This window comes from Oryx dammah, unplaced genomic scaffold, assembly GCF_014754425.2.
Source record: "Oryx dammah isolate SB20612 unplaced genomic scaffold, SCBI_Odam_1.1 HiC_scaffold_28, whole genome shotgun sequence".
Taxonomy (NCBI): Eukaryota; Metazoa; Chordata; class Mammalia; order Artiodactyla; family Bovidae; genus Oryx; species Oryx dammah.
In genome coordinates this window covers 91,371,262-91,515,440 of record NW_024070212.1, presented here as the reverse complement: position 1 = coordinate 91,515,440, position 144,179 = coordinate 91,371,262, and the positions used below count along the sequence as shown (strand labels likewise).

Sequence of the window (144,179 nt, the reverse complement as noted above, 5' to 3'; positions counted from 1 at the left end):
AGCCAGACATCCTGGAATGTGAAGTCAAGTGGGCCTTAGGAAGCATAACTATGAACAAAGCTAGTGGAGGTGATGGAATTCCAGTTGAGCTATTTCAAATCCTAAAAGATGATGCTGACAAAGTGTTGCACTCAATAAGCCAGCACATTTGGGAAACTCAGCAGTGGCCACAGGACTGGGAAAGGTCAGTTTTCATTCCAATCCCAAAGAAAGGCAATGCAAAAGAATGCTCAAACTACCGCACAATTACATTCATCTCACACGCTAATAAAGTAATGCTCAAAATTCTCCAAGCCAGGCTTCAGCAGTACGTGAACCATGAACTTCCAGATGTTCCAGCTGGTTTTAGAAAAGGCAGAGGAACCAGAGATCAAATTACCAACATCTGCTGAATCAACGAAAAAGCAAGAGAGTTCCAGAAAAACATCTATTTCTGCTTTATTGACTATGCCAAAGCCTCTGACTGTGTGGATCACAATAAACTGTGGAAAATTCTGAAAGAGATGAGAATACCAGACCACCTGATCTGCCTCTTGAGAAACCTATATGCAGGTCAGGAAGCAACAGTTAGAACTGGACATGGAACAATAAACTGGTTCCAAATAGGAAAAGGAGTACGTCAAGGCTGTATACTGTCACCCTGCTTATTTAACTTATATGCAGACTACATCAGGAGAAATGCTGGGCTGGAAGAAGCACAAGCTGGAATCAAGATTGCCAGGAGAAATATCAATAACCTCAGATATGCAGATGACACCACCCTTATGGCAGAAAGCAAAGAAGAACTAAAGAGCCTCTTGATGAAAGTGAAAGAGGAGAGTGAAAAAGTTGACTTAAAGCTCAACATTCAGAAAACTAAGATCATGGCATCTGGCCCCATCACTTTGTGGCAAATAGTTGGGGAAACAGTGGAAACAGGGTCAGACTTTATTTTTCTGGACTCCAAAATCACTGCAGATGGTGACTGCAGCCATGAAATTAAAAGACGCTTACTCCTTGGAAGGAAAGTCATGACCAATCTAGACAGCATATTAAAAAACAGAGACATTACTTTGCCAACAAAGGTCGTCTAGTCAAAGCCATGGTTTTTCCAGTGGTCATGTATGGATGTGAGAGTTGGACTGTAAAGAAAGCTGAGCGCTGAAAAATTGATGCTTTTGAACTGTGGTGTTGGAGAAGACTCTTGAGAGTCCCTTGACTGCAAGGAGATCCAACCAGTCCATCCTAAAGGAAATCAGTCCTGGGTGTTCATTGGAAGAACTGATGTTGAAGCTGAAACTCCAATACTTTGGCCACCTGATGTGAAGAGCTGACTCATTTGAAAAGACTCTGAAGCTGAGAAAGATTGAGGGCAGGAGGAGAAGGGGACGACAGAGGATGAGATGGTTGGATGGCATCACCAACTCAATGGACATGAGTTTGGGTAAACTCTGAGAGTTGGTGATGGACAGGGAGGCCTGGCATGCTGCAGTCCATGGGGTCGAAAAGAGTTGGACACGACTGAGCGACTGAACTGAACTGAACTAAATGGAAATAATGCTAAATAAAACCTACACTACAGGATTATCCTGAGGATTAAAAAAAAAAAAAACTAACTAACAAACATTTAGATACAGTTCAGTTCAATTCAGTTCAGTCGTTCAGTCATGTCTGATTCTTTGCGACCCCAGGAATTGCACCACGCCAGGCCTCCCTGTCCATCACCAACTCCCGGATTTCACTCAAACTCAAGTCCATTGAGTCGGTGATGCCATCCAGCCATCTCATCCTCGGTCGTCCCCTTCTCCTGCCCCCAATCCCTCCCAGCATCAGAGTCTTTTCCAATGAGTCAACTCTTTGCATGAGGTGGCCAAAGTACTAGAGTTTCAGCTTTAGCATCATTCCTTCCAAAGAACACGCAGGACTGATCTCCTTTAGAATGCACTGGTTGGATCTCCTTGCAGTCCAAGGGACTCTCAAGAGTCTTCTCCAACACCACAGTTCAAAAGCATCAATTCTTCTGCGCTCAGCTTTCTTCATAGTCCAACTCTCACATCCATACATGACCACAGGAAAAACCATAGCCTTGACTAGATGGACCTTTGTTGGCAAAGTAATGTCTCTGCTTTTGAATATGCTATCTAGGTTGGTCATAACTTTCAAGGAGTAAGTGCTTTTAATTTCATGGCTGCAGTCACCATCTGCAGTGATTTTGGAGCCCAGAAAAATAAAGTCTGACCCTGTTTCCACTGTTTCCCCAACTATTTGCCACAAAGTGATGGGACCAGATGCCATGATCTTAGTTTTCTGAATGTTGAGCTTTAAGTCAACTTTTTCACTCTCCTCTTTCACTTTCATCAAGAGGCTCTTTAGTTCTTCTTTGCTTTCTGCCATAAGGGTGGTGTCATCTGCATATCTGAGGTTATTGATATTTCTCCTGGCAATCTTGATTCCAGCTTGTGCTTCTTCCAGCCCAGCATTTCTCCTGATGTAGTCTGCATATAAGTTAAATAACCAGGGTGACAGTATACAGCCTTGACGTACTCCTTTTCCTATCTTTGCAACCTTCTAGACTGCAGCCCACCAGGCTCTTTCATCCATGGGATTTTCCAGGCAAGAAGACGAGAGTTGGTTGCCATTTCCTACTCCAGGGGATCTTCCTGACCCAGGGGTCAAACCCAGGTGTCCTGTGTCCCCTGCATGGAAGGCAGATTCTTTACCACTGAGCCGAGTGGGAAGCCCTTTCCATATGTAAAACTCATTTAATAACAATAACTCCAGGAGGTAGGTACCATCCTTATCACCGTTTTCTAGATGATGAAATGGAGACACAGAGAAGTCGATTACATTGCTCCCAGTCACTCAGCTAATAAGTGGTGGAGCCAGGATTGAAAGCAGGCGGTGTGGCTGCAGAGCCTGTGTTCTCAACCACTCTGCTATCCTCTGTTTTTTCAGTGAAGTGCTTATCACAACTCCTTGCTCATTGTAAGCACTCAGTTGAGGTTAGCTGCCAGTATTATGATTGTATTTTTAACAGTTTTATTGATCTATGCTTTACATATTAGGGTTACATTTTGACTATAAGAAAAGCCTTTCTCACACTGAGCTGAAATCCCCCTCAGATCAAGCTCCTTCTCTGTGGGTTCCTGTTGTACCTCCAGAACCTCCTTAGAGGCTGTCTTTCCCTTGCCTGGTTACCGCCTCTTAGAGATTTGCAGTCACAGATCAGACCTGTTATGGTAGGACTTGATCTGGCTTCTTTCCTGTCTGTTGGTGACTCAGTCATTGGCCCATAGGATTGACAAGCCTCTGACAAGTCCCAGAACCACCACAGGTCAGGCCTGGCTGCCTCCCACCCCAGACCACAGCGCCTACATAAACTACAAAGTGTGTAGCGTCCAGTGGAATGAAAATGAAAAGGCAGCACCCCTTGTTCAAAAATCATTAAGAATCTCAAGATGGTGATGGCAGAGCATTAAACTGAGCGTGGATCCCTGTGCAATCACCCAGGTGGCATATCCATGAAACTGGCACTGCACAGCACCCAGCATCTTCAGCTGTTCATCACCTCATCCCATCCTCAGCCCATCCTGACGTGTGCCCACATGGAGGCGGGACCTGGAAAACTCCTGCCACACCTGAGAATCAGGAAGCATTTGACATCAAGAGCGTTAAAGCCCACTTGGGCTCTAGACTCTATCAGTTAGCTACAAGCCTACCTGAAACCTCAGTAGCAGTAAGATTCAGTCCTCCTCCCTGTCTCCTTGGCTCCCTTTGTCAGAGACAGCCCTCTGGGTTTAGTGGATGTTGATGCAAACACCAGACTAGGTCCTAGTTGGGTACTTAGCATTGCCTTGCTAGACAACTGGAGGCATTGTAAGCCCTCTCTGGTGTCAGTTCCTTTACCTATTAAACGGTTAAATTCAGTATCAAACGAAATGTTTTTTCACTGAGCACTAACCCGGCAGGTTCACATTATAATAATCATATCATTAAACTAACAACTTATTATTTGCCAGACACCATTATGTCACCATACATATCACACCACTGTATGTTCCCCCATTTAATCCCTGTAACAATCCTATGAGTTATTTTCCAGAACTCTAAAATAAAGACTTCACAGGGGTAGTGATTTTTGTCTGATTTTTTTCACTGCTAGAACAGTGCCTGGCACACAGTAGGTGCTCAAAAGCTATTTGTGGAACAAATAAATGAGGAAACAGGCTGAGAGAGGCAGCGATGTGATTTGTCCAAGGTCTTATCATTAGGAAATGTCAGGGTCAGGATTTTAATCCTGCCTAGCTCCAAAATCTATGCTTATGCTTATTCACCTGCCATGTGGGTGTGATCCACATTTTATAGGTGAGGAAACAGGCTCAAGTGAATGGGGATCTCTGCTGGCTCTTAAATCCTGTGTTTCTTAGCAGATGGTCTGCACTTTGCAGGAATAACATCACTTTGAAAGTTGATGTCATTTGTCTCCTCTGCCCAGGACTATTCTGGGGTCTCAAGAGGACTCTTCTCACAGAAGCAGGGTCACTGGCAAAGGCACTCCAGGTTCAAATCCTGCTCTGCTACATACTCACTGTGACCTTGGACAAGTTCTTAGTATTTCTGAGCCCCAATTTCTTCATCTGTAAAATGGATCCTATACTTCCTAGACCTCCCTCCAAGGATGTCCCCTCCTCCAGAAGGTGCCCTGCACATAGGGGACCCTTAATAAACCTTATTACTCCACCCCAGAGCAGCGTCAAGGTCAAAGATTGCTGCTGCTGAGGACCAGAGTCTGCTGGGGCCTCCTGGAACCTGATCGGAGGCCACCGGCTTGGGGAGAGCAGGGTCAGCTGCTATTCCTGGAGCTGATGGAACCCAGCCAGGTTTCAAGTTCCCTCAGGGAGCCCTGACCCAGGCAGCTTGGCTGGTCATGTGAGCGGTGAGCTCTGGCCTCAGCATATTCTCCCGGGCCCTCCACATAGCCCAGGCTGGAAAGAACCCTGAGGTACAGAGCGTGCTGCAGGGAGACCACGTCCCCCTGAAGCTGACCTCAGCCTTTTCACTGTGTTCATTAGCATCTACTCGGTGCCCAGAAGGGTGCTATTTGGGAACTCGCCCAGATTTCAAGGAGTTTTTAACATCTGGATGACTGATGGCCTTAGAGAAAGAGGGATTCAGTTTTAACCCCAGACGCATACTTGCAGAATCTGTGTGTCTTTTTGCAAGTTATTTTGTCTACCTGGGCTTTAATTTGGCTGAAAAATGGTGAGAATAAAAGCTTCCTCAGAGGACTGTTGAGAGGATGAGAGCATCTGGTCCATAGTAGATGCTCAGTAAACGATCATTATTTAGACCGTGAGCTCCTAAATGATAGTGGACGTGTCAGATTCAGCTGTGTCTCCAGTGCCCAGCCGAGGGCCCAGCCAAGGAGGTAATCTCAGTGTTGGTTGAATGAATAATGAGTTACGGAGGCACTGAAAAGAAATCCCTCATGGATCTCCCATCTTTCACCACTCTCACACCCCACTCCAACCCCATGTAGGTTCAGTCACCTCTTCATCAGCCCTGACAGGTGAGCACCCACCCTCGGCTTGCATGCTCCTGTGATAGAACGTTCACTTACTCCCATGTCTTTCCATTCTGTTGAGTAAAACGGTCTTCCTTCTACTCAGACCTCTATGAACTGAAGTCTTCCTCCTTGCAGACTTCATCCACTGGGCCTGATTTCACTCTCCAGAGCTGTACAGAGTAAGCCTAGCTCCAGTTCCAGAAGAGAGTCCCTCAGCGACTTATTACACAATTTAGAATGTGTCAGGCATGAAGCTAAGCACCTTACTTACTTTATCTCATTTTACCCTTTAACCCATACATTAACCCTGAAAAGTAAATACTATTCCTAGATCAGAGATGAGGAAAATGAGGCTCAGAGAGGTAATGTAGCACATTTGTATGTGGCAGAGAAATGATTTAAATCCAAATTCTTCTCCAAAACACTACATTTTGGACCACTGGAAGATAAGATTTATTCCCAGAGTTCTTTCCCTTCCTTTTCCTTCAATAAAGATTTATTTAGTACCTTATTTGTGAGGTTCTGAGCTAGGCCCTGGGGATAGATGAGTCAGACATAATTCATGTGCTTAACACACTTACAGCCTGTTCTAAACCATGTGAAAAGAACTCGAGTGAGAAGCACAAGGACTGTCATAGCACCACAGACCTGGGGGTCCAGGAGGGCTTCCTAGACACCTGAGCTGAGATTTGAAGGGCTAGTAGGAGTTGGCTGGGCTTGTGCCACCCAGGACAAGATGTTTTGATGGAACTATTATGCAAAGAGATGAAGCAGTGGAGCTCAGACTCCATGGGGGTCTTGATACCAAGGAACTCAGACTATATACCATTTGAGTGGGTGTATAAGAATCTCCTGTGATTTGCTTATTAAAAAATCCTGATTTAGCAGAATTCCCTGATAGCCAAGTTGTTAGGACTCTATGCTTCCACTGTAGGAAGTGGGTCCGAGCCTTGATCAGGGAACTAAGATCCCACAAGCCCCAGGCATGGCCAAAAAAGAAAAAAATCCCAATTTTCTCTTAGTACATCTGGGTAGACCCAAGAATCTCTATTTTAAGTAGATGCCCCAAGAGACTGAGGAATAAAAGTCAACACCGCTATAAGGGAAAAGAGGTCTTTGAAGGATTTCAAAGAGGATAGAAATCTTGATCCCTGTCTTAGGAACCTCTTAGGTTAACTTGGAAACAAACAAGAAAAAAGGTAATTATAATGATGGGCAATGACCATTAATTCTTAGAAGTTCATGAAAGATATTCTTAGTATTCTAAGAAAAAGGTATGGCATATTTGTACTTGTGATTCTTTAGCCATGAGGATATTAATATTGGTTTGTTGGCATTAAGTTATTGAGCATGTTCTTTCAGGTATCAGGGTGGCCTGTATTGGGGCATTTTCTTTGTTTCAAAAACATTGTTTTTATAAAAGTCACCTTTCTGAACAGAATTGAAGGAAGAGTACTGATCCATTCATGTGCTAGCTCCAGCTTAGACAGGAGCTTTTCTATTTCCTATTTATTTATTTTTGGCTGTGCTGGGTCTTCACTGCTGCATGGGCTATTCTCTAGTTGCAGTGAGTGGGGTTATCCTCTAGTTGCAGCGAGTGGGGCTATCCTCTAGTTGCAGCAAGTGGGGCTATCCTCTAGTTGCAGCGAGTGGGGCTATCCTCTAGTTGCCATGTACTGGCTTCTCATCACAGTGGCTTCCTTTGTTGTGCAGCGCAGGCTCTAGAGCAGGAGGGCTTCAGTAGTTGCAGTTCATGGGCTCAGTAGTTGTGGCTTCTGGGTTCTGGAGCACAATCTCAGTAGCTGTGGCGCACAGGCTCAGTTGCTGCTCAGCATGTGGGATCTTCCTGGACCAGGGATTGAACCTGCATCTCCTGTTTTAGCAGGTGGAGAAGGCAATTGCAACCCACTCCAGTCTGGTAGGCTGCAGTCCATGGGGTCGCTAAGAGTTGGACACGACTGAACGACTTCGCTTTTCACTTTCTTTACCACTGAGCCACCAGAGGAGCCCCGGGAGCTTTTCTTGATGAGCAGTTAGTTTCAAAACCAGTACAGCCCTACAGCTAACACAGGTTTTTGCATGTGCAGAGGAGCCTGGGGCTGATTTGTCTTGCAGTGGTTGGGAGGCTAAGATGCTACTCTGTGCTGTTAGTCTCAGTAAGTAGCCACTGATGGCCTAGTATGTGCCCAGGCTCAAGTCCTCGTGCATGAGGAACTCAGAGTCTTATGGGATGTGGAGAAGATAAATATACAAATAACACAGTGTGGTCAGCACTGATAAGTGGATACTTGGGCCTCTAGTGGGCAGAGAAAGCCTCTATCCTGGCCAGGGGGATGAAGGAAATGCTACCAGAACCTTAAAAGATGAAGGGTATTCTACTTGAAAGGTAGAAGGGCATTACAGAAGAACCAGCAAAACAAAGAGCTCGGCTGAAAAAAAAAAAAAAAGAAACAAAAAACCAGCCTGGGTGTTTTTTTGTTATTTCTTTTTTGAGGGGGGATGGGTGGAGCAGGGGTGGGGAGTACAGAAACTCCAGGCAGTTCCCTTTTGTAGAAGCCTGTTAGGAGCAAGACGGGGCTAAATACCGAGGAGGGACTGTGGGGGTAGGGAGACTTATATGTTGGGGAAGGAATTTTGGCCTTTCCCCTTTAGACAGTGGGGAGGCCTGATTTATAAACTGTAACACAATCGCCATTCCTCAAGCCTGGGGAGGGGCACCAGCTGGGAATAGTTTCCACTCTGGGCCCCCAGCAGGTGCAACTCTTCTCAGTGACTCTGTCTCCACTGGGGCAGAGAGAGGGGAGGAGGAAGGAGGCAGGCCCACCTCCACCCCCACACCAGGCCTGCCTCCTGCAGCTGTTTTATGCCCTGTACACCCCTAGAGAGCTGAGGCCCATCAGCTCCCTGGATGTGAAAAGAATGGCAGCAGAGGCAGACTGTTTTAAAAGCTAGACTACCTCACAAGCTCATGTTGCCGAGTGGAGAGAAAACAATTATCTAACTGTAAAATCTGGTCCCATAAACATCTTTTCAAAGAAAAAGTTATCATTCTATAAGAGCTAACCTTCCTAACCACTTTAGTAGAAGGTATTCTTATCCCCATGTGAGAGGTGACAAAATTGAGACCCAGAAGGTCGGGTAACTTGCCCAAGGTCACACAGACAATAAAAGGCAAAACCCATACTGAGACCCAGGTTAAGACCTTTAGACCTAAGAACTGGAAAGAGTCTGCTACCCCCAACCTTAAGGTAGAATTCAAAATAAGAGATCTAAATTGCAAAATAAATGTCAGGAAGCCAAAGCAGTTTTGACCTTTTTTCCCCCAAAGCGATTCCTTGATGTTTTCTAAAAACATAAATTATTTTTTAATTTGTATTTTCTCATTCTTTAACACGCACACTTAGTAATTCTTTAACTAAGTTAGAGTTTCTCACATCCCTAGAGGCTAAAGTCTAGAAATTGTCCCTCTGCCAAGCTGCCTTTCACCAAATTTTTCAAGCCGTTTCATAAAACTTTGACATACTAAAATGTAAAGCATTTTTAAATAAAAACAAACAAACCAGCAAACAGCTCAAAACTTTTTTTTCACCATTTCAATCTCATGAGTTCCAAATCAATATGAATGGCTCTTGGGTCCATCCATGTGCCCAGGCTGGAATTTTTTTTTTTTTAACCCCGTGTTTAACTCCATTCTCCTCCTACTCCCACGAGGCTCTTTAATCCATTTTCCACTCTACAGTGATCTGGTTTCCAAATGTGCTTTCATTCTCCCGCTCAAAACTCATCGGTGACTCTGCATGACCCACAAGATAAAATCCCAATCTTGAGACACCCCCCAGCCTCCCCTTCCCTCTCCCTCTCTGGGACTCCTATTTCCCTTTCTTTCTCACAGCAATGTGAGATTTTAGTGAGAACACTAAATGAAAACACAAATCACCAGTCAATTATGAAACTTCTTCCCCATTAGACCACCTAACCCAAGCCTGGGGATGGAGGGAAAATGTTGGCAATAGTAGCCTGCTGGCCAGAAGAAAGAGTAATGATCTTGCTTGCTCAGACCAGAGCATGAAAACCCCTTTTCAAACCTTGCCTCAAAGGTTGCACAAAAGTGAGAAACCTAATAATGCTTTTATCAACTTATCCCTTACCATAGCAACATGGGTATGCAATGGCCTTGGACCCTGCTGGACAATATATTATTATTTGCATTCAATAACCATTGTGAAACATAACATTTGGATACTGTTAATTCTAATCCATTGTTGCCGGCCCCATCTCAGTATGTGATCCAGAGAAGACTGGCATCATGGGTCCCATGCAGGAACTGGTCCATAAAAAATAACCCAGCATATTTGCATTCAATAACCATTGTGAAACATAACATTTGGATACTGTTAATTCTAATCCATTGTTGCCGGCCCCATCTCAGTATGTGATCCAAAGAAGACTGGCATCATGGGTCCCATGCAGGAACTGGTCCATAAAAAATAACCCAGCATATCTGACACCAAAAATCAAGTTAACCCAATTTTTCAAGATTACAAAACACACTATTCAATTGAAAAGATGTGATTCTTAAAAAATAGTTAAACAATGCTATTGAGCGGAATGAAGTATGCTGGTAGGTGATAAAGGATAGTGAGGGATAGTTGTTTCTTCTACTCTGCTCCAAACTGCATTTCATGAGAACATAAAACTTCAAATCTCACATTAAAAAAAATTAAATGTGTACAGTTTTTAAAAAATTGTGGTTGTTTAGTCTCTAAGTCATGTCCGACTCTTTTGCAACCCCATGGATCACAGCCCGCCAGGCTCCTCTGTCCTTGGGATTTCCCAGGCAAGAATACTGGAGTGGGTTTCCATTTGCTCCTCCAGGGGATCTTCCTGACCCAGGGATGGAAACTGTGTCTCCTGCATTGCAGGTAGATTCTTTACCACTGAGCCACCAGGGAAGCCCCAAATTGTGGTAAAATACACATTAACATAATTTAGCCATGTTAAAATATACAGTTCTGTAATGTTAATTATATTCACATTTTTGCTCAGGTTTATATCCAGAACGTTTCATCTTCAAAATCTAAACAGTATTACTCATTAACAACTCCCTTCTTTCCCCACCTCCTAACAGGTGGCAACCACCCATCAACTTTCCCTTTTTGAGTTAAGGTATTTATAAGATCAAAATAGCTCATCTAAGTGGAATCATATGTACTTCTTTTTGTGACGGGCTTATTTTACTTAGCATAATGTCAAAGTTCATCCATCTTATAGCATGTCAGAATTCCCTTCAAGGCTGAATAACATACCATTGCACGTATATACATTTTGTCTTATCTATTCACCCATTTATAAACGTTGGGTTGCTTCTGCCTTCTGGCTTTTGTGAATGCTGCTATAAACATGAGTGTACAAGTATTTCTTGGAGACCCGGCTATCAATACGTCCAGATATATATGCAGAAGTGGAATTACTGGACCATATGGTAAATTTACATTTAATTTTTTGAGAAACTGCCATATTGTTTTCAATATGCAGTAGTGGTTGCACTATTTTATATTCCCACTAACAAAGTATGAGGCTTTCCATTTCTCCACATACTCTCCAAAACACGTTTTTTTTTTTTTTTGTAAGATCCATCCTGACAGGTATGAAGTAATTATCTCATTGTGGTTTTGATTTGCATTTCCAGATTTCAAGAAAATTAAAGATATCACGGGAATATTTCATGCAAAGATGGGCTCGATAAAGGACAGAAATGGTATGGACCTAACAGAAGCAAAAGATATTAAGAAGAGGTGGCAAGGATACACAGAAGAACTGTACAAAAAAGATCTTGACAACCAAGATAATCACGATGGTGTGATCACTCACCTAGAGCAAGACATCCTGGAATGTGAAGTCAAGTGGGCCTTAGAAAGCGTCACTACGAACAAAGCTAGTGGAGGTGATGGAATTCCAGTTGAGCTGTTTCAAATCCTGAAAGACGATGCTGTGAAAGTGTTGCACTCAATATGCCAGCAAATTTGGAAAACTCAGCAGTGGCCACAGGACTGGAAAAGGTCAGTTTTCATTCCAATCCCAAAGAAAGGCAATGCCGAAGAATGCTCAAACTACCCCACAACTGCACTCATCTCACACGCTAGTAAAGTAATGCTCAAAATTCTCCAAGCCAGCCTTCAGCAATACATGAAACGTGAACTCCCAGATGTTCAAGCTGGTTTTAGAAAAGGCAGAGGAACCAGAGATCAAATTGCCAACATCCGCTGGATCATTGAAAAAGCAAGAGTTCCAAAAAAACATCTATTTCTGCTTTACTGACTATGCCAAAGCCTTTGACTGTGTGGATCACAATAAACTGTGGAAAATTCTGAAAGAGATGGGAATACCAGACCACCTGACCTGCCTCTTGAGAAACCTGTATGCAGGTCAGGAAGCAACAGTTAGAACTGGACATGGAACAATAGACTGGTTCCAAATAGGAAGGGGAGTATGTCAAGGCTGTATATTGTCCCCTGCTTATTTAACTTCTATGCAGAGTACATCATGAGAAACGCTGGGCTGGAAGAAGCACAAGCTGGAATCAAGATTGCTGGGAGAAATATCAATGACCTCAGATATGCAGATGACCCCACCCTTATGGCAGAAAGTCAAAAGGAACTAAAAAGCCTCTTGATGAAAGTGAAAGTGGAGAGTGAAAAAGTTGGCTTAAAGCTCAACATTCAGAAAATGAAGATCATGGCATCTGGTCCCATCACTTCATGGGAAACAGATGGGGAAACAGTGTCAGACTTTATTTTTGTGGGCTCCAAAGTCACTGCACATGTGAATGCAGCCATGAAATTAAAAGACGCTTACTCCTTGGAAGGAAAGTTATGACCAACCTAGATAGCATATTCAAAAGCAGAGACATTACTTTGCCAACAAAGGTCCGTCTAGTCAAGGCTATGGTTTTACTAGCGGTCATATATGGATGTGAGAGTTGGACTGTGAAGAAAGCTGATCACTGAAGAATTGATGCTTTTGAACTGTGGTGTTGGAGAAGACTCTTGAGAGTCCCTTGGACTACAAGGAGATCCAACCAACTTATTCTAAAGGAGATCAGTCCTGGGATTTCTTTGGAAGGAACGATGCTGAAGCTGAAACTCCAGTACTTTGGCCACCTCATGCGAAGAGTTGAGTCACTGGAAAAGACTCTGATGCTGGGAGGGATTGAGGGCAGGAGGAGAAGGGGACGACAGAGGATGAGATGGCTGGATGGCATCACCGACTCGATGGACATGAATTTGAGTGAACTCTGGGAATTGGTGATGGACAGGGAGGCCTGGCGTGCTGCAGTTCATGGGGTCACAAAGAGTTGGACACGACTGAGCGACTGAACTGACTGAACTGAATGACTGGTGATGTTGAGAATTCTTTATACGCTTGTTGGTCTACACCATTTATCTTAACCACAACAAAAATTACTTTATATTTTAAAACTGAAGTCACTCTTTAAAGCTTCTCTGCTCTTGGGAAAGTCTCTCTCTTATATCAACTTGAGAAGCAAGCATGCTGTGCTTACAGTACCTTCATACAGCATGCCTTCCTTCTAAAACAGCTGCAAAACTGAAAGCCCTAACCTTAAGTGATGACAGAAATAAGGATCATGTCATCTGCAGAAAAATGACAAGCTCGCCCCCTAGTGTCAAGTAAGGAAGATAATAGAAAAAGCAAATATTCTTAAAAGCCCGAACCACCACAAAGAAAATCATTTCTACCCTACCAAGAATCTGGAGAGAATACCACAAACTACTATTCAATCAGGGCTTACCAAGTGGAACTAGTGGTAAAGAGCCCAGCTTCCAGTGCAGGAGACATAAGAGACTCAGTTTCAATCCTTGGGTCAGGAAGATCCCCCAGGGATAGAACCCACGTCTCTTATGCCTGGAGGAGGGCATGGCAACCCACTCCAGTATTCTTGCCTGGAGAATCCCCATAGACAGAGAAGCCTAGGGGGCTACAGCCCCTAGGGTAATAAAGAGTCGGACACGACTGAAGCGACTTAGCAGGCATGCACTAACCAATAAGTTCAGTTCAGTTCAGTCACTCAGTCGTGTCCGACTCTTTGTGACCCAATGAATCGCAGCACGCCAGGCTTCCCTGTCCATCACCAGCTCCTGGAGTTCACTCAGACTCATGTCCATCGAGTCAGTGATGCCATCCAGCCATCTCATCCTCTGTCGTCCCCTTCTCCTCCTGCCCTCAATCCCTCCCAGCATCAGAGTCTTTTCCAGTGAGTCAACTCTTCGCATGAGGTGGCCAAAGTACTGGAGTTTCAGCTTCAGCATCATTCCTTCCAAAGAAATCCCAGGGTTGATCTCCTTCAGAATGGACTGGTTGGATCTCCTTGTAGTCCAAGGGACTCTCAAGAGTCTTCTCCAACACCACAGTTCAAAAGCATCAATTCTTCAGTGATCAGCTTTCTTCATAGTCCAACTCTCACATCCATACATGACTGGAAAAACCACAGCCTTGACTAGACAGACCTTTGTTGGCAAAGTAATGTCTCTGCTTTTAAATATGCTATCTAAGTTGGTCATAACTTTTCTTCCAAGGAGCAAGCGTCTTTTATTTTCATGGCTGCAGTCATTTTCATCTGCAGTGATTCTGGAGCCCAGAAAAATAAAGTCTGACACTGTTTCCCTATCTGTTTCCCATGAAGTGATGGGACCAGATGCCATGATCTTCATTTTCTGAATGTTGAGCTTTAAGCCAACTTTTTCACTCTCCACTTTCACTTTCATCAAGAGGCTTTTTAGTTCCTTTTGACTTTCTGCCATAAGGGTGGTGTCATCTGCATATCTGAGGCCATTGATATTTCTCCCAGCAATCTTGATTCCACCTTGTGCCTCTTCCAGCTCAGCATTTCTCATGATGTACTCTGCATATAAGTTAAACAAGCAGGGTGACAATATACAGCCTTGACATACTCCTTTTCCTATTTGGAACCAGTCTATTGTTCCATGTCCAGTTCTAACTGTTGCTTCCTGACCTGCATACAGATTTCTCAAGAGGCAGGTCAGGTGGTCTGGTATTCCCATCTCTTGAAGAATTTTCCAGTTTATTGTGATCCACACAAAGGCTTTGGCATAGTCAATAAAGCAGAAATAGATGTTTTTCTGGAACTCTCTTGCTTTTTCAATGATCCAGAGGATGTTGGCAATTTGATCTCTGGTTCCTCTGCCTTTTCTAAAACCAGCTTGGACATCTGGGAGTTCATGTTTCACATATTGCTGAAGCCTGGCTTGGAGAATTTTGAGCATTACTTTACTAGCGTGTGAGATGAGTGCATTCTTTGGCATTGCCATTCTTTGGGACTGGAATGAAACTGACCTTTCCCAGTCCTGTGGCCACTGCTGAGTTTCCTAAATGTGCTGGCATATTGAGTGCAGCACTTTGACAGCATCATCTTTCAGGATTTGAAATAGCTCCACTGGAATTCCATCACCTCCACTAGCTTTGTTTGTAGTGATGCTTTCTAAGGCCCACTTGACTTCACATTCCAGGATGTCTGGCTCTAGGTGAGTGATCACACCACTGTGATTATCTTGGTCATGAAGATATTTTTTGTATAGTTCTTCTGTGTATCCTTGCCACCTCTTCTAAATATCTTCTGCTTCTGTTATGTCCATACCATTTCTGTCCTTTATCGAGCCCATCTTTGCATGAAATGTTCCCTTGGTGTCTCTAATTTTCTCGAAGAGATCTCTAGTCTCTCCCATTCTGTTCTTCTATTTCTTTGCACTGATCACTGAGGAAGGCTTTCTTATCTCTCCTTGCTGTTCTTTGGAACTCTGTATTCAGATGCTTATATCTTTCCTTTTCTCCTTTGCTTTTCACAGCTATTTTTAAGGCCTCCTCAGACAGCCATTTTGCTTTTTTGCATTTATTTTCCATGGGGATGGTCTTAATCCCTGCCTCCTGTACAATGTCACGAACCTCCGTCCATAGTTCATCAGGCACTCTATCAGATCTAGTCCCTTAAATGTATTTCTCATTTCCACTGTATAATCACAAGAGATTTTATTTAGGTCATATGTGAATGGTCTAGTGATCTAGTTTTCCCTCCTTTCTTCAATTTGTCTGAATTTGGCAATAAGGAGTTCATGATCTGAGCCACAGTCAGCTCCTGGTCTTGTTTTTGTTGACTGTATAGAGCTTCTCCATCTTGGGCTGCAAAGAATATAGTCAATCTGATTTCAGTGTTGACCATCTGGTGATATCCATGTGTAGAGTCTTTGCTTGTGTTGTTGAAAGAGGGTGTTTGCTATGACCAGTACATTCTCTTGGCAGAACTCTATTAGCCTTTGCCCTGCTTCATTCTGTAATCCAAGGCCAAATTTGCCTGTTACTCCAGGTGTTTCTTGACTTCCTACTTGTGCATTCCAGTCCCCTATAATGAAAAGGACATCTTTTTTGGGTGTTAGTTCTAGGTCTTGTAGGTCTTCATAGAACCGTTCAACTTCACTTCTTCAGCATTACTGGTTGTGGCATAGGCTTGGATTACTGTGATATTGAATGGTTTGCCTTGGAAATGAACAGAGATCATTCTGTCATTTTTGAGATTGCATCGAAGTATTGCATTTCAGACTCTCATTGACCATGATGGCTATTCCATTTCTTCTAAGGGATTCCTGCCCACAGTAGTAGATATAATGGTCATCTGAGTTAAATTCACCCATTCCAGTCCATTTTAGTTCGCTGATTCCTAGAATGTTGACGTTCACTCTTGCCATCTCCTGTTTGACCACTTCCAATTTGCCTTGACTCATGGACCTGACATTCCAGGTTCCTATGCAATATTGCTCTTTACAGCATCGGACCTTGCTTCTCTCACCAGTCACATCCACAACTGGGTATTGTTTTTGCTTTGGCTCCATCCCTTCATTTTTTCTGGAGTTGTTTCTCCACTGATCTCCAGTAGCATATTGGGCACCTACTGACCTGGGGAGTTCCTCTTTCAGTATCCTATCATTTTGCCTATTCATACTGTTCAGGGGGTTCTCAAGGCAAGAATACTGAAGTGGTTCGCCATTCCCTTCTCCAGTGGACCACATTGTGTCAGATCTCTCCACCATGCCCGCCCATCCTGGGTGGCCCCACAGGGCATGGCTTAGTTTCATTGAGTTAGACAAGGCTAGTTTATTCACAGAATAGTGAAAAAGGTTCAGTTCCAAGGGGCAAAATGTATCATAAATCCCTTGCTTACAAATTCCTAGGGTAAGTAAGTTACTTTATTAACAGTACCAAATGAGTGGCCTGAGGATGTTATTTTTAACATGTGTATGTCTCCATGTTTTCTGTTATACCCTCTTGAGCAACTCAGAAGCATAATGATCTTTATCTTTACATCACACATAACTCCCAATCTCTGAATTTATTGAAAAATCTGACTCTAAAAACAAAAAAGCAGCCCACACCAATGATTAGATAAGTCAGCAGGTGGCGTCCTGACTATTTAACTGTTCTTAGCTCCCTAAACCCGCTATTATGTAAATCAAGATATTTTGATTTTGTAAGCTCTCCTAACTAAAATAATGGTGATGATGGTGATTCCTTCAGGCCTGTGGCTGATTTTTCCAGTTTCCTGCTCTCTTCTTCCCACCCCCACAATCTTTATGGCTCACTAGTCTGCTATTTTTCACAGAACAGGAAAAGAGTTTGAGAACCAAGATCTTATAAATTTGGATCACACAGATAAACAATATTGACCAAAATAAACATTTCACACTACGTCTGAGCAGGTGACAATGGGGAGCAATGGATCTATGTAACCACCCATTGCTAATATCACCCAGTTACTGATTTTAAACACCAAGTCTTTCTTCTCCAGCAAGTCGACCTTCAAGGGCTCCATAAGAAATAGGAGGTGCCAGCATCAACCTGTCTGTAGCACGGGAGGGTGGGCCACCCTACCCAAACGTTAAAGGCTGGACATTTTTCTGTTGTTCTTTGTGCAGCTGCCGGGCCCGATTTTTTAGTTCCTCAGCCTTAGCTTCGTCCTTATCAACACCATCCCCAAGCCTGTACATGCGGCTGGCATTAGCACAGGCCCAGACATGGCCCAAGTCACAGGCTTTCATTGAGTATTTGCATGCCAGGCCCATGTCCTTGGGAAAGCTGGGGGCACCCTGCAGGAACATGGCACTGAGGTTGAAACAGCTAGCAGCATAGTTGCCATCACAGGCCCTTGTGTAGTAGTCTCTGGCCCTCTCCAGATTGGGCTGGCCATCCTCATTGACCTGTCCATCATGTGCCAGGAGACCAACATTGTGGCATGCTTCAGTGGACTTCTTTCCTGGCTTCTCACATGCCATCAGAAAGCAGCTGGAAGCAGCTTTCAGGTCCTGGGATAGTCCACCTGGGAAGAAAGAAAAAAAGTCAATCCAAGTCAGGACAGAACCTGAATGTCTCAGGTCAAAGTCAGGAAGCAATTCCCAAATAAAGTTTATATACTTTGAGCTAAGGCAGCATGAAAAGAAGATGGCCTGTTATAGTACACAGACCTTACAGCTTTTTCAGCCATGGAATCTTCTGCTCAAATGGTATCTTATAAGGAAGCCCAAACAGGTAAAAAGGGTGAAATGATTAGTTTCTCAGCCTTAGCTTTGTCCTTATTGGTAAATGATATTTACCTCTGGGGATAAGAGCAAGATCATGGCATCTTATAAGCACTTTGCCAAATGTTTGTTAATTTAAATATATACTGAATATATATTAATTACCAATTACTATGCTAAGTTCTAAGGAATAAAAAGATAATGACCCTGCCCCTGTGAATTTTGTAGTCTAATAAAACAGACATTAAACACCACACAAGTAAATGTATGATTCGAAGTGTGACAAGCATATGGAGAAAGAATACAGGATGCTGAGAATGATCAAGGCTCTGAACTAAGAGGTGTGGTAAAGGAAAGTTTCTCCAAAGAAGTGACATTTGAGCTGTGACATAATGGAAAAAAGAATGAAAAGAAAAATATGGAGTGGGGACAAAAAATGGCAAAGAAAACTGTTCCCAGCAGCAGGAACAGAATACAAAGAGAAGAGGAGCCCATGTGCTAGAAATCAGAAATCACTAAGGAAGGGTGGTGAGGCAGGCAGGGGCCAGCTCACGCAGGGTCTGATGGGTCTTCTTAAGGACCTTGTACTTTAACCTCAGAGCAATGGAAAATTGCTAATGGATCATTTTAAGCAGAGGTGGTGACAGGGCCTGCTTTTTTCTTCTTCTTTTTTTTTTTTTTTTTAACAGAACATTTCAAATCCCCTATTCTCAAAATCCCTTTCTTAAAAAAAAAAGAGAAACATATCTCAACATTAGTTTTTAAAGAAGTCATCCCAAATACACCACCTAGAAAAAAAACATCATTAAGAGAACACCATTCCAGTCATCTTTGCAGTATGTGTTTGAATTAAATGTTGGCTGGCTGAATGGACAGCTAGATAGAAGTATAGATGATTCTTGAAAGCTGTGAGGGACACCCACTCTTCATGAGCCAAAAATCCGAGAACAGTCCCAGGGACGGGGGAGCCTGGTGGGCTGCTGTCTATGGGGTTGCACAGAGTCAGACACGACTGAAGTGACTTAGCAGCAGCAGCAGCAGCAGCAAGCTTCCCTAAATGTGCTCCTGTGCACCCACAGACTAAACCAACAGGGGACAGAAATCACGGAGCTTTACTATTGTATTTATTGTTGACAAAATCCACATGGAAGTGAACCTGCATCATTCAAACCTGTGTTGTTTGAGGATCAACTGTACTTTGGAAAACCAGATTACACATGCTACTTGTAAATAAAAAATTTAACTTTGATTTTATTTGCATTTATTAAGACAAACAAGTGAAAATGAAGAAACTGCTAACTTCAAATGAGTATTTCTTCAACAGAGAAATTTCCTAAATGAGGCCCTAGAGTTATAAATTATTAAAAATATTTAAAGGTTAAAGTTACCAAGTTCTTTTGGGAGGGGCAAGGGGCTGGTGTGTGTGTGGGGGGGGTGTTTCATGGTCGCCTCTGCAGCAGAAGCACAAAGTCCTAACCACTGGACTGCCAGAGGATTCCGTTTTTATTTTGTTTTAACCAAATTTCAGGCAGTATTCACTCACAACTATAAAAGAGGAATTCTCCTACTTCTCCCCACCTCTCTTCTCCTGCCTTCTACTTTTTGTTAGATATGTTATTTCAACTCAGGGAGATACAGGAAACAGAGGTTAATGAAGCCTGAGCTTTGCAGGCAGAAAACTGAGGTTCCAGTCCTGGCTCCACCATTTGAAAAATTTATACTATTATTTCTTCCAATTTTTTTTCCTGTCCCAATCTATTTTCTTTCTGGGCTCCAATACATGCTGTGTTAGATTAAGGGACACTGAACCCTACAGGTTGAGACTCTGAGGGTTGGGGAATTTTTCTGCTTTTTTTGTCTCAGTGCTTCGGTTTAAGAGAACATCTACAATCCTCTAAGTTCACTGATCTTTCAGATTCACTGTTTATTTCCTTTGGAAGTGTTCTATTTGTTGCTAAGCCTATCCAGTAAATTTTTCATTTCAAATATTATATTTTTCAATCATAGGAGTTTGATTCTTCTTAATAGTTTCAGTTTCTCTGATGCAACTGCCCATCTGTTCATTCATTGTCTCCATCTTTTGTTTAAATTCTTTAACATATTTATTTCCCTGTTTAAAAAATATTTTGACTGTTAATTCCAACATTCCTGTCACATCTGGGTCTGTCTCTATTGACTGATTTTTTTTTTTTTCTTTAGTAATTCCTTATTCCTGGACATTGTAGATAATATTTTATTCACTCTGGGTTTTGTTGTATTCCCTTACCTACTATACTCTGGTTTCTCTTCATATCACATAAATCTCTCACCTTTTAGCAAAGACTGCTGAGTTTTGTTCTGGCAGGTTAACTATTCACTGGTGAATCAGCCTGATCCTTCTGAGGCCTGATCCTCCAGCAGCCTCAGTGGCCAGAAACTCTGACCTATGCCTCATCCATTCAGCAAGAATACCATAATCTACTCTTTCTGCCTAGTCTGAAAAGTACCTCTAGGCAGAAAGCCAAAGCCTGGGGCTCATCCTGTGTGTTCCCCTTTTCTCAGGGATCACCTTACTGCACTGAGTTATCCTCTAATGTCTAAAATCAGTTGCTTCATATATTTTGTGGAACCCATGGTTTATATCCTTAAAAGTTCATTTCAGTTGCTTTATGGAAAGATGATTAGAGACCTGAATTAATGATGTAGGAGAGAAAGGTAGCTTGAATAAATACAGTAGCAGGAAAAGAAGAGAGGATAGATTTGAAACATATTTTAAAGACAAACTGGTTATGAGCTACTCAGTAGGAAGAGACACCACTTGCTAAACTGAAAGAAAAGAGGGGTGTAATAATTTGAGAGAAAACAATTAAGAATTTCATGGAAGAACAAGATGGTGGAGTAGATGGACGTGGAATACATCTCTCTCCATGGATACATCAGGAATACACCTTCAGACACAGAAATGCATACAGAACACCAGCTGAGAGTGGACAGGAGTACCTAACCAGAGGAAAATAATATATAGAACCATGCAAAACTTGGTAGCAGAAGGAATGGGGGGGGAAACTGGAGTGTCAGTAGGACTGGACCTGCCCTTGGCAGGTGGGGAGACTGAAGCAAGGGTCCAAGCCCCACATCGGGTCACTTGTCTGAGCCAGAGATGAAACATTTAAGGCTGAAAGTGAAACAGCTGATCTGCGGCAGCCTAAATGGAATGAGAATCAGATGGTCCTGCCACAGCCATACATACTCCAGACAGGGATGCAGGTCCCCTGGAAGGTACAGTGGCTGGGAGCTGGAGTTTAGGGACTCTGGAGCAACCCCAGGGTGAGGGCTGCTGTTGACTGTGGAGAGATGGATTGAGAGGACGTGAGGAGACTGTGGTGGGATATGCCTGTAGAGGAAAGCTGGGCAGCCGTGGAAGCATGGAATACTGCTGAGTCACACATAGCGGGGTGGAGCCATCACCATAGCCTCTCTCCACAGGCCAGCATCTGCAGCTGAACAAGAGAGGCTGGCCGATCAAATGCCTGATGCACTGAACTACAGGGCAGGACCCCACCCAGATGCCCCTTTAAGTGCCTGACGCGTGGAATAACAGAGAAAGACCCCAGGCAAGGGAGTCCTCTAAGCACCTGAACGGGCAGAGTTATGCAGATAGACTGGCCAAAGAGGCCTTCTGATCGCCAGCTACAAGAGGCTCAGCAAAAAGTTCTGATAAGGCGATAACTCCTGCAGCTGAAGCAGTCCATGTCCCTGCACACTTGGTGCCGCCAGGGTCCCCGCAAGCCAAGCAGCTGCACCACCTTCACGCTCAACTCCCACCGGGGCAGAGCTGCCACAGGCAAAAAAGTCTTGCATCTATGCATGCAGGGTTGCCTCAGTTATGTCTGACTCTTTCAGACCCTATAAACTGTGGCCTGCCAGGCTTCTCTATCAGGGACGGGGGTTCTCCAGGCAAAAATACTGGAACATATTGGCCAATACTGGTTACCATACCCTTCTATTGCACTATATTTCCTGCTGCCCTAGCTGCCAGCTCCCCTGATACTTGGTGCTGTCAGAACCCCTGTGACCCAAAAAGCTGCACCAACCTCCACACCTGGCCCTCATAGGTACAAACCCAAATCCTCCAGGGAAGCCTCAGGAGCAAATCCCAGTGGACGACCCACATGCAGAGGTGGAAATAAAACCACAATTGAAACCCAGGAGCAGTACGGATAAGGAAGAACACCCCAAACCTTCCCATCAGCTTACAAGCTGCAGATTAAATCCACACGATCAACTTGGCAGACTCTGTGTCTATGGAATATATAAAAGGTCACTGAGAGGTCCCACAAAAGAAAATGTACTAGTTCTGATAGCTGTGGACATTGGAGGCAAGAACACACAGGAGTAGGACCAGATTAGAATCTGAGCTGCCCCATAGTAGATCCAGAGATCAGAGCAGTGTTGGAAGGCATCCTAGGGAGGTGAGGTGGACTGTGACTTCCAGCGAGGGAAAGGACTCTGACAATAGTGACTCAAGAAAAACATTTATTATTCTTATGCTTTGACTTGTTCTGTAGATTCTTTGGATTAAAAATTTTTTTTTTCTTTTTTCCTCCCTCTGTGGTCAGTTCAGTTTAGTTCAGTCAGTTCAGTCGCTCAGTTGTGTTTGACTCTTTGCAACCCCATGAATCCCAGCACGGCAGGCCTCCCTGTCCATCACCAACTCCCAGGGTTTACTCAAACTCATGTCCATCGAGTTGGTGATGCCATCCAGCCATCTCATCCTCTGTCATCCCCTTCTCCTCCTGCCCTCAATCCCTCCCAGCATCAGAGTCTTTTCCAATAAGTCAACTCTTTGCATGAGGTAGCCAAATTACTGGAGTTTCAGCTTTAGCATCATTCCTTCCAAAGAACACCCAGGACTGATCTCCTTTAGAACAGACTGGTTGGATCGCCTTGCAGACCAAGGGACTCTCAAGAGTCTTCTCTAATACCACAGTTCAAAAGCATCAATTCCTCAGTGCTCAGCTTTCTTCACAGTCCAACTCTCACATCCATACATGACCACTGGAAAAACCATAGCCTTGACTGGTTGGACCTTTGTTGGCAAAGTATGTCTCTGCTTTTGAATATGCTATCTAGGTTGGTCATAACTTTCCTTCTAAGGAGTAAGCGTCTTTTAATTTCATGGCTGCAATCACCATCTGCAGTGATTTTGGAGCCCAAAAAAATAAAGTCTGATCCTGCTTCCACTGTTTCCCAATCTACTTCCCATGAAGTGATGGGACCAGATGCCATGATCTTCATTTTCTGAATGTTGAGCTTTAAGCCAACCTTTTCACTCTCCTCTTTCACTTTCATCAAGAGGCTCTTTAGCTCCTCTTCACTTTCTGCCATAAGGGTGGTGTCATCTGCATATCTAAGGTCATTGGTATTTCTCCCAGCAATCTTGATTCCACCTTGTGCCTCTTCCAGCCCAGCGTTTCTCATGATGTACTCTGCATAAAGGTTAAATAAGCAGGGTGACAATATACAGCCTTGATGTACTCCTTTTCCTATTTGGAACCAGTCTGTTGTTCCATGTCCAGTTCCAACTGTTGCTTTCTGACCTGCATATAGGTTTCTCAAGAGGCAGGTCAGGTGGTCTGCTATTCCCATCTCCTTCAGAATTTTCCACAGTTTATTGTGATCCACACAGTCAAAGGCTTTGGCATAGTCAATAAAGCAGAAATAAATGTTTTTCTGGAACTCTCTTGCTTCTTCCATGATCCAGCGGATGTTGGCAGTTTGATCTCTGGTTCTTCTGCCTTTTCGAAAACCAGCTTGAACATCTGGGAGTTCACAGTTCACATATTGCTGAAGCCTGGCTTGGAGAATTTTGAGCATTACTTTACTAGCATGTGAGATGAGTACAATTGTGTGGTAGTTTGAGCATTCTTTGGCATTGTCTTTCTTTGGGATTGGAATGAAAACTGGCCTTTTCCAGTTCTGTGGCCACTGCTGAGTTTCCCAAATGTGCTGGCATACTGAGTGCAGCATTTTCACAGCATCATCTTTCAGGATTTGAAGCAGCTCAACTGGAATTCCATCACCTCCACTAACTTTGTTCGTAGTGATGCTTTCTAAGGCCCACTTGACTTCACATTCCAGGATGCCTGGCTCTAGGTGAGTGATCACACCATCGTGATTATCTTGGTCGTGAAGATCTTTTTTGTACAGTTCTTCTGTGTATTCTTGCCACCTCTTCTTAATATCTTTTGCTTCTGTTAGGTCCATACCATTTCTGTCCTTTATCAAGCCCATCTTTGCATGAAATGTTCCCTTGGTATCTCTAATTTTCTTGAAGAGATCTCTAGTCTTTTCTGTTCTGTTGTTTTCCTCTATTTCTTTGCATTGATCGCTGAGGAAGGCTTTCTTATCTCTCCTTGCTTTTGGAACTCTGCATTTAGATGGTTATATCTTTCCTTTTCTCCTTTGGCACTATGAAATCTAATTAAGCTTTTGAGATTTTTCTCTGTTACATTTTTTATTGTTGTTATAAACCTCTGCCTCTACATTCAAAGTGAAAGTGAAGTTGCTCAGTCGTGTCCAACTCTTTGCGACCCCATGGACACCAGGCTCCTCTGTCCATGGGATTTTCTAGGCAAGAGTACTGGAGTGAGTTGCCTTTTCCTTCTCCAGGGAACTTCCTGACCCAGGGATTGAACCCAGGTCTCCTGCATTGTAAACAGACACTTTACCATCTGAGACACCAGGAAGTCAGTTCTATGGAGTCTTCCTTTTTTTCTTTTCTTTTTTTTTAATTTTAATTTTTTTAACCTATTATTATTTTTTCTAAGTTTATTCCTTTGTTTGCTTCTCCTACTGTTCTTTTCCCCTTGCAGTTAATCTTTAATGTATATAAATCTTCTTTATCTACCTCTTTTTGACTTCGCATATCTATTCTTTCTTTCCTTTGCTCTCAACATATTTGTTAGTTTTGTTTTCATTGCTTTATTCCCCACTTGGCACCTTGCTTTAGTTTTGTTTCCCGGTTTGTGCTTTAGTTAAATTTGTTCTTAACTGGTAAATATAATTTTTTATTTCCTTTGTTCGCCAAGTCAATCAACTGTACTTTATTTTTGTTGGACTGTTTTGACTTTGCTCAGCAGTGTATATGTATACGTGTATATTCCATTATTTTAATTATTATTTGCCTGATTTTGTAATTTCCATTTGTTTGGTTTCTGATTACTGGATATCTGTTTTAATCTCACTTAATGCCATAACCATTTGTAGAATCTTCGTTCCTGACCAGAGATCAAGCTCTGAGCCTTTGGAGTGGGAACACTGATTTCAAGACCCTAGACTACCAGAGAACTAATCCTGCTGCTACTGCTGCTAAGTCACTTCAGTCATGTCCAACTCTGTGGAACCCCATGGACGGCAGCCCACCAGGCTCCCCCGTCCCTGAGATTCTCCAGGCAAGAACACTGGAGTGGGTTGCATTTCCTTCTCCAGTGCATGAAAGTGAAAAGTGAAAGTGAAGTCACTCAGTCGTGTCTGACTCTTAGTGACTCCATGGACTGCAGCCCAGCAGGCTCCTCCATCCATGGGATTTTCCAGGCAAGAGTACTAGAGTGGGGTGCCACTGCCTTTTCCCTAGGAGGCATCAAACAGTGAGAACTCACACAAAGGAAATCACTTGAATACAACACCCGGCATCACCCAACCACCAGTAGCACCCTGTGCAGGATGGTTCATCTAAACAACAAATGAAAAATACAAACCTAATCATCAGCAGACAGAATTACCACCTCACATAGCCTTGCCTATCAGAGAGGAAAAAAAAAAACTCAGCACAAATCTCATCCTACATGAAGCTTACACAAACCTCTGGACCAACCTGAGGAAGAAAGAAACCAAAAAGAAGAAAGAATTCAACCTTGAAGCCTGGGAAAAGGAGATCTCAAACAGTAAGTTTAAAAAAAAAAAAATGAAAAGGCAGAGAAATACTACATAAATGAAGGAACAAACTAGAAACACAGAAGTCCAAATAAATGAAAGGAAACAGGCAAACTATCTGAAAAAGAATTCAGAATAATGACAGTCAAGATGATCAAAAACGTTGAAAACAAAATGGAGAAAATGCAAGAATCAATTAACAAAGACCTAGAACAATCAAAGAATAAACATGCAGAAACAAACAACATAATTACTGAAATTAAAAATACTCTAGAAGGAATCAATAGCAGAATATCTGAAGCAGAAGAACGAATCGGTGAGCTGGAAGATAAAATGGTGGAAATAACTTCTGAAGAGCAGAATGAAAAAAAGTAAAGGAATGAAAAGAACTGAGGATAGTCTCAGAGACCTCTGGAACAATATCAAATGCACCAATATTTGAATTATAGAGGTCCCAGAAGAAGAAGAGAAAAAAAAGGGTATGACAAAAGTTTTGAAGAGATTATAGTTGAAAATTTCCCCAACATGGAAAAGGAAATAGTCAAGTCCAACAGGCGCAAAGAATCCCATACAGGATAAACCCAAGGAGAAACATGCCAGGACACATACTAATCAAACTAACAAAGACTAAACAAAAAGAAAGAATATTAAAAGCAGCAAGGGAAAAGCAACAAGTAACATACAAGGGAAACCCCATATGTTTAACAGCTGATCTTTCAACAGAAACTCTGCAGGCCAGAAGGGAATGGCAGGATATATTTGAAGTACTGAAAGGGAAAAATCTACAACTCAGATTACTGTACGCAGCAAGGATCTCACTCAGAATTGATGGAGAAATAAAAAGCTTTTCAGACAAACAAAAGTTAAGAGAATTCAGTACCGCCAAACCAGCTTTACAACAAATGTTAAAGGGACTTATATAGTCAAGAAATACAAGAGAAGAAAAAGATCTACAAAATCAACCCCAAACTATTAAGAAAATAGCAATAGGAACATATCTATCAATAATTACTTTAAATGTAAATGGATTAAATGCTCCAACCAAAAGACACAGACTGGCTGAATGGATACGAAAACAAGACCCATATGTACACTGTCTATAAGAAACCCACTTCACTGCCATAAAGGTGGTGTCATCTGCATATTAAAAAAAAAAAAAAAGTTTAAAAAAAAAAAAAAAAAAGAAACCCACTTCAGACCTAAAGACACATACAGACTGAAAGTGAGAGGATGGAAAAATATATTCTGAGGAAGGCTTTCTTACCTCTCCTTGCTATTCTTTGGAACTCTGCATTCAAATGGTATCTTTCCTCTTCTCCTTTGCCTTTAGCTTCTCTTCTTTTCTCAGCTATTTGTAAGGCCTCCTCAGACAATCATTTTGCTTTATGCAGAGTACATCATGTGAAATGGCAGACTGGGTGAAGCACAAGCATATGAAGATGAAGCATATGCAGGCAGGCAGATGAAGCATATGTAGACGAAGTACAATTATATGCAGAGTACATCATGTGAAATGCCAAACTGGATGAAGCACAAGCTGAAATCAAGACTGCTAGAAATATCAATAACCTCAGACATGCAGATGACACCACCCTATGGCAGAAAGCAAAGAGGAACTAAAGAGCCTCTTTATGAAGGTAAAAGAGGAGAGTGAAAAAGCTGGCTTAAAACTCAACACTCAAAAAACGAAGATCGTGGCATCCAGTCCCATCACTTCACGGCAAATAGATGGGGAAGCAATGGAAACAGTGACAGACTTTATCTTCTTGGGCTCCAAAATCACTGCAGATGGTGACTTCAGCCATGAAATTAAAAAATGCTTGCTCCTTGGAAGAGAAGCTATGACCAACCTAGACAACATATTAAAAAGCAGAGATATTACTTTGCTGACAAAGGTCCATCTAGTCAAAGCTATGGTTTTAAGTAGTCATGTCTGGCAGTGGGAGTTGGACCATAAAGAAGGCTGAACGCTGAAGAACTGATGTTTTTGACTGTGGTGTTGGAGAAGACTCTTGAGAGTTCTTTGGACTGCAAGGAGATCAAACCAGTCAATCCTAAAGGATGTCAATCCTGAATATTCATTGGAGGCTGACTGATGCTGATGCTGAAGTTCCAACACTTTGGCCACTTTTTGCGAAAAGCTGACTCACTGGAAAAGACCCTGCTGCTGGGAAAGGTTGGAGGCGGGAGGAGAAGGGGACAACAGAGGACAAGATGGTTGGGTGGCATCACCGACTCAATGGACGTGAGTTTGAGCAAGCTCCGGGAGATAGTGAAAGACAGGGAAGCCTGGCGTGCTGCAGTCTATGGGGTCGCAAAGAGTCAGAGATGACTGAGTGACTGAACAACAGCAAAAGTCCTTATGAAAAATATAATAAAATATGATATAAACATAAGACATATATTCAGAAACTAACAGCTAGGAACATTTTTATTTTTCCACGCTATACTGTACAGCTGAGTACATACATAATTTTGTGTTCAGCTTTCTTCATTGAATATTATATTATAAACTTTTCCTGACATCAACAAAAACTATTTAGAAACATTATTTTTTAATGGGTTAAATAACATTCTAGTTATGGAAGTAACTTTATTTAACTAAACTGCTACTGTTGGCACACAGATTTTAAAAAAATAATAATGCAGCTATATATTACTTACAAATCGTAAATTAATGAAAATGGTCTAAAGAAATGCCCCCTTGCTAAAGCAAGGGAACTTTATATTCCTGTTAATGCTAAATTTTCTTCAAATCTGAGACTACCACAGACTGTATGTTACATGTGAAGGCAGAAATAGTCCACAAAGTTCTAGAGATTTAAAAAAGGCATCGTCTTCATCAAACTTTCACTGATTGTCCTTTTACCAGGCTTCACTGGGCACTAGGAACAAGCAATGAATGAATTATATCATCCTCAAAACGCTCATGAACTAGTCAACAAAAAAAAGAGCTGCCTGTCTTAGGTTATATTCCCAGCTTGTGGTGGTTTTCAAATATGCCCATAAATTCTTGATAGTCCTTCTTTCAAGAGGTAGAATTTTAGTTCTCTCCAATTAGTGCAGGCTAAACTTACTGACTCACTTCAAATAAGCAGAATGGGATAGGAATGAAAAGCATGTGACTTCCAAGAGTAGGTTATAAAAGACACTGTGGATTCCATCTTGCTCCTTCTTTTGGATCACTCACTCTGGAGGAAGCCAAATGCCATGTCACAAGGACATACAAGTAGCCCATGAAGAGATCCATGTCACAAAGAACCAAGGTCTCTTGACAACAGCTGGCAAAGAATGGAAGCCTTCACAGCCAAGTGAGTGAGTCAGTTTAGGACTGAAGATTCTAGTTCCAGTCAAGCCTTCAAAAGACTAAAGCCTGGTTCCCTGGCTAGCGTCTTGACTGCAGCCTAATTCAGAGACCCTGAGGCACACAGCTCACCACTCCCAAATTACTGATCCAAAGAAACTATGTGAAATGATAGGTTTGTTGGGATAATTTGTTATTTAGCAATAGGTAATTCCTGGAAGGCACAGAATAAAGAATCTGCCTGCCAATACAGGAGACACAATCCCTGGGTCGGGAAGATCCCTTAGATTAGGAAACGGCAACCCACTCCAATATGCTTGTCTCGAAAAATCGCATGGACAGGGGAGCCTGGTAGACTACAGCCCGTGGGGCTATAAAGAGTCGGACATGATGAGCATGCACACAACACAGTGCAACTTAAACACTACTCAATATCAACTGCAATTAAGGCACGAGGAGAAAAGACAGATGGAAAGGAATTGATTACTAGTCCCTTCTTCTATGCCAGGCACACGCTGATGCCTTTACCTACATTACCCTATTTAATCTTCACAAAGACCTATGAAGAAAGTATTGTTTTTTCTCCATTTTACAGGTGATATAACTGATACACAGAGTTAATGTGACTACAGCATTAACATTCCCTAAGGTCTGCAACCCCACGTCCAAGGAGCGGTGGCTGTGCGAGTGCAGGAGGGCCGAGAGGAGCTACTCCATGTGCAAGGTCAGGAGGGGCAGCAGTGAGGAGATACCCCTCGTGCAAGGTAAGAAGCAGTGGCTGCACTTTGCTGGAGCAGCCCTGAAGAGATACCCTACATCCAGGGTAAGAGAAACCCAAGTAAGACAGTAGGTGTTGCGAGAGGCATCAGAGGGCAGACACACATACCATAATCACAGAAAACTAGCCAATCTAATCACGTAGACCACAGCCTTGTCTAACGCAATGAAACTAAGCCATGACCTGTGGGGCCACCCAAGACGGGCAGGTCATGGTGGAGAGGTCTGACAGAATGTGGTTCACTGGAGAAGGAAATGGCAAACCACTTCAGTGTTCTTGCCTTGAGAACCCCATGAACAGTATGAAAAGGCAAAATGATAGGATAACGAAAGAGGAACTCCCCAGGTCAGTAGGTGCCCAATATGCTACTGGAGATCAGTGGAGAAACAACTCCAGAAAAAATGAAGGGATGGAGCCAAAGCAAAAGCAATATCCAGTTGTGGATTTGACTGGTGATAGAAGCAAGGTCCAATGCTGTAAAGAGCAATATTGCATAGGAACCTGGAATGTCAGGTCCATGAGTCAAGGCAAATTGGAAGTGGTCAAATAGGAGATGGCAAGAGTGAACGTCGACATTCTAGGAATCAGCGAACTAAAATGGACTGGAATGGGTGAATTTAACTCAGATGACCATTATATCTACTATTGCGGGCAGGAATCCCTTAGAAGAAATGGAGTAGCCATCATGGTCAACAGGAGAGTCCGAAATGCAGTACTTGGATGCAATCTCAAAAATGACAGAATGATCTCTGTTCATTTCTAAGGCAAACCATTCAATATCACAGTAATCCAAGCCTATGCCCCAACCAGTAACACTGAAGAAGTGAAGTTGAACAGTTCTATGAAGACCTACAAGACCTTTTAGAACTGACACCCCAAAAAGATGTCCTTTTAATTATAGGGGACTGGAATGCACAAGTAGGAAGTCAAGAAACACCTGGAGTAACAGGCAATTTTGGCCTTGGAGTACAGAATGAAGCAGGGCAAAGGCTAATAGAGTTTTGCCAAGAGAACACACTGGTCATAGCAAACACCCTCTTTCAACAACACAAGCGAAGACTCTACACATGGACATCACCAGATGGTCAACACCGAAATCAGATTGATTATATTCTTTGCAGCCAAAGATGGAGAAGCTCTATACAGTGAGCAAAAACAAGACCGGGAGCTGACTGTGGCTCAGATCATGAATTCCTTATTGCCAAATTCAGACTTAAATTGAAGAAAGTAGGGAAAACCACTAGAGCATTCAAGTATGACCTAAATCAAATTCCTTACGATTATACAGTGAAAGTGAGAAATAGATTTAAGGCACTAGATCTGATAGATAAAGTGCCTGATGAACTATGGACAGAGGTTCGTGACATTGTACAGGAGACAGGGATCAAGACCACAGAAAGAAAATGCAAAAAAGCAAAATGGCTGTCTGGGGAGGCCTTACAAATAGCTGTGAAAAGAAGAGAAGCAAAAAGCAAAGGAGAAAAGGAAAGATATAAGCATCTGAATGCAGAGTTCCAAAGAATAGCAAGGAGAGATAAGAAAGCCTTCCTCAGTGATCAGTGCAAAAAAATAGAGGAAAACAATAGAACAATAGAATTATTTTGTGTGGGGGGGTCCAAAATCACTGCAGATGGTGATTGCAGCCATGAAATTAAAAGACGCTTGCTCCTTGGAAGGAAAGTTATGACCAACCTATCTAGCATATTCAAAAGCAGAGACATTACTTTGCCAACTAAGGTCCGTCTAGTCAAGGCTATGGTTTTTCCAGTGGTCATGTATGGATGTGAGAGTTGGACTGTGAAGAAAGCTGAGCACCAAAGAATTGATGCGTTTGAACGGTGGTGTTGGAGAAGACTCTTGAGAGTCCCTTGGACTGCAAGGAGATCCAACCAGTCCATTCTAAAGGACATCAGTCCTGGGTGTTCTTTGGAAGGACTGATGGTAAAGCTGAAACTCCAATACTTTGGCCACCTCATGCGAAGAGTTGACTCATTAGAAAAGGCTCTGATACTGGGAGGGATTGGGGGCAGGAGGAGAAAAGGACGACAGAGGATGAGATGGCCGGATGGCATCATTGACTCAATGGACATGAGTTTGGGTGAACTCCGGGAGTTGGTGATGGACAGGGAGGCCTGGCATGCTGCAATTCACAGGGTCACAGAGTCGGACAGGACTGAGTGACTAAACTGAAGGTCTGCCTAAGGGATTCCCCAGGTGGCTCAGTGATAAAATAATCTGCCTGCCAATGCAGGAGATGTCAGATTGATCCCTGGGTCAGGAAGATCCCCTGGAGAAGGAAATGGCAACCTGCTCCAAAATTCTTGCCTGGGAAATCCCATGGACAGAGGAGCCTGGTGGGCTACAGTCCATGGGGTCACAAAGTTGGACATGACTAGCACACACAAGGTCTGCCTAACTTGAAAGGCTATGCCCTTCCCTCCAGCACTTTGCTGAACTCTTGACTCCAAATTTTCCTACAGCATGCTTCCCCAATGCCCGTGAAGACCCATTTGTAAAGAGACCTCAGTATGAGCCTCACATTGTGGCGTCACGACTACCATCGATGATAAGGACCAAAGAAAGCAGGCCTCTCCTTACCTTTCCCAGTCACATAATAGGCCCCCAGTTTGTAGCAGCTATCACTGTGTTTGTTCTCTTCACAGTTGAACTTCAACACCTTGGCAGCCTCATCAAAATTCTTCTGGATCCCTTCCAAATAGTCCACCAGCCGATAGCAACCTGTGAGGAAAGGGCAAAAGCTGTCGTTCAAGTCTGGGGGAGAGGAGGGTCCAGGTGTGGTAGGCTGGATGTGCCTTTATTTAGGACAAGCCTCTGTCCTCCTGAGGTGTGGCAAGGTGACTTCACCACAAAAAATGCATGTTCAGCCACTCCTACAAATGGCACTGTCTGCCCTCAGCCTGGGACTGAGCAATGTATAAACCGGGAAGACCTTGGCCCCTACACTGGCTCTACTACTCACCAGCCCTTCTATTCCCTGTCAACAAGGCCCAGAGACCCACTGGCTTCAATGATAAAAGTTTGCCAGCTTTGGAACTTCTCAGGAAGTTCAGCATTTAAACAGACCCACTGGCTTCAATGATAAAAGTTTGCTAGCTTTGGAACTTCTCAGGAAGTTCAGCATTTAAACAGTGAGAACCAAAAGGGTCAATAGGCCAGTCTTCATGGCAGCAAGAAGCAGTTCTTTGATGACTATACCTTAATCCTTGGCCAGGCTGGGTTCATGAAGAAAGAGTTGAAATTGCAGCTACCAAAGGAGTTAGAAATAAGACTCCCTCTCCTTGGTAGTCTCTATTTCCAGCAAGCCTCTCCTTAACACCTCTCCCTTCTGTACCTTTTCTTCATCCGCAATAACACCCATCTCTTGTTAACTTTCATTCAATGAATATTTGCGCATCTATCTGCAACAATATACAAGACACTGCTTTAGTTGCTGGGAATATAGTCACCTGTCCTCCTAAAAGTTACAGTCTAGAGGAGGAAACACAATAAATAAATACATAGCTTAACAAGATGCATTCAAACCTTAATAAACACCAGCAGTGAAACAAAACAGGATGATGTGACAGTTTGTTGGGCATTTTGGGGGAAATGGTTAACACAGACCGGGTAATCAGGTAGGGCCCCACTGAGGACTTCAATGTGTGAGCTGAGATGTGAATAACAAGAATGGTCTAGCTATTTAAAGACAATGAAATGGGAAGGAGACAGAAAGACTCAGGCACAAGGAACAGTACATAAAAAGACTTGAAAAAGTTAATAAGTTTGACACAAATAAGGTATAATGTAGCTGGATCCAGGAGGGGCAGGAAAAGAGGAAAAGGCAGGGACCAATCAGAGGGCCTTACATTAGATACGAAGAAACTGGGATTTTATTCCAAGTCAATGGCAAACCACTGGAAGGATTTATGAAGGGAAGTGATATGATTCAATTTGCATTTTTAAAAGGTCACTCTAATAAATATGTTTTTATATATCTGGATGAATATGGAGGAAATCATGTGTGAGGGGACCCACTCCAACACTGATAATGACAAAAATGTGTTATTTCTGTCAGCTGAAAATCTAGTAAATAACATAACGAAATTCAAATTTAAGTATCAGTTTATGAGTAGAGAATACATTTAAGGGAGTTAGGATGCAAATGAAGAGTCAAGTTAGAAAGTTACTTCAGTAATCTGGCTGAGAAATGATGATTTTGAAGAGTACTACAGAACCAGCTATAGAAACTGCCTGCTCTCAGGCTCTCTTCAAGAGCAGCATCCTGCACTTCTTATATGCCCACCCACCCTTCCTTCACTGCTTGGTGTATCTCCAGGGTACAAAAACACATGTATGGCTCTCCACTGCCTACACAATAAAGGCTTTCAAATGCCTTACCCCAGCATTCAAGATCTGACACACTGTGGCCCAAGGTCCGACCCTCCTCAATCTTATTTCTAACTACATTCTGACTTCAATTTTCTCAAAGAGCATTTTCTTCACTCCCTCTGACTCCATTTAATCAGCATTACTAGCCTATTCTTCCTGACCTCTTCCAGGAGTCTTCTCCAACCATTCTGCACCTCATGGATTCTTTTAAGCCATACTCCTTCAGAGCAACTCTGTGTAGTTGGTCAGCTTGGAGCAAGGGTGCAAGCTATTAAAAGCCAGGGCCAATATCTTTTTTTTTTTTTTTTTCTTTAAAAGTATGGGTACTTCCCTGGTGGTCCAGTGGCTAAGACTCCGAGCTCCCAATGCAGGGGGGCCCAGGCTGGATCCTTGGTCAGGGAACTAGATTCCGGATGTGACAATTAAGAGTTTGCATGCCACAACTAAGACCAAGTGCAGCCATATCAATAAATAAAAGGGGGAAAAAAGCACTAAGAAGAAAACCACCTAAAGGTACTGGCTGCTCTGGATGGCCCCTTCGGGACATCACCACTCACAACTGAAGTCAACTCAATGTTCCCAGAAAACACGGGGCACATTCATGCCTCGGGGCCTTTTTACTAGCCTGTACCTCTGCCTCGCATGCACCTCCCTTACTTTCTTCAACACTTTGTTCAAATGTTACCTTTTCAATGATTCACCCTGACCACTCAATTTAAAGTTGCCCTCCTGAACGGCTGAGACCTCTCAGTCAGTTCTTTTTCCCACTCCAATTACTACCTTCTAACACACTACTTCATTTATTAGGTTTATTTTCCAATAACCTCCACGAGAACGTAAGCTCCACGAGGACAGAGCATTTTATCAGTTCACTGACATAGCCGTAGTCTCTCTGCTCCAAATGCCCTAGCGCTTCTCTTCCTTCTCGCCAGGCCTCCGGGCTCGGTGCGGCCAGAGCATGCTCCCGCTGCGTGCCCCGCAAGTCCTCGTGGAACCCAACCCGCCCCTTCCCCCGCCCCCCACACACGCACACACACACACGGCAGTCAGCGACCCACAGACACCCGCGTCCCCTTCCAGATCCCCTCAGAGGTCGCTCGCGTGACCCGTCAGTCCCCGTCCCTGAGGCCGGAGCCCCCACGTGTCCTTAAGGCCCTGCAGGCGGCGCTCACCGTCCGGGTCCTTCTCGCGGTAGCACTGGTAGTTGCACTCCACTTCCATGTTCTCCAGAAAGGACTTCACCTGTTCCTCGTCCTGAAAGTCCACCAAGCCGGCCATGGCTCTCGCCAGCCCAGTTAAATCCACCCCGCCGCTCCGACTCTGCCCGCGCCGCACGTCCTCCCGCCCCCACGGTCACGTGAGCCGGCGAAGGGGCGGGGCCTTGGAGGGGCGTGCCGCCAAGGTCCGCGTTCAGCCCTGCGCTGGGGAGGCGGAGCCTGCTGAACTTTGGGCAGTCGTTTGTCCTCACGGTGTTAGTCTTTGGCGGTCCCAAGTTTTCCTCTGGTCAGTCCACACGTAAAGCGGGTAGCAGTCTTTCTGTAGCACTTTATATTTGTGCCAGCCCTGTGGTGTTAATGTTTCTCTGCCTGCTGTCATTTATCACATTCGTTAATTCGGTATTCCCTAAGCGTGGGTCACCGAGTGCTTGGTTTTAGTATTGACAACAGCTGAGGGAGTATGGTTACTGCCTTTAAAGAACTTGCGGGTTAGTAGGAAGACTTTTGTATTTTGAGCACCTACTATGTTCCAGGTGTGGCTGGACAAACTAGTATTCATAAGTCAGTACAAGCACGATTAAAGGACTGATATATCTCTACTTTCCTCCCAGACCTACCCACTGCCTCCAACATGAATGACTGAATGACCTAAGGAATGGATGGCTATGGAAGGTGATAACTAGAATCTGTAGCTGTACTGGTTGTAGTAATAAGACTGTTATAATAAGGCTGTTAATGCTTAAACAGTGCTGAACTTTGTTCCAGATTCTATTCTAAGAGCTTGATAAATAATTATCTTTTAATTCTCACGGCACTCACTGCGACCTTGTGGTCACATTATTATCCTCATTTCGCCAATTAAGAAGTGGAGGCATAGACAGGTTAAGCAACTTGTCCAAGGTCACACAGGAAGTGAGCGTTGCTGTGCCGCAAATTTTTAAAAAAATAAAAGAATGAGATACAAGAGGGACATATCAAAGATATGGGAAGGAAGAGAGGAACTTCAGCTGTTTTTTTATTTTTCTCCTGCTCAGAATTATTGGTTTCATAAAGCCTAGACTGAAAGCTGTCCAAACATAGTTCCTGTTCATCTTTGAGTCCTAGCCAGTCCCTGTCTAGAGCCTTCAGTGGAGCTTGAAGTTTCCCATCACCTATAGCTATTAATCTATCCCTAAAGTCGGTTAAAGCGTCTGCCAAGATCCCCTGGAGAAGGAAATGGCAACCCACTCCAGTATTCTTGCCTGGAGAATCCCATGGACGGAGGAGCCTGGTGGGCTACAGTCCATGGGGTCGCAAAGAGTCGGAAACGATTGAGCGACTTCACTTCAAAGTCATTAGAGAGTGGACTACTTCCGACTGCTTCCAAGAGCAGCTTACTACACATGGGAAATGTCTTTGAAATCCCAGTTTTGTTTTAAAAATTCATAGGATTTTTTTTTTTAATTTGGCCACACCAGGCAGAGTGTGGACTCTTAGTTCCCCAACCAGAGATCGAACTTGTGCCGCATGCACTGGGAGTACAGTCTTAACCATTGGACTACCAAGTAAGTCCCAATATGATTTTCCATTCAATTCCATAATACATCATTCATAGCACAGCATATTCCAGTTGCTGTGCCACATTTACTAGTGGTTTCTCAAACCCCTGATTACCTTCAAAGATCTCTCAGTATAGACATGTACTGACCTTTGACTATGAGTTCACCTTCCTTCACCTGTCCTCCAAGGTCCTGCGTGATCTGACTATAGCCTCATCTCCTGCCTCCCTTCCCCTATACCACACCCAGCTTTCTGTTCTCTGAATCCATCCCAGGTTTGTGTCCCTGTTTACTGTTGCTCCTGATGCTTTGACTACCCTTCTCAAATCAGAGAACTTCTCCTCTGTAAAGTCTCTGATGCAACAACCATACATTCCCAAAGTAGATTTAGAGGCTTCCACTTCAGTTTTCCATCCTACTTGGTTTATTCTGATATAATGTAATAGGAGATGACTGGTGTTGAGGGGCAGACAGATCTCAGTCAGAATCTATGTCCTATGTATACAAAATTGTGTCCTTGAGCTGGTTATATTTGTGGGCCTGATTCCTTCTCTCTAAATACAGATCCTCTGTATGGCTGTCAGTAGGACTAAAATTTCATGTATGCAGTATGCTTAGCACAGTGCTTACCTCAGATCGTTCCTGTTTTAGAAATGTTTGTTAAGTCCAAAAAGACATGAAAGTCTGTGTCCCCCCACGTAATGTGAGCTCTATATCCTTTGGGCTGGTCACAGGACCAAAAATAGAGCAGAGCTTGGTGAGGGTGATGTAGATAACCAAAGTCAGGGATTGGGTCACAAGGATGTCACGTGCTGTGCTGTGCTTAGTTGCTCAGTCATGTCCGCCTCTTTGCGACCCAATGACAGCCCTCCAGGCTCTTGTGTCCATGGGATTCTCCAGGCAAGAATACTAGAGTGGTTTGCCATGCCCTCCTCCAGGAGAGCTTCCCAACCCAGGGACTGAACCCAGGTCTCCCACATTGCAGGTGGATTCTTTAATGTCTGAGCCACCAGGGAAGCCCAAACATGTAATACTTTTCCCTTAATCTTATTTGCGGAGTTGAACTGCATTGAAATGAGACAACCTGAGCAGCAGAGGGCGATAGACATTTGGGTAAAAGATGGAAGAGAGGCTGGGCCAAGTACGAAGTCATATTTTTAAGACTTTTAAGGTCATCAAAGGAGCAACCAGCTTCCTTTTTTCAGTCCTGTCCTTATGTATGTAGTTTTATTCCCCTCTAGTCTTATAAATGTTTGCATTTACTTTGAAAAATTATTTATTTTAATTATTCAAGTGATTCATAAATATGTGCTTACTACAAGTTAATCTCATGTTTTCCACCTAAAAACTCTTTTTGATAAGCAATATAGCTTGTAGGTGGTTGCAGTGAAATTAAGTTGCTGAGAAGTTAAGTGATTTACCTTAAGACACACAGTGAGAGGACCAGGAGAAACCAGGCCTCTTTGAATCCTAGAAACCATCTCAGACCCTGTAGGAAAGAATTCAAGAGCATTATAGTGCTCACTTCCTGACTCTAAATTTAAATTTGACTAATAATATTAATTTTGAGTTTAGTTCTTTAGAGATGTTATCTCTAAAGTACTAATTATCATTTATTCTTTTATTACATTATTTTTTATTATAATTAACATTTATTGCATGCTTATAATATCCCTGATGGCTCAGACAGTAAAGAATCTGCCTGCAGTGTGGGAGACCCAGGTTTGATTCCTGGGTCAGGAAGATCCCCTGGAGAAGGAAACAGCAACCCACTCCAGTATTCTTGCCTGGAGAATCCCATGGACAGAGGAGCTTGGCGGGCTACAGTCCATGGGGTCACAGAGTCGGACACGACTGAGCGACTAACACAACATGTTAGGCACTTCACACATCCTATCTTATTTTTTTAATGTTCACAGATTCCTTTTTTTAAAGTTAATTTTTATTGGAGTATAATTGCTTTACAATGTTGTGTTAATTTCTACTGTATAGCAAAGTGAATCAGCTATACATATACATATATCCCCTCTTTTTTGGATTTCCTTCCCATTTAGGTCACCACAGAGCACTGAGTTCCCTGTGCTATACGATAGATTCTCATTAAGCGCCGAAGAATTGATGCTTTTGAACTGTGGTGTTGGAGAGGACTCTTGAGAGTCCCTTGGACTGCAAGGAGATCCAACCAGTCCATCCTAAAGGAGATCAGTCCTGGGTGTTCATTGGAAGGACTGATGCTAAAGCTGAAACTCTAATACTTTAGCCACCTGATGCTAAGAGCTGACTCATTGGAAAAGACTCTGATGCTGGGAGAGATTGAGGGCAGGAGGAGAAGGGGACGGCAGAGGATGAGATGGCTGGATGGCATCACTGACTCAATGGACGTGAGTTTGAGTGGGGCTGGAAAAAAAAATTGTTACATTTTTAGCCTGAAAATTTAACTTCCAAAAATGTATCCTACAACAATTCTTACATAAATAAATATTTACTGCAGTTTTTGTTGTTGCTGCTGCTGTTTTTGTAATAGAAGCAACACATATCCAAGGATAAGAGCTTTAACTACAAGGTAGACATTTAAAAAAAATGAAAGAGGTCTTTTCACACCAACTTTTATTTATTTTATTTTTTTTTCACACCAACTTTTAAAGTGTTCAAATATATTGTTAAGTGAAAAAGAAAGTTGTGTAAATGACTTAATTTTTGTTTAAAAAATAACCTTCTGTATATTCATTGAAAAAAAAAAAAACCTGAGAGAAAATACACTGAACTGTTAATAGTTAACTATGGGCTAGGAAGAGAGAGGGAGTAGAGCATAAGGAATGGCCAGTATTTATATTACATTTTTATTTTTGTAAAAGTCCTATATTACTTTTGTAAGCAGACAACAATACAAGAAAATTTTAAGGGGATGATGTCTTTACTAGACATGTTCACTTTTGTGGGTCATTTCAGAGGTTTCATACCCATTTTATAAACGAGGTTCTGAGAAATAAAGTGATTTCAAGGTCACAGAGCCCGCCAATTCTCCCCCAGAGGTCACTTGACAGTGAGCTGACAGGACCCGCCCGAGCAGAGAGATGGGACCAATCACGTTTGCTGTGAGGTCACTTTGAAGGCCTGGGATTGGTGCTAGTGTCTTAAGCGGAGCCGGCGGTCAGCAACCCGGGCAGCTGCGTGTGGCAGAAAGCTCGTGAGGGTGACGGGAGGCCTGGGGGTCGGTCTGTGGGCACCAGCACTCCATGCCTCAGCATCGGATGGGCTAGCCGTAGAGACCTGCCTTTCTGGCTGTGGCCAGTCAGTCCCCCAAGCCCGTGCCCGCATAGTCTGCAGCCGTTCTCCCTGCATCTCTCCCACCGAGCACAGGGAGAGGCAGGTCTCAGCCCTGCTCAGACTCCTTTTCAGCAGCGGTGATTACACATCACAGTCTCCGTATGACCTGCCTGATCTGAAGCCAACACAAGCGATCAGAGACAGGCCTCACGCAATCTCTGCTTCCCTGCCTATTCTTGAATCTCCCGCGGTTATACTGCTGAGCTGGAAAGACCCCTGCTTTGTAGAGAAAAGGAGGTAGGGAGGTCCAGAGAAAGGAAGGAGTCTGGCTCAGAGCACACAGTGAGTTAATGACAGAACCATGGATCCTTCCTTCAGGACAGCAAATTCGATGGTAACCTTTCCAACTTTATCTTCACCTCCTCCTAACAAATGCCTTCATTCTTCTCTGTCTCTGACTTCCTCTGTGTCTCAAGCCCATAAAACATCTGAAGTAGCAAGTTTTATCAAGAATGATAAAGACTTTAGAATCCCACACTTCCTGTAAGACCTTGGACTTATCTGCCCTTATTTTCCTCTCTGCTGTGGGATATTGTTCTCTACTCTGCTACTGCTGCTGCTGCTAAGTCGCTTCAGTCGTGTCCGACTCTATGCGACCCCATAGACAGCAGCCCACCAGGCTCCCCCGTCCTTGGGATTCTCCAGGCAAGAACTTTGGAGTGTGTTGCCATTTCCTTCTCCAATGCATGGAAGTGAAAAGTGAAAGTGAAGTTGCTCAGTCGTGTCCGACTCTTAGTGACCCCATGGACGGCAGCCCACCAGGCTCCTCCGTCCATGGGATTTTCCAGGCAAGAGTACTGGAGTGGGGTGCCATTGCCTTCTCCGGTTCTCTACTCTACCTTATGAGAATAAATGAGAAATTGGGAGGCAGTTTGTTATAGAGCAGTGGTTTTCAAAGTATGATCCCTGGACCATCACCACTGGAATCACCCAGGAATTTGATAGAAATGAATACTTTCCAACCCTACAACAGATCTCCTGAATCAGAAACTTCAGGGCCCGGCAATCTATGTCTTAACAAATTCTCCAAGTGATTCTGATACATGCTAAAGTTTGAGAACCATTAGTATACAAAGGGTAAAACTACTGGGTTTGGAGTCAATTATCAGTTCTTCTAAAAGTGTCTTCATTCTGCCCAGTACTATTTGGGAGTCCTCAGGCAAAGCATGTCACCTACATGCTCTTTAGTTCACTTACCTGTGAAATGGAGGTAATGGTTCTATCTAAATAACAGTGTTATTTATTCATTTGTTCAACACATTTTTTTTTGAGTTACTATTATATGACAATCACTCTTATAGTTTCTACAGATACAACAGTGAACAAAACAGGCAAAAATCTCTGACCTCATGTAAGGTACATTTTAATGAGACTTTTGAGGATTAATTAATATAATTATGCTCATGTATAATGCTTAGTATAACATGGGGACATATTAAGCATTCAGCAAGTGGAAGCTATGATGGAAAAAGCACTTGGAAGGAGTGAAATGTTCTATTAGACTAAGTTGTGAACTAAGAAATGTATGATTCATGCCCATGTCATCAAAATCTTACACAGGACTTGGTGCTGAGTAGGGCTTGGTAAATATCTGATGAATATATGTACAAAAGTCAGGGATTAATGATCTCTCTCTTGTCTGACTGGCTTTCCTTTATAATCCTTTAGAGTTGACAGCTCACCAATAAGTCACACCCTCCATAAACCTTCCTCTCTTCCTACATTTGTTTATTTCACTCGATCCAGTTATTGAAAGATAATTTTCTCCACATTAACATGTGTTATGGGGCTGAAATGTAATTGTTGTATGATAAATCTATATAGAGTGAATGAATGGATGCCAGAGAAGCATAGAAATATACCAGAAATACCACTGAAATAGGAAGCAGAAGGCTTCAATTCTAATTCCTATTCTGCCTCTTCTATAATGTTTGGTCTTAACTTAAATCTGTTTTATTTTCAGATCCCCAGTCTCTTCATCTGTAACATGGAATTTACAATCCCAACTCCACCACAATGCTGAGAGGAGACAGACTAACTTTGATACCTAAGTTTTAAGAACGGCTCACACAACTGTGAATGTGTGGTCTCCTTATCTCACTTCTCAAGAAGAATTGCTAAAAGCAGTAAAGGAGATAATGTATATCTCTTTGCAAACCTTAAAACACTGTAAAAATTAGATACTATTTCAAATCAAATAATCTATAACCTATAGAATTTATAGTTTGGAAACATCTCCTTATCCTTGCAACTGAAAGGGTGATCTGCAGCCTTGGTACCACTTGAGATCTTCGTAGGAATGCAGACTCTTGAGCCCCACCTAAACCAACTAAACCAGAATCTTCATTTTAACAACACCTGCCGCTTGCTCAGTGGTAAAGAATCTGCCTGCAATGCAGGAGACTGCAGTTTGATTTCTGGGTCGGGAGGATCCCTTGGAGGAGGAAATGGCAACCCACTCTAGTATTCTTGCTGGGATAGTCCCATGGACAGAGGAGCCTGGCAGGTTTCAAGAATCAGACACAGTTTATCAACCAAACCACCACCACCACCATCTGGTAATTCAAATGGACAGTGAAGCTAGAAGCACTGCTATAAATCAGGGGATTCCCAGGGGGCTCAGTGGTAAAGAATCTGCCTGCCAATGCAAGAAGCTCAAGAGATGCAGGTTAGATCCCTGGGTTGGGAAGATCTCCTGGAGGAGGAAATGGCACCCTAATTCAGTATTCTTGCCTGGAAATCCTATGGACAGGAATTGTAGGGTTTGTAGGGCTATAGTCCATGGGGTCTCAAAGAGTCAGACACGACTGAGCAGGCACGCGTGCTGTCAATCAGACTTATAGGACATAAGCATTGAAAAGATTTGAAGGTCGTCTTCAACTCTCTCGTTTTACAGATGAGTACACTGGAGCCCTGCGATGAAAGGGACTCGTCTTTCTAAAAGGCAGATCTGTGTCACCCACACCTCACATTGAAAACCCGTGGTTTCACATTGCCCGTATCCTTAGCTCAGCATCATCTGGCTACTGCTGACTCCTCAGTTGATACCTCCCCATACAGACTAGACAAAGCAATCACTCTGACCCCTACTCCTCTGCTCTAAACTCTCTGGGCTATTTTCTCTATGTGGGCTCCCCTTTCCACTTCACTCCAGGTCTTGCCACCAGGTTCAGACTATGACAGCCCCCAGCTTTCATTTAGGACACTTATCTAACCTTTACGGTTGACAGTGGGCATGGTTAGCCAGCTGAGGTCTTCTCTGCCTCCTGAAGCACTGTGGTCATTATCTGTTCTTACATTACTTATTTTACCAGACTGTGAGCTCCTTAAGGATGGAAACCAGGGTTCAGGTTCCAACACAGAGTCAGGCACCTTGTAAGACCTCAATTTATCCCACTGTGACTAATGTTGGCTAGTATGTCTTTCAGGTCCAACTTTCTACATTTTTCAACTGTGAAACCCCAGAGAGCAGGGACTTGATATTCCTTCTCTTTCCATCTCACTCACGAGGCTCCATGTATCTGAGTACAGTAGGCACTGACTCACCACCCAGGCTGACTCGTTCAGCTGTTGGTGACAGTAGACATTCCCATGATGTGCCCCTCAGAGAGGTTCACTGCAGCATGTTCAGGGAAGTCCAAGTGACACACAGGTTGCAACACCAAGGGTAGGGAAAGGATTAGCCTTCAGAATAAATCACTTGAACTCTGGGCTGAGATCTGTGCCTTCTAAAAATGCTCACAAGAAAAGGGAACCCTCCTACTGTGGTGGGAATGTAAGTTGGTGCAGCCACTATGGAAAACAGAATAGAGTTTCTTTAGAAAACTAAAAATAAAGTTGCCATATGATCCAGAAATCCCACTCCTAGGCATGTATCTGGTGAAAACTATAATTTAAAATGATTCATGCACCCAAACCTTCATAGCAGTGCTATGTACAATATCCAAGACAGGGAAGCAACCTAAATGTCCATCTACAGATAAATGGATTAAGAAGATGTAGTATATTTACACAATGGAATATTACTCAGTCATTAAAAGAATGAAATCTTGCCATTCGCAGCAACATGGATGCACCTGGAGATTATCATACTAAATGAAGCAAGTCAGAAAGAGAGACAAATACCATATGATATAACTTATATATGGAATCTAAAATACTACGTAAATGAATATATTTTTGAAACAGAAACAGATTGACAGACATAGAAAAACTTACGGTTTCTAAAAGGGACGGGGATGACAAAAGGATAAATTGGGAGTTTGGGATTAGCAGATACAAACTATTATATATAAAATAGATAAACAACAAGGTCCTACTGTTTGGCACAGGGAACATATTCAATATCTTCTAATAAACCATAATGGAAAAAGAAACAAAAAAGAATATGTACATGTATCTATAACATGTACATATTATACACACATATATGTATGTATAACACGTGTATGTATACATTATGTATAACATACATATAACATGTAAACATATATATACATGTATGTATAACATTTGAAGAATCATTTTTCTGTATACTAGAAACTAACACATTATAAATAAACTATACTTGAATTTAAAAACTAAAATAAAAATTTTAATGTACAGAATAAAATTATGTACTTTGCAAAATTTTTTAAAAGCTGTTCACAAGATTTCAAGCTGTGTCCCAAAAGTCAATTCCTGAGGCCTCCTATCTCCATACAAGAACTGATACAAGTAGGTGCTCAGTAGATGTTGATGAATGAATAAACGATTGAATGGGTAAAGTGTTCTGGATTTCTAAATGTAACCAAATGCTTTCAGAAAAAGCAGTTGTGGGAATTCCCGGGTGGTCCAGTGGTTAGGAGTCTGCACTTTCACTTCTGAGGGCTTGGGTTCAATCTCTGGTAGGAGAACTAAGATACCACAAGCCACATGGCTCTACCAAAAAAAAAAAAAAGAGAGAGAGAGAGAGAAAGAAGCAGTTGTGTAGGGAGAGAGTTATAACCAAATGACACAGAGCATTAAAGATGAAGTGTTTAAGTTCTTTACCTTTGCCCACAAGCCCTGTGCAGTCTGACCCAGCCTGCCTTGCCGGCTTTGTCTCTTCCCCTCCCATACATACAATTTTTGCCTCGTCCCAAAAGATCTGTAGCCCCTAAACATATCATCTGCTTTCATGCTCCAGTGCCTTCACACACACTTTTCCTATTCCTAGAGTCCTTTCTCTTCCCCTCTTAATTTAGGTAATTCTTATTTGTCTTTCAAAGACCAGGGAAGTCTGGGAAAGCCTGCTCCTGGGAAGCCTGCTCTGATTGCACAACTGCCCTAGATGCCTCTTCCGTGCTCTGGTAGGTGCCTCGCTCCTTTTCAGAGTACTGATCATATTCTTTTGCTGTTGTCTACCTTTTCCCCCCAAATATTTGAGCACCTTGAGGACAGAGACTAGGTCTTATTTATTTCTGTGTCCTCAGTGTCCAGTATAAGACATGACAGAAAGGAGAGACATTTATTGGGCACATTATCCAGCGGTAAGAATGGAGAGTAAAAGAGTTATCATTAGTCAGGACCTTTGTCACCCATAGAATTCCATGCTTAAGAAGAGCTTTGCAGGGACTTCCCTCGTGGTCCAGTGGTTAAGAATCTGCCTTGCAGTGCAGAGGACACAGGTTTGATCCATGGTTGGGGAACTTAAATCCTATATGCCACGGGGCAACTACACCAGCATGCTGCAACTACTGAAGCCAGCATGATGCAGAGCCCATGAGCCACGACTAGAGAGTCCACAAACCGCAATGAAAGATCCTGCATGACACAGCAAAGCTCCTGCATGTGGCAACTACACCCAACTTCGCCAAATAAACAAATGTTAAAAAAAAACAACAAACAAAAGACCCAAAGAGACCTCAACCTTAACTCCAAGTCTGTAAGTTAATTTAAGAGTACTTGTTTTAATGGTAATGTTCGGTAGAAACCAACAAAACACTGTAAAGCAACTATTTTTCAATTAAAAATAAATTTAAAAAATGAGTCCTTGTTTTAAAAAAAGATAGAAGAGCTTTGCAAAGCCTCATTTAATATTTGTTGGTGAATAAATTGTTTACACACATATGAAAAGGGCTGGGACAGTGAATAGTAAATGACAGGCAAGGACGCCTGGGGATGCAGAATTTTACCACCACCAGCACCACTATCAGCCCACCCTGCTGCAAGTCCATAGTAGACGAATGAGTAGGAGGACATTGACAGATGACCCTCTGCAGAAGGGCACACTGGTGAAAAGACCCCAGTAGTCTGATTGGAATGACTATTCCAAACTAGCTGCCACTTTTTCCTTTCTCCTACCCCACCCTGACAGAGAGTTACAGAAGAGTTAATGGCAAGAAAATATCATCTGGATCAGTTGCCAGACCTGAAAATCAAGTCAGTTTTTTAAATTCACTCCTCTAAGCTTCAGTTTCCTCATTGTAAGAAGAAATAGTAATATCTAGCTTGCAGAATTGGCAGGAGGACTTTATAATAATAGTTAATACTTATATAACATATATCATTGCAAGTCCTATTATAATACAAATATATTATTGCACATTATATATGCATATGTACATATATGAATAGTAACTCAATTAATCCTTACTAGAACTCTATAAGGTAAGCACAATTTTCATGTCAATTTTATAAATAAAGAAGCTGAGACACAGAAATATCACAAAACTTTGGGGTTTCCTTGGTGATCCAGTGGCCAAGACTTCACGTTCCCAATGTAGGAGGCCCAGATTTGACCTCTGGTCAGGGAATCAGATCCCACATGCCATAATGAAGACTGAAGATCCCGTATGCTGTGCAACTAAGACCTGGCACAGCCAAATAAGTAAATATTTTTCCAAAAAAGAAAGAAATGTCACATAACTTTTCCAAGATCATACAGCTGGAAAGTGTGGAGCAGGGAGTGAAACCCAAGCATATTGGTTTGCTCCAGAGCCTTTAATCTTAGCAAGATCTTAACAAGTACTATACTCTGCCTCTTAAGATAATTATGTGAGAGTGAAGATGTCTGGGTCATAATAGTACATAAGAAACAATGACCATAAGTAAAGTAACCCATGACCTGAGATGGCATAAAATGGATTCATATTAAGAGGTACAATATAACCTTATTACTCTTTAAAAATGTCTTATCTTTATTACATAGTGTTTATGTACAAGTCACATAGTTTATGTAATGGTCACATAGTCCTGTGATTGGAAGACTATTTTCTCCTTGAACAATCTGGGCTATTTTAATATGCCCTAAAGGTAAGCTGGCTTTGCCTTCTCCTGAGGAACTGAAACAAGTTCTTAGCACTTCAGCCAGAGAAATTTCGAGGGGCTTGAAGATCTCATGAAATTAATTCCTCCAATCAGGCCCTGAAGACAGAGACAAATCAAATCCAGTCAATGCTCTCAAGGAACTCACAACTAAATTGGGGAGACAAACAAAAGAGATCATCTCAATATAACACTATTACATTGGAGGGAAGCTTGTAAAGGACATTTAACTTAATTATGGACAGAGTGATGAGGGAAGACCTTTCAAGAGAAGGAGACACATGAAGTCTAGTATCAAAGGGCAAGTGAGACATTTGAAGACATCAAGAAGGGGTTTCTTGGTAGAGGGAATGCTGTGAACAAATGAATGGGGGCTTGAGATAACACTTTATATTCCAAGAACTACAGTACTGTAGTTCACAATGGCTAGAACAGAGCAGGAGTCATGAAACGGTAGTGCCAGACAGAGGCAGAGGCCAGACGGGGAAATGCCTCAGTTGTCAAATTAAGGGGTTTGGCCCTAATCTTACAGGTGATGTAGAGCCATTGACCCAAGTCCCAAACGAAAATATAATATGGTTTAAAAGATAATCTTGGTAGCAAAGGTGGGTTAAATTAGAGGTTTAAGACTATAGAAGCTTTTAAGCACATGAAAAGATACTCAATATCATTAGTCATTAGAGAAATGCAAATTAAAGCCATAATAGATATCATCTCACACCCACTGGGATGCCCATAATAAAATAAGATGAACAACAACAAGTGTTGGCAAGGATGTGGAGAATTTGGAACCCTCATACATTGCTGGTAGGATTTGAAAATGGTGTAGCTGCTTTGGAAAACAGTTTGGCGTGTCATCAAAAGTTAAATATAGAGTTCCATATGACCCAGTAATTCTACTTCTAGTTATATACTCAAGAGAAATGAAGACATACATTCACATAAAAACATTTACATGCAGCTTTATAGCAGCATTATTCATAATAGAAAAAAATGGAAACAATCCAAATATTCATCAGCTGATGAATAAACAGAATATGGTACATCCATATGGAATACATAATGAAATATTGTTCAGCCATAAAAGGATATAAAGTCCTGATACATGCTACAACATAGAGAAGCCTTGAAAACATAATGCTAAGAGGGAAAAGTCAAACACAAAGGGCCACATAGCATATAATTCCATTTATATGAAATATTCAGAATAGCCAAGTTCATAGGGACATAGATTAGTGGTGGCCAGGGGCCGGAGGTCAGAAGGAACGAGGAGTGACTGCTATTGAGTACACCTGTATGTGTCGCTTCAGTTGTGTCTGACTCTGTGACCCTATGGACTATATAGCCTGCCAGTTCCTCTGTCCATGGGGGTCTCCAGGCAACCATACTGGAGTGGGGTGCCATGCCCTCCTCCAGGGGATCTTCCCAACCCAGGGATCTAACCTGCGTCTCTTACATCTCCTGAACTGGCAGCAGGATTCTTTGTCAGTAGTAACACCCCGGAAGCCCTCCTGTTGAGTACAGGTCTCTGGAATTAGTGGTGATGGTGGTGCAATATTTTGAATATACTAAAACCCACTGATTTGTATTTAAAAAGTGTACGTTTTATGACATGTGAATTATATATATGCATAGAGACTGGTGGCAGAGTGACAAGTGAGGCTACTGAAATGGCCTAAGCAGCAGACTTCAAACAGGGGAATCCACACCCTTGGAGGTTCATGAAGAATTTCTGGGGACCACACAGGCATAAATAAATTCCATATCTCTAACTTTTATGCGTCCATTCTTTCCTAAAACTAGTCTGCCTGATAATGTGTTTTTTATTTCTCCTCTTTCACAGTAACTTTTCTCTCATCTTCAAAGGAAAGATATGTCACTGATGAATCTTGACTATCACTATGCAAGTACTGAAGTGAAGTGAAAGTCACTCAGTCATGTCCAACTCTTTGTGACCCCAAGGACTATACAGTCCATGAAATTCTCCAGGCCAGAATATTGGAGTGGGTAGCCTTTCCCCTCTCCAGGAGATCTTCCCAACCCAGGGATCGAACCCAGGTCTCCCACATTGCAAGCAGATGCTTTACCAGCTAAGCCACAAGGGAAACCTAAGAATACTGGAGTGGATAGCCTATCCCTTCTCCAGTGGATCTTCCTGACCCAGGAATTGAACCTGGGTCTCCTGCATTGCAGGTGGATTCTTTACCAACTGAGCTAACAGGGAAATTCCAATGAAAGTATTGCCCTGAGCTAAAAATGTCTGGACCATCACTGAAAGGATAATTTGAATGTTCTGGACTTCCGATGGACAGCAAAGCAAGAGTGTTCAGTAAGCAATGATTAAACTGGTAATAAAAATGTAGATGTCAAATTAAAAATGTATGAGGAAGGCCATAGTGTCTCAAAATTCTTCTAAAGGGTACCAAAAGATACACTCTAGAATTAGCTTTATCTTAGGATCACCAAGTTGCTTAATGTTCAAAACTCTAGTTTTGTGGTACCTTCAGATAATGGAACATTATTTAGCACTAAAAGAAATGAGTCAGTAAGTCACAAAATACATGGAGGAAATGTAATACTTAGCATTTTCATCATGTAAAAGAAACCAACCTAAAAAAGGCTACATATGCCATATGAGTCTAACTATACAACATTCTGGAAAAGGCAAAACTGTGGAGACAATAAAAAGATGAGTGGTTGTCAGGGTTAGGGAGAGAGAGAGATAAATAGAACACAGAGGATTTTTAGGGCAGTGAAACTTCATACATCTAATTATGTATTTGTCCAGATCTTTAAAAATAAACTCATTTTTGGGCATCTGCCCCTGCAATAGAGAAGACAAAAAGGGAAATAAGTTTTTAGGAAAATTAGGGAGTTAATCTTTGAGCCTGAGGTTATGAGATATCAGTGGGATATCCAAGCGGAATCTGCATTTGACATTAGATCTAGAGGCCTGGAGCTTGGGAGGAAGATTTAGGATAAAAATTTTGGACTCATCAGAATAGAGGGCTGGCCTCTCTCCTTGTCTGCATGAAACCACTGGAGAGTTTGTCACCATTCAAGAAAAGCATAGAGAGTACAAAGATAAAGAGACTGTGAAGCATGGATAGGATGTTTTTGGACTTCACACATGAAGAATTTCCAGTTTGACAAAGTTCAGGGTGCAGCCATAGGGTGCACGGTGTGGTCAGTCTAATGACTGATGTGGAAAGGGGAGTCATTAGAACTGAGGAAGTCAAGGAATAGAGAGGCCAGAGGGCAGGATGGGTCATTAACGTGAATGTTTGAAGTCACCTAAGTTACTGTAAGATTGTACCAGCCTGCTGCTGCTGCTGCTAAGTCGCTTCACCTAGTGGCTCTTTAACTTCAGCGTGGATCAGAATAAGTTGGAAGCCTTAATAAAACATAGATTTCTGGGCCCCATATCCAGAATTTCTGATTTAGTTTGTCTTGATGGCCCAAGAATTTGCATTTATAATAAGTTCCCAGATGAGGCTGATACTGGTGGTCTGGGGACCACACTTGGACAATTACTGCAATAGAATGAGGACTGAGGACTGAGTCAGGTGTTAAGGTTTTCTATGAATGTGTTTAATTGGTGAGAGTAATGAAGAGGGAGCGACACCAATCCTAAACAATGGATTTAGAAAGTGACCCTGACAGTTGGACACTTCACCTGAGGGTCAGTTCTTTGTTCATCTTAGGCACATGCTTCTCACTACCATCTATACCAGAAATTTAGGTCGCCTTCACCTTCCCTCTCTGGTTTAAACCTCTGCCTCCTAGCACTTTGATGTCTTGCTGGAATAAAACAAAGACATGGAATACATTTCACCTTGATGTTTGAATCAGAAATAGCGAGAAGCATCTTAACTCTGAAACCATCAACTTCAAGGGAAGAAAGAAGACTGATTGTCAAACTGCTTTCTAACCCAGAGATTTCATTATGTGTTGGGAAGTTAAGAAAAGGAAAAGAAATCACTGCAGAGGCCATGTATAGATTAAATGAGTAACAGCTGGCATATTTCTCAGACCAATGCTCTTTCTCACAAAAAATGTTTTGTGCCTTTATGCAAGTCTTAGAAACATACATTATAAGCCTTAAAAGTTAATTTTATCTATTCACATTAAAGATTAGAAAAATATAGGATGCACTCGTAACTTCTAATAAGAGAGAATGGTAGGGAATTCCCTGGTGGTCCAGTGGTTAGGACTCTGCGCTTTCACTGCCAAGGGGCAGAGTTCAATCCCTGGTTGGGGAACTAAAATCCCACAAGCTTTGTGGAGAGGCTGGGAAAAAAAAAAAAAAAGATGAGGGAGAGAGAGAAAATGTAATCTTACTGATGAGTCACATAAGAAAATTTACTTTAACTCATGTCCCACGATATTTGTTGGAGCACTGTTTGCAATAGCCAGGACCTGGAAGCAGCCTAAATGTCCATCAACAGATAAATGGATAAAGAATATGTGATATATACAAACAGATAATGAAATATTACTCAGCCATAAAAAGGAATAAAATTGAGTCATTTGTAGTGATGTGGATGGACCTAGAGTCTGTCATACAGAGTAAGCGAAAAGCAAATACTGTATACTAACCCATATATATGGAATATGGAAAAATGGTACAGATGAACCTATCTGGAAGGCAGGAATACAGACGCAGATGTGGGGAATGAATGTGTGGTTACAGGGTGGGAGGGGAAGTGTGGGATGAATTGAGAGAGTAGTATTAACGTACACACATCACCATGTGTAAAAATAGCTAGCTAGTGGGAGTCTGCTGTACTGCAGAGGGAGCTCAGCTCCGTGCTCTGTGATGGGTGGGTTGGGGAGGGTGAGAGGGAGGCTCAAGAAGGAGAGGGTATATGTATACACATAGCTGAGTCACTTTGTTGTTTGGCAGAAACTAATACAACATTGTAAAGTGATTAGACTCCAATTGAAAAAAGAAAAAAGCTCACTTTACATCATTGTAGGTCTAGGTCCAAGGAATTTGTTTCCTTTCTGAACAAAACTCTCTGTTCATTGTTCCTTTTTAATTAAGACAAGTCAGGAGGATACTTAACTGGTTTTTAATCCACATTTCTCTTCTTTGGAGATGTATTTCTGATTCCACAGTCAGAAGTTCTCACCAATTTCCCCACGAGCGCGTAGAGCCACCATGTAAAGAGGATTTCTCATATATTAATACACTCCTCTAATTTTTCAGAGTGCCCTGGCCAATTAAATATCACCTATGCCTTGTCCACCCTGGAGGCATAGATATCTAGGGAAATCAACACTCTTGGTAGGTAAGTTCTGAACTACAATGTTAGAACTGGTAGAGCAGACTTGGGGGCCACCCTTCCAGGCCATTTAACCCTTAAGACATTTTATAGATGATCACACTGAGCCCCAGAGAGCGGAAAGATTTGCCCAAGGTCTCAGCATCTCAGGGTTCCAAGGTTCCTTAAAAGTATCAAATCCCACCTCCCCAGTGTCTGGAAAGCAGCCCTTCCGACTCCTGGTGCAGTGCTCCTCAGACTCCTCCTGAGGTATACTTGTGTCTCAGGAGTGCGGAGAGCTATAAAATCCTGCTGTTTTTCTACTCAAATCACTCTTATTTGCCTTCTAGCATCTTACAGAAGATACTAGGAAGGAGAGACTTCCCTGGTGGCTCAGCAGTAAAGAATCCACCTGCAATGCAGGAGACATAGGAGACGCAGTTTTGATCCCTGGGTGGAGAAGGTCCCCTGGAGGAGGAAATGGCAACCCACTCTAGTATTCTTGCCTGGAGAATCCCATGGACAGACAATCCCTATGGGCTACATACAGTCCATAGGGTCCCAAAGAGCTGGACACTACTGAAGCGACTTCATACGCACAAACACACTATGAAGGAAAGATAGAGTGGGAGAGTGATTTCCCCAGTGCCTTCCTGGACTAGTATCATCAGCATCTCCTGGGAACATGCTAGTGGCACAAAATCTTGAGCCCTCAGTCAGACCTAATGGATCAGAACTTCTGGGGGAGACACCTAGCAATCTGCTTTAGCAGGTGCTCCAGTTGATTCTGATCAGTTCAGTTCAGTCCCTCAGTCGTGTCCGACTCTTTGCGACCCCATGCATTGCAGCACGCCAGGCCTCCCTGTCCATCACCAGCTCCTGGAGTTCATGCACACTCACGTCCATCGAGTCGGTGATGCCATCCAGCCATCTCATCCTCTGTCATCCCCTTCTCCTCCTGCCCCCAATCCCTCCCAGCATCAGAGTCTTTTCCAATGAGTCAACTCTTTGCATGAGGTGGCCAAAGTACTAATATTTACGATGGATTATAATCAAAAAACAATTTCACTTTAGAAAGACCTCCTGTTCACCAGGTCCTTCTTATCCTAGAGAGAAATTCCAATTCTCTTCAAGGCAATGAGGTAGTGGAATTGATTGTGGGGTCAGCATTAGTTCTTACATGACTGACTTGAGGGGTTTCCTATCTCTGAGCCTGTGTTTTCTCATCTATCAAATGGAATAGTCACCTTTTTTACCAGCCCCAGGGGATTGTTGGAAGGCTTGAATGTGAAGCTTGCTGATAAACTGCTTTCTAAAGCACTGCTGTGAATTTGTAAGAGATTGCTCGAGTTAAGATTTGGATTGCTACTTTCAGCCTGAAAAAAAATCCCTTTGATACTGCCTAGCTCTAAGCAGAGGAGCCAACCCAGTGACTAGGGTGGACCTCTGTTAATAGAATGCTTGTAGGAAACTTCTGCTTGGGTTCTGATGAGTGGCTGGAATGGGGCTCAGCACCTCACGCTCAAGAGAAACCAGCTGAAATTTCATCATACTAAGTTTGCTTTCTCTCATATTAAATTGGTAAGGAGGATCTTATGCTTATTTCTAACTGGAAGTCTTTTTCTTCATCCAACAGAGTAGTACAAAAGACAGTAGGCCTTCAGAATAATTCCCTCCCTTAAAGCTTCAGGGCACTGAGTAGTAAAAAATAACATGAAATCATGCCTTAGAAAAATAAGTGAAAAAAACAAAAAAAGAAAAAGAAGTGAGTTGTGCTGAAATTCTTATTCCTTTGCTTTTGTCTTTTCCCATTTAACTTTCTTGAACTGCTTTCAGTATTAGGAGAAAATTGAAAATTATTAAATTTGTTTTAAAACTCATTATTAGAACTCCCATCTATTATATCCCCAACATTTTGTCTATCAGCCCCTTTCTTTGGTGACCAAGAGTTTACTATGTCACAAATACACAGCCCATTCCATGTGAGATAGTTTTTGCCCTTAGAATGGTCTTTTCTTTTTTGAGCTAAAAATCTACCTTGCAAAAGCTTCCTATTCCCTTTTTGCCTCCAGCTTTGCCTTCTAGAGCAAAGTGGAATAAATCGATATTCTCGCCATAATAATAATAATAAAAACAGCTATTTAAGAATAAAAGAATCCTCCAAATTCTGTAAACAATTGATTTTCTAGAGAAATAAATTATCATAAATCTTGAATACATTAGATTAAACCTTGACTATAGTTAGAGACCAAAGGCCACAAGCTTCAATAGCAGGAATTTTTAAAGTATACAAGTGTTTTAGAGAGGATGAAGCACTCACTGAATTAACCATTAACTTCTGTTTACGTAGATAAGTGAAGTGAAGTCGCTCAGTTGTGTCCGACTCTTTGCGACTCCATGGACTGCAGCCCACCAGGCTCCTCCGTCCATGGAATTCTCTAGGCAAGAGTACTGGAGTGGGTTGTCATTTCCTTCTCCAGAGGATCTTCCTGACCCAGGGATTGAACCCAGGTCTCCTGCATTGTAGGCTTACATAGATAAGAGGAAAGAATGGTGTATAATTATATGCCATATATTATTGAATTTAAGTTAAATTTAAGTTGAATTCAGTTAGTCTGAATCTTTTCTCATAAAGTTGAATTTCTATGTTTATAAAAGGAGCAGACTTTCCCAATAATATCAAAAATTTATTTTCATAGTTCCAAAGACTCTATAAATTACTCTTTATCATCCTGAGATTATGAGTTACTATAGGAAACTATGTTTGTTGTAAAGTATTACATTTGTTCACTTTAAGTCATAAACTCTGTTTGCCAAAGGAGGTTGATTATATTCGCCAAACATGATGAGTAGCTAGTTTGGTTTAATCTAGTTCTGATTAAATCAACAAAAATAAGAGTATAAAGAATCTCTTATAATAGGGACATTACAAAGTCATTCCTCATGGTAAAAAATTGTTTTAATTGTAAAATGAATAAGCAGCTCCAAGTCAGTTTTATTTATTTACTTCTAGAATAAGTAATACATCCTTATGATTAAAAAGTCAAAAGTCTAGTCTGTGAAGAGTCTTCTACCTGTCTCCCACCATCTAGTTGTTTTCCCTAGCAGCAGTCAGACAATCGATGATGTCTATTTCTGTTAAATTCTTCCAGGGATATTTTCTGCAAATATAAGCAATCATGAATACATATTACTACCCTCACTTCTTACAGCAACACTAGTGTGCAATATACATTTTTAGCACCTTGCTTTCTCACTTAACAGTAGATCTTGAAGATTATTTGAAGAACTTTCTTGTTCTTTTTATGGCTGCCAGATATGCTTTGTAGGAATATACTACTACTGTGTTTAACCAGTGTATCAATAAACTGTGTATTAATGTTTATGAATAAACATTTGTTTCCAGTCTTTTGCTATTACAAACAAAATTTTTACACATGATTGAGTGTATGTGTAGATTAAATTTTTAAAGTAGAGGGAATTCCTGGCAGTCCACTAATTAGGGGACTTTCCCAGTGGCTCAGCAGTAAAGAATCTGCCTGCAATGCAGGAGACATGGGTTTGATCCCTGGGTGGGGAAGGTGCCCTGGAGGAAGGCATGGCACTCCATATTTTCGCCTGGAGAATCCCATGGACGAGGAGCCTGGAGGGCTATGGTCCATTGGGTCGCAAAGAGGCGGACACTACTGTGGGCACACACGCACGCACCAGTAATTAGGACTCTGCACTCCCACTGCAGGGGTCACAGGTTGGATCCCTGGTGGGGAAGGTGAGACCCTGTATGCCGTGTCACCAAAAATAAGTAACTAAAAATTTTTAAAACTTAATAATAGAAAAGTCCTTATGACTTAAATATTCTGAACAATTTTTTTTAGAGGTAGAATTGCTGGGTCCAAGGGAATAGTAATTTAAAAATTTGATAAATACCGCCACCAAGGGACTTCCCTGGTGGACCAGTGGCTAACACTCCATGCTCCCAATGAAGGGGGCCCTGATTCGATCCCTGGTTGAGGGAACTGGGTTCCACACGCTGAAACTAAAGATTCTGCATCTGCAACTGAGACCTGGAGTCGCCAAACAAATAAATAAATATTTCTTTAAAAATACCACTACTGAACTGTCCTCCATAAAAGTTGTTTGAATTTACACTCCCACCAACAAAATGTGAGAGTACCTGTTAAAACCACAACTACCACCACCACACAGTCTTATGAGTCTTATAGATCCTTGTCAATCTGATAGAGGAAAAATAATATTTCAAAAAAATTCTAATTTACATTTCTCTTATCCTGGGCAAGAGTGAACATTTAAGAGCCATTGCTATTAACATCTCTTTTTCTGTGACTATTAGTTCACATCTTTGCACTTTTTCCTCTTGGATTTTGGTTCTTATGGATTTAATCTTTTTATATAAATATGACAATCACCCATTTTCTTATGATACAAACTGCAAATACGTATATATATATATATATATATTTATATATAGTCATTTTCATCTCACGCTTCTTATGGTGGTTTTTGCATTACAGATAATTTTTATTTCCACACAGTTGTATTTATCCATCTTTTATAGCATCTACACTTTGTTTTGTACTTTACAAGATATTCCTCACTTTGAGATTATAAAAACTGCCATGGTCCCTTCAAAAACATTTTGATTTCTTTTCTTTCCTTTTTAAAATCATTGATATATTTTAAATTTCTCTTGAATAGTGAGGTGTAGGTCCAAGTTAAATTTTTCTAAATGGCTGTCCATTTATTGTAACACCAAAAATAGTGCCACTTTTTTTTTTTACTGACTTGAAACTTTACCTTTATCATACAAAATTATCAAGTATATTTGGATATACTTTTGGACTTTCTGTTCTATTTCATTGAATAGAGGTCAACTGTGGCTCCATTCTTCATTGATGGCAGAGTCCTGATTTTTTTATGGTGACTTTCTACCACTACCATTGGTTTCTTTTCTTTCCTTTTTAAAATCATTGATATATTTTAAATATATTTAAAATTGGGTCCTCAGAGAAGGTGATCTTCAGATCGAACACAGACAATAAATCATTATTGGTCTAAGCTAATACTAGTGGCCTTCTTTCTTTTTAAAAATATTTATTTATTTACTTGGCTGCTCTGGGTCTTAGTTTCAGCATGTGGGATCTAGTTCCCCAACCAGGTATCGAATCCAGGGCCCCTGCACTGGGAGCTCGGAGTCTTATCCACTGGATCACCAGGGAAATCCCTCCCTTTTCTTTTTGTTGGTTTATGAATGGCCAGTAGGCTTGAGAAGAACCATACTGAATGGCTACTAGGAATAATAAAAATCTATTAGACATACAAAGGAGGATGTTTACAAGTTGGCAGTTGGATATGTAAGTCTGAAATTCAGAAAAGAGGTCTGGAAATGGAGGTGTCCTTTGGGAGATTATCACTACTTAGATTGTATTTTTTTTTAATGTGATATGATTATCAAGAAGTGAGTATAAATGGAAAAGGCAAGAGGTCAAAGTATTGAGCCCTGGGCCACTGCAGTATTTAGAGGTCAGAGAAACGTGGAGAGATGAGAGCAGCCAGTAAGGCATAAGAAGAACCAAGGGAATGGAGAATCATGTGGGCAAGGAGGAGGAACTGATTAGCTAAGTCTACTGCTCTTGGTATGTAAAGTAAGAATGACCATTGATTTTTGTGAGTAAATGGATGTCACTGGTGTCTCTTGACAAGAGCATTTCAGTGGAGCGGCGGAGGGGAAAGCCCAACTGGACAGGGTCCCATAGGAGATGGGAGACAGGAAGTGAAGACAGTATAGTACTGGCCACCTTTGTGAGGCATTTTGCTGTGAAAAAGAGCAGAGAAATGGGGTAATGGTTGGAGGGTCAAGCCCAGTCAAGAGGGTTTTTGTTTTGTTTTAAGATGGAAGAAATAAATTTATTTTGGTATGTCAATGGGAAAGAAAAACCATGATGTAGATAAGGAGAACTGCTGGATAGATGACTGAAAGAAAGTGAAACAGCAGCACCGTGGCACTGTCCTACTCAAAGTGTGATCTGAGTGCTAGTGATGGCCCACAAAAGTTTGTCACCAGTTTGTGACAGAAATTGAGAGTAAATATTTAGAAATTTTTATAACAATTTGACAGAAATTTTATGTCTATCGGATCTAATAACAGCAACAAAAAAATCTGACCTGGAGTGGCCAAATTCACAGAGATAGAAAGTAACATGGTGGTTGTTATGATCTGAGGTGAGGAGGAAACGAAGAGTTATTGTTTAAAGAGTTCAGAGTTTCGGTTTTGCAGGATGACAAGAACTCTGGAGCTGGATGATGGTTGCTGCTGCTGCTGGGGCTGCTAAGTCACTTCAGTCGTGTCCGACTCTGTGCGACCCCATGGACGGCAGCCCACCAGACTCCCCCGTCCCTGGGATTCTCCAGGCAAGAACACTGGAGTGGGTTGCCATTTCCTTCTCCAATGCATGAAAGTGAAAAGTGAAAGTGAAGTCGCTCAGTCTTATGGCAGCAAAATAATGTGAAGGTATTTAATGCCACTGAACTCTATACTTAAGAATGGTTGGGAGGGTTAAAAAAAACTTTATTTGGGCTTGCATTTTTGTATGTCTGTTTTTAAATTTTAATTTTTCTAGCAATTAATTTTTATCATTGCTGCTGCTGCTGCTAAGTTGCTTCAGTCATGTCCGACTCTGTGCGACCCCAGAGATGGCAGCCCACCAGGCTCTGCCATCCCTGGGATTCTGTTTTATAAAAATACAGGTTTATGGGTAACTGGGGGGAGAAAACAAGTCTTTTTGCACCGATAGTGCGAGAAGAATTGAGGAGGGTTTGACCTTAGCTAAAAGGTAAATAGTTCCTTTGTAATAAGCAAAGGAAGGCAGAGTATAACAGCACAGTCAGGAGCATAGCAGAGGTACAGGTAGGTTGGAGGTCATGGCGGTGGTGGGAACCTAGAGATGTTTTCTTTTGCTTGCTTCATTTTCACAGTAAATTGGAAATGAAATCATCAGGTAAGTGAGAAGCTTTGGAAGTTTGAAGAGAGATCTTTGACATAGTCACACAGTGGGGAGGGGGAGCGATGGAACTGGATAAATGTAGCAGGAGAGCCAAGCATTAAGGGTTTACTTGACAATATTGATATTGAATTGTAGGTGGAGGTCAGTCAGTATGATTTCAGATTTTTCTCCACTCTATCCCATTTTGCTGCAGGTTTAGGATTAAAGTTTTCTCAGGTGAGTACAGGGAACAGAAAGAATTAGAGAAATAAAGGTGAATACCCAGGAAAGATTTTCATAACGGACGTAGAAGCTAAGCTGTTCATGAAAGGAAATGAGGATACAGGATAGTGTGAAGAACAGTGAAAAATATATTAGGACAGTGGATTCTGAGTCTTGGTGGACTTGATCAGTTTTGGAGCTGGGTATTAGAAGAAGTGAGCTAGAAAGGAAGGAGGTTGAGGTGGGAGAGTTGGTGATTAAAACTGAGATTATATTAATAGATTTCAGCACAATCTGGAATCAAGATTGCAGGGAGAAATATCTATAACCTCAGATACGCAGATGACACCACCCTTATTGCAGACAGCAAAAAAGAACTAAAGAGCGTCTTGGTGAAAGTGAAAGAGGAGAGTGAAAAAGTTGGCTTAAAACTCAACATTCAGAAAACTAAGAGCATGGCATCTGGTTCCATCACTTCATGGCAAAAAGATGGGAAAGCAATGGAAACAGTGACAGGCTTTATTTTCTTGGGCTCCAAAATCACTGCAGATGGTGACTGCAGCCATGAAATTAAGACACTTGCTCCTTGGAAGAGAAGTTATGACCAACCTAGATAGTATATTAAAAAGCAGAGACATTAATTTGCTATCAAAGGTCCGTCTAGTCAAAGCTATGGTTTTTCCAGTAGTCATGTATGGATATGAGAGCTGGACTATAAAGAAAGCTGAGCACTTAAGAATTGATGCTTTTGAACTGTGGTGTTGGAGAAGACTCTTGAGAGTTCCTTGGACTGCAAGGAGATCCAACCAGTCCATCCTAAAGGAGATCAATCCTGGGTGTTCATTACAAGGACTGATGCTGAAGCTGAAACTCCAATACTTTGGCCACCTGAAGCAAAGGGCTGACTCATTTGAAAAGACCCTGATGCTGGGAAAGATTGAAGGCGGGAAGAGAAGGCGGGAGGATGAGATGGTTAGATGGGATCGTCGACTCAACGGACATGAGTTTGAGTAAACTCCAGGAGGCCTAGTGTGCTGCAGTTCATGGGGTCGCCAAGAGTCGGACACGACTGAGCGACAGAACTGAACTGAACTACAGTTACTGGAAATAAGAACAAAAGTTATGAGCAGGGAAACGAAAAGCTGAGGCAAGGGTGGTCCCTAGTGGAGAGAACCATGAGAAGTTAGGGCATTGGAGGTATAATCTAAAATAACTGAAATGATCAAGAATTATGATAATGGCAATTAATGACAATGAACCAGAAACACAGCGATCTGTAGGTTACCGAAGCGAGTTGACTGCTCTAGTCTCCTGTTAGGAGGTATATTTAAAGTTTTTATGTTTAAAGCTCTGGTTATTTGAGGAAGTACAGCTGCTTTAAAGGCCTGGGAGAGTGAAAAGCCACAGAACCGGAGCTGTGCGCGAGCTTTTGTCGGGACTCCTCCGCCGAGACTGCGCAGTGAGAGCGGAGGCGGGGCCAATCGTGGGCTCGCGGACGAGGGCGGGGCCTTGGGGGCGGAGTCTGAGCTCCGGGTTGGGCTGCGGCTGCGGCTGCTGCACTTCCAGCTTCTGAGGCCAGGAGGCCGAGGCCTGGGCCCAGCCCGGAGCCGCCGCTCGTCGGAGCCTCCTGGAGCCCCCGCGCAGGCTCAGCCTGGGGGCGGGCTCAGGCCCGGCCCGCCGCGGAACCCAGGACAGAGGCTGCATGCCCGAGGACCAGGCCGGCGCAGCCATGGTGAGAGAGCGAGGCCTGCCTGAGCCGCGGCCGCCCGCCACCCTGGCCCCCGCGGGCCTGCCCTCCCCAACTCTGATGCCCCGTGCTCCTGCCTTTACCTCCCTTCCTTGTTACCTACCCCTGACTGATCCGCTCCTTCTTCCCCTTGTGCCCCGGCCACCTGCTGGGGTAACACCCCCCCCCCGACACCCCCTGCATCTCTCTCCACTCGGTGACATCCCCCCTTTTTTAAGTCACCCCCCAGTGACAGCCTCTTTCGCGTTCCCCTTTGCCTCCCCCTCCTCGTCCTTTAATCCGACCTTCCTTTTCTCCTCTATGGTTTTGCCTTGTTCTCTCTTTTGGGATCTCTACACCTTCCTTCGGTTTCCTCCCTCCTTTTTGCTCCTGCTCTTTGCCCCCTTTCATCATTTTATCTCCTCTCCGTATCCTTTATCCCCTTCGTCCTCCACCATCCACATTTCCTCTCCCCCTTATTGGATGTCCTCTCTTCCGCGCTCTCACAGCTGTCCCCATTTCCTTCTACGAGATTCAAGGGTCTAAGCAGGAACAATTTGAGGGCGGTTGCTTCCCAGGAGCTGTTGGGCGGGCAGATAGGGAGTCGGAGGCTTTCTTCCTTTTCTTTTTTGTCTAGGGAAGGGAGTAGATTGGAGAGAGCTTGCAAGCCTGATTACCTAATGTCTTTGCAAAAACTGAGTGATAGTGTGTTTTGGAGCGGCGGAGTGAGACGTGGGGTGCGGGCCGGCATGCATACTATGGCCTTATGAGATATCTAGCTTTTTGATAGAAGAAACTTAAAATGTTTTAAATTGAATATTTATTTTGAGCATCTTTTATTGTGGAAGTATAGTTTGGGAAATTAAAAAATATTTATTTACAGGCTTTTTTGTTACTCAGAACAAATGGTTTGTTTTTGTTTGGAGACTGAGACCAGGGCATCTGGAGATGGAAAATCAGCTTGGCAGTCAGTTTGTGACAGTCTCCTTGGTACCTCTATTATCTTCATTTGTTTTACCCTCTCTGCTTTTAGCTGGGAGAGCCTTATATTTGCAGATTTTCTCTCTCTGTCCTGTTTGAAGCTTCAGTGGGTCTTTCATTGAGTCAGTTCATTTGATTAATCCGTTGCTCCAGCATATAGAGCAATCTAAATTTCGGTCTCTGGGAGGAATAAGACATTCTAGTCAAAACAAAGTCCTGGTAATTATGTTCTCCTAGGAGGATAGTCACTTTCTGTTTTTTTCCCTGTTTTTTGAAGAGTGGTTCAAAGTTACTTAATTTGTAAACTTTCTCTAACTCACTGACTCTGCATTTTTAGGTGGTCATTCTCCAGTGTCTGCCTGCACAACAACCCATCACACAGCTATTGTATGTTAATCTGTTTCTTCCCCTGTAATGTGAGTTCCACACAGTTATTATGCCTTCCTCCAGTTATTCCCAGTGCCCAGGCCAAGTAGGTACTTGAAATGATTTAACTTGATGGTCTCATTTTTCCTATCTGACAAATGTGATCTTGAACTGAAATTTGAGAAAACTAGTGGGCTACTCAGAAAGAGTGAGTTTGAGATTCTTATTTTTGGTGCAGAAAGGAAATTTATTAAGATGTGACCTTTTCAGAATAAAGAGCTGTCCCAACAAGTACACCAAGTGGCTAGATTTTTGACAGTGTTAGCCTTCCCACAGAGAGTGAATGTATGAGTACAGAGGGAGAAGTTATAAACTCCTTTTTGGGGGTTTAGGATCCAAGTGTTCCATTTGATCTGGGCTTGAAAAGTGAATAGGGTTTATATAGATCATTTTGGGTAGGGGAAGAATGTTGTGAATGTGAATAGAAAGTAATGAGGATGTATTGTAGGTAGTAGGATTACTTTTATGTGGCATGAAGAATGCAGGAATGAGGATGTGTAGTAGGAAATGAGACTAGAATTAGACATATTAGACATGGTTATGGTTTAGACTGTTTCCAACTAACTGAATTTTTCCTTGTTAAAATACATACACACAGAGTAAAAGTATATGTATGGGAGAGTTGAAGAGAAGGCAAAATTTTAGCTCATTATGAGCTAAAAATTATTTGTAGAGGCTACTTAAAAAAAATTTCCTTGTGTAATAGGTGTAATAGGCACTCAATAAATAGAACCAAATATTATGATAAAGCTTTGTGTTTTATATTTTTCAAAATTTTCATTGTTAGGTTATATTTTGAATAGTTGATGTGTCTAAGACAGGGGTTCTCAAATTCTGTCATGAATCAGAATTACCTGGAGGGCTTGTGGTCTGCCACTTCTAGAGTTTGATTTATTAGGTCTGGAGTAGGACCTGAGAGTTTGCATTTCTAACAAGTACCACGTCATGCCGGTGTTCCTGAACTATAAGCCACATTTTTGAGAATCACTGGTTTAAGATGTAGTCCTTTTTATTCATCTAACAGTTTTTGGACTGCCATTGACTGGTGACATTGAGGATATTGCAAGTAATAAAACGGATGTGGTCTCCGCTTTTTTGTATGTTTTGTCTGTGGACAGTATAGCATCAAGCAAAAAGAGTAATTATAAATCTGAAGAGTGCTGAAAAAGGAAAAGTGGCAGGATCATGATATGGGAAAGTTAGGGATGGCTTCCCAGAGGGTCTTACTTTTAGGAGAAGCCTAAGGGACTAAATGACAGGAGTTGAGTTGTGTTGTAGAAAACCTGTTAGAAGGAATAGCGTTTGTGAATGACCTAGTACTGTCTCTTGTCTGTTTAACTGCATATCTTGGAGTTCTCAGCTCAAGAAAGTCCGGGAAACCCCAACTCCCTTGCCTACTCATCAAAACAAAACAAAAACACTGTGAAGTCACACACTTCCGTCATGTCAGTCTCTTTGATAGAATATACATCAATTGTAATTTTATATTTTTTGCTATGATTTTTCAGTTAATGTCTGTCTCTGCCTTCAGACTATAAAAATCATTGATACAGAAGTGACTTGACTAGCTTCTAAGGGCCAGGTGATGTTCTAGGCATTGTGGTTAAAGTGGTTAAAAAAAAGAAAAGACAATAAACAAATATATTATGAGAATAGTTGTAAATGCTAAGAAGAAATAAAATCAGGGTAAGGTATAAAATTAAATATATTTGTGTGTGGAACTATTTCAAATGATATGGTTAGGCAGCAGCATTAATAGCTGCTATTTACTGAACATGGCTGTGTATAAGACCTGTTTTGTGTCTCATATTGTGTCTTTAACACCTAAATAGTGCCTGATGCATAACATGTGCTTAATAAATATTTGTTGAATGGATGGCTGACTTTGGGAAGGATCAGAAAGTCAGGTAGACTTTGTTGAGAAAGACCATTTCAGTTAGAGTTTTACCTTTTGAGGGTTCATTGGATAAGAGTTTGAGAAGGAGAGCTATTCTTAGCAAAGGGACTGATTTGAGCATAGAAGCTGAAACCGAAGGAGGCATGATGTATGTGGGGAAATGCCTGCCGACGGGTTTGTTCCCTGGTCCTGGAAGATCCCACATGCCACAGAGCACCTAAGCCCGTGCACCACAACTGTTAAGACTGTGCTCTAAATCCCGGAAGCTGGAACACCGAAGCCCACAAGCCCTAGAGCCTGTGCTCTGCACAAGAGAAGCCACAGCAATGAGAAGCCTATGCACTGGCAGCTAGAGAGTAGCCCCTGCTTGCTGCAACTAGAGAAAAATAAAAGCCCTTGTGGCAACAAAGACCCACATATTCAAAAATAAAAATTAATTTAAAAAATACATAAGAACTGACTTTTAACCTTAAATTAGGAATTCTTGCTTTTTTGTACTTTAAAAATCAGTAGGTCTTTTTTTTAAATTACTTTTTATTTGACTATAGTTGATTTACAATATTGTGTTAGTTTCTGCTGTACAGCAAAGTTAAATCAGTTATAGATAAATTTTTTTTTTTTGATTCCTTACCCATATAGTTCCCTGTGCTATACAGTAGGTCCTTATTATAGTAGTGTGTATATGTCCATCCTAATTTCCCAATTTACCCCTCCCCCTTTCCCTGATGGTAACCATCAGATTGTTTTCAGTATCTGTGACTCTATTTCTGTTTTATAAAGAAGTTATATATACACCATTTTTTAAGATTACTTGAGCGCTATTATATGAAATTTGTCTTTCTCTGACTTATTTCAATCAGTATGACAATCTCCAGGTCCAGCCATGTTGCTGCAAATGGCATTATTTAGTTATTTTTTTATGGTTGAGTAATATTGCTTTGTATCTGTATAATACATATTGTATGTGTATTGTACATATAAAGATATAAAAATGTCTTCTTTGTCTGTCCATGGACACTTAGGTTGCTTCCATGTTCTGGCTATTGCAAACAGCGCTGCAGTGAACACTGCGGTGCATGTACCTTTTTAAATTATAGTTTTCTCCAGATATATGCCAAAGAGTGAGATTGTTGGATTATATGGCAGCACTATTTTTAGTTTTTTAAGGAACCTCCAGTCTGTTTTCTATGACTGCACCAATTCATTCCCACCAACAGTGTAGGAGGGTTTTTCTTTTCTCCACACCCTTTCTGCCATTTATTGTTTGTAGATTTTTTGATGATGGCTAGTCTGACTGGTGTGAGATGATACCTCATTGTGGTTTTGATTTGCATTTCTCTAATAATTAGTGATGTTGAACATCTTTTCATGTGCTTTTTGGCCATCTGTGTGTCTTGTTTGGAATGTATGTTTAGATCTTCCATCTGTCTTTTGATTAGGTTGTTTGATTTTTTTTTTTTTTAATATTGAGCTGCATGAGCTCTTTGTATATTTTGGAGGTTAATCCTTTGTCAGTTATTTTGTTTTGCTTTTGGTTTCCTTCGTTGTGCAAAAGCTTTTAAGTTTAATTAGGTCCTATTTGCTCATTTTTGTTGTGATTTTCATTACTCTGAGCGGTAGATAAGTAAAAATTAGTAGGTTTTTCTAATTTTTCTATTTTTTTTTTCTCAATGACAAAATAAAAAGAATGCTTCCAGGCTGCTGCTTACAAGCTTGTCTCCACAAATAAAGCATTGGAAGTACGGGTGTTGCAGTAGTGCTTAGTCACTTGGTTGTGTCCAACTCTTCGCAACCCCATGGACTGTAGCCCTCCAGGCTCCTCTATCCATGAGATTCTCCAGGCAAGAATACTAGGATAGGTTGCCAATTCCTTCTCCAGGGGATCTTCCTGACCCAGGGATCGAACCCGGGTCTCCCGCATTGTAGACGGATTCTTTACCATTGGAGCCACCAGGAAGTATGGTTAGTTTACTCCTAATATTGAAAATCCAAATTGGATAGAATTATCATCACATTTCTTTTTTCAATACTTAAAAATACTGAGATATCTTGATGTACCATTTAAGAGTCCTGATAAGATAAATGCACTCATTTACTCCTATTTTGTCATTGCAACTTATGTTTCCTGTCTTTCTTTCACCAACAGTTCATTATAAGAATAAAAATAATTTAAAATTACTGTTGTTCAGTGTGTAACAATTGAGTGTCTGTAATATGATGAGCCAGTTTCCTAATTTCCACTAATTCACACATGTTCAGTAGATCAATTTTTGGATACTCTCAAACTATTCTGTTTTCAAAGGAGAATATTTTAAGTAATTTTTTCATTATATGGTAAAAAAGAAATACACAAATCAGTGTCTATTTGTGTATAACTGAGTCACCTTGCTGTACAGCAGAGATTGGTACAACGCTGTAAATCAACTATACTTCAATTAAATAAAACTTAAAAAAATACAAAGCAAAATATCAATGTTGAATTTAATGATTGAGTCATCCTTGAATTAGGAAATTTTGGCAGGAACACTACTTTTTTCATAGGTTCTGAAACTAACCCTTAAAACACACAACCAATAAGTAGCAGAAATAGTCATTATTTGTGGAGGAATAAAAGATATTTTTAATGCTAGTAATTAATAGAGGAAAATGTTAAGACAAAGTTCTTGAATGCTGGGACATTTATTTAGAGAGCATGATCTCACACATTTAGTGAGCACACAGTATCAGATGATGTATTAATTAATCTTCACAGTTCCGTGCGGTTGATGATGTTTTCTCATGGCACAGTTGAGAAAACTGAGACTTAGAGAAATCAGGCAATTATGGTCATGTACTGAATAAGTGACTGAACAGGATTCAAGCACAGGTTTGTCTGACCCCTAAGTCTGTGCTATTTCAAACACCTTCCCTGGACTCTGAGATTTTCAGAATCTAAACTGAATTCAGGCATTTAAAACATTTGTACTATTGTTTCCATTTTAAAAGTAATTTAATATTGAGAGAAAATTGGTCAAAGAGTGTGTATGATTTTATGGTTCTTGATCTGTCTTGCCAAATCACCTTCTGCAGAGCATTTGTAGAGTGTCAGATGTTGGTGGCATTCTGTCTTTAGCATTTAGATACCTTTTTCATGTTGAAAAGCTTGAGACACATGACCAGAATATACTTTTAGAACACAATAATAAGGGAAAAGCCCCAAAGGCTGGTGGAAATTATAATTCTAATAGCATCTGTTGGGCATTGAAAGCGTACATTTCAAGATATTATTGTGTACAGAGCATACTTGGTATGCATGTAAATTTGTGGATTCTTCATTCCACAAAAGAAACCTACAGCTTAGGGCCCACTAGTTTACAGTGGTCTTATAGGGCTGCTGCAGCCACACAGATTGTACTGCACAACACGGGTAGCAACTGTACCTGTAGCCAGCAGTGGGTCTACAAATATCTGTATCCTGTGTACTTGGCAACATAAATCAAATCACATAGTGGGAGTCCAGCAAATAGTTCTGTGCAGTATACGAGGATTCTTAAGCTCTAATTCTTTAATGAGCTAATCATTTTATGAGAAAAAGTCCTTGCATTTTATGTTCAGTTATACTGAACACACATACTGTTTATCATGCCTCTAGTTTTGCTTAGACTCTTCCCTTTAGCCTGGAATGCTGTCTGCTTGAGTATTGAACTTTCAAGTTCCTTTTAAGCCCTACCTCCTTTGTGAAGCCTGCATTTACCCTCAGGTAGGCATGGGCTCCTCCTTTTCTTATGCCTCCCTTGTACATTATATGTGCTTTGGGTACGGGAATTACTGTATGGTGTTAGTATTTTTAATGAGGCTGGCTGTCTCTTCAGATTATGAGCTGTCTGTGGGTAAGTACAGTGTTATGTTTTTTCAGCTTCATGTCTTAAACAGTTGGCATAATGTGTGTACTTTGTAGAGAATTGCATAAGGTGAATGTTTACTGAGATGTGAGTCATGAAAAAGGGAGAAATAGATGAACACTTCATACAGGTCCTCTGAGGGGAGAAAAAGAGTTTTGATGGGTAAGAAATTTTGGATCAGGTAGTTTCTCTTGTTAGCATAAGTAGTAGTTTTGACACGGGATAAACATTTCTTTCGAGAGTGTTCATCAGGAAGAGCTGGGGAAGGAGCCAGATGATTTTGAGATGAATTGCAAAGCCCTATCCCTTTGTATAAACATTTACAAATTATTTGTCTATAATTTGTGGAAGTATCCTTCCAAAGAATAGAATATTTAAATACAGATAGTAAAGAATCAGTTACTTGTAAATGTAGAGGGGTGGTTAAATTATTTAAACATTTTGTTAACTCTATATAAAGATCTTTCTTCTTTTTTCCTATCTCCAGTTCTCCCTTGTATGAACACTTTGCTTAGCTCTCAAAAGCATCTTAATGCATGTTCAATGTCATAGTCTCCTTTTCTAAGGGCATTTAAAAAAAAGTTTCAGTGCTCTTGGTTATGTAATATCAGTTATTTTCTTTCCATAGGCCTTGTAACCTTTGGCAAGTCGTTTCACCTCACTGTGCCTCCCATTTTAAATCTAAAGTGAAAAGGTTGTATTAAATCCTCTCTCTGTGACCTTTCACACCTGTTAAAAACTGTAGTAAGGTTGTAGCATGTTAAAGGTAAATATTTTAGTAAAGTCGGTACATTCTATTACCTGTAGTGGCAGACTGCTTTAATAGGTTTTAATTTCGGGTGAACCTGAACTCTTACCTCCATTAATATACTATCCAACTTTTCACAGAGAAAACCCTTCTTTCAATTATGTTAATATTTCCATAGTATGTTAGTATTTTAAAGGCATTTTCATACACATCCCATTTATTCCTCAGTGCCATTTTGTGAGGTAGTCAAGATAGAGGTTTAGCAGATAAGAAAACTGAGAAGTTAATTTCTTTACCTAAGGTCACACAGCTACTAAATAGCAGAGCTGGGACTGACTGCAAGCCCAGGGCTCTTTCCATTATTAACCCAGCTTCTCTGTTTACCATATTATATTTCAAAACTAATGCTAGTAGTTAAGAGGAAAATAATGCTAAAGTATCTCTTTGAGTTCGTGATTGCTATGATCTGCTCGTCTGCTAAATGACTGCTGACCTGAATTTTTGTATTGTTTCATGGAATAGCTTTATTACATGAGCTAAGATGGAAGGGAAGCGGATTTATTTACCTTTGCAAGCCTTGATCTTTTGTAGATAGAAATCTAGCTTCTTGCCCTTTAACACAGAGCCCTTTGCCACACTGGCCAAGCCTTGAAGTGATACATGTAAGAAGGTTCAGTTCAGTTCAGTTCAGTGCAGTTCAGTCGCTCAGTCGTGTCCGACTCTTTGTGACCCCATGAACCGCAGCGCGCCAGGCCTCCCTGTTCATCACCAACTCCTGGAGTTTACCCAAACTCGTGTCCATTGAGTCAGTGATGCCATCCAACCATCCCATACCGTCATCCCCTTCTCCTCCTGCCCTCAATCTTTCCCAGGATCAGGGTCTTTTCAAATGAGTCAGCTCTTCGCATCAGGTAGTCCTTCCAGTGAACACCCAGGACTTATCTCCTTTAGGATGGACTGGCTGGATCTCCTTGCAGTCCAAGGGACTCTCAAGAGTCTTCTCCAACACCACAGTTCAAAAGCATCAATTCTTCGGCGCTCAGTTTTCTTTATAGTCCAACTCTCACATTCATACATGACCACTGGAAAAAGTATAGCCTTGACTAGACGGACCTTTGTTAACAAAGTAATGTCTCTGCTTTTTGATTTAGGTTGGTCATACCTGCAACTTTATTTGGTGTCTAGGGATCTCTGAAGAGTAGTTGGTGGTTTTTGCTTGTTTTTTTTTTTTTTTTTTTCTGGCCATACTGCATGGCATGTGACCAGGAATCGAACCCATGTCCCCTGCAGTGGAAGCGGGGAGTCCTAACCATTGGACTGCCAGGGAATTCCCTAGTATTTAAAAAATAATAATAATAACTCCCCTCAGTCCATGCCAAATAATTGAAAATATCTGTACCCTTGAGTACAATATACCTGTGGCTTTACTACTACCACAAGGGGGAAAAAACTCCATAAACTAAAAAGAAATATACCACGGAGTACTACTAAAACGAGGAGTCAAAGATTGTTTCAATATCTTGAAGTGTCTTATATCGATGAAGTCAAATGACACTGTCTGCTTTTCAATCCCATTGTTTAATTTTATTGCTAGACTTGGGACTTAATATTTCTCTCTGAACATATGGTCTCTTTCTCTAGGGGCAAATAAATACTTTAAACACACCTAACAAATTTGTGTTGACTATTCATTTACTCATTCAATAAACATTTAGTGCCTATCTGTTAGACATTCTTGTTGGCTCTGGGAACAGAGCAGTGAACAAAGCATAGTGTTTGTTTTATGGAGTTTACATTGTATGGTAATAGCTAACGATTATTGAGCATTCATGGCTCCCTGGTGGCTCAGATGGTGAAGAATCTGCCTGCAGTGTGGGAGACCTAGGTTCTATCCCTGGGTCAAGAAGATACCCTGGAGAAGGAAATGGCAGCCCACCAGTATTCTCTCCTGGAGCATTTCATGGACAGAGGAGCCTGGCGGGCTACATGGGATCACATAGAATTGGACGCGACTGATTGACTCACACACACACACACACCACACACACGGAGCATTTAATATATGCCAGAACTTGATGCTTTTGAACTGTGGTGTTGGAGAAGACTCTTGAGAGTCCCTTCGACTGCAAGGAGATCCAACCAGTCCATCCTAAAGGAGATCAGTCCTGGGTGTTCATTGGAGGGACTGATGTTGAAGCTGAAACTCCAGTACTCTGGCCACTTGATGCAGAGAGCTGACTCTTTTCAAAAGACCCTGATGCTGGGAAAGATTGAGGGCAGGAGGAGAAGGGGATGACGGGGATGGGATGGTTGGATGGCATCACCGACACAATGGACATGGGTTTGGGTGGACTCTGGGAGTTGGTGATGGTCAGGGAGGCCTGGCGTGCTGTGGTTCATGGGGTTGCAAAGAATCGGGCACAACTGAGCAACTGAACTGAACTGAGTCACTGTTCTACGTGTCTTACACCTAAAATTTATTTATGGCAACAATCCTGTGATGTAGGTACTGTTATGGTGTGTTTTTATAGATCAGGAAACTGAGGTACAGAAAGATTAAGTACTCATGCCTAAACTTACATCATTTTGTAAGTGACAGAGCTGGCATTTTAATCCAGGCAGTCTGACTTCCAAACCCACACTTTGCACCACAGTATTTATTACATAGTCCCCCAGAGAGACGTCCGTAAAAAATTTATTTCTAATACTGAAATTGTCAAGTTTGTGATCTTTGTAGTCACCTGGTTGTTGGTCCAGTCTTTAGGAAAAAGTCATCCGGGGATATAGAAAAAACCAGTATCAGAGCCTTTTTGCCTTCTATTGGAGGATCTGTCAGTCCTAGGAACTTTTCAGGTAGGAGGTACGATCTTGAACCTGATTCATGAATCATAACCAAGACAACTACATAAAGCCAGGGCCCTAACAGCTAACATCACGCCATTGGTGAAAACATAGACTAAAAATATCTGCCTCACGGTGGAGGGAAACAAAGGAGCTTACTCGTCTTGACATGGTCTCTGGATGGGAATAGTCTCTCTCGAGAATTTACAGTCATGAACTTTCTGCCTTATGTGCCTGAAACTTGAACTTACATAACTTGTGCAAGATCATGGCTATTAAGTAGGAAGGGAACATTTACTGAGTAATTACTCTGCCAGGCATTGTGCTGGGGGCTTTAAAAACAGTTTCTCACTTCATCCTGACAATAGCACCAGGAGATAAGTACTAATATTATCCCCATTCTACAAAGGATAGGACAGAGGATCAGAAAAGCTAAATAATTTGCAGTGTAACACCACTGAATTCAAATCAAGGTCGAGTATCCTTCCTATTAAGCACAGGGTCTTTGGAAACATCATTTCATTTTTGTGCCTCAGTTTCCTTAACTGTGAAATGAAATTTGTAATATTTTTCCTTTTACTTTATAAGGTTATTATGGGTATCAAATGATATAAAGGATGTGATTTTGATTTTTTTACTGTTAAATACTGTTCCTGGTATCATCCATGAAGTATTTTTTCCTTTTAATTAATTAATCAAAAGAGAGACCTCATTATTTAATAGTTTTGAAGTCCACAAGGTCTGTCTTGAGGAATTAAGGCAGTCTTACTATTTTTTGTATCAGATGTTTCCTGAAGTAGTTTCTTGAGAAATAAAATTAATTCTGAGATGTCATCTAGTAACTTACTAATTCATTCAACAAGTGAGTTATCTGATGCATTTTTTGGGACTTTAGGTCCTAAGTATAAAGGATGCTTGATTGATGAGGAGTTCATTTTTTATCACTCGAGCAACAGTGGAAGCCCCAGTCTCCTCCAGCAGTAGACTACAGTTGCAATATGTAGTCAATTCCCAGTGTGCCCCACCTCCCCACTTGCTGGAAATGGGTAGACCACTGCTCAGAATGCTGAAATGCTTCTTGGCCCTGACCCTGGTGACATAGTAACAGAGTGAAGCTTTTACATATAGAAAACAAACCAACCAACAAATTATGTAACTAAGTCATGGGAAAGTGACTGAGTATGCCTCTAGCTGAATATTGCATAGATGACTGAATACATCAAGAATGGAGGCTATAAGAAAGAAAATTTAAAAATTAGGAAGATTAAAAGAAAGCCATAAGATTAGGAAGAGCTAATGAGTGTCAGCATATGATTCCTCAAAGACTCCTTAGGAAGAAGTCTGTTCTTCTGTATGATACTTGGAAGTGTTGCAAATCTACCTTTACATGTGTGCAAATGTAGCTTATTATAATTCCCGTACTTTGGAAGAGAGATTTGTAATCAGTGCTTCAGCATTGTTGTATTGAGATGGTGGTATTTTTTTTTTTATTGTTACTAGTTTTGTGTCTTAATTGTAAATTATCATTGACTTAACCTAGTGTGTGGTTATATATATATATTTGTACTAAAAGAACTTTTGACATAAAAATTTGCAGATTTAGACTTTGACAGTGTTTTGTAACTTGAATAGGAAACATCCATTTTTCTTGGTGAAGGAAATGTTGGTAAAATTCCCTTGTAGTGATAATTGTTAATATGGTTTTGCATTGGGAACCAGGAGGGATGGATAGGCTATGAGGTTTTTTTTGCCCCACTTACATGGATCTTAGACAAAAAGCATTTGAGAACTACTAACTTTCCTTGAATTCATAGTCTTGAGAGGGAGATGGCCATCTAAACAAGTAAAAATTATACAGTGGATAATTGAAATAGAACTGTATAGAGAATGTCATGTGATTATATCAATTGTATTTTGGGATATGAGGAACAGCTTCATGGAGCAGTGCACATGTGTCCTGGCTCTTGTAGTGTCGGTAGGAATTTGATAGATGAGAGGAAGAGAAGGGTATTCTAAGGAGAGAGGACAGCATGTATTAAGAAAGGTGGGCGTGACCGACTACCACTGGTGACATTTCTTCTCTGAACCTCAGCTTCTTCAACAAAGATAATCTCTTTTCTCCTTACTTCATAGAATCATAATAATGATTGTTTTCAAAAGACTTAATATTTATTTATTTAAAATTATTTTTGATTGCACTGGGTCTTCGTTGTTGCACGCAGGCTTTGTCTAGTCTTGGTGAGCAGGGGTTACTCTCTAGTTGCAGCATGCGGGCTTTTCCCTGCAGTGGCTTCTCTTGTTGCAGAGCACGGGCTGTAGGTGCTCAGGGGCTCAGTAATTGTGGCTCACGGGCTCTAGAGCGCAAGCTTGGTAGTTGTGGCACATGGATTTAATTGCCCTGCAGCATGTGGGATCGTCCCAGAATAGGGATTGACTGGTGTCCTCTGCATTGCAAGGTAGATTCTTAACCACTGGACTACCACTGGACTACTGAAAAGACTTTATAAATCAAAGAGTTAGACAGCTGTTAAATGATGAAGGTGTGGACCTACAACTTGGCTCTTGTAGCACGAGCTGTTAGTCTCATTATTACTTTTTTTTCCTTTCCTTGTTTGAAAGCCTTCTGTGGCTCCAGGGAGGCCTGGCGTGCTGTGGCTCATGTGGTCGCAAAGAGTCAGACATGACTGAGCGACTGGACTGAACTGAACTGTGTCTCCCCTAGGTAGTGTCATCTCAAGACCTCTCCTAACCTCCTTTCAGTCCAGTTGTTCTTTATTTTTGTTGTTCTTTTCTTTTGTTGTTCCTTCAAGGTTCTGCTTTGTGGCATCTAAAGACAGGAGCAGAAGAGAAGATTCATGTTTGTATAACTAGCTTTAATAGCAGGAAAAATTCTTTAATTGTTTATGTATAACTATTTAAGCTATGATCCATGTTGTTTAGCCTCAAAACAGTGTCATAATCTATGGAATATAATCCTTCAGCCAAAAAGTCATTTAGTAAAACTCAGAGTCTTTATTTGCAAAATTTTTGGACACCTGAATAGAACAGAGTTAACAGATATATTTCTTAAAATTCCTTTTTTATGTCCTATTTACTTTCCTTTATATACATCATAACCGTCCCCCTGCCTTTCCCCTGAAACCTTTCTCAAGATGCCCTTCCCAACCCAGTCCATCACTGTTAGATGGTAAAACCTCAGAAATGTAAGGCTTCATAGGGAAAGAGTGTAGGAGCAGTGGTGAGAAGTTATATTATGACCAATTTAGGAAAAATAAAAAGGTGTGTGTACATGTGTATGGGTTTCCCTGGTAGCTCAGCTGGTAAAGAATCTGCCTGCAATGCAGGAGGCCCCAGTTTGATTCCAGGGTCCAGAAGATCCCTTGGAGGAGGATAGGTTACCTACTGCGGTATTCTTGGGCTTCCCTGGTGGCTCAGTTGGTAAAGAAACCACCTGCAGTTCGGGAGACCTGGGTTTGATCCCTGGATTGGGAAGATCCCCGGAGGAGGCCATGGCAACCCACTCTAGTATTCTTGCCTGGAGAATCCCCTATGGACAGAGGAGCCTGGTGGGCTGCAGTCCACGGGGTCTCAAAGAGTCAGACATGACTGAGCAACTAAGCACAGCACAGCATGTATATTTTCATTCATAATTAATATAATTTTAATTATATGTATAATTAAATATAAAAGGTCTATTATAGAGTCTAATATAAAAGGTCTGTTTTTACTAGTTTGAATACATATATTGAAAAGTATGACTATCATTGATAAAATAGACCCTGATTTTTGGTTATTTTGAATATTTGAAAAGCACAAATGTGAACACAGCTCTTTTTTTCAACATTTTCACAAGCTTTTGCTTTTTTTTTCCTTTTATTTTTAATAACTAATACTTTTAAGGACTTCCCTCATGGTCCAGTGACTAAGACTCTGTGCTCCCAAAGCAGGGGACCAGGTTCAATCCCTGGTCAGGGAACTAGATCCCACATGCTGCAACTAAAACCCAGTCCAGTCAAATAAATAAATAAAAATAAATCTTATTTTTTAAAAAGTAATAATTTGATACATTTAGAAGACCATAGAAAACATTTATGTAAGCCATGAAACATAGTAAACGAACGTCTAAAAACCAGCATCCAACTTAAGAAATAGAGGATAACCACTGCCAGTTTTTCCTCTGTGTGCGCCATTCTTCTATCCTACTTCCACCCACCCTCACTATCCTTTTTAATTTTAAATCTTTCCCTTGCTCTTCTCTATAGGTTTACTATAACATATTGTTTAGTTTAGAAGTAGCTATATAATCTTCTGAAATTTGCTCAGTCATGTCTGACTCTTTGCGACCCTGTCGACTGTACAGTGCGTGGAATTCTCCAGGCCAGAATACTGGAGTGGGTAGCCGTTCCCTTCTCCAGGGGATCTCCCCAACCCAGGGATCAAACCCAGGTCTCCTGCATTGCAGGCGGATTCTTTACCAGCTGAGCCACAAGGGAATCCTACGCCTGTATAGATGTTCAGTTGAAAGCTTGCTGCATATACAGTTTTTGTTTAGCTTAAATTCACTTTGTTCTTAGCATTTTACTGTCTTTAACCAACAAGGATCTACTGTACGGCACATGAAACTCTGGGTTATGTGCCAGCCTGGATAGGAAGGGGGTTGGAGGGAGAATGGATACATGTATATGTATGGCTGAGTCCCTTAGCTCTTCACTTGAAACTACCACGGTATTATTAATTGGCTATATCCAAATACAAAGTAAAAAGTTTAAAGTTTGAAAAAAAAAGACAACAGAAAAACTTAGCCCAAGCAAACTCAAAGGTGTTTGATTATAGCTCAAGAAAACTTGAATTCTGAACAAAAATTATTACTCTACTGCTGGAAAAATTCATTTAAGAATTCACATAACACATATCTAAGAAGTAAAATTTTTTTCCAGAAATGAAGTTTAGAGACAAAAAATAAAAATAGTTTTGACATTGTATCCTTCTCACACACATATGTACATAACTGAAATTGAATAACTTTTCATTGTTTCATCATTTCAGAATAAAATGTGAAAAAGATACTTTAAAGACTGGGTTCTAAAAAAGAGTTATTCATAAACATATTATTATGTAATTATCTATATGGTTGATATACTATAATTTGCTTGCCATTTCCCCCCTATTTTAGAATTTGTATATGTATTTTAGGGGGGAGGTTAGAAAAACTGAATAAGTCTCTCTGTGTAAATTCCTTTGTTAATATCTCTGGTTTCCCCCCCACCTTTTTAAAAAATTTTTTCTTTTTTGTTTCTGGTGAATTCTTAGATGAGGTCCTGGATCCAGGGACTGGATGTTTTTTAAGATTGTAATTAAGTCTTTTATATCCAGAGAAATTGTGACAGTTTATACTTTGAGCAGCAGTATTTGGGAGGACCAATCTGGGTATACTTGATTTGAATAATTCACAATGTCAGGATTTTATCCAGTTCCAGAAAACACCATGTTAACAAAAAAAATTAAAGAGCTGTGCTGTTCTTTCAGACTGGTGTTATTTTTCCTGTTTTCCATAGGATATTTTTTCAGCCAGTGTTGAGGGACCACGTCATTCTGCCTGCTGTACATGTGATAGTTAATTACAGGGCTTAGTTATCCTGTCTGATCACTCCTCTGAGAATTTATCTCTTCTGTGACTCAGCTTTCACCAATAGGCGGTGATATTTAAATCTGTATATTCAGCTCACTTCTTTCACAGAAGCATTTTTAGTTCCTTTTCTGTACTTGCCTGAGCAGACAGACTTTCCACAGCCGTAACAAATTCCCTTGAGGAAATAAGCCTTTGCCTTGTCTTCTTTTCAGTCTTGTTAGTGAGATCATGGGAGTATTAATTCCTATTTCATTTTTTATTTTTTAACTTTTTTTGGACAATTTCAGACTTACAGAAAGTTGCAGAAATAACATGAATTCTCATACAGACGTTCACCCAAATCCTCCAGATGTTAGCATTTTATCTTGTGTGCATATCTGTGCTATTTTTACACAGACACCACACACACACACACACACACACACACACACACACACACACACACACTTGGTTAACAACTACTTTAAATCTTGGAGTTTTTTTTTTTTTTTTAAAAAAAACCTCAGATTCTCTGTCTTCCACCCTTTTCCCTCCTTCATCTGACAGCACTCTATGGAAAAGGAAAAATTAGAATTAAATATGTTGGTTCAAGGCCTAATTCTGCTACATTTTTAACCCGATGAACTTGGATGCATTGTTCTTTCTGATCTCCAGTATCCTCATATACAAAATAGCGTCTATTACACCAGCTCCACAAGTCTGCTGTGAGGGCCAAATATATGTCAAAAGGATTCTGTAGGAATGCTGGTCAATCCAGAGAACACTCAAGTATCTAGGAGAGTGCCAGGCATTATGCTGCTGCTGCTGCTGCTAAGTTGCTTCAGTTGTGTCCGACTGTGCGACCCCAAAGACGACAGCCCACCAGGCTCTGCCGTCCCTGGGATTCTCCAGGCAAGAACACTGGAGCGGGTTGCCGTTTCCTTTTCCAATGCAGCAAAGTGAAAGTGAAAGTGAAGTCGCTCAGGCATGTCCAACTCTTAGCAACCCCATGGACTGCAGCCTACCAGGCTCCTCTGTCCATGGGATTTTCCAGGCATTATGCTAGGCACTGGGAATTCAGAAATCAGCATTTGTTTCCTGTTTGGTCACTTGCATCTTGTCAGTTCTTCCTTCAAATTGTTTTTCACTTTGGATTCCCCCCCCCCGCCCATTTTCTTTGCTTTTGCCGTAATCCACAGCATTATCACCACTTGTCTGAGTCACTGTAACAATCAGCTGGTCCCCAAGTTGTTTTTTGGCATTTATGTCAGTGCCAAACTAATAGTTGTTCTGAGGTATGGTACAGTGTGGGGCTTCCCAGGTGGCTCAATGGTAAAGAAACCACCTGCCAGTGCTGGAGCTGCGGGAGACTCAGGTTTGATCACTGAGTGGGGAAGATCCCCTGGAGGAGGAAATGGGTACCCACTCTAGTCTTCTTGCGGGATAATCCCATGAACGAAAGAGCCTGGTGGGGTACCATCCATGAGGTCTCAAAGAGTCGGACAGACGATAGCAGCTGAGCACCTGGTGTGCGTGGGTGCATGCGTGCTGTCCCTTCAGTGGCATCAGACTCTTTGCGACCCTGTGGACAGTAGCCCACCAGGCTCCTCTGTCTGTTGGATTCTCCAGGCAAGAATACTAGAGAAGATTGTCATTTCCTTCTCCAGGGGATCTTCCTGACCCAGAGATCGAACCCGTGTCTCTCCCATGTTGTCGTGGAAAAGATATAGACTTCATAATAAGATCTAGGGTTACATCTTTGCCCCACTTCTTACAAATAGTGTGACTCTGGGCAAGTCTCTTTACCACTATTCCAATTTAAACTCTTTCTCTTTTAACAGGTAAATATCAGGGAGTGTGCTGGGTGCTAAGGATGTACAAAAAGGGTGAATATGTTCCTTGAACTTGAAGAGCATCCTGATCTAGTGGGGGAGACAGATACAGTCATAAATAACTATGGTGTAACAGAAATTATAAAATAAACTGGCTTTGGAGTCAGATATAAAGAGCAGCTTATGTAATGGTAAAAGCACAGCCTTAACTCTGGAATCAGATTGCCTGGGGTCCAGTCCTGGCTCTGGCACCTATTAGGTGTATCATCGTGGCAAATTAATAACTCCTTAAGTTTCAGTGTCTTCATCTTCATAGAATAGGGGATACTGGTACAGTTTTAATAAGGAAATGAAATTATATATGTAATGTACTTAGCATAGTTTATTGCCTATAGTACATAGCATATATGAACAAATAAAGCCCTATGGTTATGATATTATTATAGTATAGTGGTTTAAGAGCTTGAAAATATAGGTTTGGCCTCATTTTTTAGTTGGAGTTCCAGTTTATTAACATGCTGGCCGTGTGTGTGTATATCTATATGTTTTTTTTTTTCTTTAATCTAAACCTCAGTTTCCTCATTAAAATGTATATTGTAATGGTGCTTGATTCATAGGACCTAGAAATTCAAAGAGCTCATGTATCTAAAGAGCTGTGAACCAGAATCAGAGACAGTGTTTCATGAAAATGTGTGTGTGTGTGTGTGTGTGCGTGTGCGTGCGTGCACGCGTTCTGTCACTACAATGATCCTCTTGTAATTTTTATTCTTGCTCTGCCTTCTGCTGGCTCTTTTATCTTTCACAGTAAATTAATCTTTCTGAGCCTTAGTTTACCTATTTTGTTCAAAGCTGTTGTTTTGCGGATTGCAAATGTATATATAAAGTTGCTGGATTGTGCCTGTCACCACACAGCTGTCATTCAGTACATAGTAGCTAATAGATAATGGTGCAAATTAATCTCCCAGGTGCTGAGTCAAATTAATTCTGCCCTGGAAATTAGGAAGGGCATCATAGAACTAGTGAGGTTTGACTGATTGCTAAAGGATGTGTCAGATTTTGCCACAGAGAAAGACTCTTCTAAAAAACGTTTCAGAGATGTGAAAATGCTCGATACACTTCTTAGGAAGAGATGGTAAATAGTAGGTTGCATTAGGGAACATTCAGTTTAGTGTATCTAGTTAGTAACATGTTTAGAGGGAAAAGGAAACAGTAGAAAATGAGGCTGGAAAGGAAGGCTGGAGCCAGTTAGTAAAGATTTTTAATACCTTGCTATAATGTTTATATTTTATTCTCTAGATCTCTTTTCCAACTTCCTACAGCAGAGGAAACTTGATTTCCTGGGAGATAGAAAAGCGATTTACTTGAAACTAGAGTTACAGATAGTAATTTCTTGGTAATTTTGTGTTTTATCTTAAAATTCATGCAGTTTTTGCCTTTTACTTAATACATTTGTTTCAGCACAAAAATATTTTTATTTATTAGTTAATAACTTGGTTCTGTTTCCCCCAACCTCCCATACTCTTATCCCCTCAAATAATCTTTGAGTATGTTTGATGTTCTAAACACACTCACCCGGTTTCTTTCCCCTCCACCTGTGTTTACAGTGCTGTGCTTAATGCAAGGCCCCTCTGTCCAGAACCTAGTCCCCAGGGGGCCCCAGCTTTACCAAAAAACAAGGTAATATTTGGAAATACAGTTAAACCATTTAGCCCATTCCATTTATTTATTTATGAAGTTCATTTATCTATTCTATAAAATTGTTTTCTTTAGTTAAAGAAAATGTGTCAAGTTAATACGGTAGTTTTAATCCCACGGCACACTCCTGCTGGGGAGCCTCTTAAAATGTGTTCCAAGCATGAGAACTGTGGTTATGGATGATATGGAACCTTTGAATTTTTTTTAGAAGAGTGATAGGATAAAAGCTATGCAGTGAAGGGTTGGATTGGTCCAGATGGAGTAGAAGCCATTTCAGTTAATTAAAAAGAACTTTCTCGTTTGTTCTTCCTAGAAATTTAGTCTTTGAACTGTGTGGGTTACCTTATGATCCAAACGAAATCAGACTTGACCTCCTCTCCCTCCTGGTTTTTTTCTAGTAGGAGCTTTGTTTTTGCCTTGCCTGGAGTGTGCCTAATTGGGGAAGGGAAAAATCTCCCTGAGCAGGAATTTTCAAGAAATGAATTGTTAATAGACACCAAATTTCAGCTTCTGCGTTATCCTTTGTCCTGTGCTGCTGTTGTCTCTTTAAAAATAAAGGGAATTCCCTGGAAATCCTAGTGATTAGAAGGAGCTTTCAGTTTTCACCATAGGCCAGGTTCAATCCCTGGGTGGGGGAACTCTTGCCTTGATGCAGCCAAAAAAAAAAAAAAAAAATTAAACTAAAATTACTGATCTCTCAATACTTCTGTGTTAGCTAAAAATACTGGAATTTGGGGAATCACAGATGGCAGTAGAGTTTTTGGAGAAGATCTCAGATAACCTGAGTACGGTTCTAGTTTTGTCACTGGCTTGATATATATAACCTCTCTGTTGTTTTTCTTTAAATGGAGATGATTTTCCTTGTTCACATCACATAACTGCTTTCAGTATCAGGTGAGATAACATATTTAGAATTTGTATATAAAGTTGAAAATAGTATATTATGCTGGATAAGGGCACAGGCTCTTGGAGCTACATTTCCTGGGTCTGAATCCTGACTCTGACCCTTGCAAGCTGTGTTTCCAGACATACTGCCATTATTCGGAGTACTTTTGATCCTATTTATCTCATTGAGTCCTCACAACAACTTTATGAAGTAGGCATTATTATTATCTGCATTCAGTTCAGTTCAGTTCAGTTGCTCAGTCGTGTCTGACTCTTTGCGACCCCATGAATCGGAGCACGCCAGGCCTCCCTATTCATCACCAACTCCCGGAGTTCACTCAGACTCACGTCCGTCGAGTCAGTGATGCCATCCAGCCATCTCATCCTCTGTCGTCCCCTTCTTCTCCTGCCCCCAATCCCTCCCAGCATCAGAGTCTTTTCCAATGAGTCAACTCTTCGCATCAGGTGGCCAAAGTACTGGAGTTTCAGCTTTAGCATCATTCCTTCCAAAGAAATCCCAGGGCTGATATCCTTCAGAATGGACTGGTTGGATCTCCTTGCAGTCCAAGGGACTCTCAAGAGTCTTCTCCAACACCACAGTTCAAAAGCATCAATTCTTCGGCGCTCAGCCTTCTTCACAGTCCAACTCTCACATCCATACATGACCACAGGAAAAACCATAGCCTTGACTAGACGGACCTTAGTCGGCAAAGTAGTCTCTGCTTTTGAATGTGCTATCTAGGTTGGTCATAACTTTTCTTCCAAGGAGTAAGCATCTTTTAATTTCATGCATTATAAGATGAGAAAACTGAGGAGCAGAAAGTTTAGATAACTTGTGTAACGTCACACAGTTAGCAAATGAAAAGTTGGGATTTGTACTCTAGTTCCAAAGCCCAGGTAATTAACTATTAGGCACATGTACTTCCCAATAGAAGAGCAGCTGACTAGAACAGTCTTTTTATGCTTACTGATAGGAATTAACATAGAGATAGGGTGAAGTCTTCTCTGAAAAGGAAAAATTCGTGGTGGTGAAAAAATTGTTTTGGTTTGTGAACATATTTTATCAATTGGAAAACATTTTTTAGAATGATGAATTCAGTATTCTAAATGTTCATATATTACTTCCGTAGGTTTGTTCTGTTAAAATGACTTCTAAAAATTATGTACTCAGAGAGTTCATGTCTCATCTCTGACAGTTACCCAACTTTCATTCATTTTCTTTTGTAAAATAAATAGATTATTTTGAAACTTACCAACTGAGGTCAAAGGGTAGCTTGTTTCATCTGGGTGATGAATTATAGACGTTTAGAAAGATGGTACAGTGAAGAGTAGAAAAAGCAGGAAGAATTCTTACTTACAACACAGGTAGTAAGACAGAAAATGCAAAATTCTATGATGCAGAAGTTGAATTTGAAGAATTACTTCCTCTGAATTTTTTCTTATGTGTTCTAGCTACCTCTGGCTGCAGAGAAGACAGAGGTATATGACTTTTGTTACAGATGGTCCTATGCCCAGGTAAAAATAAAAGGTTTATTAACAGGGAAGAAAAGAAGAACAAATTTCATGGTTGGTAGCTCACATCCTCTGTTACATTGGGCCAACCATTTAACTTTTGTGAAGTCTGTTTTCTCATCTTATAAATAATATTTTTGTTGTCCACTTTACTCAGTTATTACAATATCAAATGTGTCCATGTGAAAGCACTTTGTAAACTGTAAAATGTGTAATTTAAAATAACTTTTAATTCTAGAAATCACATGGTACATAGAAAATGAGATTTATTTATATAAGATCAGTTCAGTTCAGTTCAGTCGCTCAGTCGTTTCCGACTCTTTGCGACCCCATGGACTGCAGCACGCCAGGCCTCCCTATCTATCACCAACTCCTAGAGTTTACTCACACTCTTGTCCATTGAGTCAGTGATGCCATCCACCCATCTCATCCTCTGTCATCCCCTTCTCCCCCCACCCCCCGCCTTCAATCTTTCCCAGCATCAGGGTCTTTTCCAATGAGTCAGTTCTTCACATCAGGTGGCCAAAGTATTGGAATTTCATCTTCAACATCAGTCCTTCCAATGAATATTCAGGACTGATTTCCTTTAGGATGGACTGTTTGGATCTCCTTGCAGTCTAAGGAACGCTCAAGAGTCTTCTCCAACACCACAGTTCAAAAACATCAGTTCTTCGGTGCTCAGCTTTCTTTATAATCCAACTCTCACATCCATACGTGACTATTGGAAAAACCATAGCTTTGACTAGATGGACCTTTGTTACAAAGTAATGTCTCTGCTTTTTAATATGCTATCTAGGTTGGTCATAACTTTCCTTTCAATGAGCAAGTGTCTTTTAATTTCATGGCTGCAGTCACCATGTGCAGTGATTTTGGAGCCCAAGAAAACAAAGTCTGTCACTGTTTCTGTTGTTTCCCCATCTATTTCCCATGAAGTGATGTGACCAGATGCCATAATCTTAGTTTTCTGAATGTTGAATTTTAAGCCAACTTTTTCACTCTTCTCTTTCACTTCCATCAAGAGGCTCTTTAGTTCTTCTTCACTTTGTGCCATAAGGGTGGTGTCATCTGCATATCTGAGGTTATTGATATTTCTCCCGGCAATCTTGATTTCAGCTTGTGCTTCATCCAGCCCAGCGTTTCTCATAATGTACTCAGCATATAAGTTAAATAAGCAGGGTGACAATATACAGCCTTGACATATTCCTTTTCCTATTTGGAACCAGTCTGTTGTTCCATGTCCAGCTGTAACTGTTGCTTCCTGACCTGCATACAGATGTCTCAAGAGGCAGGTCATACCATATAAAATAACTGATAACAATTTACCTAGAGTTAACTACTGTTAATATTTTGATGTATTTATTTCAGTTTTATATTTATAGTTTTGTAAACTAATTTTTGTGACAACTTTATTGATATGTAATTCACATACCATTCAGTTCACCCAGTTGAAGTGTACCCAATTCAATGGTTTTAATATACTAATAGTTGTGCAAATACACAATTTCAGAATATTTTCAAATATTTCAATATTTCAATTTCAAAAAGAAGCTATGTACTCATTAGCATTTTCTTCTCATTTTCCTACAACCCTTCCTCTCCGTTATCTCTCAGTTCAGTCAGTCGTGTCCGACTCTTTGAGACCCCATGAATCGCAGCACGCCAGGCCTCCCTGTCCATCACCAACTCCCGGAGTTCACTCAGACTCACGTCCATTGAGTCAGTGATGCCATCCAGCCATCTCATCCTCTGTCATCCCCTTCTCCTCCTGCCCCCAATCCCTCCCAGCATCAGAGTCTTTTCCAGTGAGTCAGCTCTTCGCATGAGGTGGCCAAAGTACTGGAGTTTCAGCTTCAGCATCATTCCTTCCAAAGAAATCCCAGGGCTGATCTCCTTCAGAATGGACTGGTTGGATCTCCTTGCAGTCCAAGGGACTCTCAAGAGTCTTCTCCAGCAGCACAGTTCAAACGCATCAATTCTTTGGCACTCAGCTTTCTTCACAGTCCAACTCTCACATCCATAGTCGGCAAAGTAATGTCTCTGCTTTTGAATATGCTATCTAGGTTGGTCATAACTTTTCTTCCAAGGAGTAAGTGTCTTTTAATTTCATGGCTGCAGTCACCATCTGCAGTGATTTTGGAGCCCAAAAAAATAAAGTCTGACACTGTTTCTACTGTTTCCCCATCTATTTCCCATGAAGTGATGGGACCGGATGCCATGATCTTCATTTTGTGAATGTTGAGTTTTAAGCCAACTTTTTCATTCTCCACTTTTACTTTCATCAAGATCCACTAATCTTTCTGTCTGTACAGATTTGCCTATTTTGGACATTGTACATAAATGGAATTCTGCATTATATGGTCTTTTGTGACTGGCTTCTTTCATTTAGTATAATGTTTTTGATTCCATAAAACAGTGGAATAGTATTCCACTGTGTAAATATACCATATTTTGTTTATCCACTCATAAGTTGATGATATTAGGTCGTTTCCACTTTTCATCTATTATGAATAAAGCTTTTGTAAACATTTATGTTCAAGTTTTGTGTAACTTGTGTTTTCATTTCTCTTAAGTACATGCTTAGTGGAATTGCAAGGTTATATGGCAATTGCTAGATTGTTAAAAATTTTCAATTTGTTTATTCTTGGCTGTGCTGGGTCTTTATTGCTGTTGGGCTTTTCTGTGGTTGTGGAGAGCAGGGGCTACTCTCTAGTTGCGGTGCCTGGGCTTCTCATTAAGGTGGCTCCTCTTGTTGCAGTCTCTATGGTGCACGGGCTTCAGTAGTTGTGATATGTGGGCTCAGCAGTTGCGTCTCCTGGGCTTTAGTGGGCAGGCTGAATAGTTGTGGTGCATGGGCTTAGTTGCTCTGCAGCACGAGGGATCTTCCCAGATCAGGGATTGAACCCATGTCTCCTGCACTGGCAGGAGTCTTCACCACTGAGCCACCAGGGAAGCCCCTGCTAGATTGTTTTCCAAAGTGGCTGTACCATTTTACATTTCCACTTGCAGGGTACGAGAGTTCCAGTTTCTTCACATCTTCACCAACACTTGTTTTTAATCTGTCTTTTGGTTATAGCCTTAATAGTAAGTGTGAGATATTACTTCATTGTAATTTTGATTTGCCTCTTTCTGGTAACTAATGATGTTGAGTGTCTTTCATGTGACTCTTGGTCATTTGTATTTCTTTGGAGAAATGTCCATTTAGACCTTTGCCTGTCTTTGAGTTGTCTTTTTATAATTGAGTTGTAAGAGTTATTTGTATAATCTAGATACAGATCCCTTAACAGATACATGATTTGCAAATATTTTCTCCCATTTTTTTGGGTTTTCTTTTCACTTTCTTGATGATGACTTTTGATGCAAAAGTCTTTGTTTTTATGAAGTCTAGTTTATCTGCTTTTTTCTTTGGTTGTTTGTGCTTTTGATGTCATATCTAAGAAGTCATTCACCAATTCAAAGTCAGGAAGGATTATCCCAAAGTTTTCTTCTAAGAACCTAATAGTTTTAACTTTTACCTTTGGGCCTTTGATCCATTTTGAGTTAATTTTTATATGTGCTATGAGGAAGGACCCCATGTTCATCCTTTTGCATGTAGACGTCCAGTTATCCCAGCACTGTTTGTTGAAAAGCCTGTTTTTTTTTTCCCCATTGAATTGTCTTGACAGCCTTGTTTAAGTCAACTGACCATAAATATGAGAGTTTATTTCTGATCTGATCTGTCAGTTCCATCTCGTTGATTTATGTGTCTGTTTTTATGCCAGTACCATACTGCTTTGTTTACTTACTGTAGTTTTATAGTAAGCTTTAAAACTGACAAGTGTGAGTCTTCCAAGTTTGTTGTTCTTTTCAGAGATTGTTTCAGTTATTCTAGGTCCATTGTATTTCCATATGAATTTTAGGTCAGTTTGTTAATTTCTGCAAAAAAAAGAAGCTGGAATTTTGGTAGGGATTGTACTGAATCTGTAGATCAATTTTAAAATATTACCTTCTGATCCATGAATAGGAATGAATGGATGACTTTTATCAGGTTGAGGAAGTTGTATAAACTATGTATTTTAAAAAACTTACCTTGTATTATGAATATTTTGTATTTGAGTAATATATCTTTGAACTATAATTTTTAATGGCTGCATATTATTCAGCCATTAAAATGTCACATGTATAGTATCAATTTCATATGATTAAGAGTTGTGTTCCTGAGTCATATTTTTTTTTAAGATATTTTTATTTATTTATTTGGCTGCATCAGGTCTTCGTTGTGGCAGGGATTGAACCTGGGTCACCTGCATTGGGAGCTCGGAGTCTTATCCACTGGACCACCAGAGAAGTCCCCCTAAGTCAGTTTTTAATTTGAAGTTACACTTTGTCAGTTACTATGTGTAGAATACTTAGATGTTACTTTTCTGAGCCAGTTGTCAGTTATGCAAAAATGAAAATAATGCTTCACTACTTGGTAAAGTAGGGGTGAGGAAAGACTGAAATAATGGATAGTTTGTGTTAAACTCTCAGCAGAGTCATACAGAAAGCACCTAATGGATGGTAGCTGCTATAATTATATTTTAGTTATATTACTGTTGTTAGGGACCTTAACGTGTGTTTATTTCTGTAATCAAAACCCTTATACTTAAATCTTTGTGCTTATTTGATTAGTTCTATATTCCTCAGATTGGAATAACTGGGTTAACCTTTTTCTGTTTTGAGGGTAACACCTATAGCACATTCTTTCCTCCAAATAAACTGATCACATTTGAACTGTTAGGTTGGGATGGGAATTTTGTGGGAGGTCAAGTTGGAAAGTAAATTGGGGCTAGATTTTGGAAGGACTCGGGCATCATCAGTCTAACAATATAAGATTTTTTTCTTTTGTGTTCAGGCCCTTGCATCCCACTGATGTTTTGAGCAGTAGAGCGTCCTGGGATGGTAATTTAGGAAGATTAATCTGCTGTGCCATCTTCCCTAACCATCCTTGACTGATTAGGATACCTTGCTGTATGTTTACATGAATACCCAATATATCCTAAACTATAGTATTTAATAGACTTTTAGTAAAAATGTGTTTAAATATTTCTCTTCTCCTGCTTCTTGATAACATGGATCATATGTTGTATTCCCATTGCCTAACACGGTATCTTGCACGTGGTAGACACTTGAATAAAAGCACTTGTTGAGCAAGTAAATGAATCTTTTGTTCTCTACTTTTCTGGAAACTAACTTGTTGGCTTTGGTTTTCCCTTTGTTTCTTCTTGGGATCCAAGGAGGAGGCATCTCCTTATTCCTTACTTGATATCTGCTTGAATTTCCTGACTACTCACCTTGAGAAGTTCTGCTCAGCAAGACAAGATGGAACATTGTGTCTGCAGGAACCTGGAGTATTCCCACAGGAGGTGGCTGATCGGCTACTTCAGACCATGGCTTTTCATGGTAATAAATAAACAGAGAAAACAAAAATTATGCCCTTTTAATTAGCATTGGGTTTTGAAGTGCTGCTGTGGCCATTTAATTATTTTCATAGCAATAACAGAAAAGTCTAATTGAGGAAAATGAATTCATTTATTTTTGCCTATCTTGCTACTTATGGTATAATTTAAATAAGCATTTTCTTTTCTAACCTGGCAGGTCCTTTTTTGTGTTTGTTTCTTCTGTTTTGTTTTATGAGAAGCTGTTTGCATGGTGAAAATAACTTCTCTCCCAAAATAGCAGTTTGAAAGTCTGCTGGTCTTAAATACCTTACAGTGTTATTTGGCAGCAAGAAAATCAATAAATGTAATAATGGAAAAATTAGTTTATGCTTTTGATCTTTGAAACAGAAATCATAGCTGATGTATTACTTCTGCCTTCAAAAACAAATTCTGAAAATAAATAGTGAAAGATTTATCTGTGAAATTCTGATTATGCACAGTATATTGATAATTTTGTTACCTATGTATAAGTTCTAAGTTGAAAGAGATTCAATCCTTTTATATATTTAGGGTGTGTAAACTCTTACAAGTAAGAAATACAATTTTTTTCCACAACTATAAAATAGAATAAATATGGCAATAGTGATAATTATCATTTATTAATTACCTCTTCCATGTAATATTAATGCCAGGCATTTTATACTTTTCTTGAATTTTCTCAAAAACTTATAAGGTAGGTATTTTTATCCTATTCATATACAGATAAGGAAACTGAGGTTAATGAGTCACACTGCTAGTAAATGATAGAGTCCTGTTTCAAATGCAGATCTATTTTATTCTAAATCTGTTTTCTTTTCACTGCCACACAACCTTCCTACTCCTGCATTAGAGGTATTCTTGCTCCTGGATGGCTGATAATGGTATATACACTTCTGTTGTGACTTGAAATAACAAGTCACACATACATTCAAATATGTTTATAGTTGTTACATTTTATTAAATATTAAATATAGGGACGATAAGGGACTTCCCAGGTGGCTCAGTGGTAAGGAATCCACCTGCCAGTGCAGGAGATGCACGAAACTCGGTTCCGTCCCTGGGTGGGGAAGATCCTCTGGAGGAGGAAATGGCACCCACCCCAGTATTCTTGCCTGGAAAATTCCGTGGACTGGGAAGCCTGGTGGGCTACAGTGCATGCCAGTCACAAAGAGTCAGACATGACTGAGCAAGTGAACACACATACACAAATATATAAATTTATTATATATACTTAAAGTCACAGTGAAAGTATATCCCATTATCTGATATATGTGTCTGTGTGTGTGTGTCTGTAGAGAGAGAGAAACAGAAGAGAGAGCACACACAAATGCAGATAGTGCATTCGAAGGAAGGGGGGGAGGAAGAAGATGTCTTCATTCCTTGGTGTTCACTAAAGTTGCTCAAGTCTGTAGTCTCTGGATTCTTCCAACCTGCTGAAGGAATGAGGGTAAATTTCAATAGGTATTATCCACATTTAAGTTAAAGATCCCTTACAAATGAGATTTAAAAGATTATGCTAGTGCTAGCATTTCTTTCTGGTCTCAATTTAATGATTACACTTAGCAAGTTCAGTTTATTTTTTTATTTTTTTTGCAAGTTCAGTTTAAATATTTGTACATATAACTAGTCTTGTAAATCAAGAGAGTAAATGTTGACTGAAGTTTTAACTTCCCCAGATTCCTTTTGAAATATAACTATTGTTGATTAATAATAGCAGCTAACATTTGTTGTATGCTTATTATATACCGGGCACTGGTGAATGCTTTATATGAATAAAATAATGAAAGTAGTTTTTAAGTACATATAACTAAATAATCGGAGAAGGCAATGGCACCCCACTCCGGTACTCTTGCCTGGAAAATCCCATAGATGGAGGAGCCTGGTGGGCTGCCATCTATAGGGTCACACAGAGTTGGACACGACTGAAGTGACTTAGCATTAGCAACTAAATAATTGTCTTCCAGAGTATGTCTTTGGAAAGCTAGATGCTTGATCAGAATGTGTTTTCTACCAGTTTTCTTCAAACTGAGTTCAAATGAGGAAAGTGATGGTCAAGAGAAACAGTGTGCTGCCCCATTTGTGTTTCCGCCAGGTGATTACCTATCTTATTCATCACATGCACAAATTATCTAATCTCTTTGTAAAAATCATATCCACCTTCAAACAGTCAGGAGTGGATACTGCTAATAATACTGCAAAAGAAAAACCTCTGGACTGCTAGGGAATTCCTTATGAATGCTTTCAGAATTGCTAATATAAGTCTTCTAATAGTGCAATGATTTTAGAAAATAATTTATTTAAAAAATTTTACTTATTTACTCAATTCAAAGGATTAATGATATTGGTAGCAGTCCTTATTAAAATAAGCCTGATACTAAAGAGTTTTACTTACTTGATTCTATAATTCTCTTGTCATACTCTTTGCTCACTGTATCTATTATCTCCGTGCTAAAAATTTTCCAGGAAATGTGTGTATAAGATCTAGGAATCAGAATAAGAATTTTACCATCTAAAAAGATAATGTTGTTTAGCTGTTATTAATATAATATCTAACTATTAAGAACGTAATGTCAAATATGAATATTGTAGTGCTATAGTCATCCATGGACAGGTCTTATGTGAACATAAGTTTTCATTTCTTGATACAGGAGTGCTACTGTTGGGTCCTATTGTAGTTGCATGTTTAGGTTTTTAAAAACTGCCACACTGTTTACAGAATGGCTATTCCATTTTACACTCTTACCAATATTAGACTGACTCGGTTTCTCTGCATACTTGCCAGCATTTGGTGTTACTACTATTTTTTAATTTGAGCCATTTTAATAGGTGTGTGTAATGATTTCTTCAAATACTTTTTCAACCCTGCCCTATTCCTCCACTCTTTCTGTGACAAATAGCTGTGTTCAAATATTTTTTAAGTCTGTTTTCCCCTCTTCTTTAGATTTGGGTAATTTCTATTTTTTAAAAAATCTTTTAGTTCACTAATTCTTTCCTTTGTTCCTTTTATTCTGTTGTTGAATGCAACCATTATTGTATTTTTCAGTTCTAAAATTTTCCTTTGGTTCTTCGTTATAACTTCTGCTTCTTTTCTGAGGCTTTCTGTTTTCCATTTGTTTCAAGCTTGTTTGTAATTGCACACTTCAGCATTTTTATGATGGCTCCTTTAAGACCTTCATCAAATAATTTTAACATTTCTGATTTTTTTTGTGTTGACATCTGTCGTCTTTTTTTCACTTTGAGATCTTACTGGTCCTTTGTATGATGAGTGAGTTTTTATTGAACTCTGGACATTTTGGATATTGTGTTATGAGACTTTGTTTGTGTCTTTGCCACCACTCTAGCAGTGTGGAGGCACTGCCTTGTTATTGCAGACTGGGGTAAACGTTCTTGTTCCCCACTTGACTTCTGTTGACAACTGAGACTTAGTGCTTCTGATTACTCATTACTGCTATGCAGGAGACTGGCGTTCTCCCCACTAGTTCGCTACTGATAACCTCTCTAGCTGAGAGCCGTGTGAGTACTTCATTTCTCTTCTTCATTTGGCCTCCACTGACAGCATGTTGTAAGGAGGTGACCTCATTACTTACTGTTAGGCAGTGATGAAGTCTCAACTCTCCACTAGGCTTCCTTTGATACCACCCCAGCTCGGAAAGGGAGAAGCACCTCATTACTGCCAGATGGACGGGAAGTCCTGGCTCCATGCTCGGCCTTCTCCTAACACTTCTCTGTGGGGAGACTGTGGCAACTAGTTATAGCAGGAGTGAAAGTCTAGCTTCCCCTCTTGGCATTTGCTGGTGTGGATGAGGGTGAGGTTTTTGTTTATGTCTCCAACACCCTCATCCACATCAGCAAATGTGGTGAGATAAAGTCATCACTTTACTTCAGTCAAACACCAGAGACCTAATGAGGAGCCAGGACACCAATCTCCTGCATAGCCATAATGAGGAGCACTAAGTCTCGGGGTCAACAGAAGTCAAGTGGGGAGCAAGAACATTTACCCTTGCTAGGCTGCCCTTTTCCTGGTGCTTTGGCTGGAGTGAGCAGATTTTGTGGCCCTGGTGGGGGAGGGACTGTTTTTGTGTGTGCTTGTTGGTATTTCCCAATTACGGTGCAGGGGAAAAAAACCAGGAACTCCACCGTGTTGTTCTTTGTGTCCCAAGATCTCTAGCTGGCCTGCTTTCTTCTCTTGACCTTTCAGTGATCTAGCCTTATTCCTTGTCTCTTCCCACTTCCATACGTAAATCTTCAGAAATCAACCGTGTTCTCTTCTCACTCATATATAGGTTTTCCCCTGTATTCTTCTTAAATTCCCCTCACCTTCCTTCTCCGTCTTTGAATTTTTCCTTCATCTTTGAAAGACCCTTCTCAACGATCACCTCTTCCATGGAGTCTTTTTCAGATCTCCAGGCATGGTAAATTACTTCCTTTTCTTTGCTTTCATGATACTTTTGTACTTGGATCTGGTATACCATTGGCTAGAACTGGGCATGTAGCCCTGTCTAAATCCAAGGGTAGGTTGGAAAAGGTGTCCAGTAATGGGAGGAGAACCAGATATTAGTGAATATCAGTAATGCCTAACACAGTCCTGATTCTGCCACGTGCTATTTCTGTGCTCTTGGAAGACCACTTTTTTGAACCCCAGTTTACTCATCTATAAATTGTAGATAATCACATTTTTACCTCACTGAATTGTTATGTTTATTAAATGAAATACTGTTACTTCGAAAGTGTAAAGTATGCTGGAAATTTTAGCTATCCTTTAACCATTTTTTGAAGTTAAAGTACTGCTTATTTTTTCCTAGGTCTCCTGAATGATGCAACTGTAGGTATTTTTAGGGGCAACCAGATGCGCTTAAAACGAGCTTGCATTCGCAAAGCCAAGATCTCTGCTGTTGCTTTCCGGAAAGCCTTCTGCCACCACAAGTTAGTGGAACTTGATGCCACAGGTGTGAATGCTGACATCACGATTACAGACATCATCAGTGGGCTTGGCAGTAACAAATGGATCCAGCAAAATCTCCAGTGCCTCGTGCTGAACTCATTAACTCTCTCTCTCGAAGATCCTTATGAGCGGTGCTTTAGCCGACTTTCTGGCCTTCGAGCATTAAGCATCACCAATGTTCTCTTTTACAATGAAGACCTGGCTGAAGTTGCCTCATTGCCAAGATTAGAGAGCCTGGATATTTCCAACACCTCGATAACAGACATCACGGCTCTGCTGGCCTGCAAAGACCGACTCAAGTCTCTAACCATGCATCACTTGAAATGTTTAAAAATGACAACTACCCAGATACTGGATGTTGTTCGAGAACTAAGACATCTGAATCATCTTGATATTTCAGATGATAAACAGTTTACATCGGACATAGCTCTTCGATTACTAGAACAAAAGGACATCCTGCCCAACCTCGTCTCCTTGGATGTTTCTGGGAGGAAGCATGTGACAGACAAAGCTGTTGAAGCTTTCATTCAGCAACGGCCCAGCATGCAGTTTGTAGGTTTGCTGGCCACTGATGCTGGCTACTCTGAATTCCTCACAGGCGAAGGACATTTGAAGGTTAGATTTTAAAGATATATTCCTTTGTCCAATGTTTCACCAATGCTGACCAATGTCTAGTTTGCATAAGACTCCATTAAGGTGAATGTCTAATAATATATAGATCATATTCATGAAACATGACATTATATAGTAGAAAGGCCTTGCTTTAGAGTCCGAATTAATATTCCAGATTATTTGCTTCATGGCCCAGAGCAAGGTATGATGTAACTTTTCAGTTTACATTTATTTATAAAATAGATATGACTCTTACCTGCAGAATTATTCTGAAGATTAATAATTATATATGTAAAGTGCAAGTCATGTTGTAGGCCCTGGATAAATGATAGTTCTCGTGATGATAATGTTTAGATATTTTGAACCACTTAAACATATCATATCTAAAGGATCACTTCAAAGAAACTAGGGGTGCTCCTTTGTAGAAAAGAGTAATGGGAGAGTAAGTACTCCAGTTCAGTTCAGTCGCTCAGTTGTGTCCGACTCTTTGTGACCCCATGAATTGCAGCACGCCAGGCCTCCCTGTCCATCACCGACTCCTGGAGTTCACTCAAACTCACGTCCATTGAGTCGGTGATGCCATCCAGCCATCTCATCCTCTGTCGTCCCCTTTTCCTCCTACCCCTAATCCCTCCCAGGATCAGCGTTCTCCAAGAAGATCTCTATTGTAAAAATGGTAAAATCCTTCTCTTCTTAAGGTTTCTCATGCATAATGGCTTAAATCCCATTTGGGAAACATCTACTGAACTTGGTACAACTTGAGATTGAAAGAAAGATACAGGATTTGCTTCCAAGGAGCCTGATAGTAGTAGTAAGTAGTAATGTAATGATCACAAACAACTCTAAAGCCAAGGATCAGTATAGTTGCTGTAGGAAAGAAGGAGAAACTTTTTCTCACTGGAGAATTTTGGTCTTGATGGAAGATGGTATCTGAATCAGACCTTGAAGGATAGAACTGTAACAGGTTTAAGGACAACTAGTATTTTTCTAACATACATTGTATCCTATAAATGCTTTATATTGTATATGGTAATATCTATAGATTGATATTAACTCCACTTTATATATGAGAAACATAGAAATTATGATTTACTGTTAGCTAGAACCAGTGTTTGGATCTACATTTCAGAGCCCCATTTTTTTTCCTCTACTACTTACATCAAACCACTTAATTTGAAGCATCATTTGATTCTACCTGGTGCAGATGGCAATATTGCATTCTTTTTTATGGCTGAGTAGTATTCATGTGTGTGTGTGTATACGACACCATTTCTTCTTTATCCATTATCTATCAATGGACACTTAGATTGCATCCATGTCTTGGCTGTTGTAAATAGTGGTGCTGTAAATTTTGGGATGCATGTATCTGTTTGAATTATAATTTTCTCCAGATATATGTCCAGGAATGGGATTCTGAATCATATGGTAACTCTCTTTTTAGTTTTGTAAGGAACCTCCCTACTATTTTCCATAGTGACTGTACCAATTTACATTCCTACCAACAGTGCAGGAGGGTTCTTTTCTGGCAATCAGTATCGATCTCAAAAAAGGAGAAGGAAAGGTTAGCTATAGAACATTTTAAAACATGTCAGTTCTTATATTATTTGTAAATTTAGACTTTAAAAAGTAGAATGTGGGAAATTATTTTGAGTCACTTTTTTATTCATTCATTCAGTAAATGTTTTATTAAGTACCTCTGCAATATTATGTACTGTGCTAGACATGGAGATTTGATGGTGGAGTAAAATGGTGTGATCTTGCCCTCATGGAGCTTGTAATTTAGTGAGGGATTCAGACAGTGAAGCATCATACATATGTCACGGGTGTATGATTTCAATATATGTATTTATATATCATATACATATGTATTAATACATAATGTGCACACATGTACATGCTTTAAACTGCATAGTGTTAAGAATCTAAAAGCTACGTAATACTGTATTTGAGTATGTTTAGCAGAGAGGCTCGACTTAGTTTAAGGCTTCTCTGAGGACTTGGTGAATGAATGAGTGAAGACCTTACGGATGAGTAAGTTGGTAGAGAAAATTCCAGGCAGCAAGAATACAGCAAAAGATGTGTGGTAGGAAGGAACAGGGTACATCCAAGGAACTTCAAGAAGGCCACTGTGGCTAGAGTTCTAGAGTAGGAAGTTGCAGAGCGATGAGATGAGGCTGGAAAAAGTAGGTGCTAGGGCCAGAAATGGCAAAGTCACTTGAGCCAGGTGCAGGGCAGCAAGTGTGAGGAACTAACATAACAGCTTGTTATTGAACAAGGTAAGTGTCTAGCACAGGGCTTGTGGGTAAAGGCAGCATAAAAATGTAAAATACTATGTTAGTGTTACTTGTCTGCCTAAGAAATGGGTCAGTAAAGAATTGTAAATATCAAAGGGGAAGAAATCTCTGTGTACTGGGAGTTTAGGAAGGATTTCCCAGAGGAGGTGAGCTTGATCTGTGTCCTCAGGGATGAGAGAAATGTGTCCCTAGCGCACTGCACTAAGTAATCTTCTCAAGGCAAAGATCCTCCAGTAGCTATGATTGCTGAGCAGTATGATTTTTGCTGATTGCTCTTAGCACCAACAGACCCTAGAGTGAATTAGCCCAAGGTTTTCAGTTGAGGCTAGTAGACGTGTACATTATGCAATGCCTCTGTGAAACGAGTTTGATTTTACAAATGGAACATCATTGCTTTGAAATTTTGACTCTAGAAAACACCTGCTTTGCTGTCATCTAGTTTACACTTCTGTCAACCCAGTGATTCTCAACCCTGACTGTAATTAAAATTACCTGGAGTGTCATTATTTGAGATGATGGGTATGTTAAGTAACTGTATCCTGATAATCATTTTGCATTATTTACATGTATAACATCATTGTTTTACACATTACACTTACATAATGTATTTGTCATTATGTATCTATAATATTATATATCTTGATAAAGCTGGAAAAAAATTTTAATTAAAAAAATCATCTAAGTAACGAGCAATTAAATCAGAAGCACTGTAGAGAGGTGGGACTGAGGCATCAGTTTTTTTTAAAGCTCCTTGGGTGATTTTAATATGTAGCCAAAATGGAGAATCATTGTTTTAAAATAATTTAAAAAAAAAAATAGAGATCCTTGGAACTTTGCCCTTTATTCACCTATACATAAAAATTGATGTTTGTTTTCAATTATTTATTTGACTACTGATTTGAGAGTTGAAAAATAATAGGTCATGTTAAGAGAAGAGAGCTGAGATTGCTCTGTCTCCTTTTTTAAAATTTTCCAGGTTAGCAAAGTTGAAAAATGGGTCTGAAATGATTATTTTAATATTATGAAGCTTTAAATTAACTTAGTTTGACAGTTTGGGTTTTACACGCCTCAGTAAGGTAGAGACAGTGTCTCTCCCCAGTATTCCTTATGAGGCATTATCTGGTACTTTTAGTGGGTGGTTCAAAGAACAAAAGATGTGGTTTTTCCACTTTCATGTATCTTATGCATTTTGGTCTCTCGTCTCTGTGAGGGAGGTATTGTCCTCAGTGAGAGGGAATGATTTTCTTAAGGATCATAGCTGGAGTGTGTTCTTTTCCTACATCTCTGCCTATATTTGAGAACCTTAGTTCTTCCGCTTACTCTGTTTCTAGTCCCAGCACAGACAGTTTTCTTACATAAAATTACCAACTCTGTCACCTTTGGTTCCCTACCTTATTTGCTCGTTTGTAACTATCAGTTTCCTCAACCTTCCGCTATCCCACAATTAAGATTCTTACGTTTTTTGGCTGCCTCACTCCTGAGAATCACTGGTTATATGTTAAACCCAGTATTCTCAGCCTTCATCTCATTTGGTCTAAATGCCTTTTGACATAGTTGATCTTTCCTTCTTGAAATATCTTTTTTTTTTTTAAAACTTTAGTTTCTAGGATATCAGATTGACCTTGTTTTTTCTGTACTTTTTGGACTTTCTCTCAGTTTCCTTTATTGATTCTTCCTAAATCTCTCAGGCCCCAAACTGATATGCCTAATCATCCTAAATTTACATCTCTAACCTAGACTTCTCCCTTGAACTAAGACTTAATACGTACTTTTTAAAGATGTCTGAGCTAGTGCTTCTGCTCTTGAGGAATTCTGATCCAGTGAAGAAGAGACAGACAGTTTAAAAATAGCTTTAATCAATTGTGAGAAATGCTGTAATAGAGTTACGTGCTGAGTGCTACAAGAAAGTCTTTCCTTAGAATATACATTTAGTTTCATCCATATTTTAAATATTAATAAGGTTTAACTTAGTGGTAAAGGACATTTTTTCTGTTTTAAATAGATTGCAGAAACTAGTATATACAGACGGTTATTTGTTTTGTTGTTGTTGTTCTTTTTGATCTAGCATATGAAATTGATTGAATTGAGGAGCCAGATTGCTTGATTTGAGTAGGGGCTCAAGAAGTGTTAACTACTGAATAAATATACAGGCCAATGAAATTTGGTTCAGATTATTTATATTCCAGTAACAAAAGTTCTGCAATTTTACATTCAAAGGTAACTTGAGGTTATATTTCATATAAGATTGTAAAGCTGTTTGAATCAACCAAATGTGGATAAATGAAGTCTGATGAAGATTATTGTTAGTGTGTTTTCCCTCTTATAGTCTTTTTTAGCTCTCCTAATAGTTCAGTGTCTTTCCAAATCTAAAATCTAAGAAAAAGTTCAGAGTGATTCAAAAAGAGTTGAACATTAGGAAAATTTTTTATTGTTCAATAACTGCTTATATATGTGAATACATAGTCAAAATCAATGTTTATGTATGTATATTATACATTCTTATTGTTGTTTAGTCACTAAGTCGTGTCTGACTCTTTTGCGACCCCACGAACTGAAGCCTGTCTGACTCCTCTGTCCATGGGATTTCCCAGGCAAGAATACTTGAGTGGGTTGCCATTTCCTTCTCCAAGGGATCTTCCCCACCCAGGGATCGAACCCATATCTCTTGTGTCTCCTGCATTGACAGGTGGATTCTTTACCACTGAGCCTCCAAAGAAGCCTATATTATAGATAAATAGTATAAAAACATTTTGTAAAGAAACTTCCATTGTTATTCCCACAGTCTTACAAATGCTCAGTATATGCCTTTTTGTTACTTGGTACACACATATCTTTGTGTGTGTTTCCTGGTGGCTCAGACAGTAAAGCGTCTGTCTGGAATGCGGGAGACCCGGGTTCGATCCCTGGGTCGGGAAGATCCCCTGCAGAAGGAAATGGCAATCCACTCCAGTACTGTTGCCTGGAAAATCCCGTGGACAGAGGAGCCTGGTAGGCTACAGTCCATGAGGTCAAAAAGAGTCCGACACGACTGAGTGACTTCACTTTCATTTTCACACACATCGGTACTGTAGTCTAATTCTTATTAGACCTTTGTAGCATATCCTATCAGTAGTTAAAATGTTAGCTGTGATACAGCCCTTCATTTTCTTAAAGCTGCATATTCTTTACTCATATGAACATAGTTATTACTAAGTAATATATTTTAAACGTATTTATTTTTGTGTTACCTTTATAATGGTGCTGCCAAAAAAGGATAGTCTTCCACCTTAGTGAGAAGATTATACCTCTCTAAACAGTAGGGTTTGGGGCTTTTTTTATTTTTAATTTTTTTACCATTTTGAAATCATCACTCAGGTTGATAAATCAAACTTGTCAGCTACCCTGAAGCTCTTTGACATGCCCCATCCTGATCACAACTTCCTCCTTCCCCACAAAAGTCATCTCTGTCCTGACTCTGATGATAATCATGTCCTTGCTCTTTTAAATAGTTTTACAGCCCAACCATTTACGTCTAGGCACTTAGTTAGTCTTGCCCACTTTTCAAAATCATACGTCTTTTCAGTTTCTTTTATAAAATTCCCTCTCTATCTGTTTCTTTTCATTATACTTTGTGTATTAAAGAATCTGACCCTTTGGTCTGTAGACTTTCCCTCAGTCTAGGTTTTCTTGACTGTATGTTTGTGGTGCATATTGACTATATTTTCTGCAGATTGGTAGCTGGATGTGAGGACTTAGTCAAACTCATGTTTAATCCCTTTGGCAGGACACTTAGGTTTTATGTTCTTTCATTAAGGGAGTACATAATGTCTGGTTGTTTTTCTTTCTGTGATTTATTAGCAGTTGTTGACATTCAACACCTAGTTCCATTAATTCACTGAGGATCATGGTGATACTGTGATAATTTCTTTTTTTACTTATTACTGGGTTACTTTCCCAAAAAGCCATTTCTTGTTATATACATTTGGCTACCCAGTGGTATATGAACCACAGTTGGACTTCCCTTGTGGCTCAGCTGGTAGAGAATCTGCCTGCAATGTGGGAGACCTGGGTTCGATCCCTGGGTTGAGAAGATCCCCTGGAGAAGGGAAGGCTACCCACTCCAGTATTCTGGCATGGAGAATTCCATGGACTGTATAGTCCATGGGGTTGCAAAGAGTTGAACATGACTGAGCGACTTTCACTTCACTTCACTTAAGATAACTATATTAACCTGTATAAATGGGAAATTCCAGGATAAACCTACTTTTGAACAGAATTTTTTAATGCTGAATGGGCCCTTGATAAATCTGGGAGAATCAAGTAATATATTTATTTGATAAATATTTATTGAGTGCTTATTCTGAGCCACACACAGTGCTGCCTGTAGGGGTACAGTGGATAGATCAGTCTACTAAGGGGATTATGGTAATGGCTATCAAGGTGATGTTTCAGGAAGACCTGACTTAGATTGGTGGGTCAGAGAAGGCCTCTCTAACAAAGTATTATTTAACTTGAAATGAGAAGGATGAATAGAAATTAGGTAAAGAGAGAGAGGAAAATTTCAGTCAGAGAGGACATTATACTTAGTAGCTTTTTCCTGGGAAAGAGCTTGGCTTATTGAAGGATCAGAAAGGTCAGTGTAGGGTGTGGCGGGGAGAGGGATAGATTGAAAGTTTGAGATTGACATGTACACATTGCTATAAAAGTCAAAACAGGCCACTGTCATTACTAAATTGTGAGTTAGGGCGAGAGGGTTACCTTAAGAGGCAGTAGAAGCCTAATCATGTGTAGTAAGACCTTATAAATAGAGTTAAATATCTTGAGATTTATTTTAGGTACAGTATAAAAAATTTTACCCATAGACTTATTCTAGGGTCTGAGCCTATCTAATATATATCTGTTTAGCATATGTATACCTTCACAGGGTGACTTTTCTGCATGGGTTGGAAAATAATCATAGCCATTTGTTTCAAGCTTTACATAACCATCCTGGATGCCATCCACACAAATGATGTTTGGATAGAGACAGTTGGAGGGTTGAAAAGAATCCTAAAAGCTCATCTTCTGGCTGTGTTCAAAGGTGTCTGGAGAAGCCAATGAAACTCAGATTGCAGAAGCATTGAAAAGGTACAGTGAACGGGCCTTCTTTGTCCGAGAAGCTCTATTTCACCTTTTTAGCCTGACTCATGTGATGGAAAAAACAAAGCCAGAAATTTTAAAGGTAAGAACAAGAAACTGGATATGAGAAGTGTCAAATTATCTTCCTAGATAGATGACGGTTTTGTGAAGAAAATTGGTGAAAATCCGCTTTTAGTCTTTTTTTTAATAAGATTGATAATATATAATTCAGCTTTTAACCATAAATGAGAATGAGAGGAGATAACTGTATAGTGTTACTGAAGTTTTATAGTAATCTCATTTAAACAATATAAATGCCTTCAAGTTCATATTTAACTATCTAAAACCAGTATTCAATGTGATATCTTTTTACCAGCTGTAGTAGAAAATAGAATATATGACTCAAATCAGGACACTACTTGGTATATTAGCCATGTATTGCTTCCATATATGATTTTTCAAGAAATACAATTTTGGGATTTTATAAAGCACTTTCCATGCTATTTATGAACCTCTTGTGCTTTTGTAACTAATCTGTGTTATTCTCCAATTAAGATATTTTACCCAAGACAGTTTTTGAAGGGAAAAAAAAAAGGAGGATTCTTAATTTTGTTGATTGGGTGGGGCATTGTTTGTCAGAATGTGGTCCTCTAGCCACCTGAAGTCTGGAATATTGCTTATTTTAAAAAGCATATTTGTGAACCTCATTCCAAGAAAATTTAGATTTGGTAGGGCTGGATAAGATACAGGAATCTACATTGTAATAATCCCTCAAGGTAATCCTTATACACATTTAATTTAGAAACCAGTGAGTATAGGACTGTATTATATTTGGTCCCTCTTTTAGTGGGCACAACAATCCCAAGAGAGAAGTTTTATCTTCTGTTTTATAGATTATGTACCTGTGGGTCTGTGAGGTTAAATAACCATAAATTAGTGGCAGAGCCAGAAATGACTTAACCTCCCGGTTTCTTAAACTTTTTGAAAATGGGGTGTTTGGGTCGGAAGCAGTAACATTTAAGTCCTGGGATGTTGGCTGCAACATCTGCCACCTCCTGTGTACATACCAGAGGATATTGGTGCTTGGTATACGCATTATCATTTTTTGGTTTTGGTTACTGTGCACTTGAGTATCAAAGGGCCAGACCCGTAGTCCTGATCTGAAATATTTACTCATTCATTCATTCAGAGAATGGTGCAGAGAGAAATGTGATTCTTTTAAGAAGTTTTTGCTGCAAAAGGAAGCAAACGAAAAGGTGGTAGTTGGCTGAGGATGTGTGTGGGTTTTGTTTTGTTTTGTTTTAGATGGGAGGAAAAAACACCTTGTTTGTATGCTGTGTGAATGATTGACTACAGAATAAAAATCTGGTATAGGATTTGGAAGGGGAGATCAGCTGAAGCAGTGTCCTTGAGTAGACAAGAAGGGAAGAACCAAGCATTTAGGTGGAGGGATTAACTTTAGAGGGGAGCCCCTAGAGGTCATTTATGGTAACAGGCAGGCACACAGCAATTGCTCCTGTGTATGCTGGCAAGGTGGTACGTGTAAAAGCCAGAATCTGAAGTTCTTTTACGGTTACTTCAGTTTTCTCTGGGTAACTGGAAGTAAGATCTTCAGTCAGTAATGAGGAATGGGGAGGATTTATTGGGGATTTGAGGAGAGAGGAAAAGGGGAGAAGTTATTTAGTTAGTTATTTAGGCCAGAGGGAAGTAAATGGATTTTATCAGATTTTAATTTTAGCAGTGTTCTTAAGGAACTGAATGTTGGGATTTAAAAGTGAAGTTTGCTGCTGGTTTAGTCTATTCAAGTCAGTAAGAATTTGTTTAGTGCTTGGCATAAAACAGGCCAGACCGAACTATGTCTAAGAAATACTAAAATGTTTTCTCTGAATAGAAAAGATTCATTAACATTACAGAAAAATTTCTGGACATGAACAACTTGACGCCTCCCTTGACCAGGTAGGTGAATAACTATTATGTCCTAGGCTCTGCACATAAGGATAAAAAATATACTTAATATATCTTAGAAGTTATTTCAGATCAAAAGAGTGATGTTGCTATATGTTGCTGCTGCTACTGCTAAGTTGCTTCAGTCGTGTCCAACTCTATGCAACCCCATAGATGGCAGCCCACCAGGCTGCTGTCCCTGGGATTCTCCAGGCAAGAATAGTGGAGTGGGTTAGCATTTCCTTCTCCAATGCATGAAAGTGAAAAGTGAAAGTAAAGTAGCTCAGTCGTGTCCGACTCTTGAAGACCCCATGGACTGTAGCCTACCAGGCTTCTCTGTCCATGGGATTTTCCAGGCAAGAGTACTGGAGTGGGTTGCCATTACCTTCTCCGTTGCTATATGAAGAGGGCTTATATGTTTTTATAAGTTGAATTAAGAGAACTCATTTCTTTTTCAGCTTGTGGTTACTGGGATGAGAAACCACCCTATGAATTTGCCAGTGCAGCTTGCTGCAAGCGCCTGTGTATTTAATTTAACCAAGCAGGATCTTGCTGCAGGAATGCCTGTCCGACTCCTGGCTGATGTGACCCATTTGCTGCTCAAAGCCATGGAACATTTTCCCAACCACCAGCAGGCAAGCATATGGGAATTCACATTCAAATGGTCTTTTTAGTGTCTACTACCCATCTCCTACCTCCATACAGTTCATTTTAGTAGACCAAAGCTGGAAATTCCTTTGGAGGCTGTGAAGTAATAAGTTTTGTGGTGTGACTGAGTGCAGGGCGATAGAGAAATAGAACACTAAAGAATGCATTCCTCACCTAAAAGTATTTCAGTCCAAACATTGCGGGAAATAATGCAAGCCATGGAAAACTTCTTGCACCTAGACCTTGAGTTAGTGATAATTTCAGCACACAGGATTAGGCGTAGTAGAGCTTCTGCTCTGAGCCAGACATTGGTTCAGTACTCAGTGCTTAGGAATAGAGAAATAAATAAGACACGGATTTCTGTTTCTATCAGTATAGGTAGTCTACAAAACCTGTCCTGTTCTTTGGATGAAAACTAAAAGTGCTGCTTGAATTATATTTTTAACTCTTAAAATTTAACAATGAGTTGGCAAGTTAGTAGAAAATACTCAGAGACCCAAAACCAAGTAAATTGGCAACCCAGATTGGTGAGTGGATCATTAAAGCCAGCTTCCCTCATTGAGAACCGCTGCCAAACTAGATGAGTTTTAGCCTTTGGTTTTCATGGACTCTGGAAGCCAGGTGAACAGAGGACAAAATAGGACCCATCCAAGGGCCACCAGAAGGGAGGGAGATTAGCTGGAATTATCCAATTTATTACCCTATTTCTCATCTAATAAAAAAGATTTTAAAAATGTGCAAATAAACTTATGTGGGTCCAGTGGAAGTCTTTGAACCATAGGTGAGCAGAATAAATGTTCTAAGACATGTTATGCTTTATAAATGTTTTTTTTTAAAAAATAGAATCTAACAAAACAATATTTTATTCAGAATTTTTTTTTTCTCTCTTTGGTTCTTAGTTACAGAAGAATTGCCTCCTTTCACTTTGCAGTGACCGAATTCTTCAAGATGTTCCATTCAACAGGTAAGTGGTAGCACCAGAACTATGGGACAAAATGGAATTTTAGAAATCTGTCTTGGGTCATTTCTTACCAGTTAGGATATTCCTAGTGTACAGTTAATCAAGTAGGTGGGATTGTGTATCACTTTATAGAATGCTGAATCTACTTCTTGTAATTTAATGCTTTGATATTCATGAGTAGATTCTATTTTCATACCTCTTTGCATAATAATTTGTACTGATTATAGTTTTTAGAATGCATGCACAGTGTTGTAGGCTGAAGAAATTGAAGCATATAGAAATTCAGTATCTTGCACATTGTTTTGTGACTAGTGATTGCAAGGCTAGAAAGGATCAAGTCTAGTTTTAGCTCCAGCATTCTTTTCTCTGTATCATGCCTCTTATTATTATAGTTATTTGATATTGAATTATAGGGGAAACCTTTTAAGCAGAGGTTAAGGGAGACCATATAGCTGGGTTCCAGTAAGTAAAAAGGGTTTCCTTATTTTGTAAGATGTGATTTGGGAGCTAATTTTTTTTTTTTCATTTTACTATTTTAAAATATAATTTTTTAGTGATGGTATTTTCAAAAATAAATTTATACTTTATGATTTAATGAGAAGTGTATTTCTCAAGCAGCAATTTTATAGTGATTTACTTTTATTTGGGTAATAGTACACTGTTATCTGACATGCTGATGGAATGAAGTACTCCATTTACTATTTGAAATAAATAATTGGTTCAGACGGTAAAGAATCTGCCTGTAATGCAGGAGACCTGAGTTTAGTCCCTGGGTCACAAGGATCCCCTGGAGAAGGAAATGGCAACCCACTCCGGTATTCTTGCCTGGAGAATTCCATGGACAGAGGAACCCAGTGGACTACAGTCCCTGGAGTCACAAAGAGTTGGACACAGCTGAACAACTAACACACTTTCACATGTATCTCATGAAGATTACTGAATTTTATTTTATAAATATATTAAGCATCTGCATTGATCACATGAAGTCATGGGTTGAAAACACATAATCTCCTAAAGAAACTTATAAACCACCCCAGAGGTTGACAGACTTTTCCTTAAATGGCTAGATATTAAATGTTCCTGGTTCATGAGCCATAGGGTCTCTGTTGGACCTGCTTAATCCTCCCATTGTACCTCCAAAGCAGCCATAGACACTTTAACAAAAAAAAAAAAAGGTGGGGGGATAACTGTTCCAGGAAAACTTTGGAAGACAGCTAGGCCCACAGCTATAAAATCACTTGAGGTGGGCTGTTGTTTGCCCTTGATGTAGCCAGTGAGTACAGTCTGCTAGAATTGAGCTCCTTTGTGGTAAGAGACAGAGATTGGTTAATCTTTGTCTCTCGTGCTTAGTACTTCAGTGGGGCTGTTTGATGGATGGATCAATGAATGAATTAGGAGTATAACAGAAGACAGTCTTTCATAGAAGAGGATGACAGAATGTACTGGTCCCCCAAGCAAGGACAGAAAGATTTCATTGGCTTGGTGATCATTAAAGATTTCATTTTAGTGATGGCATTAAGATAATAAAAATAATAACTAATGTATGAAGCACTTGGCAGACACTGTGCTAGGGGTTTTAGGTATGCTTATTCAGTCCTTGCAACAGTCCTGTGAAATTGTTACTCTTGTAATCTTCATTTTACAGATGAGGAAACAGAGGCACAGAGAAGTTTAGTAGCTTGCTCAAGGTGATAGTAAGTAGCAGAATTTAGATTTAAATCCAGACTGACTCCAGAGCTTCTACTTTTTATATCCATGTCATATTGCCTTGAAACCAAAAATTGACTGCGTTGATTGTTCTGTGGGAACTGCACAAATAAAGGCACAGAGGAAATCAATACTAGTAAAAATTAACTTTTATCAAAAGTTTGATATGTGCCAAGGTCTGTACGAAGTCTTGAGCTTTATGTGTGATATGATATAATCCTCACAACAGTCTTGTGGAATAGACTGTATTATTTTACAGACAAGAAAACTGAAGTTCAGAGAGATGAAGAAAGTTACCCAGGGTCCCAAAGTTAGTACATGGTGAAGATGGTATTTGAATCCAGGCTGATTCCAAATTGTATGATGTTCTTAATGATGTGACTACATTGCCTCACAGGATAAAACAGTGTATTTTATTGTTATCATTAACATTAGGTAGAGCTAGAATTCCAACCCCCAAATTCAAAGAACTTCAGGATCCGCTTTTAACTTTTAATACTAGGTTATATTATTTGATATATATGGATGTGTTTTGAGACTAATAAAGTTTCCATATATCATATCCTCTCTTTTCCTGTTTTATTTATTTTTTTCTCTAGCATATGTTGGTACCCAAACAGGCCATATACTTTACTTATTTACTTATTACCTGTTTTCCCCACTGGAGTGTAATCTCTGTGAGAGTAGAGATATTTTTCTGTTTTGTTCACTAATCTGTCTCTAGCACTAAAACAATATCTGGCACAAAGAAGAAGCTGAATAAATGTTTTTGAGTAAAAGAATGAGTATTCCCATTGTGCTAAGTACTGAGGGGGAACCAGAAAATACTTAAAATTATTATTATCACTATAGAATAGAAATATGTTATACCTCTAGAAGATGAATGTCAGATATTTTTGACCATATTTTCCAAACTCTCTGTTTCTTTACAGTGTTGTCAGAATTAATAATACCATCTCCAAAATACTACATGTACTTGTTATTCTCTATCAGTTAGGAGGAACTTTCCTTTTCTTTCTCACCCACCTAAATTGTAGCATCAGTTCCCAGCTGGAGCTCTGAAACTATTCCTGGGGCCTCCAGGGTTAATTCATGAAACTCTGTGTGTGTTTTCAGGTTTGAAGCGGCCAAGCTTGTCATGCAGTGGCTCTGCAACCATGAGGATCAAAACATGCAGAGGATGGCAGTTGCTATCATTTCCATTCTGGCTGCCAAGGTACCGGAACTCATGTTTTATAATTTTCTGTAGGAAACTGTTTCCCCTGACAGTTTAGTAAACCAGGTTAACTTATTCAAGCTGCATTCAGTATTGCAGAATTCCAGGTTGATGAGACGTTCTGGTCTGACCTTTGGAGTCTATTACAGTGAATCATATTAAACTCACACTAGTAGATCCTTGGACGTTTACTTTGTCTTCTGCTTGCTTGCAGCTTTCTACAGAACAGACAGCCCAGCTTGGTGCTGAGCTCTTCATTGTCAGGGTAAGTCTATGCAGACCCCTAAGCAGTTTTCATTTTCATTATTCTCAGGCAGTGTTTGCTTATACTCAGTGTTTGCCAGTACTTCACCAAGTACTGGTGCCCCCCAGTACTTGCCTATCTTCTGAGATTTTATATTTCAAAAGTTTGTTACTTCTAAGTGGATGTATTAATTTCTCTTCATTGGGGCAGCTTTATTCTTTAACAGGAGATGGAAAGAGTCCTGAACTAGGAATCAGATGACCCGGGGTCTAACTTGTAAACTCACTGTGTGAATTTGGATAAGTTACCTGGACCATTTGGGCCTACTGCTGCTGCTGCTGAGTCACTTCAGTCGTGTCCCACTCTGTGCAACCCCATAGATGGCAGCCCACCAGGCTATCCCGTCCCTGGGATTCTCCAGGCAAGAACACTGGAGTGGGTTGCCATTTCCTCCTCCAATGCATGAAAGTGAAAAGTGAAAGTGAAATCACTCAGTCGTGTCTGACTCTTAGCGACCCCATGGACTGCAGCCTACCAGGCTCCTCCATCCATGGGATTTTCCAGGCAAGAGTACTGGAGTGGGGTGCCATTGCCTTCTCCACTGGGGCCTAACTAAACCTTAATTCCTATCTAGTTCACATAGTTCTGTGATTTTGTTATTTATTAAAAAAATGTGGCATCTCTATTATAGTCATAAGACTTTTGCTAGATGCTTAGGGGAAAAGATAATGTAAATAGCTGATTTATGATTTTGGTTTGCTTCAGTTGAGGAATTAATATAGTGAACAGTGAAAACTGAAAAGCTTTAAAGAGACTAAGTTGAAATCATGCCTTATTCCCAGTTCTGTCACTCAGCAGGTCACCTACATTTTCTTTGAAGTAATAAAAAAATGGTTTATACAGTTGTTAGGAAGATTGAAAAGGAAAAAAAGATTGAAGGAATATACTAAGTTCCTAGCACAAAATACAACACATATGTTAGACGAGTAGAAAAGGCTGCTGATTTTATTTATTTTTACTCTTTTCAGGGATGACATTTTAGTTTTAAATATGACTTTTTATTGCTGTATATGAGTTGCAGTAATTTTGGCTAGAGGTGTATTCAAAGATTATAAGGAAGTATTCCATTTATATGCTTTGGGAGAAAATTAATTTAGCAATTAGCAGGAGTTAATAGTAGTAGTAATGGTGATGCTAGCTAATTTTTTTTAAGCCCTTAATTAAGTTCAGAGAGCCCAATTCTAGTGCCACACTCTTGGCCACTGTGCTATTAAGTTACATAATTGCAACTACATGTTTGTGTTTCTTAAAAATTTTTTCCTTCATTGTGAAAGTGAAAGTGAAGTCGCTCAGTCATGTCTGACTCTTTGTGATCCCATGGACTGTAGTCTACCAGGCTTCTCTGTCCATGGAATTTTCCAGGCAAGAGTACTGGAGTGGGTTGCCATTTTGTATATAACTTTAAATCATAGTACTCATTAATGTTACTTGTATCTGTTTTAGCAGAGCTCCCTTTGCCCCCAAAAGTGTAAACTAAAAATGGAATTATGGATGTCCCATGTAGGTCTTAAAATATTCATGTTTCAAGCTTACATTTCTTAGGTTTAAAGCTATGATAGAAATAATTTACAAATGGAATTTCAAAGCTATTGTCTTATTTAAATCAAATTTAGACTTTAATTCTCTTACTACTGTATATAGTTCATCCTTTCTTTTTTTCTTAAGGAAAACATGGGGTTAGAGAGAAATTAGGTCTTCCAATTCTTACTTTCTCTTACTAAGTTGGCTATGATAAAATTACTTAATATTACTCGGACTCCATTTCCTCTTCTGAAAAATGAAGACGACAGTATTACAATATAGGATATAATTTGCTGATATGTAGTAAGTATTGAATTCATTCCCCCTTCATTCCCTCCACCTTTTTTATCCCAGAATCTGAAGTGAGTATATATTGTGACCTCTTGGGTAACATAGTAGATCCTAAGTTTTAATCATTTTGCTTTTCATTTTTTTTACAGGCGATTAGATTATAGGTATGATTAGAATATTATAGAAGCATTTGTGAAAATCCTTTTTTTCCTGTAGAAGGGATCAGAATATTATAGAAGTATTTATGAAAATCCTCTATTTTTTTCTTGTGAAAGGAAAAGTCTAATCCAATAGGCTGTTTGTTGCACTTGTAAAAACCTTTATAGGAAATGTTTGAACCCATGAAACTAATCCTCATGGATTTGTTAGTCCATATTATTACCACTAATTATAATAACAATTCAATAATTAGAAATTCTATTTTCCTCTTTCAGCAACTTCTTCAAATAGTGAAGCAGAAAACCAATCAAAATTCAGTGGACACTACTTTGAAGTTTACTTTGAGTGCACTTTGGAACCTCACAGATGAATCTCCAACCACTTGCAGACACTTTATTGAAAATCAAGGGTTAGAACTCTTCATGAGGGTTCTAGAGGTTAGAATGGGAATTTAGCCTACAGCTTTGGACATTCATTTATTGACTGATTTGAGCATTTGTTTATTACATTTGGTTCTTTAGTTATAGATATCTCTTTCTTTTTATAGTCATTCCCAACTGAGTCATCCATTCAACAGAAAGTCCTAGGACTTTTGGTAAGATACAAGCATTTCCTGCTAAGTTCAAGCTGTAATTATTTTCCATCTGAGGTATTACATAGAAAAATGCTACTCTGTTTGTAAACACATAATGATGTTAAAAATATATATCAATATAATTAAGTGGAAAAAGCAGGCTACGAAGTTACATATTTAGATTTTCACCATACTAAAAGGAAGAATGTAAATTACATACTTTTCTTTATATTTTGTGGTATAGTACAAAGCTTCACTGTGAGCGTGTTTTACTTGTATAATCAGAAAAAAAAAAGATCTCATGAAAAATATCACAAATCTACAAATATTCTTATGTCTGGTAATTGATGATTACTACTTAAACAACTGTTCAACAAATCAGATATTCCATAAGTATACTGAATATGTTAAAGTGAGCCCTCTAGGATTTTGAGACACAGAGGAGGATCAGATATTTTATCACTTTTAATCACTGAAACAAGTGCCTGTATAGTAAAGGCTGTTTTAGAGCAGACCTCTGATCTTGAGGAATTAGATCACAGGAGGCATAGGTTAGTAAATTGTAAAAGAAAAGTAGATTAATGTTTATTTTCTAGATGCAGAAGTATAAGAGATGGATTTTTTCGAAAGCTGAGGGCTGGCCTTTAAAGAGGACTATCCAGGGACTTCCCTAGTGGTCCAGTAGTTAGGACTTCATGCTGCCAGTGCAGGGGCATGGGTTTGATCCCTGGTCTGGGAACTGAGATCCCACATGCAGTGAGTTGTGGCCAAAAGACAGAAACAAAACCTAAAAAAAAAAACTATAGTATCTATTTACTATAGTTTCAGTTATATAAAGCAGAAAATGTAAAACTATCTAAATGCCCAGTAATAGGGAAATGCTAAGTAAATTATAGTATTTGATTTGTTTTATTCATGGTTCATAGGATTATTAGATATGGAATTTGGCTCAAGTCATTATAAGAGGAAAAGGGGAATTTATTTTGAATATTCAGAAAGATCACATAGGGCTTTAAAATTGCTTTTTAAAAAAAATTTCTTAAAGAATACATGCTTACTATACACCTAGTAAAACAGTGCAAAAATGTGTTTTAAAAGTATAAGGTTTTGTCCCCAACCTTCCTTTATTTTCATTTCTGTGAATTAATGTTAATACATCCTGATATGCTTCCTTCCGTTATCTTTTTCCTTTACTTTGTGATTGAATTTTTTCAATAGTTTGAGATATTGATTCTAGTTTAATTTTTCATGATCAGAGAATGTACTTTGAGTCCTTTTGAATTTATTGAGACATGTGTGGCCTGGGATATGGTCTTTTCTGGTCAGTGTTCCATGTGCTCTTTAGAAGAATGAATATTCTGCTTTTGTTAGAGTGTTCTATATATGTCTATTGGTTGATATTCAAGTCTACCTTAGACTTACTGATTTTCTGCCTACTTGTTCTGTTAGATAGCATTTATCATGTTCTATCAGTTTTTGCTTCCTGTACTTTGAAGCTCTATTAGGTTCAAAAACTGAATTGCTATGCCCTCTTAATTGATCCCTTTATCATTATGAAATGACATTCTTTATCCTTGGTAATATTCTTTACTTTGAAATCTCCTTTGTCTCCTTAATATAGCCAGTCCAGCTTTGTTTTGACTAATGTTGACATGGTTTATCTTTTTCCCTCCTGTTACTTTTAACCTATATTTTTCTTTATATTTAAAGTGTGTTTCTTATAGACAGCATATACTTTGCACCCTGTTTTTTATCCAGTATGAGAATCTCTTCTTTTTATTTGGACTGTTTGGATTGTTTACATTTAATGTAATTATTGGTATGGTTATATTTGAGTTCATCAACTTGGTATTTGTTTTCTGTTTGTCCCATCTGTTCTTCTTTTTTTTTTTTTTTTCTTTTTCTGCCTTTTTTGGGTTTGAGTTTAATAATGTTGTTTGATTTCCTTTCTTGGTTTATTAGCTATTACTCTGATTTGCTAAGTTAATGATTATTGTGAATTTATACTTTACATTTTTAATCAGTCTACCTTTAAGTGATTTTATATGATTTCATATATATTATAAAAACCTTTAAAATAGTAGATTTCCATTTCTGCTCTTCTTTCCTTTATGTCATCATTGTCATGTATTTTACTTTTATATATGTAATAAACCAATAAACATTGTTTTTTATATCAGTTATCTTTTAAGGAGATATAAATACTTTTAAAAAACTTACATGTTTTCCCAACTAGTTACTATTTGTGATGCTCACTTTTCCTTTGTTTAGATCCAGATTTCTATAATTTTCCTTCTGCCAAAAAAAACATTCTTTAACATATTTCATAGTGTGGGTCTGTCTACTACTGATGAATTCTTCAGCTTTTGTATGTCTGCAAACATCTTTATTTAATCATCATTTTTGAAAGTTTCTTTTTTTGCCAGTTGTAGAACTCTAGGTTGATAGTACTTTAAAGATGTTGATTACCTTTTTTCTGACTTGTCATCTTTCCAGTGAGAAATCTGATGTCATCATTATCTTTATTCCTCTGTATGTATATGATTTTGTTCCTCTGGCTACTTTTAAGATTTAGGATTAGCAACAACAATTCTGTGTAATTTGATTTGATGTGTTTTAATGTAATCTCCTTCATGATTCCTGTATCTGGGATTCATTGAACTTCTTGGTTTATAGTCTTCAAGTTTGAAAAGTGTTTGGCCATTATTTCTTGAAACAAAAAATGTTTTACACCCCCTTACCCCCAACCCACTGGAGTCCTTTGGAGACTTCAATCTCATATTTTAAGCTGCTTGAAATTCACAACTCATTGGTGCTTTTTAAATTTTCTTCTGTTTTCTGTGTATGTTTCAGTTTGAATTGTTTCCATTGTTATGCCTTCTAATTTAGTAATTGTTTCTTCTTCAATGTCTAATCTGCTATTAATCCCAGCTAGTATATAGTTTTTATCGTTAGGTGTCATTTTCTTCTCTAAAACTTCAATTTGGCTCCTTTTTATATCTTCCATATTTTACGTAACTTTTTGAACATATGAAATTTATTCATAGTAACTGTCCTTCTCTGCTAATTTTAGCCTCTGTGTTAGTTCTGGGTAAATTGCAAATGATTGATTATTCCCCTCAGTTTGAGTTTTGTTTTCCTATCACTACATGCCTGGTGGTTTTTGATTGGATGCCAGACATTTTGAATTTTACCTTGTTGGATGCGGGATAGTTTTATTTTCCTATAATATATTCTTGAATTTTGTTCCAGGATTAACTGACTGACTTTTAAACAGTCTGATCCTATTTGATCTTGCTTTTGTGATGTATTAGGAGGATCCAGAGCGTGCCGAGGCTAGGGCTAATTATTCTGTACTGCAGAAACAAGACCTTCCTGAGTACTCAGTGCCCTGTGAAAGAGTTGTCTCAGACTGGATGGTGAGAACAGGCACTACTCCTGGCCCTTTGTGAGTGCCAAGAACTTTAATCTTTTTAATAGCTCATTTTCTACCTTCAAATAGTTTTCTCACAGTCATGCTCTGATCAGTACTCTGCTGAATAGGGTGCTATGCCCTGCAGCTCTCTGAATTCTCTTGATGTACAGTTCTCTTCTCTCTGGTTCTCTGTCCTGTGACTTGCCTTGATCTCCCTGGATTCCCAACTCCATCTCTTCAACTCCATGAGTCCACTGGGCTCTACTTCAATCGTATATCACTGTGCCACCGCCTGGAAACTCTCAAGGCAGCATCTCATCTTGTTTGTTATCCACCTCTAAAGGTCATTGTTCTTTATTACCTAATGTCTAGTATCTTGTTTCATGTGTTTTTTCAGTTGTATTAGAATGGAAATTAAGTCTGGCCCCTTTTATTTCATCTTGGTCAGAAGTAGGAGTCCTCATCAGTTTTTCACTGTACAGGTTTAAGAATGAGAAATTTGTCTTTTATACTTAACAAGATCCTGACACTAGGGAAGATTGAAGGCAAAAGGAAAAGAGGGTGGCACAGAATGAGATAGATAATATCACCAACTCAACGGACATGAGTTTGAGCAAATTCCGGGAGACAGTGGAGGACAGAAGAGCCTGGTGTGCTTATAGTCCATGGGATTGCAAAGATTTGGGTGTGACTTAAGTGACTGAATAACAACAATGTATTTCTTACACTATTTAAAAAAACACTTTCTCTTAGTGTAGGTATGTTGGCAGTGAATTTTCATTTAGGTTTTGTCTGTGTGAAAATGTCTTTATTTCATTTTCAAAAGAAATTTTTTGGTCACTATTGAAGTCCAAGTGGACATTTTTTCTGTTGGGCTTTTTGGTTATAATTTTCATAAATTGGAATAATTTGTGCCATTATTTCTTCAAGTATGTTTTCCTGTACCCTTTCTTATATCCTTTCTTTTTGAGACCCTGATTACAAGTATGTTTAGATGCTTGAAGTTATCAAACTTACTCTACTGGCGTTTTGGCAGTTTTTTTTTTTTTTCCTTTCCATGTTCTGGCTTGAATGTTGTCTACTACTGTTTTTTCATTTTATATATAGATATATATATTATAATCATATACATATAGTATAATAATATATTCTTTCTGGAAGTTACCTTTAGGTCATTTTTATATCGTCATTTTTTTTCTCCTCAGGTTTATATTTTTCTTTCGTTTTGTAATATATTTATAACATTTATAATAGCTGTTTTAAATCCTATCTATTGTTTCTATTATCCCTGTCATTTCTGGATCTATTTTTATTGATTGACTTTTCTTCTGGTTAAGGATCATATTTTCCTGACTCTTTATATGTCTGGTAATTTTTCACTGGTTGTAGCCATTGTGAAATTTAATTCACTTTGTTGGTTACTAGATTTTATTATTTTCCTTTAAAGAGTCTTGGACTTTGTCCTGGTATTCAGTTAAGCTACTCACAGATCAGGTTGTTCCATTCAAAGCTTACTTATAGGCATACCTCATTTTATTCACTTCACAAATACTGTGTTATTTTCCAAATTGAAGATTTGTGGCAAGTCTGTTGGCACCATTTTTCCAACATTATTGGCTCACTTTAAGTTTCTGTGTCACATTTTGATTATTATTGTAACATTTCAAACTTTTTTATTATTGTTACATTTGATATGGTGATCTCTGATCAGTGATGTTTGATGTTACTACTATAACTAGTTCAAGGGCTGAGATGATGGTTAGAGTCTTTTAGCAATAAAGTATTTAATAATCAAGGTATGCACAGTGTTTTTTTTAATGTAATGCTTTGCATACTTATTAGACTACAATATATATAGTATAAACATAACTTGTGTGTGTACTGAAAACTAAGAAGTTTTATGTGGGTCCCTTGATTGCAGTATTCATTTTTTTGTGATTGTCAGAAACCAAACCCACAATCTCCAAGGTATGCCTATATTTGCTTTGTTAGAGTAGCTTCAGATCAGCGTTTCCCTTATTGCTTAACCCTAGTTACCCCACGATACTCAAATGCTTTGTTTAGATGAGATCCCTTCACTCTGGCTGGTAAGAATGTAAACTATTCCTAAACCTGTGTGACTTTGGGATTTGTTCATATATTGCTTTCTGGTGGTTCTTTCCCTAGTTTCATGGGGTTTCATTTCATATCAGTAGTCAGCCAAAGATTTTAGGGGATCCCCCTGCAGATGTCTTTTTCTTTGGAAATTTTTCCTTTTTATTGCTCTGTTTTATAGATTTTTGCTGCCTTAGCAACCCTACACACGGATCCTTATCTCTTCAACTCAGCAAAACTGTCAGGTTCTCTTTAGATTCCCCTTATATGCACAGCAATCTAGAAACTGCCCTATTTGAATATCTTCTCTTGTATCTATACAGGGATCAGATTCCCGGTATAGCTATTCCATTGTCTCATAGCTATTGTCCATTCTCTCATATATTTTGGCTGGTTTCCCAGTAACTTGTTTATTACAACAAAGAATGGCCCATGATTCTTTTGATGCTTTGTTCCAGATATTTCTTGTTGGTTTTTGTTTTAATGATGCTGTCTTTGCATTTTCATGTGTTTGTGTGTGTGTTTTAAACTTCTTAAATGAGGTACCATCTTGTAGTTGCATTGCATGAGATTCTTGCGGGAGTCTAATTCACTACTGTGTATTTGATGATTCTCACTCACTATGGATTATTTTCATTGTGAATTGTAATTTAGCATTTTCTGTGAGGCTTTGAGTTCAAGATGTGCCATTCTCAGAGGGTCTTTTTATTTCTTTCTACCAAGCTTGGAGGAGATGGAGGACTACCTTTGTTTGTTTGTTTAATTTATTTATTTTGACCACACCACACAGCTTGTGGGATTTTGCTTCCCCAGCCAGGGATTGAACCCAGGCCCTTGGGAATGAAAAGCACAGAGTCCTAACCACTGGACTGCCAGGGAATTCCCTTATTTGTTTATTTTAAAAGGTATATATTTATTTCCTTTTTTTGTCTCTGTAAAATGATATATGCTGTGTAAAAAATATGAATATGGAAGAATATAAAAAATAAATGTGAGATGCCTCTTCTTGTTTGAATATGTGAGGTTAGAGAGGGGCATAGCAGACTTTGATTAATCATTTGTGGTGAGGGAGGAACACAGGATTATGTGCATCCTTGTAGCGGGTGGAGTTATACCTGTCTCTTCTGTCTTCCCTCCGTTTGGTGGTTGGAAAAGAGAACTTAGTCTTTACAGAGGATGCATTTGGACCTGATGCCTTTCCTTTTCACTTGTCATAGAATGACTTAAGCTAGGGAGTAAATAGTTGCTTAACAATGAAAAGGCAGGGTTTTTGGTCCCTAAGAATTGGAATCAGTGTGTTAGGAAAAGAATTATGATTTCATAGTAGATCAGATGGAGTTTTGAGAAAGAGGATTAATCTTCAGAATAGTGAGCTAAGTTGGGTCTTCTATTGTTTTGGAGAAAATCAAGCACAGCCTAAACTGTAAACCCCTCGATTGTTTCCCATCTGAATAGAGGTCTTCCTTATGTACTGCCTAGGCAAGCCATCATATCCCACCTCCAGATAAAACACCTACCTTCCACAGGCCAGCAGGCAAATTTTGACATTCAGTGGAGGTCCTAGGCTATGACGTTTTTAAGACAGAGGATCACTATATTACTCACGTAAATGAATGCTTTCCTGTCTTTATCTTACTTAGGCTCTCTACAGTACTTAGAACTACTAATCCTTTCGCCCTTTAAAAAAAAAATTACTTATTTTTGGCTGTACTGGGTCTTCGTTGTGTGGGCCTTTCTCTAGTTGTGGGGCGCAGGGGCTACTCTCTAGTTGCAGTGCCCTGGCTTCTCATTGCAGTGGCTTCTCTTGTTGCAGAGCCTGTGCTCCAGAGAGCAGCACACAGGCTCAGTAATTGTGGCTCACGGGCTCTAGAGTGCAGGGCTTTTATTGTTGTGGTGCACGGGCTTAGTTGCCCCGTGGCACGTGGAATCTTCCTGGACCAGGGATTGAACCCATGTTCCCTGCATTGGCAGGCAGATTGTTAACCCCAGGCCACCAGGGAAGTACCTCTTTCATCCTTTTGATGTACTCACCTATCTCTGCTTTCTAGATACCAAACTTTCCCCTTACCTTTCCTACTGTTTTCCTCCTACCTCTCTTATGGTTGCTCTCAGGTTGGAGTTTCCCCAGACCACACAGATGGTGTAAATTTGAACTACAGTCTTGCTTGAGGGCAGGCCCCTGTTTATAAATTACAAGGGAAGACTTTTCCCTTTAGGCCAGAGCCCAGATCACAATAGGCTTCTTTCTTATGTCTCTGTGTCAGGCCACCCTTTTATTGAAGTGTAATGCTTTGAAAATTCTTGCATTGTATGCAAAGTCTTAGTATCTCTGGTCCTTACTTCCGACCTAGCATGGTTGTTAAACCCAGTTCTCTTGCACCCTGCCCGGCCCCCACTGCTGTGAGCCAGAGATAGCCTGTTAGGCGCTAGTTTGATTTCCTGTTTACATTTCATCCCAGACAAAAAAGTTACATATTTAAAGTTTGCTTGCTGTTTTTCACTCAGCACAACTAGATATTGTACAGCAGGAAATTTTTAGGTTATCTACTTCACTAATTGACTTGAAAAGAAACTACTATTTCTTTTATTGTTTGGGGTGGAGAGGAATAAAATCACCTATAATCCCACAGTGCTAACATAGCAACAGTCTTCACCTTTTGTCCATACACATTTAAATCATTGCAGTGTCATTTAGCCATTTACTATACATAATTAATTTTTCTATTTTTTTCCCCCAGAACAATATAGCTGAAGTACAAGAATTGCATTCTGAATTAATGTGGAAGGATTTTATAGACCACATCAGTAGTCTTCTACATAGTGTTGAAGTGGAAGTCAGTTACTTTGCAGCTGGAATTATTGCCCACTTAATATCTAGAGGTGAACAAGCTTGGACACTGAGTCGCAGCCAGAGGAATTCTCTTCTGGATGATCTGGTAGGGTAACTTGCTGTTTTCTGGAAGAATACAAACAACATTCATAACGATTAAACTATCAAAGCCTCATCATGCAATACTAAATAAATATTATAATCCTTTCCGTGTGTCTTGTGTCTTTCAGCATTCAGCTATTTTGAAATGGCCAACTCCAGAGTGTGAGATGGTAGCATACAGGTAATTAGCAAGATAATTAATATTAAGCCAGCCTAGTCATGTTGCTTGCCTAGAGGTCATTCCTATTAGATGTATGTCTTCCCTTAGGCTTCTATGTTTTTACTTTATTTTGCTACCTGTCATTCATCATCCTTCTTTTATGTTCATTGAAGACAGGTGCCAAAGTCTTGTTCTATCCTCTTGAAATTCAAAGATGAATAAGATATGGTGCCTCCAAACAAGAACTTTACAGCCTAGTGAGGGAAACCAAATGTAAATCAGATATAATTTACTCTTATGCTAATTTCATAGAATGCTCTAAAATCAAAGATGAAAATACTTTTAAAAAAAAGATGAAAGTACTTAAATCTGCACTGGGAAAGAATGACAAACTTCCAGATGAAGTAGATTGTGAACTGAGTTTTAAGTAGGGACAGACGATTTTAGGAAGAGTATTAATGCAAGGAGGTGTAGAACAAGAGAACACATTTAAAGAACTAGAAGCAGCACCTGGTTTGTTTAGGGAAGCAGTTTGTAATTATTAAAGTGCATACTGGATTCTAACTTTATTTATGACAAGTGATTTGATAGATAAGTTACTAATATACCTGAAGTATTCCAGATTGCTGCATAAATATTATCATTACAGTTTATTTTGTTGTCTATTTTATAAATGCTGATGCTGCCAGTACTTTTTATTCCAATATGTTTCACCCATTTTTGGGCAGAATACTAGAAGAAACAGGCTAAATTCTGGACCTCCTTCATGATGTTCTATTGGTTAGTTATCAACAAACTTCTTATCTAGGTTTCCAAACCAAGGTCTACTGTTCTTCAGAATGTATATCTTCAAGACCAAAAGGTGCTTTTGAGAAAAAGTACATTGTTCTGATCACCTTCTATCTTCTGCACCAAGACTTTTGTTTGAATACAATCCTTGATCAGATGGCTAAGACAAAGGAACGATGTTCTATAGAGGGTCATTTATATTAGTTTAAAAATAGAAGGATGAAATTTCTGGAGTGAAAAGCTCAGGAATCATTGCTTTAGAAAATGATGCAAAGTATAAGATGTAACTTTTATTCTTTTCTTTTGAACTTTTAGGTCCTTTAATCCATTTTTCCCATTACTTGGCTGTTTCACAACACCTGGAGTCCAGCTGTGGGCAGTTTGGGCCATGCAACATGTCTGCAGCAAGAATCGTATGTACCAAAAGAGAACTGTGTTTGAATGTAATTGTTGTCCTTCAGCTATATTGTTCTGGAAAAAAAAGAAGCTGTAAAATTAAAATAATATGTATATTCAGTGTTTAGGACATTGCTGCCAGCACCCAGTGTGTGGAAAAGTAAACTATTTAAATCAGGTTTCATATCTTTTTCTTTTCATTATTCTTTTTTGAAGGCTGTGATGTGATGTATCTCTCTGTTAGTATTTATTAATATAAACTCATTTCATAGGTGATTTGAAATATTAAAAAGAAGCACATAAATATACCTTAATAGTAAAGTATAAATTAAATTTTCTTAAGTTAAAAATCAGATCCAAGGAAAAATAATTTGAAAAAAATTAAAAGATAGAGGGAAGATAGTAGAATTTAGATATGTAGGCCATTCATAGTAATTGATATACTCTCTGTGACTGGACTGCAAGTAATCAGCTACATGGTTCTCTTTCTGTATATAAGAGGGAAGAACATTATATATCCTCAAAGGGGTATAAAGCTTTTCTGCGTAATTAAGTACAAGTTAAGTTTCTTTTATAGAGTCTTAATAGGGGCTGTGTTATAAATGGCCTTATATAAGAATGTGAGAGTCGTGTTTTTAACAATAGTTTTTTAGCAAGTAGCAGTAGTTTTTCATTATATTCTTTCTTGTTGCATTCTTTGATGAATACATATCACAAAAAGAGAACTCAATAAAAGTTCTTCTTTGTCAGGTGGATAGAGGAAGATGGTTTAGGGAACAGGAAGCGACAGAGAAAACCACCTTGTACCCACCTAAACCTCCACCTGGAACTTTTTCTGCCTCCTCCTGCTAAATTCCTGGAGCAGAGCTGTTCATTCATAAACATAAGATTGCCTCATTAGCTATACTAAACTGTCTCTGCTATAATTTATTTTTCCTTTCTCTGTACCTTTAGATTATGAGAACTCTCAGTATTTTTTTTTTAACAGTCTGTCTGATTTTATACCCGGCCTCTAATCTCCAGACTTCTTTCCTCATTACTTTTCACAGACTCATAGGAGACAATAAAACATAATAAATAAATAACAGTGCATTTTCATTTAAATGGTACCATTCTTGTGACTACTCTTAGGTGTTGGTGTTTTTTCAGCTTTACTCTGTGAAGTGAGTACCCTGAAGAATTTATTCTATAATGCACTGTGATTTGGAGATTGTTAGATTATTTTATCTCCAACTCAGGTAGTTCAGGTTCCTACTTTCTTGCTTCCCTGTTTATATTTAAATGGAATTTACTTCTCAGTTTGCACTAAAAAGTTTTAATGCACTAAAAAGCTTATAGCTTTTAAAAATTAAGAGTTTAGTGTAGCATAGTGATTAAGAGCACACAAGACTAGTAATACCTGGATTCAAATCATGTTCCACTGCTTACCATGTATGCCATTTTGAGCAAATTATTAAATCTAGGACTTCAGTTTCCACATTTGTTAAATGGAAATAATAATAGTACCTGTTTCACACATTATAATGAGCATATTCCCATATTTTGGGAAATTTTTGGCAACATGATTTACAATAATCACTTAATTTTTATTTTATGGTATATTAGTTTCCTAAGGCAAGTGTAACTAAGTACCAAAAATGGGTGGCTTAAAATAACAGGAACATTTTGTCACTCCGTTCTGGAGGCTTAGAAGTCTAAGGTGTGAGTTAGGGCCATGCTTTCCCTGACAGATCCAGGGGAGGACCCTTCCTTGCCTCTTCCCGCTTCTGGTGTTTGCTGCTCCGTGTGTCTTCATATCATCGTGTGTGTGTGTCTGTTTCAGTGTCCAGATCTCCCCTTTTCATAAGAACATCAGTCATATTGGATTAGGGCCTATCCCAGTGGTATCTCAGCCGCACCCATGTTTCCACATGAGGTTTCATTCTGAAATACCGGGCCTACTATAGTGGGTGTTAGGACTTTAACCTTTAATCTTTTGAGGGAGATACAATTTAACCCATAACATATGGCTATAAATTTATTAAACTTACCTAGCTACATCTCTATTGATGAACATTTAGGTAGTCTACCTTTTAATTTAAAAATTATACGCAAATGCTTGTTTTTACAGAGATATTCATTGTATCATTATTTATAGTAGGAAGTAACTCTAAGTAGCCTAGAGGTCCAGCACTAGGAGAATGTAAAATAATGTTGAAACTTCCAGACAGTGGAATTATAAGTGAAGAAGACATGATAGAAAAGTATATGAGCAGAAACTTATATTCTGGGTCAGGACAGAGTAACCGGTACCAGAGTAGCTCACCAGCCGTAAACAATAGAAAAATGTGGGGGAAATTTGAAAGTTTGTTCTAGACTTAGACAAAAGATTGCAAGGATTCTGATCCTTGAAAGGAGGGAACAAATGAGAGGGCTTTGTCACCTGGTTCTTCTTGGCCATGCCTCCTCCAGGGGCTTGAGGAACATGGTGGAGACTGGAACAAAGGGATGGAGAACAGCCACAGGCCGGGGGCGTTCCTAGTGGCCCAGGGAAAGAAGGAAGCTGGCTTGCTATAAGAATCACAGATACGTGAGAGGAAGCCAGCCTTTTCTAGTCAACACAGCTTTGCCCAAAGCCCAAAGAAAGCCCGTTTCTTTGCCCAAGGAAATGTCTCCCTTGGCCACAAAGCAGAGCAGACAGCCTTCTACCTCCTAGAGGAGATGGACACAGGGCAGGCAGGGAGGGCTGTTGCAGAAGAGGACGAAAGTAGCTGAATGAATGAATAAGAACATATCCAGGGAGGTGGTGTTGAAGATGGCCACAGTGGCCAGTATGGGGAGTCTGGGAGGCCAGGACCCCTCATTACCTCTGCCATAGGGCCAGTTTCCACTTGGCCCTGTTGTCATGGGCAGGGCTGCCCTATGTCATGCCAGGCACAAACACCCTTAGGGAAGATTTCAGTGGGTCCAGGGATGAGGGTTGGTACATCGATTAGGAGAGGGCAGCCTGAGGGGGTGGTTGCAGAGACCTCTCAGAATTGTAATCAGGGTCGCCAAGGTGAAGAGATGCTAGACCATCCCAGACTGGGAGAGGCCTCTGTTTTGGCAACCCTGAGTCCACTCTTGGTGGGCAGCTCCCCTCATAAACACAGACATGTGAATGGGCCTGTATACATACACAGGGGCGTGTGCTCAAGTAGATAACCACACACTGATGTGGCCTGCCCCAGCCCACATGCAGCCCTACCCTCAGACTCTCGAGTTCCCCTCTCAGAGACCTGCCTCCAGTGTGCCTACATCTGAGGGTCTCCCCAGCAGGGCACAGGCAGGGTGACTGGACTGCTATGGGCCCTTGCGGGGTGGAAGGGGGTCGGGAGGCTTGGGGAGGTGGGTGGGGAAGCAGGCCCTGCTGCAGTTCCAGCAGCCCTGCTGTTTGCCATCAGATCACACTGTGTGCCGGGAGTCAGGCATAGAACAAGCTCTACAGACTCCCTGTCTTTCTTTCTGGAGGCATTTATTGGAGTAGCATAGGGGAATCAAGTACAGCTCAGCAATTTCACTGGATGGAGGAGACAAAAATCAGAGTGCAGCAAGACTGAGGTGCCTGGAATTTGGGGGCAGAACAATGCAGTTACATCTAGAAAGAACTCCAGAAATCTTCATAGGAGTTTCTTGAGTCTTAGGCTGAATACTAAGCTGTGCATGCCTAGGATGAGACTCCTTGAGGCCAAATACCAAAGAGCTGCTAACTGAACAACATGAGCTTACACAGGGTTGGAAAATATTTAAATTCCAAACAGTGGAAAGAACATAATATCTAGGGCTTTCACTGCAGATGCCAGAAGAGCCAGAGAGATTAGCCTTAAATTAAAGGCTTCTCTAAGGCAACCCTACAAAGCTTAGAAAACAAGTCTTGAAATGATCAAGCTGCTCTGTAAAACTGTCTGCCAGAGAAAAACTACGCACTCTTTTAAAAAAGACAACAAAGTCTACACTCAACAATATGTATAGTTATATGATGGATTGCTAGATGAGAGAAGAAGCAGAAAAATATGATCTATAACCAAGAGAAAAGTCAGACAGTTGAAACAAACCCAGAAATGATAGTGATGATGGGATTAGCAGGGGAAATTAAAAACATTTTCTATAGATATGATTCAAGATTTTAAAGAAAATATGAATACCAAAAGGAGGAAAAGTGAAGTATAAAAAATAAATAAAAGTTTAACATGAAAACTATCTTAGTGAGCTTAAGAGTAGATACACAGAAGAAAAAAGTTCAGTGAAATTGAACACAAAGCAATAGAGAATATCCAAACTCAAAGAAAGCTGTTTTTTTTTTTTTAAAAAAAGGAACACCAGAAGTATCCTGATATAAATACTAGGCAAAGACATAAGAAAATTAGTGAACAGTATATCTCATGAGCATAGATGAGGATATTCTTTTTAAAAAATGTTAACAAACAGAACCTAATAGTGTATAAAAGGGAGGTTACTCCAAGAATGCAAAGTTGGTTTAAGATTTGAAAATCAATATGTTTCTTCCTATTAGCAGACCAGGAAAGAAAAGCAATCTCATCCTCTCTGTTGATGCAGAAAGGCAGACCATTGGCCACTGCCCATGAAAGCAGGGATTTTTACTACTATTCAGTTTTCCATCCTTGCTGGAAAAACAGTTTGCAGTTCCTTCTACATAAGTGTTTTGATTTTACCTTTTTCAGTCAGATTGATTACCTTCCAAACAGAATGTCGTCTAATTACCTTGGAGCTGCTGTCCACAAACCGGGCAGCTCTTTGTTGGTTATTGGAGAGCTGTTTATGTGCCCCTGTCCAAGTGACAACAGAATCTGGCAGCTCCTTGTGCAGTTCCAAAGTCAGTACTAGTGAGAAAGATGCTCCCTTCTCATGAATATCCCCTCCTTACATTCTCCAGGTAGAATGACCCTATGTAAGCCGATTCCATTGTATTATTTAACTCTTCTGGGCATTGTCATTCCCATTAGAGTGTTTCTCTGACGTCACTCAAAAACACTGCGGCTCTTTCAGGTTTGAAGATCATTGTTTGTCCTTCATTCATAAGGGTAGCTTCAATTAATGTCAAATAGCAAGGTAAATGCCCTTAAATGGAAATTCTTAGTCCAAAGTCCCAGGAGTCATCTCTGGTAGGCTCACAGGCTTTTGCCATAACCCCCAGTCTGTCCTTCACATAGGGCTATCACACAGAGAATTTGTCCCTACTAGCACTCAAGCTTCTGTTCCACACTGCATTGGCTAGGGCAGTCTTACTCCCCATTTAGCATATCTAATTAACATTGCTTGAAAAAAGGATTTATATGCTTTCTGTTTTATGATGTTAGGTAGGGAAAACATTCCCCAGTCAGTAAAATGTTCATCCTCATAATACAGTCAGATAAAAGAAATTCACAAACCAGTTCTACAAACTTTTACCTTAATTCTGTTAATCTTTATATTCCTAACTGTAGCCTCCATTAGGACTTCATCCACAGATTTTAATCTTACAATACTGAGTAGGAGGGTGTTCCCCAGACAGACTGAATACCTCATTTCCATAAAACATTCAGGTAGAAGAGGTACAACTTCTTTCTAGAAAGTCTGTTTAAACATTCCAACTTTCATAATCTTATCAATCCTTACATTTTTATTTTCTCTCAGTCTAATTGTAGCCCACATGAGGGCTTTACCAGTGAGTTTTGGTAACTTTTCTACTTCTTGACTAAATTACCCACTCTTGCGCAAGTCCCCAGTAAGGAGTCAAGCCAAGGAATCCTGGCCTTTTATCAGTCTTTGTCTTGATTAGATGAAACAAATGCTGGTCAGGTTTGGATCCATCTCTAAATACCATTGGTAACATTAACCTTTAGTAACCGTAGCTCTGACTATACAGACCTTTGTCGGCATGGTGATATCTCTGCTTTTTAATACGCTGTCTAGGTTTGTCATAGCTTTTCTTACAAGGAGCAAGTGTCTTTTAATTTCATGGCTGCAGACATGGCCTACATGATTTTGGAGCCCACAAAAAGAAAATCTGTCAATTTCTACTTTTTCCCCATCTGTTTGCCATGAAGTGATAGGACCAGATGCCATGATCTTTGTGTTTTGAATGTTGAGTTTTAAGCCAGCTGTTTCACTCTCCTCTTTCACCTTCGTCAAGAAGCTCTTTAGTTCCCCTTTGCTTTCTGCCATTAGAGTGGTATCGTCTGTATATCTGAAGTTGTTGATATTTCTCTTGACAGTCTTAATTCCAGCTTGTCATTCATCCAGCCCAGCATTTCACATGATGTATTCTGCATATAAGTTAAATACCAGGATAACAATATTCAGCCTTGATGTACTCCTTGCCCCATTTTGATCTGTCCGTTGTTCCATGTCCAGTTCTAACTGTTGCTTCTTCACCAGCATACAGGTTTCTCAGGACACAGGTAAGGTGGTTATGATCCACATAGTCTGGCTTTAGCGTAGTCAGTGAAGCAGAGTGACAGTGAAGTCGCTCAGTCGTGTCCAACTCTTTGCGACCCCATGGACTGTAGCCTACCAGGCTCCTCAATCCGTGGGATTCTCCAGGCAAGAGTACTGGAGTGGGTTGCCATTTCCTTCTCCAGGAGATCTTCCCAACCCAGGGACTGAACCCGGGTCTTCCTCATTGCAGGCAGACGCTTTACCATCTGAGCCACCAGGGAAGACTCAGTGAAGCAGAAGTAGATGTTTTTCGGAAAGTTCCTTGCTTTTTCTGTGATTGAAAGGATGTTGGCAATTTGATCTCTGGTTCTTCTGCCTTTTCTAAATAAATCCAGCTTGTACATCTGAAAGTTCTCAATTCACGTATTAATGAAGCCTAGCTTGAAGGATTTTGAGCATTACCTTGCTATCATGTGAAATGAGTGCAGTTGTACAGTAGTTTGAATATTCTTTGGCATTGCCTTTCTTTGGGATTGGAATGAAATCTGATCTTTTCCAATCCTATGGCTTTTAATAGCATCTTTTAATAGCATCATCTTTTAGGATTTGAAATAGCTCAGCTGGAATTCCATCACCTCCACTAGCTTTGTTCATAGTAATACTTCCTGAGGCCCACCCAACTTCATGTTCCAGGATGTCTGGCTCTAGGTGAGTGACCATACCATCATGTTTATTTGGGTCATTAAGACCTTTTATGTATATTTCTTGTATTCTTGCCACCTCTTCTTAATCTCTTGTGCTTCTCTTAGGTCCTTGCTGTTTTTGTCCTTTATTTTGCCCATCTTTGCATGAAATGTTCCTTAATATTTCCGGTATTCTTGAAGAGATCTCTAGTCTTTCCCATTCTGTTGTTTTCCTCTTACTTCTTTGCATTATTCATTTACAGAAGACTCTCTTATTTCTCCTTGCTGTTCTGTGGAACTCTGCATTCAGTTGGGTTTATCTTTCCCTTCCTCCTTTGCCTCTCACTTCTTTTCTTTTCTCAGCTATCTGTGAGGCCTCCTCAGACAACCACTCTGCCTTCTTGCATTTCTCTTTCTTTTGGATGGTTTTGGTCACCACCTCTGGTACAATGTTATGAATCTCCGTCTACAGTCCTTTGGGTACTCTGTCTACCAGATCTAATGCTTTGAATATATTCTTCTCCTCTACTGTATAATCATAGGGATTTGATTTAGGTCATACCTGACTGGCCTAGTAGTTTTCCCTACTTTCTTCAATTTAAGCCTGAAATCTACAATAGGAATCTGATGATCTGAGCCATGGTCAGCTCCAGGTCTTGTTTTTGCTGACTCCATAGAGCTTCTCCATCTTCAGCTACAAAGCATGTAATAAATCTGACTTCAGTATTGACTGTCTGGTGATGTTCACGTGTAGAGTTGTCTCTTGTGTTGTTGGAAGAAGGTGTTTGATATGACAGTACTCTGTTAGCCTAATCCCTTGAATTTACTTGTCACCTCCACTGTATTGGGTCAAAATGTAGTCATATGTCTGATAAAGTGCTTGTGTTCAAAATATATCATGTACTCTGAAAACTTATGATAAGAAAACAAAGTGAGTCAAAAAAACAAAAGAATGGACAAAAGAGTTGCATAGTCTCTTTACCAAAGGTTTACAGATGACAGGGGGGCTTCCTTGGTGTCCCGTGGTTAAGAATCTGCCTTGCAGTGCAGAGGATGCAGTTTGAGCCCTGGTTGGGAAAGGAAGAGCCTCCATGCCACAGAGCAACTAGCCTGTGTGCTGCAACTACTGACGCCTGCATGGCACAACCTGAGATCCGTGCACCGCAGCAAAAGATCCTGCATGACACAACGAAGATCACACGCGCTACAACTAAGACCTGACACAGCCTAATAAATTAAAAAAAAAAAAAAAGATTTACAGGTGGCAAATAAACACACGTGAAAAGATGCTCAACATCGTTAGGATATATGTTAGATCACTGCAATAGAATTGAGAGTCCAAAACTAAACCCATTCATCTATGGCCACATGATTCTTGACAAGGGTGCCAAGACTATTCAGTGGGAAAATAATGTGTTTTTCAGCCAGTGGTGCTGAGAAAACTGAGTAGGCATCTGTTAAAGAAGGAACTTGCATGCTTACCTCATGCCATATACGAAAATTAACTCAAAAATGGGTTGTTGGCCTAAGTATAAAAACTGCATTTATATATGCATAAATACATAAAACTTTTAAAAGAAATAGATATAAATCTTTATGACACTGGATTAAGCAATGTTTTCTTATATAGGACACCAAAAGCATAAGTGATAAAAGAAAAACTAGTCTAATCGGATTTAATAAAAATTTTTAACATATTTGTGCTTTAAAGGACATCATCAACAAGGTGAAAAGACTACTCAGAATGGTTGAAAATATTTGCAAATTATATACATAATGACGGACTTGTTTTTAAAATGTATAAACACAATAATAAAAAGAAAAGTGACCCAGTTTAAAAACTGGCAAAAGATCTGAATAGACATATCTTAAGAAAAATATACAAATGGCCAATAAGCAGATTAAAAGCAGTTCAACATTTTTAGAAAAATATAAATTAAAACCACAATGAGATACCACTTTATACCTGCTAGGAAGGCTGCCTGTAATTCAAAAGATGGACAGTGGCATGTGAGATGAAACAACTGTCTCATTCATTGATGATGAGATTGAAAAATTATACAGTCATTTCAGAAAACAATTTGGTGAGTTCTTATAAAGCTAAACATACATTTAGCCCAGCATTTTAGGTGTTTCCTCAAGATGAATGAAATGAAACGTTCGTAACAAAACTTATAATAATAGGATGATTATAGCATTTTTAGTCATTGTAACAAAATGCTGGGGGTCAGGGGAGAACATCCAACAAATGTCCAGTACAGTAACATTAAAAACATGTGGCGTGTTCAAGACAATGGGATATTTCTCAGCTTAAAGCAAAAGAACTACTACATACAGGTAACAACTTGAATACATCTTAAAAACATCGTGTTGAACAAAAGTAGACAGACACAAAAGATTACATACTAGATGAGTCCATTTTATATTAAGTTATAGGCAAAAATCTACATCGCAGAAATTAGAACAGTGGTTGCTTGGGGTGAGAGGTGCAGGGGAGATTGACTGCAAAGGTGCCCAAGGAAACCTTTCTGTTGTTGAAAATATTCTATATCCTGATTGTGTTGGTGGTTACACCAGTGTATCTGTTGTTCTTGTTCAGTATCTCCTGGAGTTTGCTCAAATTCATGTCCAATGAGTCGGTGACCATTATCCAACTATCTCATCCTCTGCCTCATATAACTATAGATTAAATTGGGTGCATTTATTGCAGTAAGTTAGACTTTAATAAATATGACTGTAACTACAAAAATTTAAAAGACACATGTACAGTAAATTCCCTGGTGTTCCAGTGGTTAGGACCCTGTACTTTTAACTACCGAGGGTCCTGTTTCAATCCCTGATTGGGGAACTAAAATCCCACAAGCCAAATAGCACAGCCCTCTCCCTACCCCCAGGCCCTCAAAAAAAGCATGTGTGCAAAAAAAATATTTTTTTAAGTTTTAAAAATGTTTTATTTATTTAGGCTGCATTGGGTCTTCTGTTGCGCGCCAGCTTTTCTGGTTAAAACAAGCAGGGCTACTCTTTAGGTGTTGTGCTCAGGCTTTCCATTGCTGTGGTTTCTATTGTTGTAGAGCATGGGTTCTAGTTGCCTCAGGGCATGTGGAATCTTCCCAGACCAAGGATCAGAACCTGTGTCCCCTGCATTGGCAGGCAGATTATCAACCACTGGACCACCAGGGAAATCCCCCCGCCCCCAATTTTTTAAAATAATGATCATTGGCATATACAATATGACTGCCATTAAATTTTTTTTTTTAATGTTGGAAACGAATTAAAGTACCTATCTTACCCATGTTTTGGGGTCAAAGATTTTCTGGACTGCCTGTCTTATCTTATGATTTATATATACATTATATAATATATATATAATGTTATGAGTGTTATCTATGACCTATATGTGAGTCCTGTAGTGTAGTGTGACATCATTGCAGAGACATTTATCAAGCTCTAACTTATGTTAATGGGCAGTAATAAAACAGCTTAAATTTAAGCGAATAAATAAAAATTATTCCACACAAAAGGCAGTTAAGTATTTTAAGGAAAGCTCTTTCTCCTGTTTTCTTTCAGCCTCAAGGTACTGCAGCATGCTGATTGAGGAAGGAGGGTTGCAGCATTTATACAACATCAAAGAACACGAACAGACTGATCCCCATGTCCAGCAGATTGCTGTGGCCATTCTGGACAGCTTAGAAAAACACATTGTACGCCATGGGAGGCCACCTCCCTGTAAAAAGCAGTCCCAGGCCAGACTAAATTGATAGCCATAGGTAATTGGATAATGGAGTCACAGAAATTCTTTTTGTGATAAGTTCACTTGGAATAGCTTACCCTCTGTGATGTTTTAGGGGTTTCTATGATAAGAGTCATAAGATGAGTATGGGGTTGACAGTGTACAGTACTGCCCATGTGAACAGTCTCTGATTTGTCTTGTGATTTTTAACTTATTAGGCAAGAAGGGTCTCTTCCTTCACCATTGCCTTTTAGGAAGATTTCCACATCTTTCAGTGTTTGAACTTATCTGTGCTTAAAATTCTACAGTTTTATGATGAAGTTTGCACGAACCCTTAGGCCAGACTTTTCTGATTTTAAAGTCTCTTCCAATCAATTTGCAGCTTCAGATAAGCTGTTAACTTGATTGCTGGCACTGCTTCAGTTGTAAATTTTATACTGCTTCTGTATAAAATGCCTTTATTCTCTGTGTATCTTTTATAAGATGTCCTTCTTAGTGTGAAAGAATGGAAATCTGAGTCCTACTCTTGAGAAAGCTACTTACTGGCTAGTGCCAGGATGGCTGGCAGAAAATACGTTAAAAACTACTAAGGGAGAATAGAGGTTAAGAACTGGGAAAAGGCCTGCTCTTGAGGTATTTTTAAACTGGGACTGGCTAATCTTCTGGAACCCACCTCTCCTAAGACACTGAGCAGTAGCTTGTTGTTCATATTAATTCTTGGAGACGTGGACTGCCGCTTCCTATACAGACTGCAGGTTACTCTCTAGAAATATTTCCCCAAGCTACCACGGTGTAAAATATTACAGCATTCTGTGTTAGAGATTAATTAACTGTCTGAATCTCTTTATGTCATATTGTTGTGAAAAAATCGTCTCTTGCTAAAACTGACTGTTCTTTTCTCTCTATTTCAAAGTCATTTTGTTCGGTGGAATAGAGACCATATATGGTGTTACCTGCTCACTTAAAATAATTAATTAACAACAGTAAATTTTGCCACAAGAAGTTAATTTTCTTTTGTTTCAAAATATATGTATCTTAATGTTTTCCTGTTAGGGAAAGATATCCCCGTCTCACTGCCAAAAATAAATAAGAATTAGATGATTGTTAAATGTAATGATTCTAGTTGCAGTGCAGAAAAGGAAATATTTTGTGATAGGTTATTTTTTAGACAGTTTTCTTTTCTTTAGGAGAGTTGTTATAGTATAGTAAAGAATCAATTATAATAGCAGTTGGGAGGCAGCAAGTCACCAAGAGAGTTATTTTCCATTTTAAATTTTAGTTTGTGAATAAGGTTAACCTGCAGTCTTAGATAACTGCATTGTTTTCATAGATGGCCAAAATATTTTCAATAGAGATTTTAAATGGTACATTTAAATCATTGTGATCATTCAGAAGCATTTTTATTTAGAAAGGAGCTGGCTTATTAGTATGCTGTTAACATTTTGACATACATGTTTCATACCACTATCACAGTAATCATACTTGAATTATTTGGTACTCCTTTACAGAAATAAAAACTAAAAGAAAATAGGTATTTAGAATCACTAAAAACCATTTTAAATTGTGGGTTAATTCTGACTCAAGGAATTTTTATAGGTGTAAGATAAATTTTCACAGGTTAAGTATTTCAGAGGAAACGGAAATTTCTTTTTAAAATGTCCCCTTTTCCTGGGTTTTAAATATCTAAGGCAAAATGTCAAAAATAGGATATCCTACAATAGCTTAGAAGTTGGTAGCTGTGTGGACCATTTCCAGGTCTTCTGGCTTGTGTAGTTAAGGAAAAGCCTATTTGAGAAGTTTGGTTTCAAGTTTCTGTTGTATCCTATTTAAAACAAAAGTACATGCTCCTTGTAGGCCAATCCTAGGTTTTTTGTCTTTATAAATTGTTTTCAAATATGGCTAAAAATGTATGGAAAACAATTAACCCCTTCATTACTCAGAATAACTTGTTGATAGATGAAGACTCAAATATATTTAAATTGAAATTTACTACTTTGAGCACCGGTAATGGCCAGATACTTCTGAGTCTTAAAAGCAAGATAATTAGGCACATCCCAGACAGATAAAAATTTTAGTGCCTTTGTGATTGGGATGACTCTTAAAATTGTGTATCTAATTATGGCACAGAATTGTCTATAAGGTCTTAAATCTGACTACAATTCAGTATATATATATATGTTTATATAAATAAATTGAGGGCTTCCCTGGTGGCTCAGACGGTAAAGAATTTGCCTACAATGCAGGAGACCTGGGTTTGATCCCTGGGTTGGGAAGATCCCCTGGAGAAGGAAATGGCAACCTATTCCTGTATTCTTGCCTGAAGAATTCCACAGACAGAGCAGCCTAGTGGGCTATAGTCCGTGGGGTTGCAAAGAATTGGACATGACTGAGCAACTTTCACTCATTGATACATAAATTATGAGGTGTAACTGGCATGTCTCTTAAGGTAGAATCTATTCGGCCTCCTGTTTGCATTTGTACACTAGAATGTAATGGAACTTGGTGCCTTCAAGGGTTACCTCTTCAGTGGGTTAGAGGTGCTGTTTCAAGCACAATTTAGATTAGGGTTGAACCACTCATTGTTCAAATCATTGGTGTGCTCAGATATTGCAAATTATCACTACGTCAGTCCACAAACAGCAAGATTTAAACCTACTAAAGGAAATGGAATTAGACTTTTTAGACTATAATGATGCCTGTTGTTATCAATGAGTAAAACAAGAGGAGTCTAAAATTAAAGCAAAAATAATTAAGGTATATCATTCTTCCCATCAAGTAAGTTTTGCTGTTCTCTTTATACTCTAAAAAAATCATTTTGTCCTTTTGTATTTGAAAAGAAACATAAACCAAGTAGTAATAACTTACTTTACTCTCTGGCCAAATACTCAGTGGCTACTGCTCTTAGTTGAGAATTTAAAAAATCATATCAGACTCACAGACCCAGGAATTGACCTTAAATGTTGCTGTTTTTACTCCTGGACAGAAATGCTATTTAGTGGCACTAGTCAATTTAAGTGAATGACCCAGGTGGAGATATGAATCTCACAAGGCAACTGTGGAAATTAAATTTCATATCTTAGGTTTGCAAGCTTCCAAAGAATCAAGGATTCAAGTTTTAAAACATTGGTCCTGAATATCCAGCCTAGGAAGTTAATCTTGCTGGTGGGACCTTTTGAGTTGGCCCTTTTTCTCCCCCGTCAGTCATTTGACTGTATTTTAAATTATGCATTGCTCAGGATAGTATTGGGCCATCTTCTAGATCTTTGGAACACATTTTGATGAAAACATATTTTGTTTCAGTGTGTGCTGAATTAGGGTAGAATCAATTAATAAACCATGGTTTTGGTTTAGTGCTTTAGAATGGCTGACATTCTTCCTCCCCCTGCTCTCCACCCCTTAGGAAACACTGTGCAGCAGTACCCAAGGTTGAAAAAGAGGTCATGAGTAGCCAGGAAAATAAACTTGCTGTATTGTATATGTTGAAACCTACCCTTCTCCTGCCCTCTAATAGTATGTTTACATTATTTGGTTATTGTGCAACTTTTATCTTGAGATAAACAGTATTAAACTGAAGGTGTAAGTTAAAGGCAGTGTCATACTGTCAGCTGATGTGGGCAGTTTTATCTGTATGTTACTTTTTTGGGGGACTTTATATGGCTAGGGTTTCCAAGTAGTGTTCTGAGACAACTTACAGAGAGGTTTGCAAACTTATGGTTTCCCTCTGAAATCCATTGTAGCATTGGATATTGAGTATTTAAACTTTACCATTTGATTTGTATTGACACATTTTTCATTTTTTTGTGTTAACTCATGAACTGTTTATTTAAGTAATAATGCAAATCCAAGCTTCATCCAGTGATGAAAATAGCAGTATGATAGAAGATTTTGCTGAGTGTGCTTAAAATGTGTAATTGCTTTATCTTTTTTAGTATTTCATAGATTTTGCATGACATGTACACTCCTAATTATGCATTTTTTGGCTTCCAAATCTTAACTGAAGACATTCAGTGTTAACCTAAGAAAGAGCTTTCCCTGCCTGTTTTTACCCTCCCCCAATGTTTTTAATAAATTATGGGAAAATCAATACTATTCTCATTTTCTGGATGAAGCAAAGCTTTGCTGGAGAGCACAACCTGACTGCATAGCTAGACACAATGGCTGTTAAGAATATTTAGAAAATCCAAATATATCAAATTATGAGAAATAAATAATTCACTAATAATGTGTGCTTAATTTTTGAAGTTACTTTGGAAAATTGTCAAATTGGGTTCTTTTAAGTTTATTTTAATCAGCTTAGAAGCAAGAAGCTACTTAGCTAATGAAAGCTGTGACATACTTCATAAAAGCAGGAAATTCTTGAGAGCATTTAATAATGGGAGGATGTTATGTCAAGATTTATACTCTCAGATAACTTGTAAGAATAAAATTTTAAATCCCTGACTTTTGTAGCATTCCCACTGTCAAATTCTCACTGACTTGTGAGTGTGGAAAAAGATATCTTTTGCTTGAATTCTGGTGGAAGAGTTCAACTCTTTTCAAAAGATATGAAAAATTCATTGGAAAATACGTATACATTTCAAAGTCTCTCAGTTATCTGGACTGAAGGCACTGTTCTTGCTGTGGCCAGATGAATGGGAGTGTCCTGTACCTGAATCATGCTAGATATTAAGTCAGGACATCGTTAGGTATTAATGTTGTGTGTACAGATTTTTGTTTGGGGTTTTTGTTTGTTTTTTTGCTTAAATAAATGTTACAAATTTTATGTAAAGTGCGTCTTGTCTACATTTATTCTAGACATTTGCTTTAAAATTTAAAACTAATGCAGATTCCTTGGCCATCCACTTATAACAATTGCTTTCTCAATGGCCAGTGATTTTACTGCAAAAATTTCCAGTGTTGTTTTTTTTTTCCCAGGACCTGGAACTCCATTCATTCATTTCATTAAATTCCCACGCTAGGTGCTGTTTGGGCTTCCCTGGTGGCTCAGACAATAAAGAATCTACCTGCAATGCAGGAGATGTGGGTTTGACCCCTGGGTCAGGAAGATCCCTTGGAGAAGGGAATGGCTACCCATTCCACTATTCTTGCGTGGAGAATTCCGTTGACAGAGGAGCCTGGCCGGCTACAGACCACGAGGTCACAAAGAGTAGGACATGACTGAGCAACTAACACAAACACAGGTACTGTTCATGTGTTGGAACTTATATAAGTCCCTCAGAGAATTTATAGTTTTGTCAAGAAGAGGAAGTAGTAAACAGATAAATATTACATAACACTCCACAGTATTTGTTGTAGAGCCACAGAAACTATACTAATCAACACTGGGCTCCCATCAACAGCCCAAGAACACTTCTAAAGAGCATATCTGAGTTGATAGCCATTCACACAACTGTTGAGATGATTAACTGGCATTATCGTTTAAGTGCATTTAGTGAGGGAGGCTACCAAAAAACAAAGTATTATTAGGAACCTCCCACCCTGGCCAGGCACCATAGTAACCGTTTGCATGAGTGATTTTATGACAGGAGGTCCTAGTAAGGAATATGGAACTAATAAGCCACCACAACCAGAAGAGTTTGGGAAAAGTCAAAAGGGGATACCACGTATCAGACCACCTCCCAGAATCCTCACTGGCATCCATCTTGGCTGAGCACTGTGTGTGCCACCAGGAAGGACTCAGAGTGATTGGCCAAAGACAACCCGGAAACTAATTCCATCACCATAAAACCCGAGACTGAGCTACATGGCAGAACAGTTCTCCCAGATTCCTTTATCCTACTGTTCTCCACCTGGGTGCCCTTTCCAATAAAATCTGCTTTGTCAGCACGTGTGTCTCCTCAGACAATTCTTTTCCGTGTGTTAGACAAGAGCCCACTCTAGGGCCCTGGAAGAGGTCCTCCTTCTTGGAAAAATATAAGAAGCCCATAACCAAGAAGAGTCCTTAGTAAATTTAGTTTCAGAAACCTCATTTTATAATTGAAGAAACTAAGGGAAAATTGTTGTTTTTCAGTTGCTAATTCATGTCTGATTTTCTGTGACCCCATGGACTGCAGCACACCAGGCTTTCCTGTCCTTCACTATCTCCTGTAGGTTGCTCAAGAATTTAAGAACTCATCATTCAATGATGCTATCCAACCATCTCATTCTGTCATCCCCTTCTCTTCCTGCCCTCAGTCTTTCCCAGCATCAGGGTCTTAATGCTCTTGCCCAGATCACACAGCAAGTCAGTGACAAACTCTGCACTTCAGTTCTTACTTCCAAATTCACAATCCAATGGTTCCTCTCTCCCTCTATTATTGCAGTAATAGCATGAGATTGCTTAGCTCTTAGACAATTGTGATTAAGCAGCAAATGAATGATACAGAAAAGAATGCACCAAATGGTCAGAAGTGGACATTGACCATCCTTACTGATGGTGTAGGGCAGCATTAGTGTTTAGAAGCCATAGAATTGTTGACGAATGGTCACTAGAATACTACTGCTTCACTGATAACACAAACATGAGATTAGATGTAGTAGAGTGATAGGGTTTTTAAAAATATTTTATTTATTTTTATTTATTTGGCTGCACTGGGTCTGAGTTCCAGCTCTTGGGATCTTTGATCTTTGCTGGGGCACGCAAGTTCTTTAGTGGCGGCATGGGGACTCTCAGTTATAGCATGTGAGATCTAGTTCCCTGACCAGGGGTGGAACCTGGGCCCCCTGCACTGGGAGTGTGGAATCTTAGACACTGAACCACCAGGAAAGTTACCTTTAAAAGTAGTTTTTAAAATAATTTTTATAATAATTGTTAGCTTTTCTTAACCTTTCATTTTCTCTCCAATAGTTCATTCAATACTAACATGGTATCACTCACTGTGGGCCACACATACTGAGGAAGATAAATACCTTTGGGCAATATTTAACCAAACAAGTTGTTGAGCTGTGTTGTCTATAGCCAACCTTCAAAAAGAAAAAAAGCAAGACTTTCTCCATTCTCCCCCATCCCTTACCCTTTCTAGCAGTTTTTATTATGTAGATTGGCCCAGTCTCTTGGCTAAATTTAAATTCTTTTCTCCTGAGTTATCTTTCTACTTCCTATTCCCTATTCTTAATCTGCATTGTAAGAATCCAATGAATAGCTCTGAGTAACTGCATAACTCTTCAAATTGAGAGGAGTGGGTGAATATCAGAAACCATGAGCACTCACATTAATCATTTTTTGTCTTTTTATAATTTAAGATTCTAATGCAGTCTGAAAATTCAGCCTATAAAAGAGCAAGTCACAGGGTGGGAGTATCGACACGCAGCTCTTCACTTCTAGAAGCCAGCCTTTGGAGCAGGTTTGCGGAAATGACACCAGATTTTGCAGATGAGTGGCTTGTTCCTGTGCATTCAGTAAGACAGCTGTTTAAAATCATCTCGCAGTGACTCAAAAACTGTCACTAAAGGAATGTTTCTCCTAGACTGTGATGTGACTATAAGAGTGAAGAACAACAAAAAACCTCAGCTCTCCTATCACTTTACATCAATACACATTATAAAAGGAACTGTTTTCAATGACAAAGCTAGAATGTAATTGTCATATTTCAATATGGAGATTAAGGAGTTACCAAACACATTTTCTACCTAATTCTTGGTTTCATCAATTCAGTCTTAAATAAAGCCTTTGAAAACTGGAAATAATATGAATAATGAGACAAGTACTGTATTTAACCCTCAAACATGTTATAAGGGAAGAGAATTACTCCTTATTTTACAAATAAGGGGAAGCCTAATGATATGACTTGTTCATATCACATACATAGAAGGTAATTTGTAAAGTAAACCTAGATACTGTTTTAACACCAGCTTCCCCACTCTTTGAATAATCTTTGCTGCTTTGTACAGTCTCAGTAGTGATACTTTTGAATTAAAAAGACAAATGTGGGATTTCCCTGGTGATCCAGTAAGTAGCTAAGACTCCAGGCTCCCAATGCAGGCGGCCCAAGTTTGATGAAACTAGATCTTGCTTGCCACAACTAAGAGTTCGTATGCTGCAACTTCAGATCCCACAGGCCTCAAGCCTCAACGAAGATCAAAGATCCTGTGTAATGCAACTAAGACCTGGCATAGCCAAATGAATAAAAATATATTTTTTAAGACATGTATAATCAAGTCCTCTGAAACTGGTTCATGAAATAAACCACATTATTGTTTGTGGATAAAAGCAATGGATTTGAAGAATCTTCTCTTTTAAAGATCTATGGGAACAGATCAACTATGTGATTTGGAGTCAATCAATTACCACTGTGCCCAATTCTGGTGTAAGAAGGGTATAATTTCAAATAACACTAGTTTCAGTACATTCTGATGATTGACTTAGAATTCCATATATCCAGAAAATACATACAGGCAAGCACTATGCTAAGCATTTTTTTATGTATACTTTTCAGCTGAGCCTTGCAACAGCCTTATAAAGAAGAAAATTATGACATTGATGGGTAAGGAAATTGTGAGGTGTGAAATAACTTTTCCAGGTTCACAGGTTATGAGGTTTCAGAGTCACACATAAGATTTAAGTCTGTCAAACTCTGAAATCTATGCACTTAAATACTGTGCTATAAAGGGGGAAATAGATTTAACCATTCAGGGACAATCTCAAATCTAATTTAAACATTAAGGCTATTCCCACTCATACTTTGGCCTCTCTCAAAGGATGGAACCCGCTGACAGTTTTCCAGGTTTATGATTTGCAACCTCACTGGCCCTTAGTGTCATTATTGTAGTGTCTCCTACAATAAAACATAAGCCTTTTACAACTTAGGGAGAAAATTTCCTCCCTCCCCAAAATAATAGGGCTAAAGAGACCAAGAAACCACCACACTGATACAGATAGAGATTACTTCAATGTGAAAATATCTGAACATGCCTTATCTAACTAGTATGGAGCTTTAGAGGAGTCACCTGCCACAGACCTCATTTGTATGGAGGTCTCCAATCAAAGGGGCACTGACCTTGAGCACGGAGACATTTCCAAATAATTGTATAAACAACTCTCATCAGAACCTTCCATCCTTTGAAGCTCTATACCAACTCCCCTGTCGTATTAAGCCAGTATGTAAACCTTTCCCCACAGCTGTTCCAGGAGTTAGTTTCTATGTAGGTTATTCCCACGTGTGTAATAAAATTTCCCCCTGTTTACCTATTGTCAGTTAATTTATAGGTCTCCTTCCACCTCCAACAATCGGACTTAAGTTGGTGGAGGAGTTTTTCCTCCCATAAGCCTTCACAGTAAGTTCATTAAAAAAATTTTTTTTTAAACTAATAAACACAGAGAGAGAGAGAATGTTGGAATAAAGGACAGCACTTTAAATGGATGCATGTAGTTTTATATGTATCACTTGTCCTTATTTTATTCAGTTTCTGCCCACCTGTGATAACATAGAGACAAGAGTCTTTTTGGATGGCCTAAGAGAAAAATGTCCTTAGTTAATTTCGTTTCCCTGGAGTGGTTTGTCTTTCTTCAAGTTCACTACTTCAGTGTGTTACCTTTTACTAATCAAGTTAGCAAAGAGGGAGCTTGGGGCTTCCCAGAGGGCTCAGTGGTAAAGACTTCCTGCCAATACCTGAAGAGATGTGGGTTTGATCCCAGGGTGGAGAAGACTCCCTGGAGGAGAACATGGCAACCCCGCTGCACTATTCTGCCTGAAAAATCCCATGGACAGAGGAACCTGGCGTGCTACAGTCCAGAACTCAGAGTCCGACAAGACTGAGCGACTGAGCACAGAGGGAGACTAGTCAAGAGGGGGATCGTGGAACTCCAGGCTGCCCCTCCCTAAATACAGGAAGCCTTTTCTTTAGGGCTATTGATACTTTGTACTGCTCTGTGATTGCAGTTCCTTTTTTTTCTAAGTAAGCTCTTTCTATAGTAATACAGGTTTTACTGCTGATCACCACAATAGGAAAAATAAAGCAAAGCCACAGACATAGATAAGACAAAGACTTAATAGTTAGTCTTTGTGTTTTTGATGCCCAGAAAGAGACACTTGCTCAAAGTTTCAGAGCTTCAAATGACCCTTTTCCTTAGAAATTATCTTGCCCACTAGAAAACACAAAAATGACACAGGTGGTGTTGATCTCTTAGTTTTTGAAATTCGGTAAGTTTGGTATTCCAGAAGAGGAAGTGAAGCTCACAGGGTAACTACCCAAAGGTAAGGTGGAGATGGAATCTGAATGCAGGCTTTTTTGACATCAGAGCTCATGATCTTTCCCCTGTATTTCATGCCAATTGTTCAGCAGCTCAGTCGTGTCCGATTCTTTGTGACCCCATTGACTGCAGCACGCCAGGCTTCCCTGTCCTTCACCATCTCCCGCAGCTTGCTCAAACTCCCGCCCATTGAGTCGGTGATGCCACCCAACCATCTTGTCCTCTGTCGTCCCCTTCTCCTGCCTTCAATCTTTCCCATGCCAACATAGTTAAAGAAATTTTACAAAATTCTTAAAGAAATCCAACCATGATCTAAAGAATCTTGACTATATTTTTCTCATTTCATTTCAGAAGTTTAATTTCTTAAGACTTTCCAGTTTATCTGTTCCTGCATTATCCTTTGCCTCTTCTTCAGAGTTATCAGGAAAAGGGAGGGGAATGTCAGGGAAGGGCTCTCTAAAGGAAGTGAAGTCTCAGTGAAATCTGAGGGATTAATACGAATTACTTAGAAGGGGGAGGTAGCATGGACAACAATGAATGTAAGTCTAGAACTGAAACAATTGTACTATATGATGTTAAAATGATAATTAAAAGTGAAATAAAAGTGTTAGTCACTTGTATCTGACTCTTTGTGACCCCATGAACTACAGCCCACCAGGCTCCTCTGTTTATGGAATTCTCCAGGCAAGAATACTGGAGTGGATTGCCATTCCCTTCCCCAGGGGATCTTCCCAACCCAGGGATCAAACCGAGGTTTCCTGTATTGCAGGCAATGTCTTTACTATCTTAGCCAGAATACTAATAATTTAGAGATACAACCAGGAGCCAGAACATGAAGGATGATCTAAGCCATCCTAAGAAGTTTGGATTTTATTCTGAGGACAATGGGGAGACATGGGAAGTGTTTTAAACTGGGGAGAAACATCATTAGATTTGTGTTTAGGTAGAATACTCATTTCAGGTGGGTAAAAGACTGGTTGGGATGGGTCTGGTAATGGATCAGTTAGGAGCATAAAATAAATCATCAGAAATTATTAAATTGAAGTGGAAAACGAGACTAGGTAGGGGATGGATATAGAGGAGGTTAGGGGAGGAAGGCCAGGAGGCACAGTTTATGACAAAAATTTGCTCCTCACTAAGTAGCTGCAACCTTGCCTCTGATTTTGGAGACAAACTTCCTTTTACAGCTACAATTGATTTTTTTCCCAGGTAGCCATTACATGGTGTTTTTTTTTTTTTTTTTCCTGAACAAATATTACTGACTACCTTCTGTAGGTTAGGCACTATTGTT

General features: G+C 39.7%; 2 protein-coding genes across 3 annotated transcripts; one reads left to right on the top strand and one right to left on the bottom strand.

Moving 5' to 3' along the window:
- Positions 1-16,946: 16,946 nt before the first annotated feature.
- LOC120856138 (cytochrome c oxidase assembly factor 7) lies at positions 16,947-35,893 on the bottom strand. The gene is made up of 3 exons (XM_040231174.1): positions 35,702-35,893; positions 32,739-32,879; positions 16,947-17,945 (listed from the first exon to the last, which is right to left on the bottom strand). The coding sequence occupies exons 1-3, from the start codon at positions 35,805-35,807 to the stop codon at positions 17,497-17,499; spliced, it is 696 nt and encodes a 231-aa protein (XP_040087108.1). The 5' UTR covers positions 35,808-35,893; the 3' UTR covers positions 16,947-17,496.
- A 26,041-nt stretch (positions 35,894-61,934) lies between these two features.
- On the top strand, positions 61,935-138,546 carry ZYG11B (zyg-11 family member B, cell cycle regulator). Of its 2 annotated transcripts, XM_040231160.1 has the most exons (15): positions 61,953-62,120; positions 89,673-89,838; positions 94,658-95,412; positions 102,763-102,903; positions 105,203-105,379; positions 106,292-106,356; positions 109,177-109,276; positions 109,491-109,541; positions 111,827-111,988; positions 112,099-112,146; positions 120,373-120,570; positions 120,695-120,747; positions 121,831-121,928; positions 132,558-132,757; positions 137,635-138,546. In XM_040231160.1, the coding sequence occupies exons 1-14, from the start codon at positions 62,091-62,093 to the stop codon at positions 132,746-132,748; spliced, it is 2,235 nt and encodes a 744-aa protein (XP_040087094.1). In that variant the 5' UTR covers positions 61,953-62,090; the 3' UTR covers positions 132,749-132,757; positions 137,635-138,546. The 2 variants fall into 2 exon arrangements, with proteins under 2 accessions (XP_040087093.1, XP_040087094.1); XM_040231159.1 differs by lacking the exon at positions 137,635-138,546 and having other exon boundaries at positions 61,935-62,120; positions 132,558-137,491.
- Positions 138,547-144,179: the final 5,633 nt, after the last annotated feature.

Coding starts and splice junctions, on each gene's coding strand:
- ZYG11B (XM_040231160.1), top strand. CDS start 62,091: ATGCCCGAGGACCAGGCCGGCGCAGCCATG. Junction 109,542..111,826: donor CTGAGCTCTTCATTGTCAGG/GTAAGTCTATGC, acceptor TTCCTCTTTCAG/CAACTTCTTCAAATAGTGAA. Junction 121,929..132,557: donor ACATGTCTGCAGCAAGAATC/GTATGTACCAAA, acceptor GTTTTCTTTCAG/CCTCAAGGTACTGCAGCATG.
- LOC120856138 (XM_040231174.1), bottom strand. CDS start 35,807: ATGGCCGGCTTGGTGGACTTTCAGGACGAGGAACAGGTGAAGTCCTTT. Junction 32,880..35,701: donor CCGCGAGAAGGACCCGGACG/GTGAGCGCCGCC, acceptor CTTTCCTCACAG/GTTGCTATCGGCTGGTGGAC. Junction 17,946..32,738: donor CTATTATGTGACTGGGAAAG/GTAAGGAGAGGC, acceptor CTTTCTTCCCAG/GTGGACTATCCCAGGACCTG.